Source organism: Haliotis rufescens, unplaced genomic scaffold (assembly GCF_023055435.1).
Source record: "Haliotis rufescens isolate VD_foot unplaced genomic scaffold, xgHalRufe1.0.p SCAF_19, whole genome shotgun sequence".
NCBI classification, from domain to species: Eukaryota; Metazoa; Mollusca; class Gastropoda; order Lepetellida; family Haliotidae; genus Haliotis; species Haliotis rufescens.
This window is the reverse complement of record NW_025963879.1, coordinates 13,518,093-13,639,988: the sequence shown is the minus strand read 5'-3', so window position 1 is coordinate 13,639,988 and position 121,896 is coordinate 13,518,093. Positions and strand designations below refer to the sequence as shown.

The following is a 121,896-nucleotide window of genomic DNA, read 5'->3' as shown; positions in this document are numbered from 1 at the left end:
ACAAAATATTCAGTAAATGTTTCATTAAATGAAAAACAATATGATAACGATGTCACCAACCTTTTTAAAATACGAATGGAAAAATTAACTATGCCTCTACAAAGTTCAATAAAAAAAATTATTCTCAAAATAAATAATGAATCTTTCAACACATATTCATGAAGATATTTCGATTTTAAGGTCGTGATTCACAATTTGCATGTTTGCGTGTATGTTCTGAGCATGATACTCACAAACGTGATTGTTTAGCTATCATGTGCTCATAAAATCACTTTTGTTTAATCCTAAACAACGCTTACGCAATCGTACATCAAAATACAATATCACCTCTTTGGCGACGTTACCTACAGCAGGATAACACTCATGCCACGGGCCGGTCGTCCACGTGTGACGTCACGTCAACAAGACAACCCTATTCGGTTGGATCATCTTCGGAATCGATACCGAACTGCCATATTAACATCACAGACAACTTATGGGTTGAGACGATTAGTGGCAGAACCGCACGCAACCAGTAGAAGGCGCACAACGTTCACCCCCGACTGCTAGCAATACGCCCAATTCTGCTTCCACGTAACCGTCAGGCACGCCTAGCCTGAGGTTCAGAAGACAAGACAATGACAGTATACTACAGATGAGTCCAGGTTTAACTCGACACATCTGACGGCCATGCACGGGTCAACGGGCGTCCAGGAGAACGTTTTAGCGGCGCTTGCATTACTCAACGTCGTCGGTTTAGAGGTGGAAGTGTAATGGTATATGGCGGCATAACAACCCGTCTTTGTTGATGGCAATGTTTAGTCCTGTCAAGGCTTGACTACTGTAATAGTCTGGTGGGTAACATCGCAGATGAACAGCTCGAGGGGCTTCAGTCACACAAAACACAGATGCATGTATTGTTAGGAGAACTTAAACATGGACACCCATAACCCCAGCTCTGATGTCGCTGCATTGGTTGCCTCTCAAACCTTGTTTACTTTAAAGTATTGTTGCTAGTCTACAAATGCTTCAATGAATCAGCCCCACTGTATCTGATGGAACTTTGCCTTATATAAACCATCTAGATCCCTCCGTCCTGAATGTGAACACCTGCTGCAAGTTCTAGAAACCTGCTTGAAAACTTATATAGATCTTTCGAATACAGTGCTTCAACACATTGGAACAATCTACAAGCTCTCTCTGTCACTTCCATCATTCAAGGCACATCTAAAGACCTACCTTTTCAAGCAGGAAGATCCAGTTGAGAATTGGTCTTCAGCAATCCATTCTTGTTTTAATAGGCGATTAACAGTATCAAATTACCCACCCTAGATTTTCATTACCCAATTTGTATTGCTACACTACTCAGATCAATCGGAAGGTGAGCTACAAACCAGCCCCAGTGTAGGGTTGGTGATATCAACAACATGGCGGCCAGTTGATTGGTTCGTTTGTTGTTTTATGCCGCACTCAGCAATATTCCAGCTATATGCCGACGGTCTGTAAATAATCGAGTCTGGACCAGACAATCCAGTGATTAATATCATGATCCTCGATCTACGCAATTGGGATCAATGACATGTTTCAACCAAGTCAGCGAGCCTGATCACCCGATCCCGTTTGTCGCCTCTTACGACAATCATAGACGCCTTTTACGGCAAGTATGAGTTTGCTGAAGACCTATTCTACCCCGGATCTTAGCGGCCAGTCCCACTTATTAGTTTCAGAGATGCTGAAATATGAATTATGGACACACAGACAAAACTGTCAATGCAACATTCCAGGTAATCTGTATTTGTGGCCTAACAATGTGTCCAGTAGATCCTTTCAGGAGGAAAAATGAACAAACAAACAATACTTTGTTGAAGCATTTTAAACAAGCCCTTTTAAAGCAAAGAATAACAAAACAAAAACTGAACATACTTGCTTCACTGGCACATATATCAATTCTTCATTGGAGTGAATGAGTAAGTTGGGATTAAAACTGCTTTGAACAGTTTTCCAGTTATATCACAGCATCTCAACTTAATGAGGGAGGAAAGCCTGAAGTGATGCAGATTTCAGTCTTTAAATACGAGCATGGGCATAGTGCTGACAAACTCGGAAACATAATCGGTGGGGCAAACTGGGATTCGAACCCACAATCATATTTCTGGCCTGACCAAGGGCTGCAACTCTGCACCGCAAAATGTGGTGCCTTGGATGACTGGGCCCCCATGCCCACTGAGTATTGACATCAGAAACAAAGTCAGAATTACACTCCCAATTGGATGCAACAATATACCAGCTAGAAATTAACAATCAGTACTTTGTTAAAGCATTTTTATGCATGTACTTTTAAAGCTAATAATTACACAATATAACAAAACAAATACTGATTCCACTGGTCAAGAAGTCTTCAACACATGTATCAATGCTTCCTATGCTTACTGACATCAGAAACTAGATCATTTGGGTTAATGTCTCTTTGAAAAATATCAGTAATATCATGGGATGTCAGCTGAGATCAGACCAGATCCTGACACTGCTTAGGGATGTTACTTTGCACAGCAGGCAAGTTCCTATCCAGAGGCCACTGGGCCACCTGTGTCCTTTCAATTACCTTGACAAGCCGAAGAGAAGTGAGACAACCAGAGTTAGTGAGTGAGTTGGGTTTAACATCGCTTTTAACAGTATTCCAGTTATATCACAGCGTGTCAGCTTACTGTGGGAGGAAAGCCTGAAGTGATGCAGGTCTCAGACGTTTACCACTCCTGTGAAACCAACGAGCACGGGTATGGTGCTGACAAACCTAGAAACAAAATCAGGGTATATCTTGGGACTCAACTCTTTCAAATAGACATTAGAATACAGGATTGTGTTTTGCGTAACTTTTTTTATCACCTTCAGTCTTGCATTTTTTATTGTTTTTAATAGTCGTCCATTATTCCGGTTTCATGAAAGCATCCTATCACTGTGACACAGGCATAAACAATGTGTTCTTCAACTGTTAATCACATTTTCAACATGCTCAGAATTATTGACACTTGTTGGCATATGTTCATGTTTGACACTACATACCTAGGTGACCCTTGAAAAATGATGCTAAGTACGTACATCGCCAGTACTGACCACGGAGGTCACTCAACCATCCAGCATTGGAACCGGTGTTTATTGAACTGCCATGGATGAGACAAGGAAAGGGAGCTAATCTTCACGGATGGAGGCAGAGTTACAAAATGTGCATACCACTAATGGCACATGAACAATTTGACAATATACAATGTCATGCAGTTTGACTACATGTATACAAAAAGGAAGGTCTCACGACTCCAGCTGTATTATATCTCAATTCTGTGATGATAAATACCCTGAGCTTATTTGCTACCTTTAAGTCGCTTCATTATGACATGATGCTAGAACTAGCCATCCAATCAAAGTTCTCTCATGGGCTAGACATGATGTGATAGGTTAGCGGTGGAAATGATAGAGATTGGGACATCACTCCTGAAACAAAGCTTTGTTGGAGAGTCCAGGTTGTTCAATCCATTCCAGTCTACAACCAGTGGACAACTGACCCCATGCACCAGGACATTAATCTCAACACACACAAACAGTGTTCCCGCTGGCTTTTGAAACTGCCAGTCCTTGTGGACAGGAAACTCTAAAAATTACCAGTCCCCCCTAATTTTTGCCAGTCCCAACTTTCAACAAATATAAAAACGCATGGAAATTATTTGGTTTTAATTCTTTCAACATCATGTTCAGTGCAAATATGTCATTTTGAAGTAACAAAGTTAGATCTATACGTCATTCACACAAACTTCAGTCACAAATTACTCTTCTTTTTTTATCATATTTTAAGACGAAGTCGCTACAAATGGATATTTAACCTAGAAATAGACAAGGGGAAACCCTGATGGTAACAGACAAGCTGAATTTGTTAGAAAAATGTACTTTATGAATATCACCGATATTTTGTTCAGCAACAACGATTTATAAGGTACTCTATAAGGTCCACAGGGACTGACAGTCACATGAATTACTGGTCTTAACCTAAACGGGAACACTGACAAACCTTTTCAAGCAAGGTTATGTTCAACCTCTACAAATCCATGTGAGTTACAAATACATACAGAACTAATTTGCCAGCTGTCATTTAATCACCCAAGCAAACAAATAGGGACTCAAACACTATCACAGGCTGATATCAATGAATTTTACAAAAATTATGATGATCTTCATGTTTCTGTTATTTTTGGAAAATAGACAGAACACTTGGAATGGGTTTTTATGGATGATAGATCTATTAGATCTTTACAATGATTCTGCGAAACTGACCACAGTTGACCATCTGTAAGCACTAGGGATTCCGGAGACCCTATACGGATATGGTCCCTGGGGATTCAAACAATGGGAAACCAATAACTCGTACTCAGAACACGAAAAGCAAACAGTGTAATGTTGCCACTGGATACTTACCAGTTAATCTTCATGAGATCACAGACCTGAGCCAAGTCTGCAACAAGCTGCTGATGGCCAAAAGTTAGAGGGTTTGGGGAGTTGGAGGATGCTATAGAAGTGTAGCAGGGCATGGAGTCATCCCACAGATGACATCCGCACCTTGTCAGCATGCTGAAGGGGTTAACCTCTATTTCATGTGGACAAAGCGTCCAACCTCGGATCAGAAGGTCGGTGTTTCAAATCCTTGGGACTCGAAAATTTTGTGGCCGCTACATTGGCGCCCAACGTGGGTCTGAGCAAGTTAATATTACATTTGAGCAAAATAAGCCTCAGTACCTTCTGTTGACGGGGGAGTATGTAGCAGGGCGTAGAGTCATCTCACAGATGAAATCCTTATCTTGTCAGCCTGATGATGGGGTTAAACCCTTTGGTCATGCGGACAAGGCGTCCGACCTCGGATCAGATGGTCCGATCCCATCACAGACTCAGAAAGTTTATGGCTGCTACACAAGCCTAAATGTTGACATGTTTGTGACACCCCGGAGACAAAGTCATTCATATCCGCCACCATCTGTGCATGTTCACAATTGTATTTAATAGTTTCAATTTCTGTGAAAATAGGCACCAGTCCTACCTAGTATAATACATTGCAAAGTTTCATGGAGAAATAATGAAATGTTTTACACCACAAAAAGGGACCCCAATTTGAACTTTGAAATTTAAAAAAAAAATTCCGGAACATCAAAGTCACTAGTTCAGCAAATGGCTGATGTGTAAACAGAGTCTCATGAAGATATATGAAACGGTTTATATGTTATGTTCTTGAAACGCACCGTTACCTCATTTGAGCAAAAGCAAACTAAAGGGTGCTAAACACTAATTCTTGATGGCAGTTTTCAAACATGACAACATATTCATCACTTAATGATGAATTCAATATGTCATCTAGAGGGTATGATGTATGAAATTGTCATCATTGAATCCATAGTGGTTTCAGAGAAAACTTATCGCATTTGAAGTTGGATGGATGGAAGATGGAACAACGAATGTCAGTCTACATCATCTGCTCCAAGTGATGGATGACTTATGATCACCTTAGCACTGCGTATGGGAGTTACGATCACCTTAGCACTACGGATGGGAGTTACAATCACCTTAGCACTACCTATGGAAAGTATCCGACTCACAATCACCTTAGCACTACGTATGGGAGGTAGGGAGTTATGATCACCTTAGCGCTATGTGTGGGAGGTAAGGGAGTTATCATGATATGACATTTATACTAAGTTTTCCAATAATAATTAGAAGTGCTCTTATGAGTTATCATGATGTATAATATTACACCATGATAACTCATAAAAGCACTTGATGTGGATCTAATTATTATAGGAAAACTTGGTAAAGTTATAATCATCTTAGTGCTTTGAACGGGAGTTATGATCACCTTAGCACTATGTAATGGAAGGTAGGGAGTTACGATCACCTTAGCGCTACGTATGGGAGGTATGAGAGTTACGATAACCTTAGCGTTAAGATCACGTTGTACAACGCAACCCTTGGGGTTATGAAATTTAAACAAAACTCAGTTGCTGGTCATTTGTGTTTTTGCAAATGTACGTTATGAAATTTAAATAAAGTACAGTGTTGTATAAAAGATTCATCCTTTTGCAAGCGACAAAATTCATTGTGAAGATGGCAAAGGCCCATTTCCATCCCACTTGGAAAATTACACACCTATCAATGGACTTTCGACGTAGGATAAACATTAAAAAAATGAATAAACATTTGCTTTTCCAGATACAAATCCTGATTATGTCAGAGTGTCAGAGAGGTCTCCTCTACCAATATCACAGAGTGCTTTAGCTAAAACCTTGACTTGTGGAGGGGTGGGCTGGCGTCTTTTCCACACCAATAGAGTCTGGTAGCTCAGCTCGTAGTCCCCTTCTATGCGGTGGTCATGGTGGATCGTCTCCAGTTCCCCAGTGGTCAGGCCTAGCTTGGTCCCTAGGTCCTTCCATGCCGTGTCATTGTACTTAGTCAGTTTTTTGCACACTCTGTCCATCTGGTCCCTTGTGGGCTCATTTTCAGACTCTGCAAGGATTACAGGATAACACGGTTATAACAAACGTCAAGGGACTTTTCGACTCTTGAAGGATTACAGGAATACATGGTTGCAACAAACTCTGAGGGACTTTCCGACTCTTGAAGGATTACAGGAAAACACGGTTATAACAAACATCAAGGGACTTTCCGACTCTTGAAGGATTACAGGAATACATGGTTACAACAAACTCTGAGGGACTTTCCGACTCTTGAAGGATTACAGGAAAACATGGTTATAACAAACTCCAAGGGACTTTCCTACTCTTGAAGGATTACAGAAAAACATGGTTACAACAAACTCCAAGGGACTTTCCTACTCTTGAAGGATTACAGGAAAACATGGTTACAACAAACTCTGAGGGACTTTCCGACTCTTGAAGGATTATAGGAAAATATGGTTACAACAAACTCCAAGGGACTTTCCGACTCTTGAAGGATTACAGGAAAACATGGTTACAACAAACTCTGAGGGACTTTCCTACTCTTGAAGGATTACAGGAAAACATGGTTATAACAATCTCCAAGGGACTTTCCTACTCTTGAAGGATTACAGGAAAACATGGTTACAACAAACTCTGAGGGACTTTCCGACTCTTGAAGGATTACAGGAAAACATGGTTATAACAAACTCCAAAGGACTTTCCTACTCTTGAAGGATTACAGGAAAACGTGGTTACAACAAACTCCAAGGGACTTTCCGACTCTTGAAGGATTACAGAAAAACATGGTTACAACAAACTCTGAGGGACTTTCCTACTCTTGAAGGATTACAGGAAAACGTGGTTACAACAAACTCTGAGGGACTTTCCTACTCTTGAAGGATTACAGGAAAACATGGTTATAACAAACTCCAAGGGACTTTCCTACTCTTGAAGGATTACAGAAAAACATGGTTACAACAAACTCCAAGGGACTTTCCTACTCTTGAAGGATTACAGAAAAACATGGTTACAACAAACTCCAAGGGACTTTCCGACTCTTGAAGGATTATAGGAAAATATGGTTACAACAAACTCCAAGGGACTTTCCGACTCTTGAAGGATTACAGGAAAACATGGTTACAACAAACTCTGAGGGACTTTCCTACTCTTGAAGGATTACAGGAAAACATGGTTATAACAATCTCCAAGGGACTTTCCTACTCTTGAAGGATTACAGGAAAACATGGTTACAACAAACTCTGAGGGACTTTCCGACTCTTGAAGGATTACAGGAAAACATGGTTATAACAAACTCCAAAGGACTTTCCTACTCTTGAAGGATTACAGGAAAACGTGGTTACAACAAACTCCAAGGGACTTTCCTACTCTTGAAGGATTACAGAAAAACATGGTTACAACAAACTCTGAGGGACTTTCCTACTCTTGAAGGATTACAGGAAAACGTGGTTACAACAAACTCTGAGGGACTTTCCTACTCTTGAAGGATTACAGGAAAACATGGTTATAACAAACTCCAAGGGACTTTCCTACTCTTGAAGGATTACAGAAAAACATGGTTACAACAAACTCCAAGGGACTTTCCTACTCTTGAAGGATTACAGAAAAACATGGTTACAACAAACTCTGAGGGACTGTCCGACTCTTGAAGGATTACAGGAAAACTTGGTTATAACAAACTCCAAGGGACTTTCCAAATCTTGAAGGATTACAGGAAAACATGGTTATAACAAACTCCAAGGGACTTTCAGATCCTGAGTAAAATAACAGTGAAACATGGTTACAACAAACTCTGAGGGACTTTCCGACTCTTGAAGGATTACAGGAAAACATGGTTTCAACAAACGCCAAGGGACTTTCAGACCCTGAGTAAGATAACAGTGAAACATAGTTACCGGTATAACAAACTCCTGACGCTGATTAAAATAAAAGAAAAAAGTGGTTATAACAAACACCTAGGGACGTTTTTGTCCTGATAATTGAAAGGATCTGTGAGACAGGTAGAACTTATGGATAAATAATAGAAAACAGGTGGAGAGAACGCCTCGGGATAGAACACCCAAAAGGCCTTAATAGGAAGACATCCCTTCCCTCAGCATGTGAAGAACTGCTTGTTCAGAGACAGGAGTTGCCATGACGTCAAACTTATCACGATGTCACAATGTACAATAGCTTTGAAGTCACTGTTAGTAATGAAGTCATAGCTCAAGTCAGTTACAGCAATGGTTGAAAAAGGAACTCGAATGACGTAGTACAAAACCAACAGAGCGTGCCTGATGAAGGCCGGGAGGCCGAAAGCTTGACTGTGTGTAATTATATTTGATTCACTTCTGATGGTGAATTATGATAATGTATTGTATTGTTTAACAATGATTGTGACACTGTTACATTGTTTCTGTGGAGATTCGGTATATGCTCATTGCGTTGTATTTGGGCAGTGATTAGTTGGCTGGAATGTAGTGTCATTTAATCTAAGCAGTCATCTGGAAGTTTCTATACTTAGACACTAGTTTGGTGTGTAAACTTCCAGAATACCGTGGACTGGTATGGAATATTCTGCGGTGTTCTGGAAGCAAGTTGGACTGTATATATTTAATGTCCATTGAGGACCTGACTATCTAAATGTAAAATGGGTCGATGGCCTACAGTATGAAATGAATAAAGAATATTGACTGTATATATTGTGTGTTTGCATATGTCTCACACATTATCTCTCACACATTTCGACTCACACACATTTTCATTGCTTTGGAACCAGCTTTCAAGTGAGGCTTGCTCATCATCCCTGATTCCCTGTCAAGGCCATCTTGGAAGCACTGAGTTTTGTTATCATCACTGTAATTTTGCATTTGATAGTGACCACTGCCATCATATTATTTATTGCATTGAATATTGTACTACCACTCTACTGTTTACTGCCATTGTAATTGCTGTACAGTAATTTGTATTGATTTGTAAACTTAGTGAATTTTGTAATACATTTGTTGATTGTGATCGCATACCACTTGTTGGTTGTTTGTTGGTTTCAAACTAGGTTCTTTTACGTACAGATTTCTGGATTGACATATTGTTTCAATTTGGGAATCAACACGTAACAATGGTGGCTGACTGTTTGATTCACCGCTGATGGTGACTGACTGTTTGATTCACTGCCGATGGTAACCGACTGTTTGATTCACTGCCGATGGTGACTGACTGTTTGATTCACTGCTGATGGTGACTGATTGTTTGATTCACTGCCGATGGTGACCGACTGTTTGATCCACTGCTGATGGTGACTGACTGTTTGATTCACTTCGTGATGTTGACTGAGTGTTTGATTCACTGCGTGATGTTGACTGACTGTTTGATTCACTGCTGATGGTGACTGATTGTTTGATTCAGTGCCGTTGGTGACCGACTGTTTGATCCACTGCTGATGCTGACCGACTGTTTGATTCACTGCCGATGGTGACTGATTGTTTGATTCACTGCCGTTGGTGACCGACTGTTTGATCCACTGCTGATGCTGACTGACTGTTTGATTCACTTCGTGATGTTGACTGAGTGTTTGATTCACTGCGTGATGTTGACTGAATGTTTGATTCACTGCCGATGGTGACTGACTGTTTGATTCACTGCTGATGGTGACTGACTGTTTGATTCACTGCATGATGTTGACTGAGTGTTTGATTCACTGCCGATGGTGACTGACTGTTTGATTCACTGCGTGATGTTGACTGACTGTTTGATCCACTGCTGATGCTGACTGACTGTTTGATTCACTGCTGCTGATGACTGACTGTTTGATTCACTGCGTGATGTTGACTGACTGTTTGATTCACTGCTGCTGATGACTGACTATTTGATTCACTGCGTGATGTTGACTGAGTGTTTGATTCACTGCTGATGGTGACTGAGTGTTTGATTCACTGCGTGATGTTGAACGAGTGTTTGATTCACTGCCAATAGTGACTGAGTGTTTGATTCACTGCTGATGACGACTGACTGTTTGATTTACTGCGTGATGTTGACTGAGTGTTTGATTCACTGCGTGATGTTGACTGAGTGTTTGATTCACTGTGTGATGGTGACTGACTGTTTGATTCACTGCTGATGGTGACTGACTGTTTGATTCACTGTGTGATGTTGAATGAGTGTTTGATTCACTGTGTGATGGTGACTGACTGTTTGATTCACTGCTGATGGTGACGACTGACTGTTTGATTCACTGCGTGATGTTGACTGAGTGTTTGATTCACTGCGTGATGTTGACTGAGTGTTTGATTCACTGCATGATGTTGACTGAGTGTTTGATTCACTGCTGATGGTGACTGACTGTTTGATTCACTGCTGATGGTGACTGACTGTTTGATTCACTGCGTGATGGTGACTGACTGTTTGATTCACTGCTGATGGTGACTGACTGTTTGATTCACTGCGTGATGTTGAGTGTTTGATTCACTGCTGATGGTTACTGACTGTTTGATTCACTTTGTGATGTTGACTGAGTGTTTGATTCACTGCGTGATGTTGACTGAGTGTTTGATTCACTGCCGATGGTGACTGACTGTTTGATTCACTGCTGATGGTGACTGACTGTTTGATTCACTGCATGATGTTGACTGAGTGTTTGATTCACTGCCGATGGTGACTGACTGTTTGATTCACTGCGTGATGTTGACTGACTGTTTGTTTCACTGCTGATGGTGACTGACTGTTTGATTCACTGCGTGATGTTGACTGAGTGTTTGATTCACTGCGTGATGTTGACTGACTGTTTGATTCACTGCCGATGATGACTGACTGTTTGATTCACTGCATGATGTTGACTGAATGTTTGATTTACTGCCGATGGTGACTGACTGTTTGATTCACTGCTGATGGTGACTGACTGTTTGATTCACTGCGTGATGTTGACTGAGTGTTTGATTCACTGCGTGATGTTGACTGACTGTTTGATTCACTGCTGATGGTTACTGACTGTTTGATTCACTGCGTGATGTTGACTGAGTGTTTGATTCACTGCGTGATGTTGACTGAGTGTTTGATTCACTGCTGATGGTGACTGAGTGTTTGATTCACTGCGTGATGGTGACTGAGTGTTTGATTCACTGCATGATGTTGACTGAGTGTTTGATTCACTGCCGATGGTGACTGACTGTTTGATTCACTGCGTGATGTTGACTGAGTGTTTGATTCACTGCGTGATGTTGACTGAGTGTTTGATTCACTGCTGATGGTGACTGAGTGTTTGATTCACTGCGTGATGTTGACTGAGTGTTTGATTCACTGCCAATGGTGACTGACTGTTTGATTCACTGCGTGATGTTGACTGACTGTTTGATTCACTGCTGATGGTGACTGAGTGTTTGATTCACTGCGTGATGTTGACTGAGTGTTTGATTCACTGCGTGATGTTGACTTGAGTGTTTGATTCACTGCCAATGGTGACTAACTGTTTGATTCACTGCTGATGGTGACTGACTGTTTGATTTACTGCGTGATGTTGACTGAGTGTTTGATTCACTGCTGATGGTGACTGACAGTTTGATTCACTGCTGATGGTGACTGAGTGTTTGATTCACTGCGTGATGTTGACTGAGTGTTTGATTCACTGCGTGATGTTGACTGAGTGTTTGATTCACTGCGTGATGTTGACTGAGTGTTTGATTCACCGCTGATGGTGACTGACTGTTTGATTCACTGCAGATAGTGACTGACTGTTTGATTCATTGCCGATAGTGACTGACTGTTTGATTCACTGCCGATAGTGACTGACTGTTTGATTCACTGCCGATGGCGACTGACTGTTTGATTCACTGCTGATGGTGACCGACATTGTTTGATTCACCGCTAATGAGTAGGATTGATAGATTGACACTGATTATGTTTGCCTCATGTATCAAATCAGTTTTCTTTAGCTGATAATTTGTTTAAAAAGCATTATAAGCATTTACAGTTCTATATATGTATGCCTCTTAGGACCATATTCTACCGTAATCATTATTCAACATCAAAACTTTTGAAGATGTTCCAATGACTAGGTTTGTTCCTTGTATAAACTGTTCATTTGGGACATTAAACATGTTAAATACATAATCTATTAAAAAGCTCACCCGAAAATCTTACACTGGCCATTTGTCACATATTTAGGACACAACAGACTTACTGACACATTAGGCAATAGCTTCAGCCATAGGACTGGTTAATTGTCATTCCTGCGTGTTGAATGGGACAAATGTATATTTTGAAACAGTGTCTATTAACACAATTCCAGCTTCCCTATATCCCAACCAGAATATGCCCTGGGCCCTGTTCCACAAAGAGATCTTAGTGCTAAGTTGGTCGTAACTCCCATACTTTATCATAGGCTTACGATCAACCTAGCACTAAGATCGCTTTATGAGACGGGGCCCAGTGTCTCAGTTACATGCCCCAGTAATCCCCCTGCTGTATACTAACTGGACAGAGGTCGTTTTGGTGTCTTCACATTCACTTTGGGTGCCCCTGCTGCTGCCCGAGCTTGACTTCTTGTCTGCATTCCGCCCGGTACGTTCATCATGTTCACCGTGTTACCATCGCCTATCTGTATCCCAGAGCAGTCCTGATCTGTGGACACAAAGTTGAACTCTGAAATTTAACACTGCAAGATAATGTTTGATGTACACAACGACTGCTGAAGGGATGAGGTGTGACATTTCCCTTTAAAACTTGTCTAGGACTCTCATTATCATGCTACACATCATACCCACATTTCATCTTGCTAGATGTCATGCTTTCTAAGCAGAAGATTGTCCCCAATTACATTTTGCCATGTTTTCATAAAAAGAAAACATTGTTTATCCAAATGGCATAAACGAGATAAACATGAGAAACATCAAGGTTTCTGAAAAGTTAATAAACACATAAAAAGCACACCAATTTCACTTGGACAGACAGACAGACAGACAGACAGACAGACAGACAGACAGACAGACAGACAGTTTTATTTCCGTGAGGCCTCTGGCTCAAAATTACATACAATTACAATTTGAAAAGATTACAATTTGGTGTTTCTTTTTATATTTACATGATACATGATAGACTGACATTTGTGATAACATCAATGGTCTTACTCTGTCTGCATGATAGAAATAAAATGGTTAATTGAAGGATATTTACTAAAATATATTACAATGAACTTGTTTCTCAATTCTTTATTTCTTTGTTGCTTAACACACTCAGTGATATTCCAGCTATATGATGGCGGTCTGTAAATAATTGAGTCTGGGCTAGACAATCGAGTGATTGACAGAGTGAGCATCGATCCATGCCATTGGGATACGATGACATGCATCAACTAAGTCAGCGAGCCTGTCCACCCCATCCCGTTAGTCGCCTCTTAAGCATGGGTTGCTGAAGACCAATTCTAACCCAGAGCTTCATGGGTTTGTTTCTCAATTTAGAGTAGGAGTCTCATACATAGATGATGTGCAATTCATCTTCAACAGCAAAATAGCCTTTAAGCTTGCATGACATACAACATCTTTCATAATAAATTATGTTTTAATATCAGTCTCATCAGCAAGCTTGAAATTGCAACATCTTATCTGGAATAGGATACTCTCAAATGTTGAGGAAGGACACCTATGCTTGAATACTTTTCAATATTAAAAGTTGAAAAAAAACCACTTCTGATTTGCATGTAAGCAGCCTTGCCATTACTGAAAGAGATTATCATGTACAGTATAATATGACCGCGTATAAGCCGAATTTTGAGGACCAGAAAAAAGATTCTGTAGAAAGGGGTCGGCTTATCCACGGGATACACTTTCATGATAGTATTTTTCAGATCGTGATCTGTCAGAAACATCGCCTGAATGACGGTCCGATAGATTACAATTTCCCGAAAGTTTGGAAGTTGCCACGACTAGAGCCATTATTGTTATAAATTATCAATAACGTTATTATTATACACCAATGTTGTCATTATTAAAAAAATGTCATGCATGTTAGTACTTCCGATAATAAGTTTTCAATTGAATGTTCAAAGTTTATTGTTCTTCATAAACTCCACAATCTTTACATGTAGGTATCTAAAAATATATGTAATTCACAGCTATAATATATAATCCCCAGATGAAATCGCCAATAGCTATTACGTACGTTTTGCAAAGTTCATAAATTGATAGTGAACAAGTGTCTACCTTTATTGAAAGAGGCAAATAAACAACTCTTTGCTCAAAAAGTGCAATAAAGGCCGCTTGTTTTCCTATTTCCTGACTAATCCAGACACATCCAAATCCAAATCTAAACAGAGTATCTCTTATTGGTGTTGCCCTGGTATTACGGCCTACACCATCCAAAGTTTTAACATAATATAACATTGTTTTGATACCCATTGTTTGCTGAATGTGATAGTCTGCACCAATACTTAATTGACTTTGTCAATATACAAATTGCAAAGGCATTCTTCCACATTCCCTTAAACCATATTATTACATATTAATCCACCAAACTTTAAACTAGATTTACAATAACTTAATATGATCAGATTAAAATAGTATTACAATAAGTCGTGCCCCATATTTCAGAACCATTGGACAGGTTTTATCATACACTGAAATATCTCAAATGGATCTGGACAACTGATGGTACAAAGTCTCCTTTCATAATTATAAACAAAATATGTTGCCTATTGTGAAAAAAGGTCCCAGGTATTTATAGAAAGATACTGTTTCTATAGATGTACCATCATAAAACCACTTTTCATACGACCTTAAGGGACCACTTTTCTACTTTCACGCCAGTATGTTTACAAAAACTTTCTAGTAAGTTATCTTGCTCTGCACTTGTGTACAGGTGTCAGATATTTCTGAGATATCATCAGCAAACATGAGAGAACACAAATCCTAATTATAAACCTCCAGTGATATCATCCTATTGTACTCCAGGCAGGTTAAATCTTATAAACAGGGATATTTGCATTATAATGTTATATCGCCAGGATTTTAAATAATATCCCAAGAATTTTTATACATATAACTTCCGTTTATATTGAAATATATGAATGTTTCTCACTGGAAATTTATTTTGCATTTGAACATGTAATATAATGACATGTAAAATCAAATGACAAATGATGTATTTATATTCCCGCGAATCGAACACGCAACCTTTGAATCTGGAGCCCACTGAGTCTACCGCCAAGCTACAGAGGCGCCAATAAATCACAATGTTTTAAAGAATTTCTTTTTCAAGCACTGTCCGCCAGCAACTGCTATTTTACGCCCGTTTCCTAAGGTTCATGGAAGGTATGTTTCAAACATACTAATGTTGCTTAATGTTGTTTAAAGTTTCTTTTTTCGGTTTATACGTTATCGGTTTATGAGATTTTAAACCCCCTGACATGTTTTATCCTACACATAGACGAGATAACAGTAATATCTTGGCCACCCTCTCTGGCCATAAGGGTAATTAACTTGTATATAAATATAATAAATATGTGTGGACTTAAACACATCCTTAACAGGTGCCAATGTTACAGGTAAACCACTTATACCTGTTTCACATGTGCCTCTATACACACATACATAAATATAGTATGTAAACTGTGTAAGAAACACATCTTCGTCAGTCTGTTCATGACTTTCAAAACAAAACAGGTTGTTTTCCAATCAAAGTTGAATGAGAAGAGAGTTACTTCATTAAAAATGTTCGCGTGAAGCAACATTTGTTTGATTTAATTTGTACACAAAGTTTTGACTCAATGAAACCAAAAGAAAACACCGTCCGCTCAAAAGAGTTGGCAACTGTTGACAATTTGTTTGGTGTTAGCAAAAAAACAGATATTAATTAGATCATCCTCTTATTGTTGACATAAACGTTCACATTGCAACATATACACACAGTGCAAATTTACATTTACATTTGCACCTGCTCCAGACATGATGCAAATTTGCTCTTGGTGTTATTATACACACGAGTAAACGCTGTCACATGACAAGTATACCCATGTATGTATTTCTACACACACAGCATATATACACACATATGTACCGAGGCGCATGTGGACAGGGTATTAGTTAATTTCCATGTGAGTGCAGAGTAAATTTACTTATACACACGTATGTATAGTTACACATGTGCAAAATTACTTACGTGAGTAAATGTTGTGCATGTGAACTGGCAAATGCCTTGGAAAAGTCAATGAAGAGGCAGTAAAATCTGCCTCTCTTCTTACCAATGTATATTTGAACTATATCCTGTAATGAAACAATATTTTCAACAGTGGAGCAATGAGCCTTAAAACCTGGTTGTTGTTCATTAATAATATGATGATTCTCATGCCAATTCAGCAGATGGTTGTTCAAAATAGACGTAAATACTTTCCATTGATTGAGAGAAATACCTCTATAGTTTCTGGGGTCATTTTCACAGTCAGACTTGAAGAGAGGGCATATAATACCCTTAACCCAGCAACTGGGGAATCTACCACGATCAAGAATGTGATTAAAAAGGCGAGCAAGATATGGTACAGTCAGGTACCTAGAAGTTTAAAAAATTCAACAGCCACGCCATCTGGTCCTGGTGATTTGTTATTTGCAGCATTCAGTATATTACCGGTAGATAAAACGTCTTGATCAGTGATTGGTTGATCAAGTTCTCCAGTGGGTCTTTGTGTAGAAGAAAGCAAATCATCATCAAAATCAGAAGCAAATACTCTGACTTGTTCAACAGACAGGAGTGACATGAAGTGATCCACCCACTGCTGACTAGATACTGACTGTGAAATGCCACTAGACATATTACTCTGTTGAGGTATTCTCCAGAATGGTTTAGAGTCCTTACTAGCCGCTACTAATTTATTTTCTGTGCACTGAAATATTGCATGGGCGGATACAGAGGTGGGGTGCGGGGGTGCGCACCCCCCCCCCCCTTTTTATTTCGAAAAAACTCTTTATTTCTGTATAAATTACCACCAAAGACAATAAATAGATCTTAATTGTGCACCCGCCCTTTTCAAAAAAGCTGTATCCGCCCATGTATTGTACTTGGATATACAATCCTGGTGAACTACCAAAGGCCTATAAGAACTCCACGTACCAATTGGGTTCGGTCCAGGAGGACCCCCTCGGGCACCGCCTCGATGACTCTGCAACATTAAACATGGGACATCATTACCAATTACATAACGATACAACATGGCAGTGTTCGGCTTACCATTCATCACGTACCATTGTCATAATTACTATTACTTCTAAAACACAACACAAAAAGGAACATTCACATTTTACTTCTTGTAAAAAGGTTATTATCTACTGATGAAATACCATATTAATCTGAAATATTAAAATCAGTATTTCACTTGAGCAAAATAACACCTTCTGCCGGAACTACTTTCAGTATGACTACATTCATGACACAATACATGATTTTCTGAGTAAGATCATGAAGAACATACAGAAACTATGTAATAACTAGAACATTTGTTTTTTCTTGTCTATGTTCGAAGACTATTTTCATCAAGCATATAAACAGGAATAAATCAATTCTTTCCATCACAAAAACAACATTTTGAGGTACATGTTGAAGCCATACATACATATTTTACTTTAAAAAGGCCAATATGTTTTGATATTCAAAGGGCTATAGAAATATTATAAAAGCTACTGTAAGTACCACTAAAAGTAAATAACAAATCCACTTTGTTTTTCAACACAATTTTATATTGACACGGTCTATACACTGATAAATATTGATCATGATGAATTGGTTAAAGCGTTGGCTCATCACGCCAAAGGCCCAGGTTCGATTCCCACATTGGCACATTTTTAGTGTCCCTCAACATGATATTGCTGGAATACTGCTAAAAGCGGCATAAAATCCAACTCACTCACACAGTCAGTTAACTATGCATTATACTAAATCACTGCTTTTGGCTCACTGATCATGAGGTGTTTTTGCAAATTTGGGGTGGGCTTTATACAGAGATGTCCAACTTTACTCAACCAGCTAGTTCTGCCAGAACTACTTTCAGTATGACTACATTCATGACACAATACATGATTTTCGGAGTAAGATCATGAAGAACATACAGAAACTATGTAATAACAAAACCATTTTTTTTTTCTTGGCTATGTTCGAAGACTATTTTCATCAAGCATATAAACAGGAATAAATCAATTCTTTCCATCACAAAAACAACATTTTGAGGTACATGTTGAAGCCATACATACATATTTTATATAAGGCCAATATGTTTTGATATTGAAAGGGCTAGTGAAATATTATAAAAGCTACTGTAAGTACCACTAAAAGTAAATAACAAATCCACTTTGTTTTTCAACACAATTTTATATTGACACGGTCTATACACTGATAAATATTGATCATGATGAATTGGTTCAAGCGTTGGCTCATCACGCCAAAGGCCCAGGTTCGATTCCCACATTGGCACATTCCTAGTGTCCCTCAACATGATATTGCTGGAATACTGCTAAAAGCGGCATAAAATCCAACTCACTAGCGCACTCAGTTAACTAGGCATTATACTAAATCAATGCTCATGGCTCACTGATCATGAGGTGTTTTTGCAAATTTTCGGTGGGCTTTATACAGAGATGTCCAACTTTACTCTACAGTTAGGGTGGGGCTAGAGCCAGATGAGCCTATATCAACAACACAGAAACTGGTGTGTGTTAGGTGTAGCTTTATACAGAGATGTCCAACTTTACTCTACAGTTAGGGTGGGGCTAGAGCCAGATGAGCCTATATCAACAACACAGAAACTGGTGTGTGTTTGGTGTAAGCCTCCAGATGACATTGTCTGACTCTACACAGGAAACAGGCTCCAGAGTGATCACAACAAGACAATGTGTGTACTTCTTGGGGTACAAGTATAATACAACATCAGTTGGATGTAGACCTTGTTGTGTAGTCACTCTTCTTAATGTAGATGCTTTCTCAATTTGAAATCTCCAAGTAATAACTCTTTGTGTTGGAAAGTTCTAATCATAGACATCAAATTTTAACTAATTCAAAAAAACAAAATTTGATTCAAGTTGATGTGATGGAGACTCGAAAATTCCCGAACTTTCAAAAGGCACCAAATTCACCACCAGACCTATCTATGTACCAAGTTTGGTGATGAACTACTATATGTTTTTTTCATTGCAGGGGATAAATAAATCTGAGCAACATCCCTGCCCTATATATCCTCAAAAAGTTTTTAATCCCTTGGGGTATTAAATTTAAAGTTTAACTGAGCTAAAAATAATAAATTTCTGACTTGAACAGGACTCTCATTATCTTGCCACATATCATACAATTTCATCCTACTTCATCTCATGCTCTCTCAGCAGAAGTAGATTTGAACAGTAGTAAAATCTGAATCTGAGGAAATGATAAAGATTTATTCAGTGTCTTTGCGAGCAGATAAGCCGGCCTGGGTTATAGACTGTCTGAAGTTTTTTGGTTTGGTTTGTTGTTTTACGCCGCACTCAGCAATATTCCAGCTACATGACGGCAGTCTGTAAATAATCAAGTCTTGACCAGACAAACCGGTGATTGACATCATGAGCATCGATCCACGCAATTGGGATTGATGACATGCTTTAACCAAGTCAGCGAGCCTGACTACCGATCCAGTTAGTCGCCTCTTACGACAAGCATAATCACCTTTTACGGCAAGAACGAGTTGCTGAAGACCTATTCCACCCCGGATCTTCATGGGTTTATCTGAAGTACAGCTAGTAGTCAATATATAGATCTTCAGTGATGATGCATAACATCGGGTGTTAAATAGAGAATCAATGAGTGCTGACATACTTGATATCAAAAGACACTCGGATGAGATTTTATTTATCATCCAAAATCATTCTTCCAACTTTTTCAGTTTGTAGACAGTAATAAGCAGTGTCTTAAGCCCCCGTTACACTATCAAAAACTTTGATAAAAAAAACTTGGTCAAAGAAAACTTTGACCAAGTTTTCTTGGTCCGGGTTGGGCTGTTTACACTCATCAAAGTTTTTGATAGGCCGTCAAAGTTTTGGCAGGAATTATCTTGCCAAGGTGGATGTTACTGATGAAGAATGTTTTGCTGTTGTGATATGTATTTTGTGTATTGCCATGTTGAGAAGGCGGCGTCGGGGTAGGCATAGGCATATTTGACGGCATGTTACACTATCAAAACCTTGGTCAAAATGGACTTTGACTAAGTTTTTGATCAAAGTTTATTTGAAAGTGTAATGGGGGCTTTAAGTGTAAAAAGTACTGCTAACAGCAGTTGCAGAGCCATTTGTGATGTCATTTGATTGTGATGTCATGGTAACAATGCCGTCACAAGGGACTGCAAAGCATTGTGATGCCATTTCACTGCAGCGATATCTACAATTTAGATATCGCTTGACCCAATCCAAGAGATATCTCCTGTGGGAGCCAATTTTGGATGATTTGGATGAATTTCCTTTGGATATTTTTCAAACATTCTGTACAGGGGACAATATCTACAGAACTTCAAGTCACAACACACGTCTTTCATGATAAAAAAATAATATGAGCTTCCATAATGTGTATTAGACAATTATTATGATGATATAATTAATAAAAGACAAGGGGTTTCATAAATACTTATTATAATGTCCTCATTCATTACAGTATTAACACATGAATTAGGAACAATCCACTCTGTTCATGCGCCAGACGGAATGCAGAACGATATACAGAGACAATATGTGTGATGTGATGTAGTTTTATCTTTTATATCCAAAATAATTAACAAATGCTTATTTGTGGACTGTACTGTTATGCTGGTTGTTAGGTGGTTTGATAAGCTGAGAGATTCCAATAAAGTAATTACTTAAAACTGAGAATCCCCATCTGTTGTCTAACCAAATTAATGACAACCTTCGCTGTGGGGACCTATGGGGAATACACCACCAGTACATATTACTGTCTACCACTGTGTTGTGTACTTATTAAGTAAATTCTGACAATGTCAAAAATATCAAATATACGCTACACATACTGTGTTTTTCATGTAGACAGAGGTTTCAATTAGGGGATTCCATGAAACCTGGGACGGGTGACTCGGGTACTCGGGTCGAGTGGGTCCTGAGTAGGACCTGGGTATCCATAGGACTACCCAGACCATTGGTTAGTCACGTGATATATTGTTTAATGACAAAAACTTACTATAGCTCAGTGTCGCTAATGTTCACATATCTTTCTGATGATGCACACATTCCTTTTGACTTGTAAATGTTTGAGAAAATTTTAGATAAAGCTTCAGTCAACTTCGGTGAATTCATGATCTGATTATTTGATACATGTATCTAAATAGTTTTAGCCAGGGCAGCAGTAAGTAAAACAATTACCAATCAGACATTTTGTTCCCTACTCTTCAGATTTGCAGAGGGTACCCGGGTAGGGTCGGTTAATAGGGGGTCGGGTACCCAAGTAGTAAATTTCGACTCGTCCCAGCCCTACTGTGGGTATTAAAAAACAACAACCTATTGTCAGTACTGGGATTAGCAATGTGACAAAACATGTTGGTTTACAATATTAACGCTACCCTAAACCATGATCCCTTTCTACAAACGAGATTTAACTATATGAGTTTGGACATTTTGTGTCATATCCGTTTTGACTAGTACTCCATGTTCTGTCGTTTTTCGAAAATGATTCAGTTTGTTGTGGTAAATGTTTTAATCTATACGTCTGAATTTATCATCAAGTTGGATATTTTCCTCTGTGATGCCACCAGAAGAGTAGATTTAAACGCTTCTAGTTCATTCAAACTTGAAAGGGGGCATAAGGGACGTAAGAGGATATACATTAAACATCATTTCAAGATACGCCGACAGTCCCAAGTGCAAAGACATTTTTGAGGCAAAATGTACATAATTAATCACTTACCATGTTTGCAAAATCAAAATATGTCAGATGCCACGTGTATCGAGGTCGGAAAAGTTAGTTTCTAAATGTTGGGTTTTCGTAAAGACAAAATCAGTAACGAAAGTTGGAAAATGTTCTGGGTTTTCCCGCTAATGTTATTTATAGCTCGCTTCCGGTTTAAGCTCCGAAGCTCAGGACAACGCTTGTACAAAAGGAATGTATTGTAAGCGACTCCTCCCCATGTAGACCACGTCATCCCTAAGCACATTTCACAATCACAAAATATTTTAATAATGGGTTTAGGAGTGAAAGAATCGAAAGACAATTCGCATTTATGTTTATGAACACATCTGACCTTGAGAATGTTTTAATTTTTTGCTCTCTCCTTAAACTATGCAATGAATATTATAAAAATAATAATAACAACAATAGGGTCCACAGTCTGTCTGTCTGTCTGCCTGCCTGCCTATCTGTCTGTCTGTCTGTCTGTCTGTCTATCTATCTATCTATGGTTGTAGTTAAACTGTGTGGAACATTTTACCAGGTTAAAATAATAGGAGGTGCTGATAAATAGGATTGGAGGTACAAATGCATACTGATCAGCAGCTACTTCCTGACTGTATGTATGAAATATCCGAAAACAAACAGCCAGCATAATTTGGGGAATATGTTTGTGATCAGTATAGCTCCTCCTTATCATGAGAGTCCACAATACTGAGGATCAGGTGCTCACAATGGCTGCCTTGTATTGTTACAGTAGTGATGAGTGACCACTAGGACAGACCCACCCTCAGCTGTGATGTGGATGATTGTCATCACACCTGGACATCCTCACCATCCCTGCTGGGTGTTCACACCGGTGACCACTGACCACTGCAGGGTGGAAACAAAACTGAAAATCCTTTGTGGTCGTCTATTTAATTTGACACCAACACCTGAAATCAAGGAAACTTTAAGATTCCCACATCAAGACTGCAGGATCGAGTCTCCATTTTATTATTTAACATGGAAACATGTAAAAAAAAAAAGTAACCAAAAAAATAAAAAATAAAAATGTAATACATGTAATGGAAATAATGTTTAAAAAAACCGTTTTCATGCATTTGTAAAACCTCGGAAGAAGAAATATATCTCAGACTGCTAAAATTATTTAACCAATTTATGTTTGAAAAGGTGATGACCTCTTCCAGTCTCTGAGATCAAACGCACTGTGTGTAGTTTGATGGCTATCATCTAGACAAGTTATATTATGCATAATATTGTTCCTACAACACAGGAAGTAACATAAATTATGTCACTTTTTAAAACGTTTTTTCCATCAACTATATCTACTTTACTGTGCATTCCTGCACTTGTTTGTAATGTCCACTCTTGATAACATGAGGTTATCATGACCCTGCAATAATATTGCTGACTCTGGCAAAATAGAGACCATCACTCCAAACACTGCCCCAAATAGCAGAGAATAGTGGTATCAGTTCTAGGCAGTGAGTTGTGACAGTACAGTACTGCCCCGAAAAATGATAGTGATCCCTCAATATACCGCTGTCATCGGGGTCCAAGATCCTGACTCCGCGTTCTAGGATAGAGCATTGTACAGATATTCATTGCTGATGTTCACATTACGTAATGATGGTAGTGAATAGAACAGTGGCACAATTATTTCACAGTGGAATGGGACATGTAGATCCATGTAACACTGGTTGTGGAGGATGATTTAAAATGTATGTGTAAAAAAACCCAAATACTTTTTAGTGTAAATGAATCAAAGTACAGTGTAATATTTGACTTGAAGATTTTGTGAAACTAGACTCATTTTTCTCAAGTTGCCCATTTTAACAATAATACATTGAAAATGATCATTGATGAAACACAAAAAAACATCAAGAGCCATTTTTCCATTTATAATACTTTATTATAAACAGTCATACAAGTGAGTAGTCTATGACTACTAGCTGCTTAAAAGGTTTACATTTAAAGGGACAGTAGGTCTCTTGGAGACTGGCCCAGAATGCGGGGTCACATTGACATCCTTGTCATTGTTTTGTGAAGAACTTGCACATAGAAGAAAATGATAATGAGATGCTTGGAAAGAATTCATTCTCTACAAATTTCATTTATTTTCAAACTGAAAGAACAATTCTTTCTATCAACAAAATATTTGTTTATCAGCTTTCTTCCAGCTGTATATGACGATGGTTTGTAAGATTCTGGGTGAGTGAGTGGGGTTTAACGCCGCTTTTAACATTATTCCATTTATATCACAGTGTGTCAGCTTAATGTGAGAGGAAAGCCTGAAGTGATGCAGGTCTCAGAGGTTTACCACTTTGGTGAAACCCACGAGCACGGGTATGGTGCTGACAAACCTAGAAACATAATCGGGGCGAACCAGGATTCGAACCCACAATCATAGGTTTCTGGGGTGCCCAAGGGACGCAACTCCGCACAGCGAATCGTGGCGCCTTAGACGACTGGGCCGGCTCTGCCCCCATGTAAGATTCTGGATCAGAGAAACCAGTGACTGATAGTATGAACATGGATCTGTGACATGCAATCAACAAAGTCACTGAATCTTACCACCTGATCTAGTCGACCCTTACGACAAGCATATGTTACTGTTGACTTATTTCTAACCCTGATCAACAAAATCAGATTGACTACATACTTAACTATATCCTGTGTCTGGACCATGACACATTAACATTTATTTGACGTCTGGTCAGGTTGTGGTGCCCTGATCATTTACTGCACAAGAGACAAAATTATTTGTCCCCTGCGAGATTTAGAAACAGAATCAGACTATTATCAGAATGTGTGTATTTAAAATGAAATTACGGCACCTTATATAAATGAGCCATCTGTGTCCCACAAAAGTATGAACAGATATATATGTATGATACTTTTGTGCTATCAGAGTTTTATCGTAACTCCCAGCGTAAGTTATGAAAGAATTCTAAGATAGCTGTACCATCAATCATTAGTATTGAAATAATTGGTCATGAAGAATTAAGCTGTTTGTATGTTGAGAAAATAAATGACTCATTTCAATCATTTCATTGACAAAATCAAAAAAGGGTTGGCAAGGACTGAATCAACAAGTGTGTCCTCTGATAAACTGCACTTATTGCTGTGTTATGTAAGCAATTTATAGTTTCATATCCACTAACAAGCCATAAAGGGTGAAAAAGTTTACCAACAATATCTTTGTGAGCATTGTGTGCCAGGGACGAGGAAGCAGTGTGATGTGAAGCACTATCAAGCGGGTATGGTGGTCATTAGGTGGAATATGGAACCAGTACCATGGGAGAGCTAATCTCATAAGAAACACTTTCTGAGCATTCTGATTTCTACAGATTAAAGTGTGAACTCTTATCAAAACTCAACATTTTTCTTTTAAGCTACACTTTATTTTGATGGTTTACCAATCTACTGACCAGGAAAGAATGAAAAGAGGACAAATATGCTATTGAACTTTCGATAGGTATAATCAGATATGTCATTCTATAAAAATGTACACTTCACATATAAAAAAAGGTTTGTGTATCATGGAAAGGTATAGAGAATCTCACCCGAGTGTCTTTTGATATCAAATATATCAACACGAGTTGAAATTTTTTGAAAAATTCCGAGGCTTGCCGAGGATTTTTGCCACTTTTATCAATGAGTGTTGATATATTTGATATCAAAAGACACGAGGCTGAGATTTTATTTATCATCCAACATCATTCTTTCAACTTTTTCAATTTGTAGACAGTAATTAGCAGTGTCTTCAGTGTAAAAAGTACTGCAAACAGCTTCAGTAGCAGAGCCATTAGCCATTAGATTAATGTGACCAGCAATAGATATTGAACGGTCGTTTCCTAAGGTTCATGGAAAGTGGGTTGGAAACAACGTTGCTCATTAATGTTGTTTCAGATTTTCTTTGGGTTGGTTAAAAATATAAAGAATTAGGGTCGGGACAAACTCCCTGCCCATGAGTTTGTTCCATTCTCTCATCTTTACATTTTCAACCAAATGCACGGGAGCATGTTTTATCCTTTACGTACACTAAATACACATTATGTTATCAATGGAAATCAGAGCAACCCAGTGCCACAATGATATTTAAAATGAAATATTGATTGTTAGTTTTCTCTGTGCATGGTGCAATGTCTCACTCAGCAAACAAACAGGGACTGCTTCGAGTCTACATTGAGCCAAATACTTAATTACCATAGTCTGTTTCTAATACATGTTTAACCAGGGGGAACCCCGGGTAAGGATATACAATGATATAGGTACCAGGTACCAGGTTGTCATAAGATGTGACTGAATAGATTGGGGGTCAGGTTCGGTGACTTGGTTGAATGCATGTCATTATATCCCAATTATGTGAATTGACGTGCATGATACCAATCACTGACAGTCTGGTCCAGACTTAATTGTACAGACCACTGCCATATAACTGAAATACTTCAGCGTTAAACAACAAACAAATTAATACATGTTTGTGTGGTACATGTATACTGCACTCCTGAAGCTCAAGGTTTACCGCCACTTTGAAAATGTTTGTTTGTTTGTTTTGTTTGTTTGTTTGTTTTCTTTTTAATGCCACACTTAGAAATATTTCAGCTATATGACAGCGGTCTGTAAATAATCGAATCTGGACCAGACAGTCCAGTGATTGATATCATGAGCATCGATCCATGCAAATGGGATCGATGATATGCATCAACCAAGTCAGAGAGCCTGACCACCTGATCCCCTTAGTCGCCTCTTACCACAAGCATAGTCGCCTTTTACGGCAAGCAAGAACCCTGTGATACAAAGTTCTTATGAGAATCACAGTCCCTGTGACGCTGATGTAATCTTGGAACTGAACCAACAACCAGTGAATCCTGGCATGGCCAAGGGGCATTACTCCGATCCCATGTAAAAAACTCTGACTCTGACATGAGCAAGTAAGTGATGTTTAGTGCCACAGTAAGCATACTTCCATCTCTAGGAAATCATCCATGTCTTGACCAGACAAACTAGTGACTGGTATTATGAGCAATTTCCAAAGTGGTCAGGATGCAATGACAATGAATCAACCAAGTCAGTGAATGAGACCACCTAACCCACTTGGTTGTCACCCACCGTAAGCACAGGTTGATGGGTTCCATTTCTACACTACAATCTCCTTCACAAAATGAATAACAGTCTAGTTCAACTTTTATAGTCAGTTAGCGCCCTTTGCCACGGGAAGATGGATGTTAAACGAAACACATGTTAAAACTTATATTAACAATACTTTAAGATTCGAGAGACGAGGGGAAATACATATACATATCTGAACAGAAAATTCTTTCAGTACATAACCAATCTTCTTTCTGTGATGTTACTTTAAGGTCAGACCACAAACATGCTTCCAAATAAGAATAACTATCATCATCCAATTAAATCATTTCTTTCAATGGACTTTCTCTAAGGAAGTGTGATTATCTATTTGAATGTGGCATTTCACATAAAACAATTGATGATACACAGTATCATTTTAGAAATATGTATTTTTTAGGGTAAATATATATATCTTTTATACTTATCCTGACTCGTACCTCTGATGGACCCTGAACTGATGGCACCCTGTTAACTGTTAACTTCGTGAACTGATGGCATCCTGTTAACAGTTAACTTCGTGAACTGATGACACCACGTACCATTCATGACGCCATGTTTGTGACACCCTTTACAGATGACACCCTCCCCTGTTAACACTATGTACTGGAGACACCCTCCACGGTATTCGGTTCCTGTTTACTGGGACTCTAACATTGTGAAGCTACCTCCCATATGAATGAATGCCCTTTTAATTCTCTTCCAATTACATATATCCAAGCTGACAGAAGCGACAATTTGCCGCGAAGGCAACAAAATATTCAGTAAATGTTTCATTAAATGAAAAACAATATGATAACGATGTCACCAACCTTTTTAAAATACGAATGGAAAAATTAACTATGCCTCTACAAAGTTCAATAAAAAAAATTATTCTGAAAATAAATAATGAATCTTTCAACACATATTCATGAAGATATCTCGATTTTAAGGTCGTGATTCACAATTTGCATGTTTGCGTGTATGTTCTGAGCATGATACTCACAAACGTGATTGTTTAGCTATCATGTGCTCATAAAATCACTTTTGTTTAATCCTAAACAACGCTTACGCAATCGTGCATCAAAATACAATATCACCTCTTTGGCGACGTTACCTACAGCAGGATAACACTCATGCCACGGGCCGGTCGTCCACGTGTGACGTCACGTCAACAAGACAACCATATTCGGTTGGATCATCTTCGGAATCGATACCGAACTGCCATATTAACATCACAGACAATTTATGGGTTGAGACGATTAGTGGCAGAACCGCACGCAACCAGTAGAAGGCGCACAACGTTCACCCCCGACTGCTAGCAATACGCCCAATTCTGCTTCCACGTAACCGTCAGGCACGCCTAGCCTGAGGTTCAGAAGACAAGACAATGACAGTATACTACAGATGAGTCCAGGTTTAACTCGACACATCTGACGGCCATGCACGGGTCAACGGGCGTCCAGGAGAACGTTTTAGCGGCGCTTGCATTACTCAACGTCGTCGGTTTAGAGGTGGAAGTGTAATGGTATAGGGCGGCATAACAACCCGTCTTTGTTGATGGCAATGTTAAGTTCTGTCAAGGCTTGACTACTGTAATAGTCTGGTGGGTAACATCGCAGATGAACAGCTCAAGAGGCTTCAGTCACACAAAATACAGATGCATGTATTGTTAGGAGAACTTAAACATGGACACCCATAACCCCAGCTCTGATGTCGCTGCATTGGTTGCCTCTCAAACCTTGTTTACTTTAAAGTATTGTGGCTAGTCTACAAATGCTTCAATGAATCAGCCCCACTGTATCTGATGGAACTTTGCCTTATATAAACCATCTAGATCCCTCCGTCCTGAATGTGAACACCTGCTGCAAGTTCTAGAAACCTGCTTGAAAACTTATATAGATCTTTCGAATACAGTGCTTCAACACATTGGAACAATCTACAAGCTCTCTCTGTCACTTCCATCATTCAAGGCACATCTAAAGACCTACCTTTTCAAGCAGGAAGATCCAGTTGAGAATTGGTCTTCAGCAATCCATTCTTGTTTTAATAGGCGATTAACAGTATCAAATTACCCACCCTAGATTTTCATTACCCAATTTGTATTGCTACACTACTCAGATCAATCGGAAGGTGAGCTACAAACCAGCCCCAGTGTAGGGTTGGTGATATCAACAACATGGCGGCCAGTTGATTGGTTCGTTTGTTGTTTTATGCCGCACTCATCAATATTCCAGCTATATGCCGACGGTCTGTAAATAATCGAGTCTGGACCAGACAATCCAGTGATTAATATCATGATCCTCGATCTACGCAATTGGGATCGATGACATGTTTCAACCAAGTCAGCGAGCCTGATCACCCGATCCCGTTTGTCGACTCTTACGGCAATCATAGACGCCTTTTACGGCAAGTATGAGTTTGCTGAAGACCTATTCTACCCCGGATCTTAGCGGCCAGTCCCACTTATTAGTTTCAGAGATGCTGAAATATGAATTATGGACACACAGACAAAACTGTCAATGCAACATTCCAGGTAATCTGTATTTGTGGCCTAACAATGTGTCCAGTAGATCCTTTCAGGAGGAAAAATGAACAAACAAACAATACTTTGTTGAAGCATTTTAAACAAGCCCTTTTAAAGCAAAGAATAACAAAACAAAAACTGAACATACTTGCTTCACTGGCACATATATCAATTCTTCATTGGAGTGAATGAGTAAGTTGGGATTAAAACTGCTTTGAACAGTTTTCCAGTTATATCATAGCATCTCAACTTAATGAGGGAGGAAAGCCTGAAGTGATGCAGATTTCAGTCTTTTAATACGAGCATGGGCATAGTGCTGACAAACTCGGAAACATAATCGGTGGGGCAAACTGGGATTCGAACCCACAATCATATTTCTGGCCTGACCAAGGGCTGCAACTCTGCACCGCAAAATGTGGTGCCTTGGATGACTGGGCCCCCATGCCCACTGAGTATTGACATCAGAAACAAAGTCAGAATTACACTCCCAATTGGATGCAACAATATTCCAGCTAGAAATTAACAATCAGTACTTTGTTAAAGCATTTTTATGCATGTACTTTTAAAGCTAAGAATTACACAATATAACAAAACAAATACTGATTCCACTGGTCAAGAAGTCTTCAACACATGTATCAATGCTTCCTATGCTTACTGACATCAGAAACTAGACCATTTGGGTTAATGTCTCTTTGAAAAATATCAGTAATATCATGGGATGTCAGCTGAGATCAGACCAGATCCTGACACTGCTTAGGGATGTTACTTTGCACAGCAGGCAAGTTCCTTTCCAGAGGCCACTGGGCCACCTGTGTCCTTTCAATTACCTTGACAATCCGAAGAGAAGTGAGGCAACCAGAGTTAGTGAGTGAGTTGGGCTTAACACCGCTTTTAACAGTATTCCAGTTATATCACAGCGTGTCAGCTTAATGTGGGAGGAAAGCCTGAAGTGATGCAGGTCTCAGACGTTTACCACTCCTGTGAAACCAACGAGCACGGGTATGGTGCTGACAAACCTAGAAACAAAATCAGGGTATATCTTGGGACTTAACTCTTTCAAATAGACATTAGAATACAGGATTGTGTTTTGCGTAACTTTTTTTATCACCTTCAGTCTTGCATTTTTCATTGTTTTTAATAGTCGTCCATTATTCCGGTTTCATGAAAGCATCCTATCACTGTGACACAGGCATAAACAATTTGTTTTTCAACTGTTAATCACATTTTCAGCATGCTCAGAATTATGGACACTTGTTGGCATATGTCCATGTTTGACACTACATACCAAGGTGACCCTTGAAAAATGATGCTTAGTACGTACATCGCCAGTACTGACCACGGAGGTCACTCAACCATCCAGCATTGGAACCGGTGTTTATTGAACTGCCATGGATGAGACAAGGAAAGGGAGCTAATCTTCACGGATGGAGGCAGAGTTACAAAATGTGCATACCGCTAATGGCACATGAACAATTTGACAATATACAATGTCATGCAGTTTGACTACATGTATACAAAAAGGAAGGTCTCACGACTCCAGCGGTATAATATCTCAATTCTGTGATGATAAATACCCTGAGCTTATTTGTTACCTTTAAGTCGCTTCATTATGACATGATGCTAGAACTAGCCATCCAATCAAAGTTCTCTCATGGGCTAGACATGATGTGATAGGTTAGCGGTGGAAATGATAGAGATTGGGACATCACTCCTGAAACAAAGCTTTGTTGGAGAGTCCAGGTTGTTCAATCCATTCCAGTCTACAACCAGTGGACAACTGACCCCATGCACCAGGACATTAATCTCAACACACACAAACAGTGTTCCCGCTGGCTTTTGAAACTGCCAGTCCTTGTGGACAGGCAACTCTAACAATTACCAGTCCCCCCTAATTTTTGCCAGTCCCAACTTTCAACAAATATAAAAATGCATGGAAATTATTTGGTTTTAATTCTTTCAACATCATGTTCAGTGCAAATATGTCATTTTGAAGTAACAAAGTTAGATCTATACGTCATTCACACAAACTTCAGTCACAAATTACTCTTCTTTTTTTTATCATATTTTAAGACGAAGTCGCTACAAATGGATATTTAACCTAGAAATAGACAAGGGGAAACCCTGATGGTAACAGACAAGCTGAATTTGTTAGAAAAATGTACTTTATGAATATCACCGATATTTTGTTCAGCAACAACGATTAATAAGGTACTCTATAAGGTCCACAGGGACTGACAGTCACATGAATTACTGGTCTTAACCTAAACGGGAACACTGACAAACCTTTTCAAGCAAGGTTATGTTCAACCTCTACAAATCCACGTGAGTTACAAATACATACAGAACTAATTTGCCAGCTGTCATTTAATGACCGAAGCAAACAAATAGGGACTCAAACACTATCACAGGCTGATATCAATGAATTTTACAAAAATTATGATGATCTTCATGTTTCTGTTATTTTTGGAAAATAGACAGAACACTTGGAATGGGTTTTTATGGATGATAGATCTATTAGATCTTTACAATGATTCTGCGAAACTGACCACAGTTGACCATCTGTAAGCACTAGGGATTTCGGAGACCCTATACGGATATGGTCCCTGGGGATTCAAACAATGGGAAACCAATAACTAGTACTCAGAACACGAAAAGCAAACAGTGTAATGTTGCCACTGGATACTTACCAGTTCATCTTCATGAGATCACAGACCTGAGCCAAGTCTGCAACAAGCTGCTGATGGCCAAAAGTTAGAGGGTTTGGGGAGTTGGAGGATGCTATAGAAGTGTAGCAGGGCATGGAGTCATCCCACAGATGACATCCGCACCTTGTCAGCATGCTGATGGGGTTAACCTTTATTTCATGTGGACAAAGCGTCCAACCTCGGATCAGAAGGTCAGTGTTTCAAATCCTTGGGACTCGAAAATTTTGTGGCCGCTACATTGGCGCCCAACGTGGGTCTGAGCAAGTTAATATTACATTTGAGCAAAATAAGCCTCAGTACCTTCTGTTGATGGGGGAGTATGTAGCAGGGCGTAGAGTCATCTCACAGATGAAATCCTTATCTTGTCAGCCTGATGATGGGTTTAAACCCTTTGGTCATGCGGACAAGGCGTCCGACCTCGGATCAGATGGTCCGTTCCCATCACAGACTCAGAAAGTTTATATCTGCTACACAAGCCTAAATGTTGACATGTTTGTGACACCCCGGAGACAAAGTCATTCATATCCGCCACCATCTGTGCATGTTCACAATTGTATTTAATAGTTTCAATTTCTGTGAAAATAGGCACCAGTCCTACCTAGTATAATACATTGCAAAGTTTCATGGAGAAATAATGAAATGTTTTACACCACAAAAAGGGACCCCAATTTGAACTTTGAAATCTAAAAAAAAAATTCCGGAACATCAAAGTCACTAGTTCAGCAAATGCCTGATGTGTAAACAGAGTCTCATGAAGATATATGAAACGGTTTATATGTTATGTTCTTGAAACGCACCGTTACCTCATTTGAGCAAAAGCAAACTGAAGGGTGCTAAACACTAATTCTTGATGGCGGTTTTCAAACATGACAACATATTCATCACTTAATGATGAATTCAATATGTCATCTAGAGGGTATGATGTATGAAACTGTCATCATTGAATCCATAGTGGTTTCAGAGAAAACTTATCGCATTTGAAGTTGGATGGATGGAAGATGGAACAACGAATGTCAGTCTACATCATCTGCTCCAAGTGATGGATGACTTATGATCACCTTAGCACTGCGTATGGGAGTTACGATCACCTTCGCACTACGGATGGGAGTTACAATCACCTTAGCACTACCTATGGAAAGTATCCGACTCACAATCACCTTAGCACTACGTATGGGAGGTAGGGAGTTATGATCACCTTAGCGCTATGTGTGGGAGGTAAGGGAGTTATCATGATATGACATTTATACTAAGTTTTCCTATAATAATTAGAAGTGCTCTTATGAGTTGTCATGATGTATAATATTACACCATGATAACTCATAAAAGCACTTGATGTGGATCTAATTATTATAGGAAAACTTGGTAAAGTTATAATCATCTTAGTGCTTTGAACGGGAGTTATGATCACCTTAGCACTATGTAATGGAAGGTAGGGAGTTACGATCACCTTAGCGCTACGTATGGGAGGTATGAGAGTTACGATAACCTTAGCGTTAAGATCACGTTGTACAACGCAACCCTTGGGGTTATGAAATTTAAACAAAACTCCTTTGCTGGTCATTTGTGTTTTTGCAAATGTACGTTATGAAATTTAAATAAAGTACAGTGTTGTATAAAAGATTTATCCTTTTGCAAGCGACAAAATTCATTGTGAAGATGGCAAAGGCCCATTTCCATCCCACTTGGAAAATTACACACCTATCAATGGACTTTCGACATAGGATAAACATTAAAAAAATGAATAAACATTTGCTTTTCCAGATACAAATCCTGATTATGTCAGAGTGTCAGAGAGGTCTCCTCTACCAATATCACAGAGTGCTTTAGCTAAAACCTTGACTTGTGGAGGGGTGGGCTGGCGTCTTTTCCACACCAATAGAGTCTGGTAGCTCAGCTCGTAGTCCCCTTCTATGCGGTGGTCATGGTGGATCGTCTCCAGTTCCCCAGTGGTCAGGCCTAGCTTGGTCCCTAGGTCCTTCCATGCCGTGTCATTGTACTTAGTCAGTTTTTTGCACACTCTGTCCATCTGGTCCCTTGTGGGCTCATTTTCAGACTCTGCAAGGATTACAGGAAAACACGGTTATAACAAACGTCAAGGGACTTTCCGACTCTTGAAGGATTACAGGAATACATGGTTACAACAAACTCTGAGGGACTTTCCGACTCTTGAAGGATTACAGGAAAACACGGTTATAACAAACGTCAAGGGACTTTCCGACTCTTGAAGGATTACAGGAATACATGGTTACAACAAACTCTGAGGGACTTTCCGACTCTTGAAGGATTACAGGAAAACATGGTTATAACAAACTCCAAGGGACTTTCCTACTGTTGAAGGATTACAGAAAAACATGGTTACAACAAACTCCAAGGGACTTTCCTACTCTTGAAGGATTACAGGAAAACATGGTTACAACAAACTCCAAGGGACTTTCCTACTCTTGAAGGATTACAGGAAAACGTGGTTACAACAAACTCTGAGGGACTTTCCTACTCTTGAAGGATTACAGGAAAACTTGGTTACAACAAACTCCAAGGGACTTTCCTACTCTTGAAGGATTACAGAAAAACATGGTTACAACAAACTCCAAGGGACTTTCCTACTCTTGAAGGATTACAGAAAAACATGGTTACAACAAACTCTGAGGGACTTTTCTACTCTTGAAGGATTACAGGAAAACATGGTTATAACAAACTCCAAGGGACTTTCCGATTTTTAAAGGATTACAGAAAAAAACATGGTTACAACAAACTCCAAGGGACTTTCCTACTCTTGAAGGATTACAGGAATACATGGTTACAACAAACTCTGAGGGACTTTCCGACTCTTGAAGGATTACAGGAAAACATGGTTACAACAAACTCTGAGGGACTTTTCTACTCTTGAAGGATTACAGGAAAACATGGTTATAACAAACTCCAAGGGACTTTCCGATTTTTGAAGGATTACAGGAAAACATGGTTACAACAAACTCCAAGGGACTTTCCTACTCTTGAAGGATTACAGGAAAACATGGTTACAACAAACTCCAAGGGACTTTCCGACTCTTGAAGGATTACAGGAAAACATGGTTACAACAAACTCTGAGGGACTTTCAGACTCTTGAAGGATAACAGGAAAACATGGTTATAACAAACTCTGAGGGACTTTCCTACTGTTGAAGGATTACAGGAAAACATGGTTACAACAAACTCTGAGGGACTTTCCTACTCTTGAAGGATTACAGGAATACATGGTTACAACAAACTCTGAGGGACTTTCCTACTGTTGAAGGATTACAGGAAAACATGGTTATAACAAACTCCAAGGGACTTTCCGACTCTTGAAGGATTACAGAAAAACATGGTTTCAACAAACTCCAAGGGACTTTTCTACTCTTGAAGGATTACAGGAAAACATGGTTATAACAAACTCCAAGGGACTTTCTGATTTTTGAAGGATTACAGGAAAACATGGTTACAACAAACTCCAAGGGACTTTCCTACTCTTGAAGGATTACAGGAAAACATGGTTACAACAAACTCCAAGGGACTTTCCGACTCTTGAAGGATTACAGGAAAACATGGTTACAACAAACTCTGAGGGACTTTCCGACTCTTGAAGGATTACAGGAAAACATGGTTATAACAATCTCCAAGGGACTTTCCTACTGTTGAAGGATTACAGGAAAACATGGTTACAACAAACTCTGAGGCACTTTCCGACTCTTGAAGGATTACAGGAAAACATTGTTATAACAAACTCCAAGGGACTTTCCTACTGTTGAAGGATTACAGAAAAACATGTTTACAACAAACTCCAAGGGACTTTCCTACTCTTGAAGGATTACAGGAAAACATGGTTACAACAAACTCTGAGGGACTTTCCTACTCTTGAAGGATTACAGGAAAACATGGTTACAACAAACTCCAAGGGACTTTCCTACTCTTGAAGGATTACAGAAAAAACATGGTTACAACAAACTCCAAGGGACTTTCCTACTGTTGAAGGATTACAGAAAAACATGGTTACAACAAACTCCAAGGGACTTTCCTACTCTTGAAGGATTACAGGAAAACGTGGTTACAACAAACTCTGAGGGACTTTCCTACTCTTGAAGGATTACAGGAAAACTTGGTTACAACAAACTCCAAGGGACTTTCCTACTCTTGAAGGATTACAGAAAAACATGGTTACAACAAACTCCAAGGGACTTTCCTACTCTTGAAGGATTACAGGAAAACATGGTTACAACAAACTCCAAGGGACTTTCCTACTCTTGAAGGATTACAGGTAAACGTGGTTACAACAAACTCTGAGGGACTTTCCTACTCTTGAAGGATTACAGGAAAACTTGGTTACAACAAACTCCAAGGGACTTTCCTACTCTTGAAGGATTACAGAAAAACATGGTTACAACAAACTCCAAGGGACTTTCCTACTCTTGAAGGATTACAGGAAAACATGGTTACAACAAACTCTGAGGGACTTTCCTACTCTTGAAGGATTACAGGTAAACATGGTTACAACAAACTCTGAGGGACTGTCCGACTCTTGAAGGATTACAGGAAAACTTGGTTATAACAAACTCCAAGGGACTTTCCAAATCTTGAAGGATTACAGGAAAACATGGTTATAACAAACTCCAAGGGACTTTCAGATCCTGAGTAAAATAACAGTGAAACATGGTTACAACAAACTCTGAGGGACTTTCCGACTCTTGAAGGATTACAGGAAAACATGGTTTCAACAAACGCCAAGGGACTTTCAGACCCTGAGTAAGATAACAGTGAAACATAGTTACCGGTATAACAAACTCCTGACGCTGATATAATAAAAGAAAAAAGTGGTTATAACAAACACCTAGGGACGTTTTTGTCCTGATAATTGAAAGGATCTGTGAGACAGGTAGAACTTATGGATAAATAATAGAAAACAGGTGGAAGTCACTGTTAGTAATGAAGTCATAGCTCAAGTCAGTTACAGCAATGGTTGAAAAAGGAACTCGAATGACGTAGTACAATACCAACAGAGCGTGCCTGATGAAGGCCGGGAGGCCGAAAGCTTGACTGTGTGTAATTATATTTGATTCACTTCTGATGGTGAATTATGATAATGTATTGTATTGTTTAACAATGATTGTGACACTGTTACATTGTTTCTGTGGAGATTCGGTATATGCTCATTGCGTTGTATTTGGGCAGTGATTAGTTGGCTGGAATGTAGTGTCATTTAATCTAAGCAGTCATCTGGAAGTTTCTATACTTAGACACTAGTTTGGTGTGTAAACTTCCAGAATACCGTGGACTGGTATGGAATATTCTGCGGTGTTCTGGAAGCAAGTTGGACTGTATATATTTAATGTCCATTGAGGACCTGACTATCTAAATGTAAAATGGGTCGATGGCCTACAGTATGAAATGAATAAAGAATATTGACTGTATATATTGTGTGTTTGCATATGTCTCACACATTATCTCTCACACATTTCGACTCACACACATTTTCATTGCTTTGGAACCAGCTTTCAAGTGAGGCTTGCTCATCATCCCTGATTCCCTGTCAAGGCCATCTTGGAAGCACTGAGTTTTGTTATCATCACTGTAATTTTGCATTTGATAGTGACCACTGCCATCATATTATTTATTGCATTGAATATTGTACTACCACTCTACTGTTTACTGCCATTGTAATTGCTGTACAGTAACTTGTATTGATTTGTAAACTTAGTGAATTTTATAATACATTTGTTGATTGTGATTGCATACCACTTGTTGGTTGTTTGTTGGTTTCAAACTAGGTTCTTTTACGTACAGATTTCTGGATTGACATATTGTTTCAATTTGGAAATCAACAGGTAACAATGGTGGCTGACTGTTTGATTCACCGCTGATGGTGACTGACTGTTTGATTCACTGCCGATGGTGACCGACTGTTTGATTCACTGCGGATGGTGACCGACTGTTTGATCCACTGCTGATGGTGACTGACTGTTTGATTCACTGCGTGATGTTGACTGAGTGTTTGATTCACTGCGTGATGTTGACTGACTGTTTGATTCACTGCTGATGGTGACTGAGTGTTTGATTCACTGCTGATGGTGACTGAGTGTTTGATTCACTGCGTGATGTTGACTGAGTGTTTGATTCACTGCGTGATGTTGACTGACTGTTTGATTCACTGCCGATGATGACTGACTGTTTGATTCACTGCTGCTGATGACTGACTGTTTGATTCACTGCATGATGTTGACTGACTGTTTGATTCACTGCTGCTGATGACTGACTGTTTGATTCACTGCATGATGTTATCTGAGTGTTTGATTCACTGCTGATGGTGACTGAGTGTTTGATTCACTGTGTGATGTTGAACGAGTGTTTGATTCACTGCCGATAGTGACTGACTGTTTGATTCACTGCCGATGGTGACTGACTGTTTGATTCACTGCTGCTGATGACTGACTGTTTGATTCACTGCGTGATGTTGACTGAGTGTTTGATTCACTGCTGATGGTGACTGACTGTTTGATTCACTGTGTGATGTTGAACGAGTGTTTGATTCACTGCCGATAGTGACTGACTGTTTGATTCACTGCCGATGGTGACTGACTGTTTGATTCACTGCTGATGGTGACTGACTGTTTGATTCACTGCGTGATGTTGACTGAGTGTTTGATTCACTGCTGATGACGACTGACTGTTTGATTCACTGCGTGATGTTGACTGAGTGTTTGATTCACTGCTTGATGTTGACTGAGTGTTTGATTCACTGCCAAAGGTGACTGACTGTTTGATTCACTGCTGATGGTGACTGACTGTTTGATTCACTGTGTGATGTTGAATGACTGTTTGATTCACTGTGTGATGGTGACTGACTGTTTGATTCACTGCTGATGGTGACGACTGACTGTTTGATTCACTGCGTGATGTTGACTGAGTGTTTGATTCACTGCGTGATGTTGACTGAGTGTTTGATTCACTGCATGATGTTGACTGAGTGTTTGATTCACTGCTGATGGTGACTGACTGTTTGATTCACTGCTGATGGTGACTGACTGTTTGATTCACTGCGTGATGTTGACTGACTGTTTGATTCACTGCGTGATGTTGACTGAGTGTTTGATTCACTGCCGATGGTGACTGACTGTTTGATTCACTGCTGATGGTGACTGACTGTTTGATTCACTGCGTGATGGTGACTGAGTGTTTGATTCACTGCGTGATGTTGAGTATTTGATTCACTGCTGATGGTTACTGACTGCTTGATTCACTTCGTGATGTTGACTGACTGTTTGATTCACTGCGTGATGTTGAGTGTTTGATTCACTGCTGATGGTTACTGACTGCTTGATTCACTTCGTGATGTTGACTGACTGTTTGATTCACTGCTGATGTTGACTGACTGTTTGATTCACTGCGTGATGTTGACTGACTGTTTGATTCACTGCGTGATGTTGACTGACTGTTTGATTCACTGCCGATGGTGACTGAGTGTTTGATTCACTGCTGATGGTGACTGACTGTTTGATTCACTGCATGATGTTGACTGAGTGTTTGATTCACTGCCGATGGTGACTGACTGTTTGATTCACTGCGTGATGTTGACTGAGTGTTTGATTCACTGCGTGATGTTGACTGAGTGTTTGATTCACTGCCAATGGTGACTGACTGTTTGATTCACTGTGTGATGGTGACTGACTGTTTGATTCACTGCGTGATGTTGACTGACTGTTTGATCCACTGCTGATGCTGACTGACTGTTTGATTCACTGCTGATGGTGACTGACTGTTTGATTCACTGCGTGATGTTGACTGAGTGTTTGATTCAATGCGTGATGTTGACTGAGTGTTTGATTCACTGCCGATGGTGACTGACTGTTTGATTCACTGCTGATGGTGACTGACTGTTTGATTCACTGCGTGATGTTGACTGAGTGTTTGATTCACTGCCGATGGTGACTGAGTGTTTGATTCACTGCGTGATGTTGACTGAGTGTTTGATTCACTGCTGATGGTGACTGACTGTTTGATTCACTGCTGATGGTGACTGACTGTTTGATTCACTGCGTGATGTTGACTGACTGTTTGATTCACTGCCGATGATGACTGACTGTTTGATTCACTGCATGATGTTGACTGAGTGTTTGATTCACTGCCGATGGTGACTGACTGTTTGATTCACTGCTGATGGTGACTGACTGTTTGATTCACTGCGTGATGTTGACTGAGTGTTTGATTCACTGCTGATGTTGACTGACTGTTTGATTCACTGCTGATGGTTACTGACTGTTTGATTCACTGCGTGATGTTGACTGAGTGTTTGATTCACTGCCGATGGTGACTGAGTGTTTGATCCACTGCTGATGGTGACTGACTGTTTGATTCACTGCTGATGGTGACTGACTGTTTGATTCACTGCGGGATGTTGACTGAGTGTTTGATTCACTGCCGATGGTGACTGACTGTTTGATTCACTGCTGATGGTGACTGACTGTTTGATTCACTGCGTGATGTTGACTGAGTGTTTGATTCACTGCCGATGGTGACTGAGAGTTTGATTCACTGCGTGATGTTGACTGAGTGTTTGATTCACTGCTGATGGTGACTGACTGTTTGATTCACTGCTGATGTTGACTGAGTGTTTGATTCACTGCGTGATGTTGACTGACTGTTTGATTCACTGCCGATGATGACTGACTGTTTGATTCACTGCATGATGTTGACTGAGTGTTTGATTCACTGCCGATGGTGACTGACTGTTTGATTCACTGCTGATGGTGACTGACTGTTTGATTCACTGCGTGATGTTGACTGAGTGTTTGATTCACTTTGTGATGTTGACTGACTGTTTGATTCACTGCTGATGGTTACTGACTGTTTGATTCACTGCGTGATGTTGACTGAGTGTTTGATTCACTGCCGATGGTGACTGAGTGTTTGATTCACTGCCGATGGTGACTGACTGTTTGATTCACTGCATGATGTTGACTGAGTGTTTGATTCACTGCCGATGGTGACTGACTGTTTGATTCAATGCGTGATGTTGACTGAGTGTTTGATTCACTGCGTGATGTTGACTGGGTGTTTGATTCACTGCGTGATGTTGACTGAGTGTTTGATTCACTGCGTGATGTTGACTGAGTGTTTGATTCACTGCTGATGGTGACTGACTGTTTGATTCACTGCATGATGTTGACTGAGTGTTTGATTCACTGCCAATGGTGACTGACTGTTTGATTCACTGCGTGATGTTGACTGAGTGTTTGATTCACTGCGTGATGTTGACTGAGTGTTTGATTCACTGCCAATGGTGACTGACTGTTTGATTCACTGCGTGATGTTGACTGACTGTTTGATTCACTGCGTGATGTTGACTGAGTGTTTGATTCACTGCTGATGGTGACTGACAGTTTGATTCACTGCTGATGGTGACTGAGTGTTTGATTCACTGCGTGATGTTGACTGAGTGTTTGATTCACTGCATGATGTTGACTGAGTGTTTGATTCACTGCGTGATGTTGAGTGAGTGTTTGATTCACCGCTGATGGTGACTGACTGTTTGATTCACTGCAGATAGTGACTGACTGTTTGATTCATTGCCGATAGTGACTGACTGTTTGATTCACTGCCGATAGTGACTGACTGTTTGATTCACTGCCGATGGCGACTGACTGTTTGATTCACTGCTGATGGTGACCGACATTGTTTGATTCTCCACTGATGAGTAGGATTGATAGATTGACACTGATTATGTTTGCCTCATGTATCAAATCAGTTTTCTTTAGCTGAAGGGGCGGTCGGGTAGCCTAGTGGTTAAAGCGTTCGCTCGTCACGCCGAAGACCCGGGTTCGATTCCCGACATGGGCACAATGTGTGAAGCCCATTTCTGGTGTCCCCCGCCGTGATATTGCTGGAATATTGCTAAAAGCGGCGTAAAACCATACTCACTCACTCACTTTAGCTGATAATTTGTTTAAAAAGCATTATAAGCATTTACAGTTCTATGTATGTTTGCCTCTTAGGACCATATTCTACTGTAATCATTATTCAACATCAAAACTTTTGAAGATGTTCCAATGACTAGGTTTGTTCCTTGTATAAACTGTTCATTTGGGACATTAAACATGTTAAATACATAATCTATTAAAAAGCTCACCCGAAAATCTTACACTGGCCATTTGTCACATATTTAGGACACAACAGACTTACTGACACATTAGGCAATAGCTTCAGCCATAGGACTGGTTAATTGTCATTCCTGCGTGTTGAATGGGAACAAATGTATATTTTGAAACAGTGTCTATTAAACACAATTCCAGCTTCCCTATATCCCAACCAGAATATGCCCTGGGCCCTGTTCCACAAAGAGATCTTAGTGCTAAGTTGGTCGTAACTCCCATACTTTATCATAGGCTTACGATCAACCTAGCACTAAGATCGCTTTATGAGACGGGGCCCAGTGTCTCAGTTACATGCCCCAGTAATCCCCCTGCTGTTTACTAACTGGACAGAGGTCGTTTTGGTGTCTTCACTTTCACTTTGGGTGCCCCTGCTGCTGCCCGAGCTTGACTTCTTGTCTGCATTCCGCCCGGTACGTTCATCACGTTCACCTTGTTACCAGTGCCTATCTGTATCCCAGAGCAGTCCTGATCCCTGGACACAAAGGTGAACTCTGAAATTTAACACTGCAAGATAATGTTTGATGTACACGACGACTGCTGAAGGGATGAGGTGTGACATTTCCCTTTAAAACTTGTCTAGGACTCTCATTATCATGCTACACATCACACCCACATTTCATCTTGCTAGATGTCATGCTTTCTAAGCAGAAGATTGATCCCAATTACATTTTGCCATGTTTTCATAAAAAGAAAACATTTTTTATCCAAATGGCATAAACGAGATAAACATGAGAAACATCAAGGTTTCTGAAAAGTTAATAAACACATAAAAAGCACACCAAGCTCACTTGGACAGACAGACAGACAGACAGACAGACAGTTTTATTTTCGTGAGGCCTCTGGCTCAAAATTACATACAATTACAATTGAAAAGATTACAATTTGGTGTTTCTTTTTATATTTACATGATACATGATAGACTGACATTTGTGATAACATCAATGGTCTTACTCTGTCTGCATGATAGAAATAAAATGGTTAATTGAAGGATATTTACTAAAATATATTACAATGAACCTGTTTCTCAATTCTTTATTTCTTTGTTGCTTAACACACTCAGCGATATTCCAGCTATATGATGGCGGTCTGTCAATAATTGAGTCTGGGCTAGACAATCGAGTGATTGACGGCGTGAGCATCGATCCATGCCATTGGGATACGATGACATGCATCAACTAAGTCAGCGAGCCTGTCCACCCCATCCCGTTAGTCGCCTCTTAAGCATGGGTTGCTGAAGACCAATTCTAACCCAGAGCTTCATGGGTTTGTTTCTCAATTTAGAGTAGGAGTCTCATACATAGATGATGTGCAATTCATCTTCAACAGCAAAATAGCCTTTAAGCTTGCATGCCATACAACATCTTTCATTATAAATTATGTTTTAATATCAGTCTCATCAGCAAGCTTGAAATTGCAACATCTAATCTGGAATAGGATACTCTCAAATGTTGAGGAAGGACACCTATGCTTGAATACTTTTCAATATTAAAAGTTGAAAAAAAACACTTCTGATTTGCATGTAAGGAGGCTTGCCATTACTGAAAGAGATTATCATGTACAGTATATGACCGCGTATAAGCCGAATTTTGAGGACCAGAAAAAAGGTTCTGTAGAAAGGGGTCGGCTTATCCAAGGGATACACTTTCATGATAGTATTTTTCAGATCGTGATCTGTCAGAAATATCGCCTGAATGACAGTCCGATAGATTACATTTTCCCGAGAGTTTGGAAGTTGCCACGACTAGAGCCATTATTGTTATAAATTATCAATAACGTTATTATAATACACCAATGTTGTCATTATTAAAAAAATATCATGCATGTTACTACTTCCGATAATAAGTTTTCAATTGAATGTTCAAAGTTTATTGTTCTTCAAAAACTCCACAATCTCTACATGTAGATATCTAAAAATATATGTGATTCACAGCTATAATATATAATCCCCAGATGAAATCGCCAATAGCTATTACGTACGTTTTAAATTGATAGTGAACAAGTGTCTACCTTTATTGAAAGAGGCAAATAAACAACTCTTTGCTTAAAAAGTGCATTGAAGGCTGCTTGTTTTCCTATTTCCTGACTAATCCAGACATCCAATCCAAATCTAAACAGAATATCTCTTATTGGTGTTGCCCTGGTATTACGGCCTACACCATCCAAAGTTTTAACATAATATAACATTGTTTTGATACCCATTGTTTGCTGAATGTGATAGTCTGCACCAATACTTAATTGACTTTGTCAATATACAAATTGCAAAGGCATTCTTCCACATTCCCTTAAACCATATTATTACATATTGATCCACCAAACTTTAAACTAGATTTACAATAACTTAATATGATCAGATTAAAATAGTATTACAATAAGTCGTGCCCCATATTTCAGAACCATTGGACAGGTTTTATCATACACTGAAATATCTCAAATGGATCTGGACAACTGATGGTACAAAGTCTCCTTTCATAATTATAAACAAAATATGTTGCCTATTGTGAATACAAGTCCCAGGTATTTATAGAAAGATACTGTTTCTATAGATGTACCATCATAAAACCACTTTTCATACGACCTTAAGGGACCACTTTTCTACTTTCACGCCAGTATGTTTACAAAAACTTTCTAGTAAGTTATCTTGCTCTGCACTTGTGTACAGGTGTCAGATATTTCTGAGATATCATCAGCAAACATGAGAGAACACAAATCCTAATTATAAACCTCCAGTGATATCATCCTATTGCACTCCAGTCAGGTTAAATCTTATAAACAGGGATATTTGCATTATAATGTTATATCGCCAGGATTTTAAATAATATCCCAAGAATTTTTATACATATAACTTCCGTTTATATTGAAATATATGAATGTTTCTCACTAAAAAATTATTTTGCATTTGAACATGTAATATAATGACATGTAAAATCAAATGACAAATGACAACCTTTGAATCTGTAGCCCACTGAGTGTACCGCCAAGCTACAGAGGCGCCAATAAATCACAATGTTTTAAAGAATTTCTTTTTCAAGCACTGTCCGCCAGCAACTGCTATTTTACGCCCGTTTCCTAAGGTTCATGGAAGGTATGTTTCAAACATACTAATGTTGCTAAATGTTGTTTAAAGTTTCTTTTTTCGGTTTATAAGTTATCGGTTTATGAGATTTTAAACACCCTGACATGTTTTATTCTACACATAGACGAGATAACAGTAATATCTGGGCCACCCTCTCTGGCCATAAGGGTAATTAACTTGTATATAAATATAATAAATATGTGTGGACTTATACACATCCTTAACAGGTGCCAATGTTACAGGTAAACCACTTATACCTGTTTCACATGTGCCTCTATACACACATACATAAATATAGTATGTAAACTGTGTAAGGCACACATCTTCGTCAGTCTGTTCATGACTTTCAAAACAAAACAGGTTGTTTTCCAATCAAAGTTGAATGAGAAGAGAGTTACTTCACTGAAAATGTTCGAGTGAAGCAACATTTGTTTGATTTAATTTGTACACAAAGTTTTGACTCAATGAAACCAAAAGAAAACACCGTCCGCTCAAAAAAGTTGGCAACTGTTGACCATTTGTTTGGTGTTGGCAAAAAAACAGATATTAATTAGATCATCCTCTTAACGTTGACATAAACGTTCACATTGCAACATATACACACAGTGCAAATTTACATTTACATTTGCACCTGCTCCAGACATGATGCAAATTTGCTCCTGGTGTTATTATACACTCATGAGTAAACGCGTTCACATGACAAGTATACCCATGTATGTATTTCTACACACACAGCATATATACACACATATGTACCGAGGCGCATGTGAACAGGGTATTAGTTAATTTCCATGTGAGAGCAGAGTAAATTTACTTATACACACGTATGTATAGTTACACATGTGCAAAATTACTTACGTGAGTAAATGTTGATGTGAACTGGCAAATGCCTTGGAAAAGTCAATGAAGAGGCAGTAAAATCTGCCTCTCTTCTTACCAATGTATATTTGAACTATATCCTGTAATGAAACAATATTTTCAACAGTGGAGCAATGAGCCTTAAAACCTGGTTGTTGTTCATTAATAATATTATGATTCTCATGCCAATTCGGCAGATGGTTGTTCAAAATAGATGTAAATACTTTCCATCGATTGAAAGAAATACCTCTATAGTTTCTGGGGTCATTTTCACAGTCAGACTTGAAGAGAGGGCATATAATACCCTTAACCCAGCAACTGGGGAATCTACCACGATCAAGAATGTGATTAAAAAGGCGAGCAAGATATGGTACAGTCAGGTACCTAGAAGTTAAAAAATTCAACAGCCACGCCATCTGGTCCTGGTGATTTGTTATTTGCAGCATTCAGTATATTATCGGTAGATAAAACGTCTTGATCAGTGATTGGTTGATCAAGTTCTCCAGTGGGTCTTTGTGTAGAAGAAAGCAAATCATCATCAAAATCAGAAGCAAATACTCTGACTGGTTCAACAGACAGGAGTGACATGAAGTGATCCACCCACTGCTGACTAGATATTGACTGTGAAATGCAACTAGACATATTACTCTCTTGAGGTATTCTCCAGAATAGTTTAGAGTCCTTACTAGCCGCTACTAATTTATTTTCTGTGCACTGAAATATTGCATGGGCGGATACAGAGGTGGGGTGCGGGGGTGCGCACCCCCCCTTTTTATTTCGAAAAAAATCTTTATTTCTGTATAAATTACCACCAAAGACAATAAATAGATCTTAATTGTGCACCCCCACTTTTAAAAAAAGCTGTATCCACCCATGTATTGTACTTGGATATACAATCCTGGTGAACTACCAAAGGCCTATAAGAACTCCACGTACCAACTGGGTTTGGTCCAGGAGGACCCCCTCGGGCACCGCCTCGATGACTCTGCAACATTAAACATGGGACATCATTACCAATTACATAACGATACACCATGGCAGTGTTCAGCTTACCATTCATCACGTACCATTGTCATAATTACTATTACTTCTAAAACACAACACAAAAAGGAACATTCACATTTTACTTCTTGTAAAAATGTTATTATCTACTGATGAAATACCATATTAATCTGAAAAATTGAAATCAATATTTCACTTGAGCAAAATATCACCTTCTGCCGGAACTACTTTCAGTATGACTACATTCATGACACAATACATGAATTTCAGGGTAAGATCATGAAGAACATAAAGAATCTATGTAATAACTAGAACATTTGTTTTTTCTTGGCTATGTTCAAAGACAATTTTCATGAAGCATATTAACGGGAATAAATCAATTCTTTCCATCACAGAAACAACATTTCAAGGCACATGTTGAAGCCATACATAAATATATTACTATAAAAAGGCCAATATGTTTTGATATTGAAAGGGCTAGTGAAATATTATAAAAGCTACTGTAAGTACCACTAAAAGTAAATAACAAATCCACTTTGTTTTTCAACACAAGTTTATAATAACACGGTCTATACACTGATAAATATTGATCATGCTGACGTGGTTAAAGCATTTGGCTCATCACGCCAAAGGCCCAGGTTCGATTCCCACATTGGCACATTCCTAGTGTCCCTCAACATGATATTGCTGGAATACTGCTAAAAGCGGCATAAAATCCAACTCACTCACACAGTCAGTTAACTATGCATTATACTAAATCACTGCTTTTGGCTCACTGATCATGAGGTATTTTTGCAAATCTGGGGTGGGCTTTATACAGAGATGTCCAACTTTACTCTACAGTTAGGGTGGGGCTAGAGCTAGATGAGCCTATATCAACAACACAGAAACTGGTGTGTGTTAGGTGTAAGCCTCCAGATGACATTGTCTGACGCTACACAGGAAACAGGCTCCAGAGTGATCACAACAAGACAATGTGTGTACTTCTTGGGGTACAAGTATAATACAACATCAGTTGGATGTAGACCTTGTTGTGTAGTCACTCTTCTTAATGTAGATGCTTTCTCAATTTGAAATCTTCAAGTACTAACTCTTTGTGTTGGAAAGTTCTTATCAAAGACATCAAATTTTAACTAATTTAAAAAAACAAAATTTGATTCAAGTTGATGTGATGGAGACTCGAAAAATCCTGAACTTTCAAAAGGCACCAAATTCACCACCAGACCTATCTATGTACCAAGTTTGGTTATGTACTACTATATGTTTTTTAAGATCTGCTCCCTGAAACAACATATTGCACAGACAGTGTTCACTTTAATATCCCCTGCAAAACACATTGCAGGGGGTAAATAAATCTGAGCAACATCCCTGCCCTATATATCCCCAAAAAGTTTTTAATCCCTTGGGGTAATAAATCTAAAGTTTAACTGAGCTAAAAAAAAAATAATTCTGACTTGAACAGGACTCTCATCATCTTGCCACATATCATACAATTTCATCCTACTTCATCTCATGCTCTTTCACATGTCTCAGCAGGAGTAGATTTGAACAGTAGTAAAATCTGAATCTGAGGAAATGATAAAGATTTATTCAGTGTCTTTGCGAGCAGATAAGCCGGCCTGGGTTATAGACTGTCTGAAGTTTTTTTATTTGGTTTGTTGTTTTACGCTGCACTCAGCAATATTCCAGCTACACTATGGCGGTCTGTAAATAATCGAGTCTGGACCAGACAAACCAGTGATTGACATCATGAGCATTGATTCACATAATTGGGATTGATGACATGCTTCAACCAAGTCAGCGAGCCTGACCACCCGATCCAGTCAGTCGCCTCCTACGACAAGCATAGTCACCTTTTACGGCAAGAACAAGTTGCTGAAGACCTATTGTACCCCGGATCTTCATGGGTTTGTCTGAAGTACAGCTAGTAGTCAATATATAGATCTTCAGTGATGATGCATAACATCGGGTGTTAAATAGAGAATCAATGAGTGCTGACATACTTGATATCAAAAGACACTCGGATGAGATTTTATTTATCATCCAAAATCATTCTTCCAACTTTTTCAGTTTGTAGATAGTAATAAGCAGTGTCTTAAGCCCCTGTTACACTATCAAAAACTTTGATAAAAAAACTTGGTCAAAGAAAACATTGACCATGTTTTCTTGGTCCGGGTTGGGCTGTTTACACTCATCAAAGTTTTTGATAGGCCGTCAAAGTTTTGGCAGGAATTATCTTGCCAAAGTGGATGTTACTGATGAAGAATGTTTTGCTGTTGTGATATGTATTTTGTGTATTGCCATGTTGAGAAGGCGGCGTCGGGGTAGGCATAGGCATATTTGACAGTTTTTGACGGCATGTTACACTATCAAAAACTTGGTCAAAATGGACTTTGACCAAGTTTTTGATCAAAGTTTATTTGAAAGTGTAATGGGGGCTTTAAGTGTAAAAAGTACTGCTAACAGCAGTTGCAGAGCCATTTGTGATGTCATTTGATTGTGATGTCATGGTAACAATGCCGTCACAAGGGACTGCAAAGCATTGTGATGCCATTTCACTGCAGCGATATCTACAATTTAGATATCGCTTGACCCCATCCAAGAGATATCTCCTGTGGGAGCCAAATTTGGATGATTTGGATGAATTTCCTTTGGATATTTTTCAAACATTCTGTACAGGTGACAACATCTACAGAACTTCAAGTCACAACACACGTCTTTCATGATGTATCCTAACCAGTACTTAGAATGTTAAAAAAATAATATGAGCTTCCATAATGTGTAATTAGACAATTATTATGATGATATAATTAATAAAAGACAAGGGGTTTCATAAATACTTATTATAATGTCCTCATTCATAACAGTATTAACACATGCATTAGGAACAATCCACTCTGTTTATGTGCCAGACGGAATGCAGAACGATATACAGAGACAATATGTGTGATGTGATGTAGTTTTATCTTTTATATCCAAAATAATTAACAAATGCTTATTTGTGGACTGTACTGTTATGCTGGTTGTTAGGTGGTTTGAAAAGCTGAGAGATTCCAATAAAGTAATTACTTAAAACTGAGAATCCCCATCTGTTGTCTAACCAAATTAATGACAACCTTCGCTGTGGGGACCTATGGGGAATACACCACCAGTACATCTTACTGTCTACCACTGTGTTGTGTACTTAATAAGTAAATTCTGACAATGTCAAAAATATCAAATATACGCTACACATACTGTGTTTTTCATGTAGACAGAGGTTTCAATTAGGGGATTCCATGAAACCTGGGATGGGTGACTCGGGTACTCGGGTCGGGTGGGTCCTGAGTAGGACCTGGGTATCCATAGGACTACCCGGACCATTGGTTAGTCACGTGATATATTGTTTAATGACAAAAATTCACTATAGCTCAGTGTCGCTAATGTTCACATTTCTTTCTGATGATGCACACATTCCTTTTGACTTGTAAATGTTTGAGTAAATTTTAGATAAAGCTTCAGTCAACTTCGGTGAACTCATGATCTGATTGTTTGATACATGTATCTAAATAGTTTTAGCCAGGGCAGCAGTAAGTAAAACAATTACCAATCAGACATTTTGTTCCCTACTCTTCAGATTTGCAGAGGGTACCCGGGTAGGGTCGGTTAATAGGGGGTCGGGTACCCAAGTAGTAAATTTCGACTCGTCCCAGCCCTACTGTGGGTATTAAAAAACGACAACCTATTGTCAGTACTGGGATTAGCAATGTGACAAAACATGTTGGTTTACAATATTAACGCTACCCTAAACCACGATCCCTTTCTACAAACGAGATTTAACTATATGAGTTTGGACATTTTGTGTCATATCCGTTTTGACTAGTACTCCATGTTCTGTCGTTTTTCGAAAATGATTCAGTTTGTTGTGGTAAATGTTTTAATCTATACGTCTGAATTTATCATCAAGTTGGATATTTTCCTCTGTGATGCCACCAGAAGAGTAGATTTAAACGCTTCTAGTTCATTCAAACTTGAAAGGGGGCATAAGGCACGTAAGAGGATATACATTAAACATCATTTGCAAATATGCCGACAGTCCCAAGTGCAAAGACATTTTTGAGGCAAAATGTACATAATTAATCACTTACCATGTTTGCAAATCAAAATATGTCAGATGCCACGTGTATCGAGGTCGGAAAAGTTAGTTTCTAAATGTTGGGTTTTCGTGAAGACAAAATCAGTAACGAAAGTTGGAAAATGTTCTGGGTTTTCCCGCTAATGTTATTTATAGCTCGCTTCCGGTTTAAGCTCCAAAGCTCAGGACAACGCTTGTACAAAAGGAATGTATTGTAAGCGACTCCTCCCCATGTAGACCACGTCAGCCCTAAGCACATTTCACAATCACAAAATATTTTAATAATGGGTTTAGGAGTGCAAAGTATCGAAAGACAATTCGCATTTATGTTTATGAACACATCTGACCTTGAGAATGTTTTAATTTTTTGCTCTCTCCTTAAACTATGCAATGAATATTATAATAATAACAACAATAGGGTCGACAGTCTTTCTGTCTGTCTATCTATCTATCTATGGTTGTAGTTAAACTGTGTGGAACATTTTACCAGGTTAAAATAATAGGAGGTGCTGATAAATAGGATTGGAGGTACAAATGCATACTGATCAGCAGCTACTTCCTGACTGTATGTATGAAATATCCGAAAACAAACAGCCAGCATAATTTGGGGAATATGTTTGTGATCAGTATAGCTCCTCCTTATCATGAGAGTCCACAATACTGAGGATCAGGTGCTCACAATGGCTGCCTTGTATGGTTACAGTAGTGATGAGTGACCACTAGGACAGCCCCACCCTCAGCTGTGATGTGGATGATTGTCATCACACCTGGACATCCTCACCATCCTGGCTGGGTGTTCACACCGGTGACCACTGACCACTGCAGGGTGGAAACAAAACTGAAAATCCTTTGTGGTCATCTATTTAATTTGACACCAACACCTGAAATCAAGGAAACTTTAAGATTCCCACATCAAGACTGCAGGATCGAGTCTCCATTTTATTATTTAACATGGAAACATGTAAAAAAAAAAAAGGAACCTAAAAAATAAAAATGTAATACATGTAATGGAAATAATGTTTAAAAAACCCGTTTTCATGCATTTGTAAAACCTCGGAAGAAGAAATATATCTCAGACTGCTAAAATTATTTAACCAATTTATGTTTGAAAAGGTGATGACCTCTTCCAGTCTCTGAGATCAAACTGTGTGTAGTTTGATGGCTATCATCTAGACAAGTTATATTATGCATAATATTGTTCCTACAACACAGGAAGTAACATAAATTATGTCACTTTTTAAAACGTTTTTTTCCATCAACTATATCTACTTTACTGTGCATTCCTGCACTTGTTTGTAATGTCCACTCTTGATAACATGAGGTTATCATGACCCAGCAATAATATTGCTGACTCTGGCAAAATAGAGACCATCACTCCAAACACTGCCCCAAATAGCAGAGAATAGTGGTATCAGTTCTAGGCAGTGAGTTGTGACAGTACAATACTGCCCCGAAAAATGATAGTGATTCCTCGATATACCGCTGTCATCGGGGTCCAAGATCCTGACTCCGCGTTCTAAGATAGAGCATTGTACAGATATTCATTGCTGATGTTCACATTACGTAATGATGGTAGTGAATAGAACAGTGGCACAATTATTTCACAGTGGAATGGGACATGTAGATCCATGTAACACTGGTTGTGGAGGATGATTCAAAATGTATGTGTAAAAAAATACAAATACTTTTTAGTGTAAATGAATCAAAGTACAGTGTAATATTTGACTTGAAGATTTTGTGAAACTAGACTCATTTTTCTCAAGTTGCCCATTTTAACAATAATACATTTAATATGATCATTGATGAAACACAAAAAAACATCAAGAGCCATTTTTCCATTTATAATACTTTATTATAAACAGTCATACAAGTGAGTAGTCTATGACAGCAACATTATGTACACTTCTAGCTGCTTAAAAGGTTTACATTTAAAGGGACAGTAGGTCTCTTGGAGACTGGCCCAGAATGCGGGGTCACATTAACATCCTTGTCATTGTTTTGTGAAGAACTTGCACATAGAAGAAAATGATAATGAGATGCTTGGAAAGAATTCATTCTCTACAAATTTCATTTATTTTCAAACTAAAAGAACAATTCTTTCTATCAACAAAATATTTGTTTATCAGTTTTCTTCCAGCTGTATATGACGATGGTTTGTAAGATTCTAGGTGAGTGAGTGGGGTTTAACGCCGCTTTTAACATTATTCCATTTATATCACAGTGTGTCAGCTTAATGTGAGAGGAAAGCCTAAAGTGATGCAGGTCTCAGAGGTTTACCACTTTGGTGAAACCCACGAGCACGGGTATGGTGCTGACAAACCTAGAAACATAATCGGGCGAACCGGGATTCGAACCCACAATCATAGGTTTCTGGGGTGCCCAAGGGACGCAACTCTGTACAGCGAATCGTGGCGCCTTAGACAACTGGGCCGGCTCTGCCCCCATGTAAGATTCTGGATCAGACAAACCAGTGACTGATAGTATGAACATGGATCTGTGACATGCAATCAACAAAGTCACAGAATCTTACCACCTGATCTAGTCGACTCTTACGACAAGCATATGTTACTGCTGACTTATTTCTAACCCTGATCAACAAAATCAGATTGACTACATACATAACTATATCCTGTGTCTGGACCATGACACATTAACATTTATTTTAACTCCCAGCTAAGTTATGAAAGAATTCTAAGATAGCTGTACCATCAATCATTAGTATTGAAATAATTGGTCATGAAGAATTAAGCTGTTTGTATGTTGAGAAAATAAATGACTCATTTCAATCATTTCATTGACAAAATCAAAAAAAAGTTGGCAAGGACTGAATCGACAAGTGTGTCCTCTGATAAACTGCACTTTTTGCTGTGTTATGTAAGCAATTTATAGTTTCATATCCACTAACAAGCCATAAAGGGGGAAAAAGTTTACCAACAATATCTTTGTAGCATTGTGTGCCAGGGACGAGGAAGCAGTGTGATGTGAAGCACTACCAAGCGGGTATGGTGGTCATTAGGTGGAATATGGAACCAGTACCATGGGAAAGCTAATCTCATAAGAAACACTTTCTGAGCATTCTGATTTCTACAGATTAAAGTGTGAACTCTTATGAAAACTCAACATTTTTCTTTTAAGCTATACTTTATTTTGATGGTTTACCAATCTACTGACCAGGAAAGAATGAAACGTGGACAAATATGCTATTGAAATTTCGATAGGTATAATCAGATGTCATTCTTTTAAAATGTACACTTGACATATAAAAAACAGTTTTGTGTATCATGGAAAGATATAGAGAATCTCACCCGAGTGTCTTTTGATATAAAATATATCAACACGAGTTGATAAAAGTTGAAAAATTCCGAGGCTTGCCAAGGATTTTTGCCAATGAGTGTTGATATATTTGATATCAAAAGTCACTTGGGTGAGATTTTATTTATTATCCAACATCATTCTTTCAACGTTTTCAATTTGTAGACATTTATTAGCAGTGTCTTCAGTGTAAAAAGTACTGCAAACAGCTTCAGTAGCAGAGCCATTAGTGATGTCATTTGATTGTGACTTCATGGTTACCATTGACGTCACAATGGTCTGCAAAGCATTGTGATGTAATTTCATTGCAGCGATATCTACAGTGTAGATATTGCTTGATCTCATCCAAACAATATCTCCTGTGGAAGCAAGTTTTGGATGATAAAAAAATATCTGTATGAATAGTTGAGTAGTATATTTATGGCATTGCATGCAACACAACCATGCTTCATGAAGGCTTTCCTACCAACATAGTTTAAAGCAGATCTTGTGCACCATCAAGAAGCCTCACTGTGTGAAGATGCAACAAACTATCCACAGGAGGTCATGTCAGGTGAACTCTGAGCCAACTTTGACCTCAGAATCCAAATGAAGGATGCTTGGGTTTTTGAGCCAATCAGATGTTACATTTTAAAATGATTCTGTTTAATTTCTTTACCACCTCAATTCAGACATCTTAATCTTAACAAATAGAAAACAAAATAGAACACAAATATATCTACATGGAACATCTACAACAATGTAATAGTGCAGCCTTTATTATTTCAATTCGGAACTGCCGGTCAAAGGTTAATTTCAAGATACAGAAATCTGATAAGCTCCTCATGCTCATACCAAACTTAGAAGTCTCGATGCTGATTGGCTGATTATTAAATTCACAGGAAAGATGTAAAATTAAATGACATAATGATGTTACTTGTAACAAATGTTACTTATATTTCAGTGGGATTGAAATTGCTTCCTTCGTATTTGTAGCCTACGGCGTCAACCACTCGGCTGCATGGCCACTGATAAACCACAATGCTTTTAAGAATCTCATTTTAAAGTAAGCCAGCAATAGATATTGAACAGTCGTTTCCTAAGGTTCATGGAAAGTGGGTTGGAAACAACGTTGCTCATTAATGTTGTTTCAGATTTTCTTTGGGTTGGTTAAAAATATAAAGAACTAGGGTCGGGACAAACTCCCTGCCCATGAGTTTGTTCCATTCTCTCATCTTTACATTTTCAACCAAATGCACGGGAGCATGTTTTATCCTTTACGTACACTAAATACACATTATGTTATCAATGGAAATCAGAGCAACCCAGTGCCACAATGATATTTAAAATGAAATATTGTTTGTTAGTTTTCTCTGTGCATGGTGCAATGTCTCACTCAGCAATATGTATGATGGAGGCCTGGAAATAAACGAGTCTGGACCAGACAATTCCAGTGATTGATACAGAGAGCAATAACAACGCCGTCGGGTATGATGACACGCTATAACCATATTGTCACTAATGGAACAATGAAACAACACAACACATCTACTCCAGAAGCTGATGATCAACATTGTGCCTAGACTGCAGCAATTTCCAATATATTATAATAACATGTAAATAATGGCTCAAATAACTTCAAAAAGCAAACAAACAGGGACTGCTTCGAGTCTACATTGAGCCAAATACTTAATTACCATAGTCTGTTTCTAATACATGTTTAACTAGGGGGAACCCCGGGTAAGGATATACAATGATATAGGTACCAGGTACCAGGTTGTCATAAGATGTGACTGAATGGATTGGGGGTCAGGTTCGGTGACTTGGTTGAATGCATGTCATTATATCCCAATTATGTGAATTGGCGTGCATGATATCAATCACTGACAGTCTGGTCCAGACTTAATTGTACAGACCACTGCCATATAACTGAAATACTTCAGCGTTAAACAACGAACAAATTAATACATGTTTGTGTGGTACATGTATACTGCACTCCTGAAGCTCAAGGTTTACCGCCACTTTGAAAATGTTTGTTTGTTTGCTTGTTTGTTTGTTTGTTTGTTTTTTAATGCCACACTTAGAAATATTCCAGCTATATGACAGCGGTCTGTAAATAATCGAATCTGGACCAGACAGTCCAGTGATTGATATCATAAGCATCGATCCATGCAATTGGGATCGATGATATGCATCAACCAAGTCAGAGAGCCTGACCACCTGATCCCCTTAGTCGCTGTGATACAAAGTTCTTATGAGAATCACAGTCCCTGTGACGCTGATGTAATCTTGGAACGGAACCAACAACCAGTGAATCCTGGCATGGCCAAGGGGCATTACTCCGATCCCATGTAAAAAACTCTGACTCTGACATGAGCAAGTGAGTGTTGTTTAGTGCCACAGTAAGCATACTTCCATCTCTAGGAAATCATCCATGTCTTGACCAGACAAACTAGTGACTGGTATTATGAGCAATTTCCAAAGTGGTCAGGATGCAATGACACTGAATCAACCAAGTCAGTGAATGAGACCACCTAACCCACTTGGTTGTCACCCACCGTAAGCACAGGTTGATGGGTTCCATTTCTACACTACAATCTCCTTCACAAAATGAATAACAGCCTAGTTCAACTTTTATAGGCAGTTAACGCCCTTTGCCACGGGAAGATGGATGTTAAACGAAACACATGTTAAAACTTATATTAACTTTAAGATTCGAGAGACGAGGGGAAATACATATACATATCTGAACAGCATTATAGAAAATTCTTTCAGTACATACCCAATCTTCTTTCTGTGATGTTACTTTAAGGTCAGACCACAAACATGCTTCCAAATAAGAATAACTATCATCATCCAATTAAATCATTTCTTTCAATGGACTTTCTCTAAGGAAGTGTGATTATCTATTTGAATGTGGCATTTCACATAAAACAATTGATGATACACAGTATCATTTTAGAAATATGTATTTTTTAGGGTAAATATATATATCTTTTATACTTATCCTGACTCGTACTCATTGCTTATTTCATCTGATTCAGAGAAGGTAGTGGAAACTCCTGTGTTGTCTTCCCCAGAACAGAGAAAAACATCTCACCCAAACGCACTCCTCATCCCCGAATCCACACCAGAAGCATGTGACCAAGCCAATACACTCGTCACTCTCTTTTCCGTTACCCTAACCGGCCTAATCTACGTATAGATGATAAATGGAAGAATGTGAAACTGTCTGCCTGGCTGACCTGGCAGTTGATTCTTGGTGATAAAATCCTATCGGAGACCAAGATGGGCTGATGTGTTGTTGCCATTGTTGAATCGAGTGCTGCTGAAATCTATGGCAAGGATACCTGACATTCTGGCAGTTCTTCAGTTGATCCTCTAGTCTGTAAGAATGGAGTAGAGTGATCAGTTGATGGACTTTAGTCATTTTGATACCGTTATACATGGTAAGAACAGAGCTGATACGCCCAGCGTTGAACCCTTGAGATTTTGGGTTCTGCAACTTGAGGTGAAGTGGCTTCAACTCCTGAGAATCCTTTACTTCTTGCAAATTGGTCGAAGCTCTTCCATTTGTCATCATATAGCTTTCTAGTAGATCTACAAAGAGCTAGGGAGACAGCTGCAGCAGCTCTGATTAAGTATTCTTGCCTGGTGAGGTTGTTTGTGATATGCTCAAACGTAAAGCTTGGATGAACCTGCTAGAGTGAGGATGAAGTCGGTTTGATGAAGTTTTAGTTCTGGACTCTTGCTGGCCAGTAAGATGCGACCAAAATCAGTAGAAGGCACTTTGTATGTCTGACCTTCTGTAGGACTGATGGTAACAGTGCTGGTGGGGGAAACACATAAACATGAAGTCCTTCCCACAACATGGCCAGTGCATCGTTGGCCCAAGGTTTGAAGGTCTGGAACTGGGGCGATGAAGGCCTTTATTTGATTATTGAATCTGGTTGGAATAATTAGACGGTGTAGGTGGTTTGTTGAGAGTGAGAGTGTGTTGTTGCTGCACGGCAAGTATCATTTGCTCAGTAAAACTAGCTACGAAATCGTTGGATGAGGGGAGGCATGGTACCTTGGCGATTAAAGCTGGGAACGTAGGAGGCTGTGCCTGTGTAAACACTGCAGCCTGCGTGAATGGCAGGGGTTGAGTGAAGGTCTGAGGCTGGGTGAAGGCCTGGTCCTGGGTGCAGGTCTGTATGCCTGAAACCTGTGAAAAGTTAACGAGTGATGGAGGCCGCATGGAGGTTGACGGCTGCGAACAGGGAGCTTGCTTCTGTGACTTCGAAGTCGACTTCGTGGCCTCCTTGGTGGACATCTTTGTAGAATCCTCTGGGGCCAACGATGTGGACTTTGTGGAGGTTGGGACTGAGGCTGAGGGTTGCGTTTGGGTGAGATATTTTTATTTTTCTCTGTCCGTGGGAACACAGCACAGAAGTTTCAACTACCTTTTCGGAATGAGATGAGATAAGCAATCAGAATGAGTCAGTACAAGGTAAAATATATAATATTCTGTGTGCGGTGAACACTGAAAATAACAAAGGCCAAGAAACCCTCCAAATATACTTGTCAAACTCAAAGTTTGTTATTTTCAATAACCATGATTGCCAGTCCTGGGATTTAGAGAGTTTATCAAATCATCAAAACCCAACTTTGAGTTAGTTGACTCCACAAAAGGTGGCATACAATTCCTTTAACACCAGATCTTAGTGCTCACAGCTGCTACACAGAGGCCAAGGTCACAGTCACAGGACCTCAGCCATCTTTTAGACATCCCATAATTGTTTTTGGTTCAGTTATCAAAGTTTAGTCTGGAATGGAAGTTGCCATTTTGAAACTATTGCAGTAAAACATGAGAAAAATGCCTCTTGATTGGCTTATGTTGACTTCCTGTTTGTCATTTCATTGGTCGATCAAAGATTTGTGAAGGTGGTTCTGATGTGACCTGTAATGGGATGTCCCCAGATCTATGTGCAGTGGTAGCAAGCATGAAGATCTGATGTAATGAAATTGGGTGGCTTAAAATATCACAGATGAACATCTGCCTTGGACAAAAAATGTTCAGAAAAAGCACGTCAGTATTTCAAGAACAATTTTTCTCAGGAGTTTCCCTCCTGCTTCATTTTTGCGAGCTTGTCAGCGACATCACCACGGCCAATTTTGGCACAGCATTTTGCAAGTCGGCGAAGCTCTGTTGGAAATGCTTGTTCCTTCCACTTGCGGACCGTCTGGTAGCAGATCTCGTACTGACCCTCAGGATAGTAGTCAATTCGAATATTGTCCAGCTCTCCGTCTGTCAGTCCTAGTGCTCGTCCTAGATATTTCCAATCCTTTCCGATATTACATGCAATAACTTCCATTGCACCGGGGCCAGGGACCTCTGATGATTCTTAATGGAGAGAAACAAATCTGATTAAAAAGAGACATTGTTCAGCATGTTGAGAATATAAAGTCACAAGGTTCTGTAGCTCACCTGACCCTTTTCTTGAACATTTGCAATATCAGATTATTAAAGTCCTAATCAAAGTGTAAACAAGAATATCCTAACATGAACAACAGAAGATGGGATTCACCAAAACCTATTGATGTTTTTAAGCATCCTCCATACTGCATATGAATTTCATCAAAACACATCACTGGGTAACATGCAAAAATAATTTATTTGATATGGAAGCAAGTTCAGGTGAGCTAAAAGGTAAACACTAGCCCTGAGTATTGTGGATTTTTCTTGAAGACCCTTCATTTGGGTACATAAAGGTCTAAAGCAACTGAAAAGGTCAAAATACAAGGATAATGCCAGGACTTCTTCGCTAAAATATGGAAACTGTCAGATCAAGACCAACAGAGTAGCAGTGCATGCAATTCATTTTCTCATTCAATACAGCATCGAGAACGCACGAGTGTTGAACCCTGCACAATAAAACATCACTTCTACTGATGTTGAAATGTTCCATGGCTGACTTACTGACTAAAGGTAGTTTTGGCTCTATCATCGGTCGCAACCTGGGTCTTTTTGGATTGAGAAGGGAGTTCTCTGTGACATGCATGACGTTGTTGTAGCCAATCTGCAGGTTGGGGGCCTTGCCTGTTGTTCGGACATTGAACTTGGTGCCATCAGGACCTGGGCAGAAATGGGAGACTAATTACAAGAAGTGAATGTTTCATGTGAAAAGCAGCGTACTCATAACCCACAGTGAGATCATCAAGCTGCTTCAACATACAGCAGTGTACTCGAGATCCACAGCGAGATCATCAAGCTGCATCAACACATAGCAGTGTACTCGAGATCCACAGCAAGATCATCAAGCTGCTTTAACATATAGCAGTGTACTCATGACCCACAGCGAGATCATCAAGCTGCTTCAACATACAGCAGTGTACTCGAGATCCACAGCGAGATCATCAAGCTGCATCAACACATAGCAGTGTACTCGAGATCCACAGCAAGATCATCAAGCTGCTTTAACATATAGCAGTGTACTCGAGATCCACAGTGAGATCATCAAGCTGCTTCAACATATAGCAGTGTACTCGAGATCCACAGTGAGATCATCAAGCTGCATCAACACATAGCAGTGTACTCGAGATCCACAGCAAGATCATCAAGCTGCTTTAACATATAGCAGTGTACTCATGACCCACAGCGAGATCATCAAGCTGCTTCAACATACAGCAGTGTACTCGAGATCCACAGCGAGATCATCAAGCTGCATCAACACATAGCAGTGTACTCGAGATCCACAGCAAGATCATCAAGCTGCTTTAACATATAGCAGTGTACTCGAGATCCACAGTGAGATCATCAAGCTGCTTCAACATATAGCAGTGTACTCGAGATCCACAGCGAGATCATCAAGCTGCTTTAACATATAGCAGTGTACTCGAGATCCACAGCGAGATCATCAAGCTGCATCAACACATAGCAGTGTACTCGAGATCCACAGCAAGATCATCAAGCTGCTTTAACATATAGCAGTGTACTCGAGATCCACAGCGAGATCATCAAGCTGCATCAACATATAGCAGTGTACTCGAGATCCACAGTGAGATCATCAAGCTGCATCAACACATAGCAGTGTACTCGAGATCCACAGCAAGATCATCAAGCTGCTTCAACATATAGCAGTGTACTTGAGATCCACAGTGAGATCATCAAGCTGCTTCAACATATAGCAGTGTACTCGAGATCCACAGCGAGATCATCAAGCTGCTTCAACATATAGCAGTGTACTCGAGATCCACAGCGAGATCATCAAGCTGCTTCAACATATAGCAGTGTACTCGAGATCCACAGCAAGATCATCAAGCCGCTTCAACATATAGCAGTGTACTCGAGATCCACAGCAAGATCATCAAGCTGCATCAACATATAGCAGTGTACTCGAGATCCACAGCAAGATCATCAAGCTGCTTCAACATATAGCAGTGTACTCGAGATCCACAGCAAGATCATCAAGCTGCTTCAACATATAGCAGTGTACTCGAGATCCACAGCGAGATCATCAAGCTGCTTCAACATATAGCAGTGTACTCGAGATCCACAGCGAGATCATCAAGCTGCTTCAACATATAGCAGTGTACTCGAGATCCACAGCGAGATCATCAAGCTGCTTCAACATATAGCAGTGTACTCGAGATCCACAGCAAGATCATCAAGCTGCTTCAACATATAGCAGTGTACTCGAGATCCACAGCGAGATCATCAAGCTGCTTCAACATATAGCAGTGTACTCGAGATCCACAGCGAGATCATCAAGCTGCTTCAACATATAGCAGTGTACTCGAGATCCACAGCGAGATCATCAAGCTGCTTCAACATATAGCAGTGTACTCGAGATCCACAGCAAGATCATCAAGCTGCTTCAACATATAGCAGTGTACTCGAGATCCACAGCAAGATCATCAAACTACAAGTTAGAGGGACACATGTCAGGAGGTGATTTACCTGTGTAGTTGATGTATGCGTTGGTGTTGCCGCTGCTGCTGCTGCTGCTGCTGGTTCCTCCACAGGCTCCTGGCATCTCAGCAGAGGCATCAGTCTCTACATTCTGATTAACACAAGTTTATATTGCCAACAAATCACAAAACTAAAAACACAATAATTATCACATTCACAGTTTTTCCTGATTCTTTTAATCAAAACTGATCCCTTGGCCTCTTGGCAACTGAATTGGGTGTCCATTAGGGCTGGAACAAGTAAGTCAGGTACCTGAGTTCGGTTGGTCCTGCGTTGGACCCGTGAACAATCATATGTTTGTTTGTTTTGTTGTTTAAGACCACAATAGCAATATTCCAGCTATATGATGGCAGTCTGTAAATAATCAGGGGGCACGGGTGGCCCAGTAGTCTAAGGCGCCGCAATTCTCTGTGCAGAGTTGGGCATGCCAGAAACCTATGATTGTGGGTTCGAATCCCCGTTCCCCCCGATTATGTATTAAGGTTTGTCAGCCCCATACCCATGCTTGTGGGTTTCACCAAAGTGGTAAATGTCTGAAACCTGCATCACTTCGGGCTTTCCTCCCACATTAAGCTGACACGTCGCGATATAACTGGAATACTGTTAAAAGCGGCATTAAACCCAACTCACTCACTCACTGTAAATAAACGAGTTTGGCCAAGACAATCCAGTGATTTACATCATGAGCATCGATCCATGGGATACGATGACATGCATCAACCAAGTCAGCGAGCCTGACCACCCGATCCCATTAATCGCCTCTTACAACAAGCATAGTCGCCTTTTAAGGCAAGCATGAGGTTGCTGAAGACCTATTTTAACCCGGATCTTCATGGTTCTCCTGCCAATAGTAATGCTTTGTGCATCAGGCTTGTGGGAAACAGTAGCCAAAGATTTTACTATTTTCTAGACATCCTGGTAGTGTCTATTTTCAATCCATGTTTAGTGCTGACTGCATCTTCTATGAAAAATAACATAATTATTAAGAGACAGTTAAACACATTTACCATCACTATTGATGGTGAGCGAGTGAATGGTGTCGTGAGCAATGGCTGTTTTTACATGTAGACCATGATGGGACTAATTCCACTGCACCCTCTCCCACTCCACCCACTCTCTGATATACTGATCTCTCTCACCTCTGGCATGGTTGGCTTGGACATCTTTGCGTCTGTATCCCTGGTTTCAGCCTATCTGGAGCTGTGAAAACAGAAGTGAGTGAGTGAGTGTGGTTTTATGCCGCTTTATTCCAGCAATATCACGACGGGGGACACCAGAAATGGGCTTCACACATTGTACCCATCCATGCTGGGAATCAAACCCGGGTCTTCGGTGTGACGAGAGAACGCTTTAACCACTCGGCTACCCGACCGCCCCTGTGAAAACAGGACACTGATGAGAATGTATACTGAGGTTATCTTGGACACTGCATCTTCCTGTCCACTAGCCTACATCAAAACCTAGTTTTTTAAAGAGGCTAGTGGACACTTGCTTCAGGAAGATGAGATTCTGTGACAAAATAAATTTCAGTGTCACAATACAAAATAACTAACACACATTGATTTAATATATAACGCCTGTCTCCTCTGTTTTTTTGGGATTGGATTTAGTGAGTGAGTAAGGTTTTATGCCGCTCTAAGCAATATTCCAGCAATATCACGGTGGGGAACACCAGAAATGGACTTCACACATTGTACACATGTCAGGTCTTTGGCGTGATGAGCGAAAAATTTAACCAATTGGCTACCCAACCGCCCCTTTAGGGATTAAAAATAATATGATACTATGACAAAATATAAAAATGTTAATGGTATCTCACTAAATAAACCTGGGGATGGAGAAACTGAAATTTCTGGGTCCATAATTCTGGTTATATACTAACAGTCATACAACATGGGGTGCAGGCTAAAATGGCAGAGTTCACCGGGCTAAAACGTCACCTCTTTCGCAAAAACAACTACTAAAGGGCCAGTGAAAAAGGGCATCCCATCTGAATAACGATAAGATGGATTTATGTAGTAGTATATATGTGTTATTCATTGGTAACATCATTGATTTTATTTCTATACACAGCACTAATATCATTGTCTTCAAACAAATTTTTCACCATATTTCAGCATGAATATTTATCATCTTTGTCAACTATCAATATCATTGTCATCTATCGAGTCCAGTTTTCCACCATATTACAGCATTAATATCATTGTTATCTATCGAGTCCAGTTTTCCACCATATTACAGCACTAATATCATTGTCATCTATCGAGTCCAGTTTTCCACCATATTACAGAACTAATATCATTGTTATCTATCGAGTCTAGTTTTCCACCATATTACAGCACTAATATCATTGTCATCTATCGAGTCTAGTTTTCCACCATATTACAGCACTAATATCATTGTTATCTATCGAGTCTAGTCTTCCACCATATTACAGCACTTATATCATTGTCATCTATCAAATCTTTATTTCAGCACGAATTATTGTCATCTTTATCATTGTCCTCTTCATTCCTGCAAATTTCTTTACACTCATCTACCGAAATTCCAGTACCACAAATACCATGTACATGATACAGCATGTTGCTTTTCCTATTTACTCCAATAAGAAACAATTCTTGTTATGCATCTATAATACCTTTTCAGTTTGACATTGATTTAACTTGAGTAAAGGTACTTAAAACTTCAAAGTATGTTATGTTTTCACAATAAGTTTTGTTACGCCTCCCTTATCTTTGTTTGTTGGTTGGTTGTATAACACTGGACTTATTCCAGCTATATGACGGTGATCTGTAAATGATCAAGTCTGGACCAGGCAAGCCAATGATTGACATCATGAGCATCAATCCACCTAACTGGGATACACTGACATGTATGAACCAAGTTAGTGAGTCGGACCACCTGATCCTGTTAGTCGCCTCTTACGACAATCATGGATACTAACCTGGATCTACATGAGTCCTCCCTAATCTGAAATGGCAAGTAAATTGGAGGAAAAGCTAATTTGTAATGTAAACATGCTTTAAGGTGAAACTGTTAGTTAAACTTCATTTGTTGCTTGTAAAGTAAAAAATATATAAGGTGTCGTTTTCGTCTCAAAATGTTAGCTGTTTTCACTTTGGGTGAGGGTGCCGTTTAGCTACAACGCTACAACATGAGACTGATATATATGCTGATTGATGTATTGTCTCTGATACATCTGGCAGGTATGAACATTTAAACAGACATGTCAATGCTTAAAACACCATGGTGCACAAACACATAGTGTAAACATAGCAGCATTGTCTCTTTTGTAGATTTTGTTCATGTCAGTTGAAGACACACTTACTAATTCACTTATTACACTGAAACATCATCAAGACAGGCATGATGCTGATAACAATAAGACCATCTTTTTCTAGATTGGAAATTGTCATCAGTGTGTGAAGCATGGAACTTGAGCTGGACTATCCTTACTGACGTTGGTTGCAATAATCTAGAAAGTTATCTCACACCTGGAGGTGTTATAACACACTGAAGTAGGGTAGTCATATTTGGTTGAAAACCGGAACAGGTAGGGAATAACACAGTTATCAAGATGACTATGCAAGTAACAAAACGATTGTCTTTTGCTAAAAATAATAATAATATTTTCATCGAAACAAACCTCAATAACATACGCTTTGCGTAGAAGTGACCATAAATCCTCTCCTGGAAACACGGAAATATATTGAAACGAAAGTAAAATCTGCGCAATGACGGAAGTAAACTTGGATCCTGTCTTGTGTTTCGCGCTATCTCGTTCCATGCACCGTTCAATCCGCCAGTCCAATATACACGCTGTAAGGAGCTCTTGGTGTTTCAATCGCATTCTGAACGTGTAACCAGTCCACACTCCCGGGAACTTCTTTAAGAGTTCGCTCCCTTTGTTAAGCGCAAATCTACATATCGGGGTTTTCCATAGTATGTTAAACAGGATGCCCACACGTGGGAATTTTGTGCAATGATTAATAGTCCATGGTGTGAATTTAGAATATGGGATAATCCGATGGTACTGCCCGGCATTTAGGGCAAGTGGGTGCGTTATTGAGACTATTGCTTAAAATTACTGACAGAATGTCGGGTTTCTTGGGATCCCAAGCATGCATAGACGTTGTTTCATAGGCATTAAGAAGTTGACGGATGACAAAGTAGACGTCTTGCTTGACAACGGTATTAGGATCTTTTCCGAAACGTCGCCTTTACAGTAATTAAAGAAGTTGTTATCCATAAATTGTGTCTACTTTGCACAAAAGTTATAAAGGTTCCAGTCAAAACGACCAGTGAAATATCAGATTGAAAACTACCACATCTTTAGTCACATACAAAGTATGTATGGAGTGGCTTCAAAATAGAGCTACATTTGTCAAAGCGTTCCCGGGCGCTTCCGCCTCTAGCGGTTTGCATGTATCTCTTGAAAAGTGCGGCTTAATTAGAGTTTTTTACTTGATTTGTAAAAGTTTGTCACTTATCAAAACTTATAAACAAATGAAGTAACAAGAGAAGCCGATCTTCCCGAGGCAGGGATGTTCGATGCCTGAATGTAGTATTTTTCAAACGTATCTGGACAACTCCTTGACAACAAACTGCTTATCTTTTCTGTTTTGTACACAACTATTGTGATTTAGAAGGGAGATTATTTACACAGGTAACATATATTATATATGTTTGGTTCAGTTTGGCTCCTGTTATGTTATAATGATTTCAACTAAAATGCCAAAGAGAACTATCCCCAAGTTGCATCATTTTTAACGCACACACGTACACATACGCACGCAGGCACGCACACGCATTTCATTGAAACAGCAATCATTACAATAAACCACATCAGAATGAAAGTGACTATATTTATTATTAATCACATTTTTGTTTTGAATGAGTGAGTGAGTAGGGTGTAACGCCGCTTTTAACAGTATTCCAGTTATATCACGGCGTGTCAGCTTAGTGTGGGAGGAAAGCCCGAAGTGATGCAGGTCTCAGACGTTTAAAACTTCGGTGAAACCCACGAGCATGGGTATGGTGCTGACAAACCTAGAAACATAATCGGGGTGAACCGGGAATCGAACCAACAATCATAGGTTTCTGGCGTGTCGAAGGGACGCAACTCCGCACAGCGAATCGCAGCGCCTTAGACGACTGGGCCACCCGTGCCATAATGAACCAAACCTAGAAGTATGTAGTTCGTTCACGCTGGCATATATACATTTTGATACCAGTGCATGGTTCTCTATGACCAAACTAATTTGACACTTTAAGGATATGTGTGTTGGAGTGATTTTTTTTGCTGGTTATATCGCTTATTGTGTCATACTAAACCATTTTGTATAATTTGTATAAGGCCTTTGTACATGGGAATACATGTACAATCCTGACACAATGTTTATGTTGTGGCTTGGCTCAGTATGGCTTCATAGTATCAATATGAACACGAAGACGATAGCTCTGCCCTGTTGTCATAGTAAAATGTAGGCTAGAAGGCAGCGCTCCCTTATTCCTGTTGACAAAGTATTGACCTCTCTGATATAACTATAAATTCTATTATATATTTTGAAAAAAAAAATTTAGTAAGCAATTACTCGTTCATTCTCAGTTGTTCATCTTTTATTTCCAAATTAGTATTTTTTAGATAAGATTTTAACATTAGACACTACGAAGGTCGTTTTGGGTTATTAATAATTTCAACAATTAATTATTTGCAATATTTATTTTGTCTTTGCCTTGCTTGAAACGGCAATTTGAAGCCGATTATTTCATGACTGAATTTGTCCTTTCACGGACAGCCTGAACAAAAAGTAGTTACATTTTTTATGTGTTGATTACATATACTTTAAGAAGGAATGTCACATCCATCGAATAAATGTCTAGAGATATACAGAAGAATTTCTAAACACATACAAACAACTTAGTGTGGCCATTAACTTAAAAACCTATGGGGTTCCCGTGTAGTCTTTGCTTGTCGAAATGGGTTGGGGTGGTCAGGTTTGGTGAACTGGTTGACTGCGTGTCATCCTACCCCGACGACATGGACTCTCGCTTACAGTATCAATCACTGGTTTGTCTGGTCAAGTCTCGATTATGTAGTCAAGTAAAGACAAGTAGCAGAATACAAAATATATACTGAATATAAAATACCACAGCTTTGGCATAGTTGGTATTTCACTACATACACTTTGGGAATAGCATAGTCCCTTACAGGCTTAATAAGACAGAATATATCGTCGTTGTTTAAAACCTCTAATATTTATTACATTAATTTCCATTAAAACTTTTTGTAAATATTTAATGCTCATATACGACAACTTCCTTTTATAATACACCATATGTTAGAGCGAGAATTGTCCTTTACAAATTTCGAAATAATTTCTGTAGACCTGCAACTGTAGACCTGTTTGTTTGCAAACCACTTTTGGGATGTGAAAAACAGGTGCCGTATATACACGAACACGTGGATGTGTTGGCGGGCCGATAGCCAGACGGAATGTATAGTATGTCAACAAGTAGGGCAACGTTGTCGTCACACACAAGGGGGGAATCCCGACTAGGCGGTACAACGTAGTTGGAGAAAACCGAGGTTCAATGTATCTTCACGACTGACTCGCATTAACGTTTTCCTGTGACGTGCCATCCATAAACCTATGGGGCAAATGAAAGTATACCGTGTTTGTATTTCTATGATTGATAATTGAAAGAACTGTGGCTGCGTAATTTTGTGTGAAAATAAATTGGTTCAATGACGACTGGGGTAAGAAATCATTGTGCAAGCACACGACTCCTACCATGTTTTTTTAAAAAAAGCAAATTTATTGATTTTCAAAGATAACGTTTCTGAGATACCACTCAGCAGTTGTGTATTATGCAAATTCTTGTTTTTTGTTTTTTTTAAAGTTTTAAATAAAATCTTATTAAGAAAATAGAAAAAACATGTGGAAGTAGTTAGCGAGAATGTTAAACTGATTCATACTGTGTCGTCGACCAAATAATATATTACATGCCCTAAGGCGCATTAGAATTGTGTCATGGTCTGTTATATCTACGCACTAATACGGTAACGTCTTTCCTGTCCGCTCCCACTTCTTGGGCAGGCAAAAATATATATACATGGATCTGAACCGCGAAGGAGAAACGATGTATTATTAATCCTGTTGTTACAAGTGAGGCAGACCGCCGTCAACCATCACCTTATCGTGGGGTATCCCTTATAGCTGTTTCGTGTAAAATATCTTGTGACATTTTTAATCAACGATTATCACAGTGGTTGGATTCATAATATTACACGATTTGTAAAGAGGAAGATTGGATTCCATAGCTCAAAGTTTTACGTGCTTTATAGTCTCGAAAAAGCCTTCGATAATGTGAAATTGGGGACAGTTGGAATAGGCTTTTCTACAATCATTGTACCAGAACAAGTACTGTTAGAAAACATGACCACCTGGCGTTCTTTTTTTATGGGGGTGGTAGTGGCTAAGCGTTCGCTCGTCACGCCGAACACCCAGATTCGATTCCACACATTGGTACAACGTGAAACATACTCACTCACTCTTCATTAATGTTAACACCAGGTGTTAAGCAAGGCTGTATCATGTCTCCAGCTTTGTTTCCTCATATATACACCGGGGCGGTGGGATAGTCTAGTAGTTAAAATGTTCGCTCGTCATGCCGAAGACCAGGGTTCGATTCCCCACATGGGCACAATGTGTAAAGCCCATTTCTGGTGTCCCCCGGCGTGATATTGCTGGAATATTTCTAAAAGCAGCATAAAACAATACTCGCTCACTTATATATAAACCTAGAGGTTAAAGCGTTCACTCGTCACGCCGAAGACCTGGCTGAAGAGATCGACAATCTAAATGATAGTGTTGCTGTTAATGATATGTTTGTCTCCATTATATTGCCTCCATTGGTCTTAATTGTCGCAATAAAAGAAAAGCTCCAGTAAATGCTCAATGTCGTTTCCAACTGGTGCACTAAATGGCGATTGTGCATTAACGCTGACAAGTCGATCATTGTGAACTTCAGAAAGAAGGGTATTGATCGTTCACGTGTACAGTTCTTCTGTTGCAATGTGATCATTAACCATGTGGATTGCTACAAATACGAAGGGCTCTGGATTCAAGAATAAATTTCTTCATCAGCTGATAAACGGCAATAAATACAACTTCAATCCTTACATATACAGCACACCCTGTAGGTTTTTCCTCAGCTTGCCCCGAAATACCTCCAATATTGCATAGTTCAGTTCACAACGAAATGAGTAGGGCAACATGTCGCACAGTACAGAGAATTGAAACTTTCCCTTTATATATGTTACAGGAAACAAGTATAATCAGTGATTAAGTCTAATGACTGGAAATTTCAGTGATTATGTCTAATAACTGATTCACTCGGTGGTTATGTCTAATTACTGAAATCTTCAGTAATTAGACATAATCACTGAAATGAACCAAGGGATTTTATACTTGTTTACTGAAAGCATATCCCTGCCTTGTTTTTATAATGTGTGCTAGTTTTGAAATTAGATTAGCTATCAAAGTAAATACAACCTCCTGTAACCAGATACCTTACACAAAAATCACAGAAATAACCTTAAACAGTTCAATCTTTTATTTCATAAAATGGTATGACGTGAATGGTATGACATGAATGGTATGACAAATAGCAGTCAGATGGACACTCAGGAATGTTTGTTTGCACATGAAAGACTTGAATGACATCTAGAATTACATTGCATCTTGGCCTTAAAACATTTGCAGCGATTGGTCTGACACCGTTTAGTTCCAACACAATTACACCTTACAAAGCCTTGACCACCACAGACTGAGTCAAGTTGAACCGCTTGACGCAAAGAGAGTGTTCGATCGGTATTGAAATCGGTATTGAAACTGGACGAACTTAAGCCCTACAGTCCAATCACTGGTGTCATTGTCTCCAAGCCAAGCAACTAGAATGTCTTTAATGTCACAGTTCGCCCTCTCTACAGAACCTTGGCTTTGGGGATGTCGAGGCTCTCCGTTTGTTTACAGGAGATTGGCTTAGGACAGGACAGCCTTCTCACAAGTTATTATAAAAAGGCAGGAATATGCTTTCAGTAAACAAGTATAAAATCCCTTGGTTCATTTCAGTGATTATGTCTAATTACTGAAGATTTCAGTAATTAGACATAACCACCGAGTGAATCAGTTATTAGACATAATCACTGAAATTTCCAGTTATTAGACTTAATCACTGATTATACTTGTTTCCTGTAACATATATATATATATATAATTGCCGAGAACAAACAGTGACATACTAAGAAGCTCTTTCATTGGTCAAAACAGTCAAAAAGGGATCTTTTGCCTGAAAAGTCGAAAAGCCTGAAAAGATCCCTTTTTTGTCTGGTTTGACCAACTCACTTATATATAAACCTAGTGGTTAAAGCGTTCACTCGTCACGCCGAAGACCCGAGTTCGATTCCACACATTGATACAATGTGTGAAGCCCATTTCTGGTTTCCCCGTTGTGATAGTGCTGGAGTATTGCTAAATACTTCTCCAAGTTTGTTTTCGTCTTATATAAACGACCTGGCTGATCAGATCGACGATCTAAATGATTGTGAAAAGTACAGCGACTTATGCGATGTTTTGACAGCAACGACCATAAATAGTTACATTCCTTGTTCTCCAAACCATTTTCAACTCTCCTACATTATCTTTCAGGCATGTATAATCGTTCACATCCAGCATAATACCAAGATGTTTATATATCTTGATATTTTCTTGATGCCAAATGGTGGCCTATAGTTGTCGTCATTAAAACAGATTTTTCCACATTTAGTTTGAGTCCTGTTTAAACACTTTGTGTCGTATTAAAAGTAAGATTTTTTCTGAACGAGGTATTGTACAGGATTGAGAAAACGTAAAATCATGATGTAAAAAAGATGCTGACAAAATGAAAACATGAACTACATACACTAACTATTAGAAACAAGAGACGGAACTTAACTTAACTGCTTTGTAGGAATCTACAACTATATATAGAAACACGTCGTTACAACAAACACCACCCCACCCCACCCCCACCCCCACCCCCACCAAGCAGCATGAAAGAGTTTGTCCATGTTGCGCGTGTGTAGAAGATGGGGTTCATTTCTTAAACATATTTTTACCCTGACCTCAAATATCAATTCTTGAAGCTGACAGTGTTTACTTCCTTTAACGCTTATATGACATTGTTAATATTTATATTTTTTTCATATATTGTCGTCAGAACCGTATATGTTATCGGTTTATCATCTATTGATAACGACAAAAGGCGATTACTATTAATATATTTTACTTTTTATTATGTATATGTTTTGCTTATCATATTTTCAGGTATATGCTTATGATAAAATTATATTGCTTCACATTGTCCCATGATCCTAAATGATCCTGGATGAATGATGGTTTTAAGTATATTATGCATCTGAGTAGTGTCAACCTTCACGTGACACTTAAATAAACTCTGTTTGTCTCTCTTGATCTGTACGGAAAATTTACTTTCAACCTCCGTCATCGCGTTCACATGACAACCATGTATTATACTCTCGTGACTCCGTATAGTCACGTGACAATGACAACATTAGAAGTAGCCATACATTTCAAGGTCGTGTGTACATGTCTTTTTTATATACACACAGGCGAGGCTTATCTTCAATGCCAGTTGATCTCAATTTATCATTTTACACATAAGAGCGAGTGTGAGTAACTAAGGCTTTATGACGTGTTAGCAATATTGCAGCAATATCACGGCGGGGGGACGTCATAAAAGGGCTTCACACATTTAACTTTTGTAGGAACTCGAACCAAGGCCTTCGACGTGACGCGCGAACGCTTTAATCCCTAGGCAACCCCACAGTCTTCATATACACAAATGCAATATATAAGGGATAGTTGGCGAACTATCGACATCAAACAATCATTTTTCTATTATCCATTACCTGTACTAAAACAAAACAAAACAAAACAAAACAAAACAAAACAAAATAAAATAAAATAAAATAAAATAAAATAAAATAAAATAAAATAAATAAAATAATATAATATAACAGGTAATTATCCGTGGAAATTTACTCCATCACCTGTACGTCCGGTTTAATACGTAGATACTTCTAGCGTGCATCTAGTCATGTCATTTGATAATCGCGGCTTATTTCACAATACCCCGTAATGGCATACACATCAACACGGCACAGAGTTATTATTATATGACACACCTATATCCTCCAGGCATAATGTTATGTACAGTGGTTTCAATGACAGTATTGAATGCCGGTAGTATTCCTTTCAGTGTAAAGATGGGCTTTCATCCGTGTTAACGGGAAGACGACAGAGAGCTTTTATAGACTCCCTGATTTAAAGGAACATTTCTTATGAACTCCAGTTGCGAATACACATGTATTCCTTTTCTTTGCTTTCTGGAGAGTTATGTATACTTAGAAATATGTCTGAATAGAATATGATCAATATTAAAACTATTTTAAAATAGAAAAAACAAACAAACCGTGATGTTGAAATGTTGAATATCGGGCGTGCGCGCGCGCGTGTGTAACGTATAAAAAATATAATGTGTTAGATTGAATGTACGCTTATAACAAAACATCGTTTAGTTTGCATGTTTTGTTAAAACGTTATTGCATTTTATTTATTTCAGAAGGTTAATCTCAGATTTGCCCTGACAAATCTTTCTTTTGTCTCGTGCCTTTGACATAATGACCAAGAAATGACTGAGATTAGTATAATTAAACCGTTTATTTAAATTAATAAAAGAAATATGTTCATATATGACCAAAATAAGCTTTACCGCCATGCAGTTCATAATGACTAAATTACCAGTCCGCATCTGCATAGGGGATATATTAGTCAGCATCATAAATAACATTGTCGTACAATTAGATATCATTTGATCGACATCGCTGCAAGTTATGTCAGCCCGTTCCCCCTAGTCAGAATATACTTAGCGTCTGTACCCATGAGAGATCACCATACGGCCCATGCATGGGGTTATACTTTCTTACGGTTGCTGTGTACGTCACGTATGATGATCCCTCATCGTTAACTGATTAACACGCCCTTATTAGTAGCTCAACCAGTAGGGGATGTGACGTGACCATAGCCCAGATGTATATGCATGTTCATATTGCCTCATATTACAAATGTTATATTTGGGATAACAAATTCTTAGTAAAGTACAGATTCTAGTACTTTATATGGGTTGAGTCCCGTCACTGGGAAGAAAACACTTTCTTAGTATCCCAAATATAACATTTGTTACATTTGAGCAATTTCTAAATGGAATTGTGTGTTCATAGCTTCCGGTCATGGGAGCCGTGCCATATTACACATGTCAGAGTGGTACACAAATTATGTGATCTTTATTACCAGTTGTCGGACTTTCGTTTTTGTGGAAGCATCGGTGGCTGAATGGGTTAGATCACTGACTTTGTGTGCTCACATCGGCAGAATGGGTTCGAATCCCGGACGAGACTCACCCCACCCCCACCCCAAAGTACTAGAGTCTGTACTTTACTAAGAAAGTGTTATCCCAAGTATAACATTCGTTACCTTATACCGTATATTAGAAATGTCAGGTCAACGCTGAAAAGTATCAAATCAATATGGTGCTGACTGAGTGTGCTACCTACATGTATATATACATACTTATTAAGCATACATTAGCGACAGCTTCATTCATATGGTTCAGTCTTGTACTGTAGTTATGTACGCAAAACATAAGTTCATTACTAAAGTCAGTCAACAGGTCAATCAATTAATAGTGTTCTATATATTACGAAGTGATTTATAGAGAATCTCACCCGAGAGCATTTTATATGAAATATATCAACACTTCATAAAAGTTTAAAAACTATGAGGCTTGTCAAAAGACTCAAGGGTGAGATTCTATTTAACATCAACATCATTCTTCCAACATCTTCAGTTTGTGAACAGCCATAAACAGTGTCCTGGGTGTAAAAAGTGCTGCTAACAGCTTCAGTAGCAGAGAGATTAGTGATGCCATGGTAGCCGATGACATCAAAATGGTTGCAAATCATTGTGATGCAATTTTTTTTGCAGCGATATCTCATCGCTTGCTCTGATCCAAGCGACATCTCCTGTGGGAGCCAGTTTTGGATGATAAGTTAGATTATCATGTGATGTAACCATGCAGCATACTAGAAGTTGTTGCTGTTGCTGGGGGCTGGGATTTTATCGAAACAAATACATTGTACCCGAAAATTGTTAACAAAAAGATTGCCACTAAAATTGCACCGTTGCAAGGTGTTTCTCTTTAAAATATATATATATGTATTCAATCGCCCAGTTTTATATGAAAAAGTATCTGATTTCCTAGCTGTTGCTGCCCGGAGAGCGGAAGGTCCGGGGTTCGATCCCCGGCCGCGTCATACCAAAAGACGTTAAAATATGGTACTTGTTGTTACCCTGTCTGGCGCTCGACATTAAGGGGATAAAACAAGGACTGGTCGGCTCGGAGTCAGTATACTGTGTCTGAGTGGGGTATTCATGTTAAACTGCGGCATGGTATCTCAGTGAGCTAGCACTATAAATCGGCATCAGTCCGGACTAGTACAAGCAGCCACACACACACACACAAACACGTACATGCACGTCGCTATATAGGTGCAATAATCTTGGACGCGACGTTAAACCCAAATTCACCTCACCTCACCTAGCTGTTGCTGAAAAATTATTTAATCTCAATACAAAATACAAGGCCCCGCCAGAATATCAAATGGTCGGTCCCTTAGCGCTAAGCAACATTTCTGGCTTTCTTCATGAAGGCGACACGCATTGATACAACTGAAATTCTGTTCAAAGCTGACAAACTCACTCACTCCAACAGTAGAGCGATATCACAAAGCTGATAACCTATTTGTGAATGTCAACATTGTTATCTGACCTTGGTAAAGCAAAGTACACAGTGGAGTGATGGAAGAATACATCTACGGTAGTTACAAAGTGTTATTCTGCTGAAACGTGTGCTTAGTAGTACCGAGGACAGGGTGTATGTGTCCATAATAATCAACTATGTCCACATCACCGCATGTGGCCGATTAATGTCTCTAATACAATCATATAATAAAAGCAATATACTAGTATATGGTACAACAAAAACCGTTTTGTACCGTAGTTCAGTTAGATCCGTGTACATAATTTGAGACCCGTGAAGATCCGGGGAAGAATAAGTCTTCAGCAACCTATGCTTGCCGTAAAAGGCGACTATGCTTGTCGTAAGAGGCGACTAACGGGATCGGGTTATCAGGCTCGCTGACTTGGTTGATGCATGTCCTCGTATCCCAATTGCGTGGATCGATGTTCATGATGTCAATCACTGGATTGTCTGGTCCAGACTCGATTATTTACAGACCGCCGTCATAGAGCTGGAATATTGCTGAGTGCGGCGTTAAACAACAAACAAACCAACATAATGGGAGAGTAAAACGTAAAGTAATTGCATGTTGAAGAAGTTTAGATTTTAGGGAAATATAGCACTTCTATAGCACCACAATTGTCTAATGAGGGGACAGCTCTAGCACCCCAATTGTGTTTGTTGTTTTGTTTGTTGTTTAACGCCGCACTCAGCAATATTGCAGCTATATGACGGCGGTCTGTAAATTATCAAGTCTGGACCAGACAATCCAGTGATGCATCTGTTGAGTCGAGTTAACACTTGGTGTACTAACATATATTGCTTGCAACAATGCATTACGACGTAAATATAGAAACGGCTAATTTGTGACAAGAACCTATATGGAGTGAGTGAGTTGGGGTTTAACGCTGCTTTGAACAGTATTCCAGTTATATCACGGCGTCTCAGAACAATGTGGGAGGAAAGCCCGAAGTGATGCAGATCTCAGACATTTACCACTTTAGTGAAACCCACGAGCACGGGTAAGGTGCTGACAAACCTAGAAACATAATCAGGGCGAACCGGGATTCTACCCCACGATCATAGGTTTCTGGCGTGCCTAAGGGACGCAACTCTACACAGCGGATTGCGACGCCTCAGACCACTGGGCCACCCGTACCGAAAAGACTTAGAATTTGTGAAATATGGTCCTTTGGATACATTGAAAATAAATATACTTCGCATTGAATGTGAGTAAGTTAAATTTAACGTCGCATCGGCATTATTTCAGCCATTTAGCGACCATTGAATATGAAATTCATATGATCATCTGCGTAGAGTGTATATATTCCAGATAAGTAAATTTAAAATGCTAAAACAAATGAGTGCGTATGTCTTATTAAAAAAATGGGAATATGTATTTGATGCAAACAGTTTAAGGAATGAAATATCGTGCATGTATTTTACAGACTGGCAAGACATAATTTATTCTATACATTATGCCTTGAGCCACAATAAAAACAAGATGGAAATATATAATATAATATAATAATATAATCAAATGTAAATGCAGAAAAAAGGCTCGATTTTTTAGTACTTAGACTTACAGTCTCAAGTAAGGCTTAGGGTTAGGGTAGGGTCCATAGGATTATTGGATTAACGGCTTTTACAGAGGCTTTTTACTTAAGTTAGAACACATGCTAAATGAATGCAACTTTCAGGAAACAAATTGTATTGGTGAACCAAACTTTAGTGAAATAATTATATTTTCTGAAAATATGTTTCCAAATGATTCAGTTATATATGTTTATACCATAACTGATAAGTTTGCTAAAAGCAGGGTCAAGGAGTGGGTACGCACCTCCTGTCTGCATGGATCCACGCATGGTATGTGTGGAGGGTCTGATGAAATACCAGTGAAATATTAAGTGTGAAGTTCATTGTCATATGCAGGTTAGGGACAGAAGTGCGTTTTCCCACTGCGCTACAATCTCTTGCTTTCTGTATATGCTGCTTCGGTGTAGTAGAAACAGATGTTTGCATGTAGAACCCGACAACATGATGAAAGACTTGTGAAATATATGCACAGGGTACTCAGGGTATTACTAAGTAATATGTATGTATGCGGTCAGGGACTCCCGTGAAGATCCGGGTTAGAATTTGTCTTCAGCAACCCATGTTTGAGGAGAGTAACGGATCGGGAAGTCAGGCTCGCTGACTTGGTTGATGCACGCCATGGTATCCCAATTGCGTAGATCGATGCTCATGGTGTCAATCGCTAGATTATCTGGCCCAGACTCGATATCCCATCACCCATAGTTGGAATATTGCTGAGTGCGGCGTAAACAACAAACAAACGGTCTGGGACCATGAGTGTATTTTCACACGGCGCTAGAGACCATATTTCAGTGTTGTGTAGATATCATTAAGTTTATTCATAACGGTCACTTTTACAAATTGCTACATATTAATATTGTGATGATGAAAATGAGATGCGTCTGGGGCGGTCGGGAAGCCTAGTGGTTAAAGCGTCTGCTCGTCACGCCGAAGACCCGGGTTAAATCTTTTTCACATGGGAACAATGTGTGAAGCACCTTTCTGGTTTCCCCCGCCGTGATATTGCTGGAATATTGCTTACATCGGTGTAAAACCACACCCACTCTGTTTATTTCACAAGTGAGCCCAGTTATAATAGATTCTTTTGATAGTCACATAAAAGCTACATGCATTGGCATGCATCCGTCGTCTACTCAGGCTGACCTCAGTATCAAAAACACGTTTATATTCCAAATGATCGCAGTATCAATCTACACATTTATATTCCAAATGATCTCAGTATCAATCTACACATTTATATTCCAAATGATCGCAGTATCAATCTACACATTTATATTCCAAATGATCTCAGTATCAATCTACACATTTATATTCAAAATGATCTCAGTATCAATCTACACATTTATATTCAAAATGATCTCAGTATCAATCTACACATTTATATTCCAAATGATCGCAGTATCAATCTACTCATGTATATTCCAAATGATCGCAGTATCAATCTTCACATTTATATTCCAAATGATCGCAGTATCAATCTACACATTTATATTCCAAATGATCGCAGTATCAATCTACACATTTATATTCCAAATGATCGCAGTATCAATCTACACATTTATATTCCAAATGATCGCAGTATCAATCTACTCATGTATATTCCAAATGATCGCAGTATCAATCTTCACATTTATATTCCAAATGATCGCAGTATCAATCTACACATTTATATTCCAAATGATCGCAGTATCAATCTACACATTTATATTCCAAATGATCGCAGTATCAATCTACACATTTATATTCCAAATGATCGCAGTATCAATCTACACATTTATATTCCAAATGATCGCAGTATCAATCTACACATTTATATTCCAAATGATCTCAGTATCAGTCTACACATTTATATTCAAAATGATCTTAGTATCAATCTACACATTTATATTCAAAATGATCTCAGTATCAATCTACACATTTATATTCAAAATAATATCAGTATCAATCTACACATTTATATTCAAAATGATCTCAGCATCAATCTACACATTTATATTCAAAATGATCTGTGTGCACGCACGCGCACACACACACACACACACACACACACACACACACACACACACACACACACACACACACACACACACACACACATATATATATGTTCACTCGGTGTACATGTAATATATAATAAAATAATAGTCCACGTTAGTCCAACATCTTCGTTCGTGAAACTGACATAAAGAAGATGTTGGAAATGATGTACATGTATTTATTAGCTAAACGGATATCCAAACACATTCTTAAATATGATATTCATAAGTGAACACGAGAAGTATTTCCAAGGGACACACTGTAAAAACATTGAAAGGTGTGAGTTATTGTCCAGGTCTGTAAAAATAGCTATGGTCCTTCTATACACTTACCAATTACGTCGTAATAAAAATCAGTTTTAGTCTAACATTTCGCAATGAGATGCCGCTCACTAACGTCAGAGATCTCCTACATACGTGTATCGTGGGGTGTATGTCTTAACCGATGTGATCAAATAACATGCTCGACTAAATGCGTATTGCAGTATTGATGTTATACAAAGGAACTGACATGCATACATCCATGTTTGAGTTTTTAACCCTCAAGGCCTCCCGTACCGTGGCCTTCATTTCGCAAGTGGGTAATTTGTACTAAATATACACCATTATCTCATATCAACCTGCATCCACCTGACATGTCGCTGTAGATGTAAACTGGTGGGATTTTCCAGAGCTATAAAGTTTTAAGCTGACATCACCGGCAGAAAACACCGTACTTATGTGTATCAAGGTGTCAGTCAGTTGCTATGTTTAGGTCAATCGGCTAGCAAACACGCCTTTATCCAATGGCTGTAAGGTAAAGATACCACGTGGCCATCACATCTAAAAATAGATACACGCATGGCGTCACTGGAGCAAGACACAACAGACAGTATAAATATTTCGATGCGCATCCAATCCACGGAAACACAACTTATCTGTCGAAAAGGAAAGGAACTACTTTCTGCAACAAGTGTTTGTGTAATACTGACAAATCGTTTCAACTGGACGGATATATTTGAAAGAGCTTTGTAAGGTAAGACTATATATATTGTGAAGTATTTTTTAGGTCAGATTACAATGTAGCTCAGAAAGTGAGTGAACGATCTCGCTCTACATGTCTCATGTGATTCCGGCAGTGTGACACTGTGTCTGACCTTTTGTCCAAGCACCAATTGTTATTTTATGAGCCTATTTCCATTTAACACAACACGTACCAGTGTTCGAGTGAAACGGAGCGGATTACACACCGTAGTCGTCGTGATACAAGGTTTGTGTTTGTGAGACTTAGAGAGACTTTGGAGACCAAACTAAATCTTCGCGTTCGGAAACATTTTTAAAATGTAATTTTCATGTTGTACCATGTTTGCAATTAAACCTTAATTGGTTTTATCAAATTACATTACATTTTAAAAATGTTTGAAATTTAGTGGTCTAAGGGACGGTTGTTGTTTTAGGTAAGTTAATAGATATAAACTAACTGTGCCTACATCAACATTATAGCTACACATATATCATTCACAAAGACAGCTTATTAGTACATGTAGATATAATCACTCCAATTAGTGAAGTATTTCAAAATCAATATTTAATTTTAGAATATATCACATTAAGGTTTATAATGCTGAATCAAAAATTAAAATATTCCATGAAGAATATTTTATTGTAAAGAATATTCCCCCAAATGAAATATTTCTACATGTACCGACACGTTAAATTCTGCCATGATTATATTACAATACCGAGAAGGATAACTGGAAAAGAAGATCAGTTTCATAATTTCACAACGAACCTCACAATAGTAATCAACTCCAAGCCCAAATAAGGAATTCTAATCCCCTTGGGTTAATCCGCAGAACCGTTAGAATAATCTCTGGGCTGTAATAACAATGATACCGATGAAATCAATAGCTGCCGGTCATAAGCACGTGCTGGCGTGCCAGGTGCCGATTCACTGACCAATGAGCTTGCAGTGATCTATTGATGCTGACCGTTCAGCCGTGGTCATTAGGAAATACCCTTGCACATTAATATCAGGAGTAACTAAGTGGACGCTATGCACATCTGGTCAGCCTGGATCCGGCTGTTTCACTGACCGTCGTCTGTATGGTAACGCGTCTTCAAATTCTGAGGTAGGAAGTATTACTTATCAACATGCATTTTTGTTATCGCCATAGGTGTTATATCAGACTACAGTGTGATATCACATTTATTATACATGTTTAGTACAGAACACGTACGATATTACTTAAGCATATATAATTTATAATTTCGTTCAAATTATTTCATTGTGTGTTTATCTATGCTTGTTACCTGTGGGATTCAGATCTGGTAACTTATATCGTATGTCTTGGTCGTATATATTCCGTTCCGCATAGTGCAATGTACGTATTCTGGGTACACAGTGGTGCTGCAATTGCTGTCAACAGATAGTCAATAGAGGCAATATGCATCTTAGATAAGACATGTACATACATATTGGTCGGCATATATAAAATTGATTTCCATGATCATATATTAAGATTTCCTATAACGCGGGCATGAGTAAGAACATCAATATTTGTGGTATTTGATCTCGAGAGGGTTGATACTATCTGAGTGTGTATGTATGGTTTTACGCCGCTTTTAGCAATATTCCAGCAATATCACGGCGGGGGACACCAGACTGGGCTTCACACCTTGCACCCATGTGGGGACTCGAACCCGGGCCTTCGGCGTGACGAGCGAACGCTTTAATCACTAGGCTACCCCACCGCCTGATACTATCAGTTATGAGGTTGACACATAAATGTTGTTTAAACATATACCAAAGCCACTCGGTGTTGAAACCATTCGTTATTCCGGAACTCCGCGATTACAGTTGGAAACGCTTACATTTATGCACTGTAACATTTTTCCGTGTCAAGTATTCGTTTATCCGTACGATTTCAGTGTGAACTCTTGTCCGGATTAACGAGGTTTTACTGTACTCGCTGTATATGTTTCACTGTCAAATACAAGCAGTGTAGATGATCAGGTTAGACACACTTATATTTAGTCTACAGCTCCTTCTCAATAACTGACGACCCGCGGTGCCTGCTTGTACTAAATGTTGTGTAGGTAACATGGGACAATGGCCAGGTAGATCTGCTGTTGATCACAATGTTGTGTTCATGTGGTTCACGGGGCTAGTCATAAACATTCTTTCTACTCGTCACCAGTCACTGGGCCAACAGATTAGGGTTACATGACGAACGTATACGTTGCCAACGTTACGTTTTTAGTGTTAAAATGTAAAGGTGTAAATCAGGTGCTAATTACCCATAGTATTAATCTCGGATTCGACTAGACAAGACAATAATTGTAATGTAATGACAAAAAGCATATCCATTCAAGATTAGATTACACTGGAATGCAAGGTTAGCAACCCAGTCAGGATAAAGGACAACATGCAGTCTCAATGCCATGCAAACAACGATAACCCTGATAAAATTGAGCCCATCTCATCATATGTATGTATAGAGTGGATCCATGACATTGGCATACCACATATATACATACTGGTTGTATATACTTTGTATTGAGATACCGTTAGCAATATAGACAATATTGCCGTCACCCACTCCCCACAAGCAAAGGTTGCAATTAACCGATTGGCGCTAAGGGGAGGTAATTATTCCAAAGCACATCCGCCATTACATCCCGATTTGGCGGTGATGGGGAAAGACGGTTCTAAATTCAAATTGACATGAACTGTATTACAAAATTATGAAAATGCAAAATAGTTGAATAGATATCTTACAACACGTCATAGGTTTGGTTAAATTCATTTACATTATATAGGCGTCATATGTAACAGCGGTAGATTTTTTTCTGGGCAAGGCAGTCAGACGTTGGGCCAACGTTATCACGTATATTGGGCCAATGTAAAAAATGCGGCCGCGACTTTGCCAATCATTGCCAACGTTGGGCCAACGTCGTGATGCTAATTGGAAGATATAAATCGAACAATTTCATCGGTTTGGCGAGCGAACGCTTTAACACCTGCTGATCCATAAAGCAGAGACTAATTGATTTGAAATCTGAATTCAACACACGTCACGCCAATTTACGAAATAATTAATGTTTTTTTTTTATCTTTCAGACGAATCATCAGACAACAATGGGCAACCAACTGAGCACCGACACGCTCTGTTCTACGGACTCAGACGGCCATAGTTACTGGGTCGGCATCGACTGGAAATCTTTCGCAAAGGGAAACCGGAAGAAGTGCTATCAGGGCTGCTTGAACGGCCTTGGACCAAGGTCAGGCGAGACGGTAGTCGTGAAGGCCTTCAGAAATCAACTTCGGAGCCAGGAAGCGTGGCAAAATGAGGAACTAAAAGGACAATCGGCCAATCTCTTCCTGGACATGTTCAACAGTCAGTACCCTGGACGGTGGGACATTAAAATCAACGTTCCAATCGTGGCTCTCATGGACTCTGTGTCAAAGATAAACGACATCTTGGGCTACCGCAGCAGAAGTAGAAGCCTAAACGATAATGAATGGGTAGGAATAGAAGAACACATTCCAGGGAAGTTTACACGCTTCTGCGTGACGAACACAGAAGGCGAATACGAGAGGGGAATACTTCTGGAAGCCTTCTCCCATTTCACGTATCACCAGTCACGGGGGGCCCTTGTCATCTGCGATTTCCAAGGAGTCCAACAGGGCGGGTCGTACCACGTGACCATTCCCGTAATCCATTCGCAGAACGAAGAGTTCGGCCGTACAGATCTTGGTGCGCACGGAATCAACGAATTTTTCAAGACACATCGCTGTAATGATCTGTGTAAGAAATGGTCCAGGATGCATCCACTCTCGCCACCTCCGTCGTTTGAAAACATATACGAGCCGCCTTCATTCCGAGCCATTCCTTCAGCTCCACCTGTTGATTGTGATGGCTGAATTAACTGTGAGATTGATGCTTGAACCTTCTGCTGCAATCTCAATTGCCCCAAAAAAGTTCTCCTGGCACTGTCGAAATGATCGTCGGTTCTGTGTCAGCTGGGGAAAGTCTGTGTTTCATTACGTGAGTAAAATACCATACAAGGTGTGGATGCTGTATGTAGGCCACGGAAAAAGATGTCAGACCCACATGCAGAGAAACCTCGTTAGTTCGGACCCCGTTAATACAGAAACCCTTCCTTCCGGACGATTACTGCTGGTAAAGCCTTACAAATAAACACAATCTCTGTACCTTTGTATGTGTTAATCCAGACATTTTCAAGGATTACGCTTACAGTCCAGATTGACGTGATTTAAATGAACTTGTTTCATTAGAGATCATATTATATGGTTTCTTCTTCACGAACTCTTGCCAAAGGACAGCGACCTCAATGACGAATAGGTCCTCGGAAAAGAAAGATAGAGACAATTTGTTCCAAGTAACATTGTATATATAACTGGTGCTTTTACGGACGCTTCTATGTGTCATCGTGATACTATGCAACAACTGAATTCCGATTACATGTTAGTGTGTGCAAGTCTCCTTTAGCTTTGTCCTTTTTATAGCCCTCTTTTCTTTTAAATATTTTTGGGCCATGGAAGTAGACCTAGTCTTTTTTTAAAAAATAGCCTGCTTGACTCTAGATGTGCAATATTAGTTCTCGTGTACCATGCTATATTTCAAGGCTTTGTGTACCATGCTATATGTTCAAGGCTTTTTGTACCATGCTATATGTTCAAGGCTCTGTGTACCATGCTATATGTTCAAGGCTCTTTGTACCATGCTATATGTTCAAGGCTCTGTGTACCATGCTATATGTTTAAGGTTTTGTGTACCATGTAATATGTTCAAGGCTTTGTGTACCATGCTATATGTTCAAGGCTTTGTTTACCATGCTATATGTTCAAGGCTTTGTGTACCATGCTATAGGTTCAAGGCTCTGTGTACCATGCTATATGTTCAAGGCTTCAGTAGTACCAGCTAGTCCCTCATTTAATACGCAAATGAAAGCTAGTGATCACTGGTCTGTGTTTGAATCACACTAGGGCCTACCGTGTAAGTCTAGCCATGCCTTCTTCGCTGTATCTAAGGCTGTCTAAGTATAATAGAGCTTAACTTGCGCCCCCTATCAACTTGTTAAAAGGAACGTACTGGTGTCAAGATTAATGTCTCAAAATAACTCATAATACCACAGGGCTTCAGATAATTTGTTTAGCAATTGGGAACTGACTCACAAGTTATCATTCACATTGGGTATTGCTTGCTTTACTTTCGGTATTCAACATATTTTTACAAAATATATTTTGTGCCTTTTTATTGGGTATTTTTACACTAATAAGAAGACGTTTTGTTTTATAAGTCTGATTAAAATGCTGTTTCAGATGACTTCTAAGTTGCATCTATTCGTGTGCTGTCTCAAATGTGTAACTTGTCTCATAAAGGCATATACATATCTAATTTAAGATCTATAAGACTTAATGTATGTGTGATGCTTGCTTTCGATCAGTAAGTAAATGTAACATAGGATACATAGGATGGTAACGCCGAGTGTTGTAATACTGATATACTTAATTTATCATGCGTATTTGTACCAAACAACTCAAAATGTATTGGGTAATTGTGAAACATTAACACTTCACACTGATTACCTTCAGAATACCACTGCCAATGCTTTATACAATAAATGTGTTCACGGATCTATGCAAAAGGGATATAATAGTATGCCCTTTCGTCATTGCATTATTGTCTATGTTGTTTCTTCATTCTTTGTTGTATGGTAATATTTGATTTGTAATAAAAGTATTTTCGTCGAACGCCCAATTCATTGTTTTTCTTTCAAATATCCCCAATGAATCCAGTATGCCCCTGTTTGTGTAACAATTTAAGGAAGTTTAACAAATGTACGTACACATATAACGGTACAACCAACCAACCATCCACAAACAACACATACACTGCAGTATGGCAGTTATTTGATTGATATTGTGAGCAGCGGAATCCCTACGGGGCTTTAATCTTTGTGATTACTCAGTCCCGTGACAACCCCCCAAAAAGAGAAAGCATTCTTTACTAGTTTCCGCGAGACCAATTTCTTTTTCAATATTCCTATCCGTGTGCTTTATGAGATATTTCTAACGATGGCTGTGAGTAATAAGAGAACAGCATTACTTTGAAATAAACGCACGCAAATGGGGTGAATGAGTGGACACTTAATGGATTTAGCACGGCAACAGCAAATGAATAACCGTTTCGTCATGTTTCAGTGAATTTGAGAGCGGGGCTGCAATGCATTCCCTTTGACACAACATTGACAACCCTGACAGCACCTCTAATGTTTTGACAACCCTTCTACCGCCTCTGAAAACCACGTGTTATTTGGGGCGGATTGCAACTACCGGATATGATTACATTCAAGCCTGAAATAATATAATTCGTTATTTACTGTTGTCATATATTTGAATAAGTGGGTGTCATTCTCTGACCTTTCGCAGTTTTAAAAGATAAAATAGTAAAGCCGTTATATTTACTATTTCGACATTTTTTGTAAGGCTATAATGGCTGTCGATTCAGCGGCGGAGTAATATAGAATACTTCCGGGTTTGAATGCGGCATGTTTTGAGTGTGTTGCAAAGTCGTTGCACCAGACAAAGTTTGTTTACTTTTAAAACTTTGAAGACGTGTCAGACAATTTTGCCGATAACAAGTATTTTGACTGTACGAGGGGAACACGCACACAGCTTACCTATGGGTCGTTCTAAACGAAACAGGAAGAGAAAGCATCAAGATGGACAATCTCCGAGTCAGACACAGGTTATTTCCAGCTGATTTTTGTTTCTCATGCTGCCATCGAGTCGTTGTTTCGGTACTCGTACGGTTTGTCTCTCCAATATAAATATGGAAATCAGATTATATCAACTGACTGTGGCATGTTAGCCGAGGCTAGTGAGGTAACCCAAGGGTCCACGAAATGCTTCCAATGTGTTGACTGGCGAAGAAACCACGTGGGAATCTGTCCTCCAGTCGGGCAATGCTTACCAAATAATAATGATAATAAATTATATAATGATATCGGTGTTGCTTCCCTTAGTTGTGTCAGGATCATGAACAATGATGAATAATATGTAGTGGGTTCAAGTCCCATATTGATCTTGGGTTTGTAAGCACCATATCTGTGCTCAGAACTAGACATTCCGTACCCACAGAGATCCGTACCCAAACTATTTAGCTGACGTGTACCCAACTCCTACCTAATCAGCTGGATGAGTCGTACCCAAAAAGTGGAATCTGTACCCAATGAAAATATGGCAACAATGCAGTTTACCGGGCGCAGCCCGAGCTCTACCATCCGCTCAGTTACCGCGCTATAGTGCCAACGCTGTCTCGTTATACCGTTACCGTGCCTCACGCTCTGGTGACTCTCGCTTCACGCCCCAACACCCGTTTTCGGTCTTAGGGAAACTTGCACATCTTTACAATCAAACACCCGTTCTCTAGGGAAACTTACAGGTGTGGTTTCAAGAAAAGATGAATGGGAAAGCGGACCGTGATGTCACACGCATGCGCAATTCATTGTTTACTGAAGTACGCATGCATGTCAATGGGGACAATGGGGACTCTAAACGAGCACTGATTACATGTGATAGCGCCTGTGGTCCAGTGGTAGAGCGTCGGTTAATTAACGCATTAATTAGAAGAGCCGGTGAGCCGGCGAAGTGCGTTCGAGCCCCCCCAGCGCTAATTGGATCTGAAAAAGTGTCCCGGTAAAGTGCACTACTCCCCATTTCTGAGACGTCTATTTGTTCAAGTGGATGCACATTTCACAGGTGTCCCATGGACAGGCCCCTGAAGCAGGATAGGGATATTAGGCTACTGGAACACCGGAACCATAAATATAAATATAGATAAGAAATGTCACTCAACATCTTGGGCGAAGTTGAAATTGGCTGTATCTTTTAAATTAAATGGGAATGTGTGCTTGTCATGTTCACAATACATCTCCCACATACGCCCTGCATGCCGCAGACATTCATGTTTTGCACTTTATTACCTATATCTTATGCTTTTATCGAAATATTGGCTCAGTCGTGGCTGTCAGTCACGAAAGTAAACAAGAAATCTCCATGATTAAAAGTGTCAAGTGCTGTGATCGGTCTGCGCTTCAACCATAATTTACACACATGGTGATATTTACCAAATTTTTAGAGTGCTTGACGCCATTGAGCGCAGTGATTTTTGTTTACTTCTTTGAACGACAGCCACGACTGAGTCAATATTTTGATAAAATCACCAGGTATTGAAGTAATGTGAACATGACATGCCACATTTCCATTTAATTTAAACAATACAGCTGATTACAACTTCGGCCAAGATGGCGAGTGATGCACCTTTTCTATTTATAAATATATGATTCCGGTGTTTCAGTAATATCACTATCCTGCTTCAGGGACCTGTGGTCCCAGGTGCAGAATTTCTATGTGCTGAGTTGCATCCCTTAGTTGTGTCAGGATCATGAATAATATGATTGTGGGTTCAAGTCCCATATTCATCCTAATTATGATCATGGGTTTGTAAGCACCATATCTGTGCTCGGAACTAGACATTCCGTACCCACGAAGATCCCACATTGAAGCATGTTTTATTTTTACCTTATGTTCCCTGTGTTCCAGACATTTAATAAATTGTTCCCTGTTAACAGCTAATTGATATAATGTTGAATTTGTATTTTGTTACAGGATAACAGATCAAACGAAAGGAACTACAAATTGCCAGAAAGAAAAAATGAACTGTTTGTGAAGTACTATAAGGTAAGGATGAGTTCCCATGGTGTGTTCATAAGTTGTCACACTTTTACAGTATCATGAATTCTGTGCCAAACGCATTTGTTTTCCAGCCTGCACTTACCTAAACATGTCTTAGTTAAAAATAATAGTGCTGAGAAGTACTAAAAAGTAATTCTACCATGAATTTGGAAATTACTCGATTCTGATTGGTCAACCAGAGGCTATCAAGTCACAATAAAGCCCCTCTGATTGAAACAGCTGGTTTGACGTCTGCATCACCGCGGAAGCTAATTTCATAGAATAGTACTTTTTTCAGTCATTTTTGGTAGGCGTATCTAAATAATAATACCTACAATTATAGGTTACAAAATGCAAAGTTATGGTTACTACAAAATTCAAAGGATGTGTGGCAACACATTTTGTGCAGAAAATGTGCTGTGCGTTTGGTTCCAAAATCAATTTAGCGCGGTTAAATTTACAGGTAATCTTGCTCTACATTGAAAACACACTATGTTTATCTCCTAATTAACAGTCATCTTTTTGAATTATTCTTCATGTTCATTATCATGATTATTACATTGCCTGCTGTTGCATTGGATTTATTAATTCCATTGCTGAGCTTTTTCTGTCTGGTTGTCTGGCTGATTACTTTTTCCACAACATATATCAACTTATGCCATATTTATAACAACATTGCAGATGCCTTCTGTTGGCTACGGGGCATAAATCCTGACTGGCAATCATTGTGTGGAGTAGTACCAAGGGCATCAGGTGGTTTTTGGTACCAAAACAGGATGTTACTCATAATAACTAGTCACAGGCTTTAATTGTTATTTTAATTCTATAAGATCAAAGGTTCCTTCACACACTCAACAATGAATGCAATGTTATTTTTCTAGAATTAACAGATATTGCTACTTTTAGATTTCTCTTGATTGACTTTTCTGTATAGCTGCTAAGCATCACAAGATAGATTAGGTAGTAGATAGACGCTGCAAATAAGTCTACATATCGGCCAATAAAAACATTTGTCTTACTACATTGTGTCAGTAGGTTCAGTCCACACCTCCAAATAGTTTTACTTTGGAATCCTATTTCTGAGAGTGTCATTTCAGCTCTTTCAATGTAACATTTAAATACTTTCTATGAATGTTATGATTTTTTTTTGAATTGACTTCATGTACATGATGTATCTAGAACAATTGATATGCATAACCAAATCATAATCATTTTTTTCAGTTTACTTGCCCTCGAAGAATTTTTTATGATAACCTTTTCTAAGCATGGGTTAACTGTTTGTGTTACCATGGTTACAGGAGCAGAAAATAGTCCCTGAGGGAGAATGGGAGACATTTGAAGAAATTCTTAAAACAGATCTCCCAGTCACTTTCCGTATCACAGGTTCTCGCAAGTAAGTGTCACAACTAGGAGAAGTTAAGGAGATATTAAGCCAGTATTAATGCAATGCCATGACAGCTTTTTTGAGACATTATGGCTAAAAAGAACATGGAGTTTGCTGAGACATCTTGTTCCAAATGTCTAACTGGTTATATCAGTTGTATGTGAACTTAGTAGCCTCTCTACCTCTTTTCAACCAACTTAGTAGCCTCTCTACCTCTCTTCAACCAACTTAGTAGCCTCTTTACCTCTCTTCAACCAACTTAGTAGCCTCTCTACCTCTCTTCAACCAACTTAGTAGCCTCTACCTGTCTTCAACCAACAGTGAAATGCCATTAACACTAAATGTTTTCAGGAAATATACGTAACCTGAAACCTGTGAAGAGCTGGGGTAGAATAGCTCTTCACCAATCCATGCTTGCTGTAAAAGGTGACGAACGGGATGGAGTGGTCAGTCTCACTGACTTGGTTGATGCATGTCATCAATCCCAATTGTATGGATCAATGCTCATGATATCAACCACTGGATTGTCTGGTCCCGACTTGATTATTTACAGATCGCCGTCATATAGCTGGAATATTGCTGAGTGTGGAGTTAAACAACAAAACAACCAACTAACCAACTAACCAACGTAACCTGAAGTGATGTTTGTGTTCATCACAGCAAACTAGTAATTCTGAAATGACTATTTTTCTCTTGCTGCTTGAAATGATCTTCTATAATTCAAGGTGAAAAAACATGACTAAGCAGACAGTATAGGAAACTTGAAGAAATACTGTACTGCCTAAAGTATTTCTGGCCATGTCATAATATACAGGCAGGACTCATGTGAACTGGGATGTGATTGGCTAGGGTTGCCACGCAAACTGAGCTGTGATTGGCTGCTGTTATATGTTCCAGCCAGGCCAAGGAGCTACTGCGGGTGATTAAAGGACAGTACTTCAACAGTCTTGTCAACCAGACCCTAGAGGATGGTGTTAAAATCGATCCCCCCAAAAACCTACCCTGGTGAGTATTTTGGGTGGTAATTGTAACCATAATTAAGTTTGTTTTGTGTGATGTAATTTTGAGTAATTGAACTGTCTTAGGACATAGTTTAGTAGGAGGATGACAATTAGTTTCTTTACTTCTCCAGAAGTGTTGGTTTGGACATGTAGAATGGAAAGTAAGAAAGTTGATGTGTAAATTGTATATTTCTGATTAAAATGTTGACAATAACCATGATGACTTCAGCATGTTAGAACATGCTGAAGTCATCATGGTTAAGGGAACTCGTCATTTATTATAGGGGACAGGAGGAGAGGGGAGAAAGAAATTAAAAAGACACAGCAAAGGAGCAGGCCTCAAAGTTTAAATTTTTACCAAGTAGCCATATGGCTACGAGTATTTTTTTCCAGGTAGCCAGTAGTAAAATCAAGAAGTCAAGCCAATATTGTAGGTAGCCAAAAGCATTTGAAATTATCTTTATCAAATAACTATTATAATCATGATAATATATATGTACAAGTTACAGCTCTAGTCTTGAAATTGTATCTTAATGGAAACTTAACTTGAATTTTGTTACTTTTGACTTGAACAGTGATGCAATTTTTGTTACTATAGATTATATAGGGATATCCTGGCTTATCAAATGAGCATTGTCAACTAAAATAAAGTACTAATTACATTAATTTTTCTGTATTTTGGTTCATTGTCGACTTTAGAAGGAATTATTTGCGAGTACAATTATTAGCTGACGTCTCCAATATCAGCTGTTATTGATTTTTGTGTCTACATATGTGTAGCAATAGAATTTAGTCGCCACAGGATATTTTTCTAGGTAGTCATTTGGCTACCTCTGAATTTTAGACAGTAGACAAACTGAAATTTAGGTTGCATTTTAGTCGCAACTTTGAGGCCTGAGGAGGGGCACATGAAAAAAGTTACATAAAATGAGGGTTGTCAGCAAAATGTGATATAGTCTGAAGACCAGTCTCCCCCTTAATAAATGACCAGTTGCTTACATGGTTTTGTGAGGTTTGGAGTAACATCATGAGCCATTGTGGTCAAGATGGGCTGTTGTATCTATCATGGTGCATTAGTGAACATTCAGCAATTTTCTTTGTTACCAGTAACTCATTTGTAGCACTGAGTTAGCTCCCCTGAGTCTGTTCCAGGTACCCTGAGGACATGGCTTGGCACATTGACATGAGCCGCAAGTACATACGCAGCAGCAACATCATGCGCAAACTACACGAGTTCCTTGTTGCTGAGACTGAGAGTGTGAGATAACTAGGTCACTGACCTCTTCTTTGCATACAAACGCAGCTGCCATGTTAAGATATTAAGATAATTTTTCTGAAAAGTGAGAATATTCATGATAGTAGCTGGTATTAGTGTCACAGTTGATGTTCAAGTATTCCCCTTCCTTGTTATATATGTGTCATGAATTTCATTGGTGTATCAATATATTGTCCTTGAGTTAATTTCTTTGACGATGGATTGTCACCCGAATGGAAGGTTCAGTTGATCTCATGTCATGGCACGTAACTTATTCATGTAAGTTGAGACTTTGTATAGGTGATTTCAGCAATATCGTTACGAAAAGGGCTGACACAAGTCGGATCTCATTTTGAACAAGGCTGCCATGTCAGCCATATTGAAATTGGGAATATTGCCCTTTACTAGGCCATCTCTGGATGTATCATGCAATGATATATGTCATTTGTCATATGCACAATAACATGTTACTGTAAATCCACAGGTTAATGGTTTTATTTTTTACCCTGCTATGTATTCATTTGGCCACCTGTTTATCTGCATTTACTAATCTCTGTTATGTCTGGGTGTCTAAAGCTGAAACATTTATATGGTGATGTCTCTAAAACCACAATTGTGTTTGATCCAGTTGTAAACATGGCTGACATAGCATACATTCCTCTGACTGTTTTGCAGAAAGTATGCAAAATAGGCAAGAAAATAAATATGTGGTTTGTTTTGTTCATGTACAGTAAACTACGTTTATAACGAACACGCTTATAACGAACTGACGGATATAATGAACCTACTTTTCCCCCCCATTTGCTATTTGCTGTCGTTATGCTGTATATATGCTTATAACGAACTACGGTTATAACAAACTAAAATTAGTGGTCCCTTTGAGTTCGTTATAACCGTAGTTTACTGTATTTTGATATTTATTTCATACTTCTTGTATTGATCTAATCTGATCATGATCTTCCTGACATTTCCAGCTGAGATACAAAGTCCTCTTTTTCCCTCAACGAGTGTACTTTTGACCTACAAAGAATAATGGACCTAAAGTAAAAAGCCAAATTCGGATTCAATAATCTTTACCGCATGTTCAAACCTCAACAAAGTAATGCTCATTTAAGATCGGTGGTGCTTTGTTTCATCTAATGCTTGTTTTGTTATGTGATGAACAAGGACCTTGAGAATTACGGTCGGGATTGTGTTGTAGGGTAACATCAGTCGCCAGGAGGCTGTCAGCATGATTCCACCACTGTTGATGGACATTAAGTCACACCACAAGGTAAAGGATGAAGACTTGTTAAATGTAATGGTGCTAGAGCCACATCAAACTGCACACTTGATGCCATATTCAGATAACTTTAGTTAACATGAAAGAATGCACACTCTGTGGTCTGGTGGATAGAGCGTCTGCCGGGAGAAGGAAAGGTCAGTGGTTCAATGCCTAGCCAAGTCCTACCAAAAGACTTTAAGATTGTACTATATCCTCAAGTGGTCAGAATGTGGTCGGATCTGAGCAGAGATTGTGGAGTTTCAAGTTACAAAATGACATTCCATTAACAGACTCAGTGCTGGTCCTTATGCAGAGAGGGCTGGGGATGGCTTATCTTGAATACTTTTAACGGAGATAATATTACCAAGCAAAAGCCACGGTGTAACAAAGTATATGGTTCTTGTTGTTACCCTGCATGGCAATCAGCATTTAAGGAGTTAAAACAAGGACTGGTTGGCTTGATTTGGGGCTCGGAGTAGGGTATCAAGGTTAGAACTGCTGCATGGTATCTCAGTGGGCACTCACTATCAAAGTGGCACAAACATGCATGTGAAATTCGACAATAACCATTGGTAAAACCAAACAATTTGTCTGGCTATTTTGTCCTTTTATAATTAGTATAGATGCCTGTGTACAGATTGTGAGTGTCCTGTGAAGATCCTGTGAAGATCCGGGGTAGAATATGTCTTCAGCAACCCATTCTTGCTGTAAAAGGTGACTATGCTTGTTGTAAAAGGTGACTAACGGGATCAGGTGGTCAGGCAGGCTCGCTGACTTGGTTGATGCATGTCATTGATCCCAATTGCGTGGATGTCAATCACTGGATTGTCTGGTTCAGACTCGATTATTTACAGACCGCCGTCATATAGCTGGAATATTGCTGAGTGCAGCGTTAAACAACAAACAAACAAACAGATTGTGAGTTGGTAGTTTTCCTGCCTGTAGATTCTGGACCTGTGACAGATTGTGAGTTGGTAGTTTTCCTGCCTGTAGATTCTGGATCTGTGAACAGATTGTGAGTTGGTAGTTTTCCTGTCTGTAGATTCTGGACCTGTGACAGATTGTGAGTTGGTAGTTTTCCTGTCTGTAGATTCTGGACCTGGGAACAGATTGTGAGTTGGTAGTTTTCCTGCCTGTAGATTCTGGACCTGTGGACAGATTGTGAGTTGGTAGTTTTCCTGCCTGTAGATTCTGGACCTGTGGACAGATTGTGAGTTGGTAGTTTTCCTGCCTGTAGATTCTGGACCTGTGGACAGATTGTGAGTTGGTAGTTTTCCTGCCTGTAGATTCTGGACCTGTGGACAGATTGTGAGTTGGTAGTTTTCCTGCCTGTAGATTCTGGACCTGTGGACAGATTGTGAGTTGGTAGTTTTCCTGCCTGTAGATTCTGGACCTGTGACAGATTGTGAGTTGGTAGTTTTCCTGCCTGTAGATTCTGGACCTGGGAACAGATTGTGAGTTGGTTGTTTTCCTGCCTGTAGATTCTGGACCTGTGGACAGATTGTGAGTTGGTAGTTTTCCTGCCTGTAGATTCTGGACCTGTGACAGATTGTGAGTTGGTAGTTTTCCTGTCTGTAGATTCTGGACCTGGGAACAGATTGTGAGTTGGTAGTTTTCCTGCCTGTAGATTCTGGATCTGTGACAGATTGTGAGTTGGTAGTTTTCCTGCCTGTAGATTCTGGACCTGTGACAGATTGTGAGTTGGTAGTTTTCCTGTCTGTAGATTCTGGATCTGTGAACAGATTGTGAGTTGGTAGTTTTCCTGCCTGTAGATTCTGGATCTGTGACAGATTGTGAGTTGGTAGTTTTCCTGCCTGTAGATTCTGGACCTGTGACAGATTGTGAGTTGGTAGTTTTCCTGCCTGTAGATTCTGGACCTGTGACAGATTGTGAGTTGGTAGTTTTCCTCCCTGTAGATTCTGGATCTGTGAACAGATTGTGAGTTGGTAGTTTTCCTGCCTGTAGATTCTGGACCTGTGACAGATTGTGAGTTGGTAGTTTTCCTGTCTGTAGATTCTGGACCTGGGAACAGATTGTGAGTTGGTAGTTTTCCTGCCTGTAGATTCTGGACCTGTGACAGATTGTGAGTTGGTAGTTTTCCTGCCTGTAGATTCTGGACCTGTGACAGATTGTGAGTTGGTAGTTTTCCTGCCTGTAGATTCTGGACCTGGGAACAGATTGTGAGTTGGTAGTTTTCCTGTCTGTAGATTCTGGACCTGTGACAGATTGTGAGTTGGTAGTTTTCCTGCCTGTAGATTCTGGACCTGTGACAGATTGTGAGTTGGTAGTTTTCCTGCCTGTAGATTCTGGACCTGGGAACAGATTGTGAGTTGGTAGTTTTCCTGTCTGTAGATTCTGGACCTGTGGACAGATTGTGAGTTGGTAGTTTTCCTGCCTGTAGATTCTGGACCTGGGAACAGATTGTGAGTTGGTAGTTTTCCTGTCTGTAGATTCTGGATCTGTGTGCTGCTCCAGGATCCAAGACGGCTCAGCTGATCGAGTATCTTCACGCAGCGGAGGATGAGGACAGGCCTATCCCAGGTGTGTGAGCCACATCATATAGGGAGACATTCGGAGGGCAGGGTTTATGCCTAACTTCCCGACTAAGTTCAGTGCAAGATTCCTGATTTCCAGCTTGATAATTAATAGCTGCCTTTAACAGGGTTGATAATTTTCAGTGGATCCACAGATTTCGTTAGGTCATGCGTAACTTTTGTGATATGTCATTATGATAATCAAGATAATACTCCTAAATCATGCCACCCCCACCCACCCCTTCACCCACCCCACCCCCAGCTAACTTTTAAGTCTTTCTCATCCTTGCCTCTGAGAGTTAATGTTTTAGATCAGATTTTTACCATTTTCGTTTTACCTTTTGAATCACCTACTGATTAATAACCCTTTGAACTTTTGATCATAGACCATCCAAATTACAATTTTCTTATCTCACCTCAGTAACGGAAATTATTGTTATTTCTATAATCATGGTCACCATCTGATCTGTCTCTCCCTCAGTCCATCCGTCTGTCCCTCTGTCTGTATTTTGTTTCCAGAGCATAACTTGAGATTTTTTATCGAATTATGATACGTGTATTAACCAGGGCCTGAAGTAGTGCCTTTCAGTGTTGTAGGGGCCAGGGGAATTTGTCATCTTCTGATGACTCTTGTTAAGCATGGCTGTCATTACATTTTGAAATTGTGTACCTGCCGTGGTTCAGCTCAGGCCAGGGGCGGTCGGATAGCCTCGTGGTTAAAGCGTTCGCTTGTCACGCCGAAGACCTGGGTTCAATTCCCGATATGGGTACAATGCGTGAAGCCCATTTCTTGTGTACCCCGCTGTACCCCGCTGCTGGAATATTGCTAAAAGCGGCGTAAAACAATACTTTCTCTCTCACTCACTCACTCACTCACTCACTCACTCACTCACTCACTCACTCACTCACTCACTCACTCACTCACTCACTCACTCACTCACTCACTCACTCACTCACTCAGGTCAGAAAGAAAAAATAGTGTCCTTTTGATCAGTTGAAAATTTGGGTTTGAAAAAAAATAAATTAAGTATGCCAACAATGTAAAATCTCTTTCGGATTTTATAGATTAAATCAATAAAAATAAAATCAGATCCTTTACTCTGTCAGAAAGATCTGAGTTTTAAGAATTTGAGATTATACCAAGACTCTTGCACTACAGGCACCTGATCTTAACTAAACTACTCCAAGACATGCTAGTAAACACATGTAGACCCTTGAATAACATTGGTAAATGTGTCAAAAGTATTATGATGATTATCATTAATCGAGTGAAGGTCTTTTTCTCCAGAGGGCTTTGTGATTGCCAACGACAAGGACAACAAGCGCTGTTATCTCATGGTCCACCAAGTCAAGAGACTACAGAGTCCCAACTTCATGATTGTCAACCAGGACGCCACAATCTTCCCCAAGATACGAATCACTCCAGAGGTACCATCACTTACTCTTTGTCCCTGATGACATGTAACAAGACAGTGTGTAGTAACCTCCGTCCGGTCAGACCCACTTAGGGGTCATATCCTTGTTTACCCATAAAGACCTCGCCGAGAGTAATCAGCTGTAAGGTTAAGCTTTAATTCATTTATGCAGTGCTTAACTTCACCTTCATTCTCAGTAAGCCACTGTGTGTTCATTATGTCACATTTCTGGAAGGGTTTTGCTGGCCACTATTTATGGGAAATGAAATATTTGAATGAATAATTCTAAACATTTTTCTTTCAGGATGAAAAACCAGATTTTTTGTATTTTGACCGAATTTTGGCTGATGTCCCATGCACGTAAGTACAGAACAAGATATATGATCTGATGAATGATTGAATACTCAGATGTGTGTAGAGAAGATCCTCAGTGCCTCATGCTTGTCTCCCTCAGTACCCCATGCTTGTCTCCCTCAGTACCCCACGCTTGTCTCCCTCAGTACCCCATGCTTGTCTCCCTCAGTACCCCATGCTTGTCTCCCTCAGTACCCCACGCTTGTCTCCCTCAGTACCCCATGCTTGTCTCCCTCAGTACCCCACGCTTGTCTCCCTCAGTACCCCACGCTTGTCTCCCTCAGTACCCCACGCTTGTCTCCCTCAGTACCCCACGCTTGTCTCCCTCCCTATCCCACGCTTGTCTCCCTCAGTACCCCACGCTTGTCTCCCTCCCTATCCCATGCTTGTCTCCCTCAGTACCCCATGCTTGTCTCCCTCCCTATCCCATGCTTGTCTCCCTCAGTGCCCCATGCTTGTCTCCCTCAGTACCCCATGCTTGTCTTCCTCCCTATCCCATGCTTGTCTCCCTCCCTATCCCATGCTTGTCTCCCTCAGTATCCCATGCTTGTCTTCCTCCCTATCCCATGCTTGTCTCCCTCAGTACCCCATGCTTGTCTCCCTCAGTACCCCACGCTTGTCTCCCTCAGTACCCCATGCTTGTCTCCCTCCCTATCCCACGCTTGTCTCCCTCAGTACCCCACGCTTGTCTCCCTCAGTACCCCACGCTTGTCTCCCTCCCTATCCCATGCTTGTCTCCCTCCCTACCCCATGCTTGTCTCCCTCCCTATGCCGTGCTTGTCTCCCTCAGTACCCCATGCTTGTCTCCCTCAGTGCCCCATGCTTGTCTCCCTCAGTACCCCATGCTTGTCTCCCTCAGTACCCCATGCTTGTCTCCCTCAGTGCCCCATGCTTGTCTCCCTCAGTACCCCACGCTTGTCTCCCTCAGTGCCCCATGCTTGTCTCCCTCAGTACCCCACGCTTGTCTCCCTCAGTGCCCCATGCTTGTCTCCCTCAGTACCCCATGCTTGTCTCCCTCCCTACCCCATGCTTGTCTCCGTCAGTACCCCATGCTTGTCTCCGTCAGTACCCCATGCTTGTCTCCCTCAGTACCCCATGCTTGTCTCCCTCAGTACCCCATACTTGTCTTCCTCAGTGCCCCATACTTGTCTCCCTCTCTATCCCATGCCTGTCTCCCTCAGTACACCATGCTTGTCTCCCTCAGTGCCCCATGCTTGTCCCCCTCAGTGCCCCATGCCTGTCTCCCTCAGTGCCCCATGCCTGTCTCCCTCAGTACACCATGCTTGTCTCCCTCAGTGCCCCATGCCTGTCTCCCTCAGTGCCCCATGCCTGTCTCCCTCAGTGCCCCATGCTTGTCTCCCTCAGTACCCCCTACTTTGGGCTGTGCCATTGGTACTGATGCAAGGATGTTGAACCCTGATGGTATTGAGTGACACATCAAGAAATCTACTGTCTCACTTCACGGATCACGAATGTTGTGTGGAGTAGCCCATGTGTGGAATGTAGGGTTGTTGTAAACATGGCTACATCCAGTCCACATGGCCAACTTTATGCTGGCCATCTTCCATGGTGTTCTTTCTGCTTGCAGGGGTGACGGCACGATGAGGAAAAATCCAGATGTCTGGGGCAAATGGAAACCTATAAACGGGCCCAACCTTCATTTGTAAGTTTCCATGTGGAGAGTAATATTTGTCACTGGCATAGACTATGATGTTGTCAAATGAAATGGTATTTGAAACATTATGTAATACTTTTGATAGGGTTAATCAGCAATGTCATTTTATTTAAATATACGCATGATGAGAATCAGTTTTGTGTATCGTGGAAAGATAAAAATATCCCTATCTAAAGTGGAGTATGTTTTCCAGCCTAATATAACAGCAACCAGCTGGAACATTCGGGGGATCAGGATGTCCCCATCACCTACTCCATGTTAAGTTTGACATTTGCTGTTTGTCCTTTTGCGTGTCCTTTATAGAAGTCCAGTTTCCACCCTTTGCCGAACTTGGCTGGAATTTCTGAGCTTGATTGTAGTGCCACCAGTGACTATTACGAGTTATGCCCCTTCTATGTCCCTCATATTGACCATTCTTGATTCCACCTCTAGTATCACTTGCATTTGTTGGAATATTGCTGAAAGTCGCGTTAAACTTGTTAACTTGCATTTGTTTCAAATAAATTGGCGTCACCCAGTGAAGACGATCTGATCGATAATCAAGATCTATATTGTAATAAAATGGGTCTTACTTCGCGAAGTGTGTAAAATCATGTGAGCACCTTGATTAAGAACGTTAAAAGATTTGGAAAGTGTCTGTTGTCTGTAAACATGCTTTGCAAATCCTGCACTGGACCAAAATCTGCGCGTCAGTTTACAAACCAGATGTTGATTTTGTTGCACAAGTTTGATTGAACTATGCACAGAATTGTTAGTGCAGCCAAACTATAGCTCCATAATTCCAGCCTAGGAGGGCAAGGGTGGGAAGATGCCCTTTGTTTGTCTATGCCCATGTGTTTCATCCAAGTGGTCACCACTTTAGACCAAAGTCACCTCAAGCTTTCCTCCCACACATGCCTGGCACACAGGCCTTTGTGTCGATACTTAAATATTTCTAGATCAATTAACGTCACGAGTGTCAGAAATGCACTATCCTATTATACCTTTACACAAGGCCAGACACACCATACAGCACCGCTCGCCTTGTATCGCTGTTTCTCAAGTGAAATCGTAACTCGGGCACAAAAACGTCATATCTACTCGTGATTGATCTAGAAATATTTACGCAACGACACAAGGGCCTGTGAGCTTGTGGTTGTTTTGTTCATGTTATCAATAGTCCTACAGAGTAATGTCCAACAAAACTTTGCATATGTTTGTCTCAGCTTACAGGTCAAGATACTGAAGCGAGGTTTGGAGTTGTTGAATGAAGGAGGTCGCCTTGTTTACTCCACCTGCTCCTTCAACCCTGTCGAAGATGAAGCAGTCGTGGCTGAAATGCTCAGGCAGTGTAAAGGTAGACATCAACTTGGCGCCAGTAGTATTGCAGTACTGATACCCTTCAGGGCTATACAAATACAAATGTGGATGGTAGTGTTGCAATAAGATACACATTTTGATACAGGACAAATCGAACCTTGACATGAGAAAACATTTGTGTAGCCCCACTGAAACATGCCATGTTGATTTTGAGTTGATTAATCAAACATGGTCTGATGGTCATTAGGAATTTTATAATCAGTTTATCAACAATTTTGAGGATCTTATCAGATTATTTGAAAAGGCAACTAAATGTTTTTGAAGTTGGCTTTGAGAGGAGGTTTGACATATGTGAAGTTGGTGTGGGTGGCTGTCTGCTGGTACAGAGTGACCTTGTGTTGTAGGGTCAGTGGAGCTGGTGGACATGAGTGAGAGTCTGCCTGGCCTCAAGTTTGTGCCCGGTCTGTCCAAGTGGAGGGTATGTGCAGCGAGGCAGATTCTACTGTTACTTCATATGATCGCCGCCAGATGACTTTCTTTACACGGAAGTCTTACAACATGTACAAAGGATAAAAAGAAGCACTTTATGCAATATTTATTTCATGTTACTTAAATATCGTAGGGTTCCACCGTAACTGGATTATTGATTACTTTTATGTTCAACAAAGTTCTCACTCCTTCTTTTTGATCTGTCAAAGCAATACTGACAACTCCAAGTGACTAAACTACAATGCACAATCCTACATTTCAGTTGATGTCCATGGAAGGAGAGTGGTTTGATGTTTTCGAGAATGTCCCAAAGAGATTTTACGGTACATTCAGACCCTCAATGTTTCCCCCAACTGATGAGGAAGCAGCAAAGATGAATCTGAACCGATGGTACGTGTTGTTGAAGCCATTGTGTGACTGGAACACATTCATTTTGCATCTATAGAATACCACCACATTTATCCCGAGAAAGCATGCCTAATCTGGCCTTATGGGTAATGTGATTAACGTTCATGGAGGGTGTGTGTTATCAGTTTATCAGAACCATGCTAATACTTGCTTTGATATATTTCGCCAAAGTGGTGCCAGTCTGTAGATGTCCACCCCACGTTGAACTGATGCATGATAAAATTGAAACACTTAGAATTGGCTGTTAATCCCGTATCACTCGTACTTGTTCTCGTTTACTCACATTCTCACTTCTGTGAAAAAATCTCATGTTGAGATAGAGATAAAAGAATGAAGCTGTTGCTGTGCTACTATACAGCTGTTGTCCAGTTTAGGTGTATATGATGGTGTAATTCCAGCATGCGTGTGTTGCCGCATCACCAGAACACAGGGGGATTCTTCATCTGTGCCCTCAAGAAGGTGTCGAACCTGCCGTGGACAAAAGAAAGGAAACGTAAGTGTAGCGGTAGATTTAACATCAGCACACATAGCTCTGGATATATTTTATTTCTCAGGACACGAAAGTGTTTTTCTTCTTTTGAAGGCGGTTTTGCTATTGCCTCATCAGGCTTACAATTATTCCTGTGAAAAAATGTAAATAATATTGCATGCTTCACCAAAGGGATGTCATGCCAATTTACTTTTATTTTCATACCCCTAAAAAAACAAAGTACTAAGGTTGAAGTTCATTCAGAACATTTCATTGCAGCAGTTGAACAAACAATGGCGACAAAGAGTTCTGATCAGGAGGAGACAACTCCATCAGAACCAGAAGCTGCCTCAACAACAGAGAGGAATTCGGATGGGTAGGTGACCTTTGTTCTGAGTATTATGTAGCAGTGTTGTTTTGGAGCATTATTGACAAGAGCTACTCTTTCGGCTCGTTATCCCCCTGAAAATCAAGGGCGGGTAATTTAGGATCGTGAGAACCACTGGAAGTGATCCAGGGTTTAGTGTAGGTGTACCGAAAAACAACCCTTGGAGATTTAGAGGATGTTGTGACTCAGAGTCAATAATAACGTGACAAGTGAAATCACATCAAACATTATGATGTCATGGTATCTTTTTGTTTGTTTGTTTAATGCCACACTCTGCAGTATTCAAGCTCTGTGATGTCGGTCTGTAAATAATCGAGACAGACAATCCAGTAATTGACATCATGAGCAACGATTTATGAGATTGGGCCTGACAACTTGATCCTGTTAGTCGCCTCTTACAAGTATGGGTTGCTGAAGACAAATTCTAACACGGATCTTCATGGGTTCAATATACTTTGTATAGATTTTTACATGACAGCAACTAGCCAATCAGATAGCTATATTCTTTAACGAGTAATGATAAATGTTTGTCTACTTTCATTTTGTTTCAAGAACATAAGACCCGTGAAGATCCGGGGTAAAATAGGTCTTCAGCAACCCATGCTTGCCGTAAAAGATGACTTTGCTTGTCGTAAGAGGCGACTAACAGGATCGGGTGGTCAGGCACGCTGACTTAGTTGATGCATGTCATCGATCCCAATTGTGTGGATCTATGCTCATGATATTAATCATTGTATTGTCTGGTCAAGACTCAATTATATTGCTGAGTGCAGCGTTAAACAACAAACCAACCAACCAATTTAAGAACATAAGGCAAAATATAATATAAGGAAACTTTAGAGCTGTTAAGGGGTGTTTTTTATTAAGAATGTTTAAGCCCTTGAATGTTTGCTCACAAACCTAGACGTATGAGATACTGATCAGAATAGGTACTCGGTATTATTCCTAAAGTGTACTTCAATGTGGATCGGATTGTTACAAGTGGGAACTGGCTGATCACGTGTTCATGTTGTCATCCACCATCTTCCCGAGGCAAGGAGTTAACTGGCTTTAAAAGTCCAGTTTCCACCCTTGCAGAACTAGGCTTGAATTATGGAGTTTCATTTTGGCTGGACTAATGAGTCTATGCATAGCAGGGGTTGAAAAATTATTTAAAATGTTACTTGACCAAGGGCAAGTATGACCAACATTCTCACTTGCCCTATTTTAAAATGTACTAGCCCAAAATCAAGCTAATAAATTCAGTAAAATGTTACTGCTGCAGAACTGAGAATAAGAGATACACCTGTCCTCCGTGGATTTCTGTAATAAAAGATTAAAACTAACCCTTTTGTCTCATTTATTTACCATGTTTACTCTACATCTCATGTACACAGTGAGTGACAGTCTAATCAACACATTTGCTGCTGCATGGACCAAGCATTGGTACAGGCTCAGGTTTAGCCTCTTTCGCTAAAGACAAGATATGCCTTGATCCTGGTGTGTTGTGAAGCCATTCCATAATGGCAGGTCTTGGATCAAAATCTGTAAGTTTCTTTGAACCATGTGTCATAATTGTCAGTGTATGACAAAGTGTCTTTTGGTTTAGAGCTGTTCTGTGGTGAGTTTTAACTAGGTTCATGCTTGAAAACATTCTCTCACAAATAGACGTTCCTGGACTAACCACAAGCATGAGTTCAACAAGTTTACAGATATGTAAGAACTTGTCAGGTGTATTTTCAAGCAGCCGCTGGTATGTATCAAGAACTGGTCTGGTGCAGCCTTTCAGGTGCCCTTTTAGGTCAATAAATTCTTTGGACATTTGTTTTCTTTCCTCTCCTGAGAACAGTGCAGAGAAATGTTCCATCAGCTCAGACAGGTCAGTGCTACCATACACAGACAGGGGCTCTCTTTGAGTTGGCCATTCTGTGAAGTCAAACACAGAGAAATGCTTGAGAGGCTTCTGTTTGAAGCATGAAAATCTCTTATCTAAGTAGGTGATGATGCCATCAACAAGTGATATGAGGAATGTATCATCTTTAAAGATGACAGGGGGGCACACACCATTTAGCTTCACACCATCAAAAGAGGATTTCTCATGGTTGTACATTTTTGAAAAGTATTCCATACTCTCCCCTGCTCCAACAGGATCAATTTTACAGTTTAGGAGCTTCATGACAAGACCTTCAATTGCTGAAGGGACTTCAATAATGAGAAGGTCTTCCTTCTGGAAGACAAGAGATACCTCTGTGAGGATAGGAAGGATATCAAGAAGGATGCACATAGTTTTCACAAATGAAACTGTCTTCATTTTCCTCAGCCATCCCCGACACTTGGCACTTTGATCTGATCTACCTGCGGCCACACTTTCAAAGTGATTGAGTATTGAGTGAAAGCTTATCTTCAGTGCTCTAACAGCTCGGATTTTGCTCGCAAGCCATCTCACCTGTTTTACATCAGACAGATTGGCAAGATCAGTATTGAATATGTCAGACACGGACTTGAGTTCCCTTCTCATTTTTGGACTATAATGGTAGATCTTGAAAACTTGTTTCAAGACATCTTCAAAATTTGACAGACTAGGAAGATGTTTGACAGCATCCAATACGGCCAGTTCAAGCTTATGTGCTACGCAATGCACTGGTACAACATGTTTTGCTTGTTTGCATATTTTTGCTGCTACACCACCTTTGCTGCCAAGCATGACTGCAGCACCATCAAAATTCACGGATACTAAACTAGGACCACTTGCTTCTGTAGTACTCAACAGATCATCAAAACAAATGTCAACTGATTCAACAGCTTTTCTAATTCCATCAAGCACACCATCAGCATGACATTGTTCGAGAGGTACTGTTCCTGCATGGAAGGATACTGGTTGACCATGGCTTACATATCTCATAAAGACAGTTTCTTGTTCCAAGATGGCACTGTCTGCTTTTCCATCACTTAAAATTGTCACAAATCTCGCTTTCTTCAGTTCGGGAATAAATTCCTTCTGGAGAGAACATGCAATGGCTTTGATAAACTCTCGTGCACCTGCAATGTTCCTATACTTGCTCCCAATGTCAACACCAACACAGTCAAGTAGGTCCAAATTAAACTCAAAATCACTGAGCGGTTTCCCCCGGTAAGCAACATGGAATGCAGTAATGAATAATTTTTCCAACTTCTGCATTGTCTGTTTGTCACTGTTTTGTAAGGCTCTCACAATAGGACTCACATTGTCAGTGCTACATGTGTGCCCAGACAAAGGCATGGTCACATCGCAGCTGCCGCTGGTACTTGCTGTACTTCGACGTTGAGCGTCTCTCTCATATGACATACCCTCCAAATGTGCATCTGATGTATCGTGACTTTTCAAATACTCAATTCTGAAATTTGAACATCCATCAATAAAAGTTCTCTTACGATTGCAAGTGTGTATGTTTGGGTACTTTGAACAAATGGTGCACTTCATGACTTTCGCTGTGTCATCATACGCAACCCAAGGAAACTGGTCTTTCCACCCAGCGATGAATGTTCGTTTTCGTTTACATTCGTCATACTTCTTATTCTTGGCCGATATACAACTTTCGGAATTTCCCTCTGCCTTCCTTTTAAGTTCGTCCCCACCGCCAAAGAAACTTAGAATAGACCGCTGAGACATGATCGGCCATGTGCGGTACTGGCAACATAAATTGTTATTGCAGATACCCCTCTGGGTGCTAATGAGGCAAAGGGAGGCTACTCTGTCCTTTACTAGCTTACTCATTTGAAACAAAAGACTGCAGATTTACTTACAGTGATCCCTCGCTATTGCACTCTTCAATATAGTGCTAACGGTTATATAGCGGTTATTGTGTGCGGTAACACATGGTTCCCAAAACTAATATACACTTTTAGTAAACTCAAGTCACTGACACGATGTCATTTCCCCATCGCAAAAACATTACCACCTGCACGCAACACCGGAAATACCAATTAACAAATTCCGCAATTAAATCCTATTATTACACTATCTGGTTATAAAAAACCCCACATGTTTGTACCTTGACATAAGTTTGTAGCATATTTTATTAATTTTATTTAAAATTTCATTCAATACAGTTTAGATCAATTTTGCCGAAATCGTGCGTAAAGGGGTCGATAGATCGCACAACTCACCGTTATTTACAGCAACCACGGTCAGGTTATCGCTATTGACGCCTTGAAATGAACTTTAGTTGACAACGAAAAGAAACACATATTAAATAAAAGCCATACTTTCACTCGTTAAAAGTCACATTTGTTGTAGTTTGACAAAATTATATTTCATCAAAGCTAGGCCTAACGAAGCATCTAAAGTCGGGAAAATGTTTCAACCTCGCGTTACAATTTCCAAGAAATTCCATTTCCAAGAAGCATGTGCCATATATGGAAGTGTTACTACGATTTAACAATGAAACAAGCCTGGTTCTCGTTGTTGACCTGCCTGAAATCGAAATGTATTAATCCCATTGGTTGACTGGCGTAGCTGTATGCAAATTACATTGTCAGTCTGCGACACTAACAAAATATTAGCCAATCAAATACCGTAACATGATCACATGATTACATTCGCGTGAAACTTGACCCAGTTCATTTTGTGTGCACTACTTGTCCACGGGCATGCTAGAAAACGTATATTACACGCCCGACATCTAAACCTTACTTGGCACGGGCGTCGGGGAATGGTATTTTTCAACCCCTGGCATAGTCCAATCAAAATTGCCACCAGTGGCTATAACCAGTTATGTCACTTCTAAGCCCCTCCTATGGGCCAATCAGATTCCACCTTTCGTATCACTTGCTTCACACAAAATGGTGGCGCCCAGTCAGGACGATTTGATCGATAATCAAGATCTATATTGTGATAAAACGGGTCTTACATCGCGAAATGCATCAAATCACATGAGCACCTTGATTAAAACCATGAAGAGATTTGGAATAATATCTGCTGACAACGAGTTGGCGGTGCACATGTTTTGCAAATCCTGCAATCGATTGAAATCTGCACGACAGTTTACGAACTGGATTTTGATTTTGGTGCGCGATTTTGATTGGACTATGCATAGACTCATTAGTCCAGCCAAAATGAAACTCCATAATACCAGCCTAGTTCGGCAAGGGTGGAAACTGGACTTTTATGGTCAGTTAACTCTTGCCTCGGGAAGATGGACATCCACTTGCTTGTCAAGCACTTGTGAAATGAAGAGCAGCATGACCTTTACCCCTCCACAGTGGTTCATCATGACAGACAACTTGTTTTCTACCCACAGAAGGCCGCCTCAGAAGAGACAGAAGATATTTGGATATAAAGAGGACCCGTTCCTGTTCTTCAATCCAGATGATAAAGTGTGGCCCCCTATCAAGTAAGTGTCACCCTGTACGGTTATGCTCAGTAGGGATGGTTGGGTATCCTAGTTTTTAGAATGTTGGTTTGTCACGCCCAGGACAGTCTTCCTGTTACTGCTGTGCTGTGCTGTATGGGGGCGGTCGGGTAGCCTAGTGGATAAAGCAGTCGCTCGTCACTCCCGACATGGGTACAATGTGTGAAGCCCATTTCTGGTGTCCCCTGCCGTGATATTGTTGGAATATTGCTGAAAGCTGCGTAAAACCATTCTCACACACTCACTCTGTACTGTTACTGTACTGTTACTGTACTGTACTGTTACTGTAACTGTTACTGTACTGTACTGTACTGTTACTGTTCTGTAACTGTACTGTACTGTACTGTTACTGTTACTGTACTGTACTGTTACTGTTACTGTTACTGTACTGTACTGTTACTGTATGTACCCTCATGCTTGATCATTGCTTTAGATGTCTAGTAGGCTTGTTCTGGTGTGTCTGCTCAGGGTTCCCCTTTCTACAAAGCAATGTAGTTGGTGGTGTTCCCATTCACTGCTTTAGATGTCCAGTGGGCTTGTTCTGCTCAGGGTCCTTGTTCTACAAAGCAATGTAGTTGGTGGTGTTCCCATTCACTGCTTTAGATGTCTAGTGGGCTTGTTCTGGTGTTTCTGCTCAGGGTCCTTGTTCTACAAAGCAATGTAGTTGGTGGTGTTCCCATTCATTGCTTTAGATGTCTAGTGGGCTTGTTCTGGTGTTTCTGCTCAGGGTCCTTGTTCTACAAAGCAGTGTAGTTGGTGGTGTTCCCATTCATTGCTTAAGATGTCTAGTGGGCTTGTTCTGGTGTGTCTGCTCAGGGTCCTTGTTCTACAAAGCAATGTAGTTGGTGGTGTTCCCATTCATTGCTTTAGATGTCTAGTTGGCTTGTTCTGGTGTGTATGCTCAGGGTCCTTGTTCTACAAAGCAGTGTAGTTGGTGGTGTTCCCATTCATTGCTTTAGATGTCTAGTGGGCTTGTTCTGGTGTGTCTGCTCAGGGTCCTTGTTCTACAAAGCCATGTAGTTGGTGGTGTTCCCATTCATTGCTTTAGATGTCTAGTGGGCTTGTTCTGGTGTGTCTGCTCAGGGTCCTTGTTCTACAAAGCAATGTAGTTGGTGGTGTTCCCATTCACTGCTTTAGATGTCTAGTGGGCTTGTTCTGGTGTGTCTGCTCAGGGTCCTTGTTCTACAAAGCAATGTAGTTGGTGGTGTTCCGATTCATTGCTTTAGATGTCTAGTGGGCTTGTTCTGCTCAGGGTCCTTGTTCTACAAAGCAATGTAATTTGATGGTGTTCCCATTCACTGCTTTAGATGTCTAGTGGGCTTGTTCTGGTGTTTCTGCTCAGGGTCCTTGTTCTACAAAGCAGTGTAGTTGGTGGTGTTCCCATTCATTGCTTTAGATGTCTAGTGGGCTTGTTCTGGTGTGTCTGCTCAGGGTCCTTGTTCTACAAAGCAATGTAGTTGGTGGTGTTCCGATTCACTGCTTTAGATGTCTAGTGGGCTTGTTCTGGTGTTTCTGCTCAGGGTCCTTGTTCTACAAAGCAGTGTAGTTGGTGGTGTTCCCATTCATTGCTTTAGATGTCTAGTGGGCTTGTTCTGGTGTGTCTGCTCAGGGTCCTTGTTCTACAAAGCAATGTAGTTGGTGGTGTTCCCATTTACTGCTTTAGATGTCTAGTGGGCTTGTTCTGGTGTTTCTGCTCAGGGTCCTTGTTCTACAAAGCAGTGTAGTTGGTGGTGTTCCCATTCATTGCTTTAGATGTCTAGTGGGCTTGTTCTGGTGTGTCTGCTCAGGGTCCTTGTTCTACAAAGCTATGTAGTTGGTGTTGTTCCCATTCATTGCTTTAGATGTCTAGTGGGCTTGTTCTGCTCAGGGTCCTTGTTCTACAAAGCAGTGTAGTTGGTGGTGTTCCCATTCATTGCTTTAGATGTCTAGTTGGCTTGTTCTGGTGTTTCTGCTCAGGGTCCTTGTTCTACAAAGCAATGTAGTTGGTGGTGTTCCCATTCACTGCTTTAGATGTCTAGTGGGCTTGTTCTGGTGTGTCTGCTCAGGGTCCTTGTTCTACAAAGCAATGTAGTTGGTGGTGTTCCGATTCACTGCTTTAGATGTCTAGTGGGCTTGTTCTCCTGACTTTGTGGAAGAGAGCTGATGTCAGATGAAGGCCCAAGTTGGAGTCCTTATGTAACTACAGTTTTCCACTGCTCAGCATCACGAGAGACCCATTGTCTGTAACTTAATGTGCTGAGAAGGACAATTTAACTCAATGATAACTATTTGATTGGCATTCTAAAAAATTGGTGAGTAGGTAATAAAACATAGAACATTATGGACAACAACTTTATGGACAACAACTTTATGGACAACAACTTCTGGTAAATCCTGTAAACGTTGCCTTTACAGTAATTAACGAAGTTGTTATCCATAAATTGTGTCTACTTTGTCATCCGTCAACTTTTAAGTAATGCCTGTCAAACAATTTAAACTTGAAGTTGTTATCCATAAGGTTGTACGTTTTCTTGACTATTGATGCTGTTTCAGGAAATTCTACAAGGTTCCGGACGACTTCCCCGTGAGTCAGATCATGTACAGGTCGGAGCTCGGCAACAAGAAGAACTTGTACTATGTGTCTCCTTCCATCCGCAAAATAGTGCAATACAACATGGACAGAATCAAGGTGAGTACCTGGCACACCATCGCTCACTCCACCTTGCAGTGCAACACCGACAGAATCTAGTTGATGTCACAAGACTTTTTAAGCAACATTTAATCCAACTTCCACGATGTAGTATGTTATCAGTAACGTTGACAGGGTAGGACTCAAATCATATCCGAATGTGTGCCAAAACTTTAAAAGAAAAGGTATGTATATAGCTTAGTGAAGACTGGATAGACTTAGTATGTAACTGTTGTCATGGTGAAATGGGACAGCATTGAAGTTTTGTTAGAATTTGACTGTTCAGCAGTTGTAGTTTTGCTTATGTCTACTCCACATGGATTATTGACATTAGAGATTTTTCTTTTATGGAGAATAATCATCCTTAGCCAGTTTTCATTGCAAATTTACTTGAACAGTCTTGAGACTTGAATGATCTTAAAAAGTTGTCTTGAATGAGGTCAAGGAAGTAATGTTTTCAGACTGAAAGTAAGTGGCGGTATTTTAAGATTAGAGATACTTTGCGGAATAGGGGGCAATTATTGTAGTCGTTATTGCACATTTTGAAATTTATATTTGTTTGTGTTTCCATGGCAACCATTTGGATATTTCAGGACCATAACTAATGAACCATACATATTTCTTCATTACACTTTGTGAGTGAGTGCACATCAGAGATGTATTGAACTGGAGCTCTTTGTTATTCAGAAATTGTTAAATCTGTTTGCTATTTTGTTATGGAATAATAATTTAGAGGTTTGAAAATATTCTATGAAAATCAGTACTGAAAAGTGTATTGAAAAGTACCAATACTAATTCACATCCTTGGAAGGTATTGAAAGCTTGCAAAGAATCCAGGAAATCATTGGGTTTAGTCCTCAACCATCATGGTCATAATGTCAGTTATACTCACAAACTTTAAGATGAATGTTTTTTTATGTAATGAAGTATATGACATGCCTTTTGGGATTTTTATGCACATAATTAAAAGGGGCTGGGCATACACATGACTTTGTCTTGTGTTTTTTTCAGTTCATCAACATGGGGTTCAAACTATTAAGCAGGAATCCATCGCCCATCGTGCCTGAGTGTGACTTCAGGATTTCACAAGAGGTAAGTAATCGAAGGACCAGATGTTAAAGCCAAAGACAAGCAATCAGCTGGTTACAGAGGAGGCAAGATGTCAGCCTTTTGTAGACCACAGGATAGACCATGTGATCAGTCTGGTTGTGGCTGAGAATCCGGGGGCTGAGGATGTTGGGTGTGGAGTTGGGCGCTGAGTTGGGTGTGGAGTTAGGTGTGGAGTTAGGTGCTGAGTTGGTGTCTTGTTGGGCCACGAGTTATGGGCCAAGTTGGGTGCTGTGTTGGGCACCGAGTTGGCTGCCGTGTTGGGCACCGTGTTGGGGGCCGAGTTGGGGGTCAAGTTGGGCGCTGTGTTGTGGGTCAAGTTGGGCGCCCTGTTGGGGGTCGAGTTGGGCGCCGTGTTGGGGGTCGAGTTGACGCTGTGTTGGGGGTCGAGTTGGGCACCAAGTTGGGTGCTGTGTTGGGTGCCGTGTTGGGCACCGAGTTGGGGTCTGTGTTGGGCGCCATGTTGGGGGTCGAGGTGGGCGCCGAGTTGGTTGCCGTGTTGGGGGCTGTGTTGGGGGTCGAGTTGGGCGCCATGTTGGGCACCGAGTTGGCTGTCGTGTTAGGGGCTGTGTTGGGCACCGAGTTGGCTGCCGCTTTGGGGGCTGTGTTGGGCACAGTCTTGGGCACCGATTTGGCTGCCGTGTTGGGGTCCGTGTTGGGGTCTGTGTTGGGCGCCATGTTGGGGGCTGTGTTGGGGGTCAAGTTGGGCGACGTGTTGGGCACCGAGTTGGCTGTCGTGTTAGGGGCTGTGTTGGGCGCCGTGTTGGGGGTCGAGTTGGGCGCCGTGTTGGGCACCGAGTTGGCTGCCGCTTCGGGGGCTGTGTTGGGTGCCGTGTTGGGGGTCGAGTTTGGCGCCGTGTTGGGGGCCGTGTTGGGCGCCGTGTTGGGCACCGAGTTGGGTGCCGTATTGGTACCGTGTTGGGGGTCGAGTTGGGCGCTGTGTTGGCTGCCGTATTGGGCGCTGTGGTGGGCGCCGTGTTGGGGGTCGAGTTGGGCGCCGTGTTGGGCGCCAAGTTGGGGGCCAAGTTGGGGGCCGTATTGGGCACCGAGTTTGGGGCCGAGTTGGGTGCTGAGTTTGGTGGTGGTTATCATTGTTGATCGGGCTCAGGTCCAGCGCTCCAGATTAGCTTTTTGAGCCATTGAGTATTGACTCACATGTAATTCACATTGGGAATTGTTATTTTTTGTGGGGTATTCTATACAATTTTACTATTTTAGGTCCAGTTTATTGGGTTCTTCAATCACAATGAATAGACCTTTTTCAAAATAATTCTATTTCAATTGTATTTTAGGTAACTTTTAATTAGCATGAGTTCCTGTCCTGCCCAAATTGTGTCACATGTCTCATAACTTCCTAACAGTGATACACGTCTAGGTTACATTTAGCAAGATATTGCACACCTGCTCATTAGTCACTGCAGTAGAGTTGGTGTATTTATTCATGCATATTTGTATGCAAACAACTCAAAATTAATTGGGTTATTGTGATTTAGTTGGATATTTTAGTCAAATGTGCAGCTTATCTGGAGCTACTGTACCTGTCAAACATGTACCTCTATCACTCCCCTCTGAACAAGTAACATTGAGGATTTGGCACATTCAGCTATCTTCTGGATCAACAAGATTTACTCTGAGAAAGTGTTTTGTAGAGTTCGTATGAAAAAAATTAACACCATCTTGAGACCCAAATCCCCCGTTATTTTAGAGAGGGTGGATCAAAATGGTGTCTGAAAATCCTAGAAACTGTTACCTTGGAAGCAGCTTCCGGCCATTCCTCACCATTATACATGTAATCAATGACTGATTGACTGGAATAAGGGGGTTACAGCCAGTGGTCTGTGGTATTCCTTCAGTGTGTGGGCCTCCTGTACAAGTGGTTCCCCGGCCGGTATGTCCAAGTCACCAGGTCTGACATCATCATGCTGTTGAGCGAGGAAAACCCTTACATTATCAAGTTTACCAAGAATACTCAGGAGCAGATCGATAAAATAAGTGAGTTGATTAAGCCTTCATAAATGATGAGGTTTTACCAAAATATATATTTGCTTACATTTTCAGTTTTAAGTGCTGTGTATGACATGTTATTATGAACATTATTATGAGAGGTATTAATCATATTGTTTACAGATCATTCTACCCTGTCATTGAAAGATGATCTATTTAGATTGGTGAATTTTATTTAATTGAAGTGGTTAATGATCAATATGACTGCACTGAATATATGCGCAAGAAGAAGTGTTTGTTTCTCTTTCCTCCTACATCAAGCTGACATGCTGTGATAAGGGAATAACTGTTCAAAGCTCGCTCCCTCACTTTACGATGAATCAGCATTTAACAAGTTAACTTTAATGAATGGTATTGTGGAGTTTCACATGTTTTTCATTGGGAAGTGATTATTTAAAAGCTGCACCATTCTCACATGTTCGTATTTCAACCAATCACAGGTCATGGGAGTGCTGTATTTCACTTCAAGCCAACTGAACAGTAAGATTGTCTTGAATTCTCTCCCTGTTTTAATTTAAGTCACCTCTCAACAATCTTGTGATTGTCATTCACTGAAGGGGCGGTCAGGTAGCCTAGTGGTTAAAGCGTTGGCTCGTCACGGGTTCGATTCCCGACATGGGTACAATGTGTGACCCCCATTTCTGGTGTCCCCTGCCGTGATATTGCTGGAATATTGCTAAAAGCGGCGTAAAACCATACTCGATCACTCACTCACTCATTCACTGAAGCTACCAACCCGTGAAGATCCGAGTCAGAATAGGTCTTCTTGCAACCCATGCTTGCTGTAAAAGGCGACTATGATTTTGTAGAGGCCACTAACGGGATCGGGTGGACAGACTCCACCTGGTTGTTGCCTGTCATCATATCCAAATTGTGTAGATCTATGCTCCTGATATGAATCTCTGGATTGTCTGGTCCATACTTGATTATTTACAGATCACCATCATATAGCTGGAATATTGCTGAGTGCAGCGAGGGATGTTATTCAAGGGATTTCTCATGCTAGAATATATTATGATATTGATAGTGTAGTGGACAGAGCATCTGCCAAGGGAGTAGATGGTTGGTGCTTCGATGCCCTGGCTGTGTCATACTAAAAGACTTGACTTGTTGTTACCCTGCCTGGAGTTTGGCATTAGGGGATAAACCAAGGACTAGTTAGCTTGTAGTCAGTATAATGTTTCTGAGTGGTGTATCCTTTTAAAAACTGTGACATTGTATCTTAGTGGTCTAGCAGCGTGAAATTGGCAGAAGCAGCTACGCACACACTCCCATGTATATCTGCAACAATCTTGAATGTTATGTTAACCCAATTTCTCCTCACCACCTTAAGCTGACCTGTACCCCTGTCAAACAGATGTGAAAGATTACTGGTACTAAAGATAGATTAAGTCTAATCAACTGTGATTGTCGTGGTCATGATGGTCGTGATTGTTTCAGGGATCCAGACCCAAAATGTGATATAGTGTTCACGGGGTGGAGAGGGAAGGTCTCCATTAGATCGTTTGTAGCCAACTTCGACAGACAACACTTCCTCCTCCTGTGTGGGATGGACCTCCAGGAAATCAGTAAGTATATTTAACCTTATGTTGTGGTAACATGCTCTTTATCTGTAGTCTACTGTCCTTGGAGGACAGACAGCCTCCGTGGTCTAGTGGTAAGGCGTCTGCCCGGAGAGCGGAAGGTCCAGGGTTCGATCCCCGGCTGTGTCATACCAAAAGACGTTAAAAGATGGTACTTGTTGTTACCCTGTCTGGCGCTCCTCGGCATTAAGGGGCTAAAACAAGGACTGGTCGGCTCGGAGTCAGTATACTGTGTGTGAGTGGGGTATTCATGTTAAACTGCGGCATGGTATCTCAGTGGGCTAGCACTATAAATCGGCACCGGTCCGGACTAGTACAAGCACACACACTAACACACACACTAACACTAACACACACACACACACACACCAATTGGCTATATAAGTGCAATAATCTTGGACGCGACGTATAACCCAATTTCACCTCACCTCACCTTTGAGGACATTTACGTTTTCCAGAGACATGGGGGTGTTTGGGTAGCCTTGTAGTTTGAATTACCCTGTGGGTTTGAGTTGTGATGCTCATGCTTGCTGTCTCCTGTCAAGATATTGCTGAAATATTGCTGAATATGAGTGTAAACTCAAATTGTCAAATAACCAGATTCCCATTTAGTTCCAATCCTGGCAGTAATGGCAACATAGTGGAAATGTTTAGGCCCATTGATATTAGGCAGCCCCCTTGTAAAGGATCTAATCATGTGACCTTTTGGGTGACCTCTGTGTAAGTTCAAAGTCACTTGAGGTCAAAATATGGAACATTATTCAATTTTCATAAAATTTCATATGAATTCATAACATGTCTAAGCATTTCCCAATCTCTAATGATTGACACTTAGTTGTTATCTCAATACCTGTCATGGCTTTGTCAAATGTCAAGGTCGGTTTGAAGGTCATTCTCTTTTGAAATGACTTGTAGTTTCATTCAGGAAGTATTGTTAGTTTAGTATGGTGACCTCACATTTGTAAAATATTTAAGTAATGTACTCACACATGATTGGATGACCTTGAACACAAGGTCTCTCAGTGGGAAGTAGACATCCAAAAGCTTGTGTAGTGATATCGTTAAATTGGAAGTGTTCATAACTTAGTTATAAGGTAACCAGAGACATGAGACTTTCTGTTTCAAAGTTGTACTGCATTGGCCATCAGATGATATGGTCAAGTAAAAATGGTTCATGATATTTGTTTCTGATGGGGGAAGTTTTGGGGCATTCAGGAAATGGCGGGGAAGGAGCTGCTTCTGTTTTGTCATGTAATGCAAACACCCTTCTTCTTATTATGATTTTCTCTCCTCCCTTCTCCCACCCCACATTAGCATCAGCATCAGCATCGGCATTTGGTGAAGGCATTCCCATCCTATTCAGAGCCATAAATTGAAAAACGTTCAATATTTTTCATGGAAAACAACACTAGGCTTTGTTTCCATGACATAACTCCCAAACTAATTAATATTTTTGCATGAAACTATACATGTGCAATGACCACTTGCTCAACTATTGCCTTTTCATAATTTTCAATTTTGAATTGTTTTTCATTTCTTGTTTCCAAAATTTGTTTGAATCAATTTGGACTCATTCTCAAACAGGTAGTGTTTGTTTCCCACCCATACTTGACAGCTAATGAACATTTCTGCATGAAACCATTATGTTTCCATGCTATAATTTGCTATTAATGTTTTTTGGATTTGCAAACACATTTCTATGACAACTGAATGACTTTATAACAAAAAAGTATGGGGGAAGACATGTTTTTATGAGTAAAATCACATTCTATTATTATTATTATTATTATTATTATTGATGCATTAAAATATGTGTGCATGAACTTGACTCTTTTCTTCCTGCAAATTGTTGATGTTTGTAGTGGTATGCACAAAGGGAGACAACCAGAGTTGTCATGATGTAGCCCTCACGAATAGAATAAACGTGTCTCAAACACACTCCTGCGTCCATCCTGATTTTGAAGGAATAGCTAACATAACAATGTTGTTCCAAGCCAATGTCACTGTATACATACATATATACATACAAATACTGTATACACTGTCATGCGTCCCCTCTGTAGTGATACCACCAAGACACTATTGTAGAATCTGGCTCAGGAAAATCAGACAAAAAAGATGCATTTGTTGAGAGATTAACCCCAAATAAGTGATGTTGATGAAAGTCCCTGTCGTTTATGTATCTGATGCTGTACCTACTGTTGCAGGAGCGAAAGTGCAGGAAGAGAAAGCAAGAAAGAAGGCAGCTGAAGTGATGAAGGAAAAGACTGGGCAGGGGGAAGCTGGAGAAGGGGAGGGGGACTCCAAAGAAGGGGAGGGGGACTCCAAAGAAGGAGAGGGGGACTCAGAAGAAAAGATTGATTCAAAAGGAGACCTTAAAGTGAATATGGGCTCTAAAGAAGAGATTGTTGATTCTAAAGATGGGGATGTAGAAGAAGTGAAAGTGGACTCTAAAGATGGCAAGACAGCCAAGGCTGGTGTTGCAGAAATGGAGCAGACATGATAGATGTATGAATCTGTATGACGTCGGGAGACTGTGTGCTGGAGATCTGATGGAAGTGAAAATATAACTTTCTGTAGATTCCAACACTGTGAAGGAGATTGATAGGAAAAAGAAAAAGAACATTTGCTTTTATTACTGTACAGATTTGTGTACAAAATTACAAAGAAGTACTTTTTTAATTGTGAAAATTTGTCAAGTGCAATCTTTTATGATTGGTTTAAATAAAATTGAGCTATGTTTTAATTGAGACATCAAGATTTATTACGACATGGCTAAGATTCGAGTTGTTTCCAGAGTACAATTGAAAACTGTGAAAACTTTTCTTCGAAACCTGGTGCATGTACACTGCTGTAAAGAATAACTGAGGTCATCAAACGTTTTTAAATTTAATAGGGCCAGTACAAAATATTACCTACTTGCAGGGAAAGTTGAGTTTAGGAAATGTTAAGAACCTTGTTTATTCTGTAATATTCCACCAGTATGAGGGTGGACCATACAGTCCAGTGCTTGACATCATGAGCGCACTCACGCACGCACGCATTTACATCGGTATATAAGTGCAATAATCTTGGACATAACCTTAAACCCAATTTCACCTCACCTCACCTCACCTCACCTCACCTCACCATGAATGCACCACATGTGACGTCATAGATCCATGACTTAAGATGCACCATTTGTCTTGTTCAGGATGAGTGGGTAAATTTGGCAAATTACTGCAGTATTTTGTGATAAGAATAAACACTCTGTGGTTTACACTTGACTGATTGTTAGTTTTGTCAATTGGTAGATTAATGGAAACATCACTTCTAGGGCTGGGACAGGTAACTCGGGTACCCAGAAGACAACCCGGACCTGTGGTTAGTCACGTGAATTACCTAAAACTCTATGGTTACACAACAAGTCACTTTTGAACACATTCCTTTTGACTTTTATATTTTTGAATAAAGATAAAACTCCATGCAGTAAACTTCAGTGTGTGCATGACCAGATCGTTTTACACATGTATCTAAATACATTTTGCCAGGGCTACGGTCAAACTTTTCCAAATCGGACAGTTTGTACCTATCTCTAAATATCTACAACGGGTATCCGGGTAGGGTCGGGTAAAAGGGTGGAGGGTATCCGGGTAGTAAATTTGGACTCGCCCCAGCCCTAATCACTTTTTAACGTACACACTTCTCTATTTCGCGTTTCTATTGGCGGTGAGTATATGATCGGTAATAGCCATTGATTAACTGGTAACCTGCATCCAAGGTTCACCAATCGTACACAAAATACGAAAAAGAAACAACACATTTTCTGTATTATTTATGTTAGTCAGTTTGTTGTTTTAAGGCCGCCCTCCGCAATATTCCCCCTATATTACGGCGGTCCGTGAGTCGCCTCTTACGACAAGCATGGGTTGATGATGACCTATTCTTACCCGGATCTTCAAGGAAGTATTGTTTATGACATGTTTCCAGACAAGTGTCAAATGTCTGACATTTGAATATGTATTGGTTATTCGGTACATATCCATTGATGAATGGCTTAGAGATATTTCTCAAGGATTCACCGCCCGATCGAGCATTTGCTGCTTGAGTCACCTGAGGGGCAAAAGAAAGTGTACGGAGTTTGTATTTTATGTAATTGGAAAATGAAGAACCGTTGTTCAATTTGGTTGTGCCGATTTAACCAATTATTAAAGATTATATGACGAGTGTGAACTGTTTATCATACAATAAAACACTGCAGGGAGTATATGGGTATACACTGACATCTCAGTGGCTTAACCCGCACCTGCACTAACCCGAATTTCAGATTCATGTACTTATTGTGAGTATTGAATACTGTTCAATTGTTAATACATGTAGTTAGTGAAAAGGGACTATGCTTGTCGTAAGAGGCGACTAACAGGATCGGGTGGTCAGGCAGCCTGACTTGGTTGATGCATGTCATCGTATCTCAATTGCGTGGTTCAATGCTCGTGACATCAATCACTGGATTGTCTGGTCCAGACTCGATTATTTACAGACCGCCGTCATATAGCTGGAATATTGCTGCGTGTGGCGTTACACAACAAACAAAAGATGTAGTTCATTTAATTTTTGTTTTACCCCCCCCCCCCCCCCCCCCCCCCCCGTGGGGATTCCGTGTTGGTTTAGGTCACCAGTAATTGTTGGTCAGGCTCGGTCACCAGTAATTGTTGGTCAGGCTCGGTCACCAGTAATTGTTGGTCAGGCTCGGTCACTTGGTTGATTACGTGACATAATACCCCGACGGCGTGGGACGTTGCTCATTATAGTAATCACAGGTTTGTTTGG

General features: G+C 39.9%; 5 protein-coding genes across 9 annotated transcripts; 2 read left to right on the top strand and 3 right to left on the bottom strand.

Annotated features, from left to right (window-relative positions):
• Positions 1–1,836: 1,836 nt before the first annotated feature.
• Positions 1,837–22,710, bottom strand: LOC125381656. Of its 2 annotated transcripts, none has more exons than XM_048398904.1 (4): positions 22,344–22,710; positions 17,532–17,580; positions 12,909–13,076; positions 1,837–6,513 (listed from the first exon to the last, which is right to left on the bottom strand). In XM_048398904.1, exons 1-4 carry the CDS (start codon positions 22,344–22,346, stop codon positions 6,233–6,235), a joined length of 501 nt encoding a protein of 166 aa, XP_048254861.1. In that variant the 5' UTR covers positions 22,347–22,710; the 3' UTR covers positions 1,837–6,232. The 2 variants fall into 2 exon arrangements, with proteins under 2 accessions (XP_048254861.1, XP_048254863.1); XM_048398906.1 differs by having other exon boundaries at positions 12,909–13,055; positions 22,344–22,700.
• A 4,280-nt stretch (positions 22,711–26,990) lies between these two features.
• On the bottom strand, positions 26,991–66,911 carry LOC124148298 (protein immune deficiency-like). 3 transcript variants are annotated; one of them, XR_007221945.1, is made up of 6 exons: positions 66,768–66,911; positions 64,261–64,321; positions 63,110–63,212; positions 61,130–61,285; positions 58,187–60,553; positions 26,991–27,898 (listed from the first exon to the last, which is right to left on the bottom strand). XR_007221945.1 is itself a non-coding variant. In XM_048398902.1 (5 exons), exons 2-5 carry the CDS (start codon positions 64,282–64,284, stop codon positions 60,264–60,266), a joined length of 573 nt encoding a protein of 190 aa, XP_048254859.1. In that variant the 5' UTR covers positions 64,285–64,321; positions 66,781–66,857; the 3' UTR covers positions 55,499–60,263. The 3 variants fall into 3 exon arrangements, 2 of the variants coding, with proteins under 2 accessions (XP_048254859.1, XP_046375274.1); XM_048398902.1 differs by lacking the exon at positions 26,991–27,898 and having other exon boundaries at positions 55,499–60,553; positions 66,781–66,857; XM_046519318.2 differs by lacking the exon at positions 26,991–27,898 and having other exon boundaries at positions 55,500–60,553.
• Positions 30,047–52,018, bottom strand: LOC124148299. The gene is made up of 4 exons (XM_048398903.1): positions 51,890–52,018; positions 47,697–47,745; positions 43,153–43,320; positions 30,047–34,724 (listed from the first exon to the last, which is right to left on the bottom strand). The coding sequence occupies exons 1-4, from the start codon at positions 51,890–51,892 to the stop codon at positions 34,444–34,446; spliced, it is 501 nt and encodes a 166-aa protein (XP_048254860.1). The 5' UTR covers positions 51,893–52,018; the 3' UTR covers positions 30,047–34,443.
• A 14,620-nt stretch (positions 66,912–81,531) lies between the features above and the next one.
• LOC124148301 (eukaryotic elongation factor 2 kinase-like) lies at positions 81,532–87,436 on the top strand. Its single transcript, XM_046519326.2, has 2 exons — positions 81,532–81,691; positions 84,779–87,436. Exon 2 carries the CDS (start codon positions 84,797–84,799, stop codon positions 85,580–85,582), a length of 786 nt encoding a protein of 261 aa, XP_046375282.2. The 5' UTR covers positions 81,532–81,691; positions 84,779–84,796; the 3' UTR covers positions 85,583–87,436.
• A 762-nt stretch (positions 87,437–88,198) lies between these two features.
• Positions 88,199–120,353, top strand: LOC124138881 (RNA cytosine-C(5)-methyltransferase NSUN2-like). 2 transcript variants are annotated; one of them, XM_048398901.1, is made up of 22 exons: positions 88,199–88,433; positions 90,356–90,427; positions 91,720–91,814; positions 92,703–92,810; positions 93,959–94,064; positions 95,263–95,334; positions 97,776–97,866; positions 99,148–99,287; positions 99,579–99,634; positions 101,217–101,291; positions 102,509–102,639; positions 103,007–103,080; positions 103,354–103,481; positions 103,898–103,992; positions 104,251–104,344; positions 109,615–109,707; positions 112,258–112,393; positions 113,405–113,485; positions 115,354–115,492; positions 115,945–115,984; positions 116,945–117,072; positions 119,295–120,353. In XM_048398901.1, the coding sequence occupies exons 1-22, from the start codon at positions 88,227–88,229 to the stop codon at positions 119,588–119,590; spliced, it is 2,457 nt and encodes an 818-aa protein (XP_048254858.1). In that variant the 5' UTR covers positions 88,199–88,226; the 3' UTR covers positions 119,591–120,353. The 2 variants fall into 2 exon arrangements, with proteins under 2 accessions (XP_048254858.1, XP_048254857.1); XM_048398900.1 differs by having other exon boundaries at positions 104,248–104,344.
• Positions 120,354–121,896: the final 1,543 nt, after the last annotated feature.

What these genes read in the sequence shown, in the direction of transcription:
- LOC124138881 (XM_048398900.1), top strand. Translation starts at nt 88,227, where the DNA reads ATGCGGCATGTTTTGAGTGTGTTGCAAAGTCGTTGCACCAGACAAAGT. An exon ending in AGATACGAATCACTCCAGAG is followed by an intron (nt 99,288 to 99,578) that starts GTACCATCACTT and finishes TTTTTCTTTCAG; the next exon opens with GATGAAAAACCAGATTTTTT. An exon ending in GGAGCAGATCGATAAAATAA is followed by an intron (nt 115,493 to 115,944) that starts GTGAGTTGATTA and finishes AACCAATCACAG; the next exon opens with GTCATGGGAGTGCTGTATTT.
- LOC124148298 (XM_046519318.2), bottom strand. Translation starts at nt 64,284, where the DNA reads ATGTCCAAGCCAACCATGCCAGAG. An exon ending in CCAAGCCAACCATGCCAGAG is followed by an intron (nt 63,213 to 64,260) that starts GTGAGAGAGATC and finishes TGTGTTAATCAG; the next exon opens with AATGTAGAGACTGATGCCTC. An exon ending in GCCAAAACTACCTTTAGTCA is followed by an intron (nt 60,554 to 61,129) that starts GTAAGTCAGCCA and finishes CTCTCCATTAAG; the next exon opens with AATCATCAGAGGTCCCTGGC.
- LOC124148299 (XM_048398903.1), bottom strand. An exon ending in TCCTGGACCAAACCCAGTTG is followed by an intron (nt 43,321 to 47,696) that starts GTACGTGGAGTT and finishes GTTAAATTTCAG; the next exon opens with AGTTCACCTTTGTGTCCAGG. An exon ending in ACCAAAACGACCTCTGTCCA is followed by an intron (nt 34,725 to 43,152) that starts GTTAGTAAACAG and finishes TAATCCTTGCAG; the next exon opens with AGTCTGAAAATGAGCCCACA.
- LOC125381656 (XM_048398904.1), bottom strand. An exon ending in TCCTGGACCGAACCCAATTG is followed by an intron (nt 13,077 to 17,531) that starts GTACGTGGAGTT and finishes GTTAAATTTCAG; the next exon opens with AGTTCAACTTTGTGTCCACA. An exon ending in ACCAAAACGACCTCTGTCCA is followed by an intron (nt 6,514 to 12,908) that starts GTTAGTATACAG and finishes TAATCCTTGCAG; the next exon opens with AGTCTGAAAATGAGCCCACA.
- LOC124148301 (XM_046519326.2), top strand. Translation starts at nt 84,797, where the DNA reads ATGGGCAACCAACTGAGCACCGACACGCTCTGTTCTACGGACTCAGAC.